We start from the raw sequence: 144,179 nt of genomic DNA on the forward strand, positions 1-144,179 counted from the left end.
GTTAACCACGACAACATCGATAAGAGAAATGAAAGATCATACACGAAGCATGAACTTATTTTGCATTAACAAAGACACTTCAGTCTTTTCATTTATCTACGAATACAATCGCTTCCTCTAAATAATTTGCTCTCTAAATCATTGAGATTTAAATATTACCGAAAGACGTATCCTATTAGGTACTGTGGAAGTATAGTACGCTTTGTTCTGCAACATACATTTCATATTATTGGCCTATATATAGCATAACAGGTCCTGTCTCATATTGCTTCATTGTTCGAAAGAGACCTTGAGCTTCAATCAATCAGTCATTACTATTCCAATAATGAAACATGAAATAAATATCGTCCTACATTATATCGTTTAGAACGTTGTATCAGTGAACGTTGTATCCAAATCTAAATATACATATTTTTTGTGCATTTCCTATTCGAGTGACAATGATATGCTGTAACAGTCCATGGTAAGGTACTCACTGTAAATACTGAAGGTATCTGCTTCAAACAATACATTGTTACAGGACAGTTATTTTAATCAGATCGTATTCAATTATCTACTATTAGAGTTGGGATTTCTTTAAATACATACCTTTTCTTTTATAATATAGAAAGGGCATTTAGAAAATATTCAAATGTTGCCTCCAGATGAAAATGAAGATATTTTCTAGCACATGCTGGGAGTGTGTCCCGTTATTTCTATAGTCTGTTCCTAGTACTTTTTCTTGTTTTCATTAATAAGTAAAAATATATTGACTCAAATAATAAATTGTATTTCATTTACGATACTTATTTTCTGTTATGCTAGGTGTAAAACACAACAGTAGAAAAAAAAAAGAATCTTATGCAGAGTATTGTTGCTTTTTATTTCAAATATCTTGCCTTTGAATTGTTAAGTTTCATCTAGTTATCTTCTGGTAGCATTTCTAAATTTGTAGCTTCCCAATTTCATTTTAAACACTTTTATTGTACTTCATTTGTTTTTCATTTAAAAAAGCAATCAACGATATTATCCAATTTACAGTTGACTCTTGAAACTCATCGGGCCTTAACTAGGGATGGGCAAAACAGGTTTTAATAAAAACCGAAAACCTATTTCTACAAAATCCGAAACCCGAAAAACCGACATTTCGGTTTTCTCCAAAACCGGTTCAGGTTTTCACCGAAACCGGTTTCGGTTTTCTCCAAAACCGGTTCGGTTTTTCACCGAAACCGATTTCGGTTTTCCCCAAAACCAGTTCGGTTTTCACCGAAACTGGTTTCGGTGAAAACGTTTCGAAAACACAAAACTATTTCTGTGAAAATGGATTCGGTTTGCGAGAACAACGAAACACCATTCTGATCAGAAATAGAACAAATTTTGGAAAACAAATCGGAATCGGTTTTGAAGAAAACCGAAACCGGATCAGGTGAAAAACCGAAAAACCAGTTTTTGTGCCCACCACTAGTCTTAACGGCAACTGAGATGTTGATAGAACTTTAGGAGCTTAGAATACATTTGAAATGAAATGGCTTTGGGTCCTGTATTAGTGGCCACCAAATTTGAGGTTGAACTTGTTGATAAGATATTGTATATGATCATCTATCCACATTACTAATTAGATCTTGACCAAACATGACATGGGGGTAGTTCTTGCTGGGTTCTTGACTTGTCGAAATATTACGGCATACAGGCAGTTGGGTCTCAAGTTATCGGTTATCAAATTGGTTTTGAACTTAGTGGAATGAAAAAATTTCAGTAAATAACAATCGATAAAATGCATTGGACCTTGATTACACTTGACATTATGGTATACAATGGCGATGGTGCTAGTTTAAGGCGTTTAAATACATATATTCTTATATTGTGGTTATAGAGAGCTACAATAAAATTCTGAGAGCTTTCACACTGCTCCTCATATTAAAATATGTACTTCTAAACAGGGGTGGACTGGCTATCTAAAAAGGGCGCGGTCATATACTCTGGGAGGGCGCCGTCCATCTGAGTCTTTCTCTTGTATGGAATACCCCCTCCTAATAAAAGAAACTGAGGGGGCTTCCCCCGGAAAATTAGTACACAAAATACAACAAAAGATTACCTAGCTATTGCAGTTAATCACGATAGAATTATACAAATTCAATATTTTCATAAACAAACAAAGAGACTTTGAGTACTAAATACGAGGCGTGTTTTTTAAGTAAGGTCCGTTTTGTTGTAAACACTAGTAGTTCGCGCGCATACCGCAACTAGCGTGTGGGTCGTGTACCGGCATGCCTCGGGAACAAATGTGCTCAGTTTCAACTCTGTAGCTGACCTGTACGGTTGCGTTCTGTGCTTTCACAATGTTTAAGACTATCAAATCGACCGCCGCGTGTGAGGTTCGCTCAGTGATACGGTTTTTGTCAGCAAGTAACCTGTCTGCTGCAGAAATTCATCGACAGATTTGCGAAGTGTACGGTGATACTGTTATGAGTGCAAGCACAGTGCGTAAGTGGGTACGAGAATTCAAAAATGGCCGTGACAACGTCCATGATGAGGACCGCTCCGTTCGCTCTTCTTCGATTACAGACGATTTGGTGGCTTCAGTTGAAGCGAGGGTTCATGAGAACAGGCGCTGTACAATAACAGGTCTCTCAAACGAATTTCCTGACGTGTCGAGATCAGTGCTTTACAAAATTGTTTCTGAACACCTAAAGTTTAGGAAACTGTGCTCCCGTTGGGTCCCGAAACTCCTAAAGAGGACCACAAAAACCAAAGATTTGAGTGTGCCATGAAGTTCTTGACTCGTTATCACGAAGAAGGTGACAGCTTCTTCAGTCAGATCGTAACTGGAGACGAAACATGGGTTTCGCATATCACGCCCGAATCGAAGCAACAGAGCATGGAATGGAGACACACACACTCGCCTGTAAAGGTGAAGGCCAAACAGACTCTGTCCCAGCGCAAAATCATGGCGTCGGTGTTTTGGGATAGGCATGGTGTTTTGTTGGTCGACTTCATGCAACGAGGAACCACTATCAATGCAGAAGCATACTGCCAAACCCTGTGAAAGCTACGCAGAGCGATTCAAAACAAACGACGCGGCATGCTGACAAAGGGCATTGTTCTTCTCCATGAAAATGAAAGACCTCACACTGCAGGTCAGACCCGCGATTTGTTGGACAGTTTTGGCTAGGAAGTTTTAAACCACCCACCCTACAGTCCTGATCTTGCGCCGAGCGATTACCATCTGTTCCTCCACCTCAAACAACATCTCAGTGGCAACCGTTACAATGATGACGACGATGTGAAAACGGCAGTGAACTCTTGGTTATCGGAGCAGGCGGCAAGTTTTTATGAAGAGGGTATTTTGAAATTGGTTGAGAGGTATGATAATTGTTTGAACAAACATGGCAACTATGTCGAAAAATAGAGTAAAGTATGTACTTTCTGAAAATACATTTACTTTTTTGAAATAACCATTCGTTGTGTACTTATGTTCAAACGCCTCGTATATTAGGCCTATATAAATCTGCACACTTTAACTGAGACTACAAAAATCACACCAGTTGTTTAAATTCTTCGGCTACATTTGTTAACAGCCTAATTATAACTGAATATTTGAGTTAAGTTTGGGGCTTATGCTATTTTTCATACTTCTGTTCTTTTAAAGCTATGTTCATCATAACATTAACTAATTTTTTCATCTATTTTTAAAACCGTTAATAAAAAGTATATATGAAACATTTACTACAAATTAACAAAAGTAAATTGAGAATTATATACCTACCTAGCGAAAAAAGAAATTCAAAAACAAAACTGGAAAATGAAAGTAAAGTCACAGCGTTTTTGCTTGAAGGAGCCTTCGCATCTCCTAGCTTTTTTCACACATTTTGTCAATAATAAGATTGTTGTCTATTTTGGTCAGAATGTCTCTTTCTGAGTTCATCAAGAACAATGATTCCAGATGTTCATCTGTGAGTCTTGAACGGAGTCTTGTTTTTATGTAACGCCACTAGCATCTCTAACGGCGGGAGTGGAAGGGAGAGACATATAAAATGATACAAAATGACCGAGATTAAAGTGAAATCAATGTATTTCGAAATCGCTGAGATCATTAATGGTACCACCAAAGCCTAAAACAGAAAGGGCAAGGCCGTAGGCCGAGTAGAGACGGGATCTGGGGTGGGAGGGTTGGTATATAAAAATCACCCAAAATGACCGATATTAGAGTCAAATCTAGAAATTTCAGGGTCCCTAAGATCATTATAATGACATTCCCAAAACCAAAAACAGAAAGAGCGAGGCCGCAGGCCAAGCAAATACTGGGATTTGGGGCGGAGCGTGGGGTTGGTAAGGGTGATATGTAAAAATCGTCCAAAATGACTAATATTAGAGTCAAATCTTTATATTTAGGGGTAAATCTAATGCCATTAATAGCATTCCCACGCCGAAAACAGAAAGAGCGAGGCCACAGGCTGAGCAAATACCGGAGTCTGGGATGGAGCCCTAGCTGGCCAAAAAATAATTATGTACCTTTGTTTTTTTTTTTAAAAAAAAAACAATTGTGTTCAGAGAGGAAACTGTGCGCCTTCTCGAGGCTAAGACGGGTCTTAGCCCCTTCCGAGGAGGGCGCAAAGGCACTGATGTGAGGAGGGCGCAGCGGCCATCGGGCCGGTACTTGATTATGGCCAGTCCACCCCTGCTTCTAAACAGAAATGTGATAGGAGTACTAGATGACATTGAATATTAAATTAAATTAAATTAGGATTGTGTCATCGGAGAATTAAATTTTTATCTAAACTTGTGCAATGTATACAGATAAATAGTTTTCATTTTCGCTCGATTCCCTGTGGGAGATAATTGCACTAGAACGATTTTATTTTAAACTCTATGTCTGGCAGCTTACAAAGAACGTAAAGAGAAATGAACCAGTAAATGGTTAATTCATTTTTTTGAACTAGAAGACGCACCTAAATTTTAAAAAATACTGTATATTTTTCCAGTTTTTCGCAGAATTTACGGTCTGCATATTCTGGACTGTGGTTTTGGATTTGTGGTGGCGGGACGGGACGGACCAGTGTTAGCAAGCTTGTGAATCTCCGAAACTCGTGTTTCTCACATTGGTACACTGCTGCTGCCAGTTGAATCCAATGTTGCCAGATAGAAATAGGTTTCCCGCGGCATTGGACACTTTTACGTTAATTTCCAGTATAAGACACACCTGAGTTTTGTAGGCAATTTTTGAAAGAAAAAATGTACGTCTTATACTTGGTTAAATACGATAAACATCTTTGAATCTTGAAAATGAAGTGAAATGTCCTTTTTTTAGTTTATTGTCCTATCTATATATTTGATTTAGGGTAAGAAAGTCGATGATTAAAGCATATAAATGATGGTAGATGAATTGGTGAAGTCATAATTTAGGATGAAAGGGAGTAACCTGGGAAAACCGACGAACACGGTGTTGTCCATCAGAAACTTACTTTGGTCCTGATCGAACCAGGGACCCCACGTACCAGGGACAAGCGTTTTACCACTGAGACGTTGTACCTACACTTTAAATTCTGAAGACAATTTAACATCTTCAACAAAAGCTAATTCATTAACATTTTAAACAAAATAAAAGAAAAAAAAAGAAGCAATGTCACCTACACATAGGTGGAAAAGTTTGTTTTGTATTACGTGACAGTATCTCAATTATAAGCGAAAGTTACATTTTGAGAATTGAAGACTATAAAATTAAGTAAAGTTGATCTATTTATTGATTTTAATGAGAGCTTTCTTCATAAATTCCAAGTATCGCATACAATGGTATAAAATCCTTATCTGGGAGAAGGTATGTTCAGTGAAACGCCTCTGCACTACAAATTCATATCTTGTATTGCAAAAATGTCCATTAGATTTATCACATTAATAATAATTCAACAATTTAAAAAATAATAAAATGTTTAGCACTCTCACAATATTATTATTATTATTATTATTATTATTATTATTATTATTATTATTATTATTATTATTATTATTATTTAAAAATTTCTAATGGACCATTTCTTGATTTAGAATAAAATATGCATCTCAAACATAGAAATCTACATTATTTATAGGGAATAACATCATTTGTTTTCTAATGAGTGCTAAACATAGATCATTAGAACTAAAACTGCTATTATTAATAGATCGTAAGAATATATATATATATATATATATATATATATATATATATATATATATATATATATATATATATATATATATATATATATATTCAGTAAACAGGCACAAATTTTTTGTTAAAACGAAAGTAAATTTAAACCAAATGGACGATATACAATGATTAATAAGGGAAATAACTCACCTTTCTATATACTGCGTCTTTCAAAACAAACACCGACTTCGTTTGGAAAATGATTGCTGACACCAAAATAAGATAAAAAGTGTAGACCTGGTTTCATAAATGCTTTCTTTCAGAGTTATAGGCTGCCAAAACACGAACAAATGAACTTTAAAGATCCATAGCTCCAAAACTATGGGACTTATCGTACTTGCGTCAACACTTTACTTAGGTACTAATATGTGCTCTATCCAAAAATCCATGTTTCAGTATCCTGCGGTACTCATGAAGCTACTTTGATAAAGTGAGTTTGGCTATGAGCATATAAATTGAAAAGTTCACCAACTACCTCTTTAAAAATTCTTGACGAAATACCTGTGGATTCTGAAATTTAGATATTTGGATAAGCCATACTAGTTCCTAACTGAAGTCTTGAACCGACGACAATAGGCCCCATAGTTTTGGAGTATGGAACTTTAAAGTTCATTTTTTCATGTTTTTGGCAGTCTCTAACTCAGAAACGAAACATTTGAGCACCCAGATGGGTCTATACTCTTTGTCTTTTCTTGGTGTCAGAAATCACCTCAAAAACGTTGACGATGTTGTTTTGAAACACTCTGTATATTGTTCTGTATCTTGCAAAACGTCGTATCTTAAGAAAAGGTGATTTTAGTTGTCACTGCTAGCTTATTTGGCACTACTTATTTCGTTACCAGACTGTCGATTGAATGTTGAAAATATTTTCGTCGTTCACAAACTTTACTGCAGAATTACCAACATTTAATCTTTCTCTCGACCACGTCTTTCACATTACTCTGTGTTGTGTGCTTATCTCCATTGACACGCAAAACATTATTAAGAACCTGCCTTACTAAAAATAACGCAAAATTTACAATTTTTCTTTTGCTTATTTTTCATAAATGAAAGGAGACAATAAAATGCAACTTACTACAATCACAGAGAATGTTGTACTTACAACATAAAATATGAACCTGAAGAATTTTCATTGTTGCCATCCACAGAAATTACAGTGTTCCCAGAATAACAATTTCCCTAAAATCTAAATCAAGGCAGCGACTAGAGGAACGAACTCAACTGCATTTGATTACCTATCGCGTTGTTTTGGTTTCCTGTGAACTACTTTTTAAATAATAGTTGTATTTAGTTTGTAATAAACAAAATAGTATTAACATACAGTCGTAAAACTAAACAATAATGCTATTTGAACAGTAGTTCATAGCAAACCAAAACAACATAATACTAATCAAGTGCAGTTAAGATCGTTCCTCTAGTCGCTGCTTTAACTTAGATTTTAGGGAAATTGATATTCTGGCAACACTGTAATTTCTATGGATGGCAACACTGAAAATTCTTCAGGTTCATATTTTCTGTTGTAGAAGAACATTATTTTTACTATTAATAATTTCTTTGTTACTGGGTTCTCTTAATGGTATGCTTTCACTTGCTTTCTTGTTTTGCAGTGAAACCATGAGTTACGGACCTTCCTTGTTCGAAGAATTCGGGTTACTTAGAATATTTTAAACACTTTTTTCCTTTGCTTTCGCACAATATTTCGGAATACGAAAGCATATATGCCTTGACCTATTTATCCAAGGAGTGCCTTTTTTATGTTCATCGTAAACATTATCCCATGTTTATTTTCATTTAGCTTATTCTCCTACCTTGTAACCCTTATGTTTGATTTACTTTTTAAGAACTTTTCAATGTATTGCTTCTATCGACTATCAACATTATAATGACAAGAACAAATAGCCTCGCCCCTGAAGTCCCCATTATTTTTATCATTGAATTAATAAAGTGATTTATAGATCGAAAAATGTTGTCACAATAGTTATAGTGTTAGTATACAGGGTTTCCCAAAAGTAGGTAACCCTGTATTGATTAAGTATGACAATACAGTAAGATAATTACATTATTTGCTTCGCTCCATTCCGAGTTTCACGTATAAGTAAAAATAAATTTAAAAAAATAATAAACTAGCCAAAGTTAAACTTGTATGGATAAGTAAATTATGTAAAATGCCATATGTCGATCAGTACGAGACTGGATACCTACTTTTGGGCCACCCTGTATTATTGAGACTCCTCTTTGCATACTTCCCAACTTCACGTGTGTTTTGCTTATTAACAAGAACATCCATCTTAGTTTTTAGAGAAAGAGGCTTCGTGTTTTTCTTCTGTTTCAAATTTTATTATTTTAGTTTACTAAATGATAAAAAGTAACAAGCTTTCTGAATGCCTAAGAATACAAAGAAACATGCCAGGGACTGCTGGTCTCACTGGTGACTTTTTCGTTAAATTCTCAGTAATAAATCAATTAATAGAAATGTGTGGGCTCAACAACGTGCTCAATAATATAACCTTGTATCGTAGAAATCCTTCGATCTCTGCTGGGTTCATGTCTATGGTTCTACCTCACTAATATATGGCAGCAAAATCTAGAAACAAAAAGAAAATAAACCAATAAAGTTAATATTTTACTATTTCCTGGTGAATGGAACTTTAGAATCTCGATATCCTGACATTCTGTACAACTCGATGATTAATGCATTTCTTTAATTTCTAAATGATTTCCTCAAACAGAACATTACATTTGAAATATGATGGTTTTCTATTCATAGTTAGACCGTTCATTGATAACATTGCATACAATGTGCAAGCCGTGTAGGTATACTTTAATTATGCACTATTGTAAATATGTTTCATATACATTGCGAATGCTTGTCCTCCTGTTTTGCATTTCCGCTTAGATATGTTTGTTGCGGTTCCCACGTTTTCATTTTTATTGTGTGTGTCCCTTTTAATTTTTGACAAAAATTATTAGAATTATGTAACGAATATTGCAAACGGTTTTGTACTTTCATGGAAATTGCAAACCTATCCCATTTAAGTCTTAGTAACAAAGTGTCTGGAAGAAGTCATGTAGACTCTACCAATCACTCATTTCTGTTGTTCCTAGTCATTAACGAGCTTGTCTGAATAGGTGTGAACTATTGTACGTTAAACTTTCAGTACGTTCTAAGTATAGTTTCTGAGGTTGCATCTAGGCTTGCAAGTGTTAGGTTAAACTATATCATCTGTATGGGTGAACATGTTGAACGAGAGAAGAGATAACAATTATCTAGAAAAATATAAAGAGTTTGGAGCAGTGACTTACATAGAATTTCATCAACGGAAGTTCAAACACTCAATTACATATATTTCAGGACACGAGTGTTGTTTATATATAAACAGTATGTTAATATAGTACAAGTTAATTGTCCATGTTATCTTCCTCAAGGAAGTTTAAAATCCTGAAACTTATAGTATGTGCGACAGTGGTTGTCAATAGTTCACTACTTACCTCGTAAAACTCGCCATTATTGGTTAACTCATCCTCCTTAGATAATATTAGGTTCAATTTCCGTTGTTCCTTATCATTATTTTTTTTAAGATTGAGGGGCCGAGGTGGCTCAGTGGTACTGTTCAACATCTGGTGCATGGGGTTCTTGGTTCGATCCCAGCTGGTGTCAAATGAGTTTTGTGGTGAACAAACACCATGTTTGTGGAATTTCTCGGGGCTCTTCCTTTTCCTCTCAATTTCTTCATTCCACCATTTCATTCACTTATCATTACCGTCTCCTTTAGTCTAGTCGGCAAAACCGTTGGACTTAAAATTTAAAGATTTCATTTCATTTTTGTTTAATAAGACTTAAAGACAAGAGCCTGTTTACAAAAATAAGAGTAAAATTTCAAAGCTATGTAACGGCTACAGATTTTTAATTTGAAAGGGTTTAACTTCGACTCTCCTTTATCTTATAATGTCCATGAAACATTTTTATTATAAGCTAAAATTTCATAAGATTTTTCAAAGGATCCAGAGATTTTGGAAACCAATCAAAGCATGACCTATCCCAAATTTCCTGATAAATCCTGTGATATATTATTTTTCAAAGATAAGTTTTGGAAAAGTTATGTGGTAAGTACGATTTCGGAGCGTGAACACTCTCACATACTTCTATGTATGTGAGTAAACATTAAAGTTATATTTGTCATTCCTCATTTTATCAAGGTTAAGACGCTGAAATAATTTGAAAGAACACCAACAACATTTCATCAGCGAAAAATAGAGTTATAAATATGTTCCTTTACAGGACAAACAGCTCAGGAGCTGAGCCAGAAGTTCAAACCTCCTTCGCTCCGCTCTTAATTAACCTATATAGATATTTTACATTCTATCTCTTTAGAAACGATGGAACGTTCCAACCGTGTCAATGTCAGCCACGCCGGAGGTCCAGCAGTGGAAGGGTACGGAGAAAAGTTGGATGTTTTAGTTCAATCTTCCTCTCAGTATTTGGGGGACGGAAACTTCCCCCAAAGGAGCAACAAGCAAAGCAATTCCTATCAATAAAGACAAATGAATATATTTACTAATGATACCCTGTGCATGGCCGTAAATTTCTCATACATTTCTAAAAACAAAAAATCTCATTTTTTACAATCAACTCTTCTGCTTATATATATATATTTACGGAGGCACAAACGTTAGCTTGTTAGAATCTGTGTTGAATAACCTCTGCAGCGAAGGATACGTCATATCCCTGTGGCAATTAAAACAGGAATTAGAGCTGATCTACGATTTTCTTGAAATTCCTATCCGTCCTTTAAAGAATATTTTTATCTCCCAAAAGAAGATCTGTTACATGAGTTAATATAAGATGAAAATAAGTCATGGCGTCACTTAATTAAAAGAAAATATGACTTTTTCTTTTAAATATCTGAATGAGATGTTGTTCTTATCACTAGTAGTGCGAAATATTGTCAATGAAGTATTATCAATGAAGATATAAATGAAAAGAAAAATTAAACAAAACTTATCAACATGTGTTATGTGTACCTTGATCCTTCATTTCCCGTTTTTTACTCTAGATTTGCGGAGATGATAAGAGGAACTTTGTGACGTAATAATTTATTCTTTGGAAATCGCGAAAAATGATTTGAATCGGGGATATCTAATCGATCGTAAACGATAAATCATTGTGCATCTATATATACTCGAAGATTGGAAGCAGTTAAACTATTCATTAGCAGGAGAGGTGTAATTAACAGTTTTAGTCAGCATGAAGAACAATATATTTGTATTTATATTTATTGTAACCACAGTGACTGCCGATGTTACTAAAAGTTTACTTGATGGGACTAAAAGGGAAAATCAAAAACTAATCAGGGACGAAACATGGACAGATTATTTGAATGTAAGAGAAATGAGTCAGTTCATGCAGGAATTGCAAAGCAACATTCCTCTCCAAATATCTCAATTGGCTCTACCGGTGAAAGCCATAGATGAAACTTGCCAGAAGCACAGCCAACTAGTTTTAAGTTCAATATTCAGTGAGTTGTGGGCTCAAAGAAGTAAGTATTCTTTTAAAATGTGTCATAAAATTTTTATTATGGTTTTACATTAATGTTAAAGGAACTGTCATGAGGTTATTACTAAGTATTTGTCGTATTCTATAGTTTCATGTGCATATTAGCTCATTGAATGCAAAGTAGATTTGCCTAGATAACTATTCTAAGCCATTGTTTTGTTGCCACGACTTGGACTCAATCTGAATTTATCTACATACATTTATTATTGACCACTTTCTATCGTTATTCTTCCTAAGGAACGTGCTCCCTGCTTCAGGTAATAGGAAATCGTACAGACTTCAAGAAGATTTTGTAGGTTTTTGTAGACTATCACTTTCTTTCAGAAGAATGCTATTTTTTCTGCGTCTGAATAAAACTTTTTCGATGTAGATGATTTGCTACTACTCAATACTCCAGACATGTTCGTTGAAATGACTAGCGACAGAAAATGGTTAAAAAAAATATGTAGACGAATTAGGGTTGACTTACTGCAAAGAAAGCAACGGCCAAGAATAGTTGTTCAATGAGATCTACACTGTGTCCAATGTCACAATATGTATTTGTGAACTGACATTTTCCTTGTTTCCTTATTATTTATATCATTTTAGGGAGGTTTCAATCATGTGTAATGCTTCACCTTTAAGTAACTAGAAATGTGATAGAAAATTACCTAATCATAATGGAAACAAAACTAATCTAACACAATTCAAATTCATTATAGAACAACAAAAGATCATAATATTTCACCGAATTAATGAACACAAAAAGTAATATGATATTTAGAAAACGTTCCAAAATGGATAGAAAGTATTTTGATTCATCAAATTGACACAGTTACAAAAGTAACATTTATCTTAAATTAATCTGCTACTAAGCTGATTTTTTAAAATGGCTCACACAAATGTTTACCATGTGAGTTTTTGGCTCATATGACAATTACTATTGAATTAATGTATAGTAGGTTATAGAGCCTGGAGAAAATGAAAATTCTGAAATTCGGAACCACATAAACTTTCGAAACCATATGCATAAAATTTTCGGGAAAATACACACTAGCATCATAAATTTCCGAATTCCTTAAGAAAAGACAATGTATGCAGGTTGATTTAAATTTCGACCTAGTCAAACTATTTGCAAACATTACGATTTTTGTGTGTGTGGGATGTGTTTTTGTAAATAATGTTTTCTGTATTGCTACAAAGGCATACAGTGCATGTTATGATATATTTTCTTATGTTCAATCTTGTATGCATATGCTAGTGTATTTCATTTGCAACTTCCAATGTAATGTTCATTTTTTTATTATTAATATTGTACAACTAGCACATGCAATGGAATCTATCTTCTTTTAATAAATATTTATAATAACTTTTTATATATTTCCTCAGTGTTGGATTCGTCTTCGAAACTAAATCCTGGACTTCTGGATATGAATTATATATCCCTTGGGAGTTATGATGAATGTGTGAATGTAGAAGCCTTAGATAACGAAACCCATTTCACGATGTTCAAAGGTCAACATTGCATGGTATCCATTTCATTGAACTGGGGGGAAATATTTCAGAATTATAGTGATCCCAGGTTTCTAGGCATTAACCTTAGTGCTGCAAGAAAGATGCACTTACCAGAAATACTACAAAAGGTAAGTATTTTATCTTTCAAAAATATATTCGAAACTTCTTAATAATCATTATTTGGATAAAAATGTTAACCAAACCAGGTGTATAAGACAAATTGTACAGATGTTAATAATCTCTCATATAGGTGGAATGCAAAAAGAACGAAATGGTGCAGAGTAAGTGGAGAAATGTCAATATTGCTGCACTGAGACAGTACATAATGTGTGATAAGTCTACAAGGATACAAGTCGAGATGTGCCAAGTCTTATGGAGGGAAAGTGAATAAGTTTTGGGAACAGTACATTATAATACTCTCCTGAGTATGCTGTAATACTTACAGCATAGTTAAACATTGGAACTAACACGAATTTGCTGTTGAATACTACGCTGTAGATATCAACGTGATGCAGCATGATCGACCCGAATGGGTATCATGAAGCAAACAGTATCCGAAGTGGGCCACACTGATGCTGACACCAGCGTTGTTGCGCGGAGTTAAATATTGATGGAGTCAAAATAATTCATTCATACAATCAAATCCGATATGGACAATTGAATCCGTACATTCCAACGAAGCATCCATCACACACTTCACGGAATTCTACTCCTGAGTGTAATATAAAAGGCGAATGATCATAAAACTGAAACCAAAATGGAAAACCAAATGCCAAAATTTGCATGCGCTTGTCATTCAATGGAAAACCTAATGCCAAAATTTGTATGAGCTACACCTGTGTATTCACCGTAGACTAGGCGTGCATATTTATATCTAACCGATTTAGTCGGGTAAAAATAAGTCAAAGTTTGACCGAACCGCAAACAAATTGCAATAAAAAGTCTGATGATTTTTTTCTTATTGAAAAGTGTGATAAAAACGATGGAATAAAGTTTACCAATGCTACTGTTGCCGTAATGCCGCCATATTGAAAAATGACCGCCATAGAGGAATTTAGCAGTTTTGTGAAAGGTTGTGCATTTTCTTAGCAACACATGACCAGTGAAGGTATTTTCTTCATAGCTGTTAAGGTAGTCAAATTGTATGTACTATATATAATTTATACAATTGCAACCAATTGTAAGCTAACTGAGATCTATGTAGGGTAATGATAGGCCGGAAAACACACCATTACAATATTGGTTACATATCAATAAGCTTCAATTGTACGTTTTGTTCTAATTTGCTATGAGAGATTGAATCCGAACTCTCATTCATATGAGGTAGCGTTTGTCCACCTTTCACATATTTACTAATCCCACTATCACCTCCTGACTCAAAATCGGTTTGAGTAAATTGTGACTTCGCCTCGGGTTTTGAACCCCATACCTTTCCGGAACGAGTAAGGTGCAAGTCCTTATCTTCTTCAGATTCTGACATTATGAATTATTACAAATATTTGTTGGCAAAACAAATAAATGAAGTTTGTAAAACCTTAACAGAATATAACTGTCCTATTTTTTGTTTTTGTTTTTTTTTTTATTAAATAATAGCACGTACCTGTATTCTTAAGTTCAAGGCTATATACCAGCAATCTATCCCTGTTGTTTATAATCCAATTGATAACACGAAAGACAGACAGGTTTCTTTCACTATCAAGCAAATACAAGTAATAGCAAAGACTAAATGCCCCCGAGCTACTTCGATTAAAGGCCAGAAACAAAAAAACATACGAGAGTGAGTTGACGTAATCTATTATATGTAACCATTTCCTCTCTCCACCCCCACAACCCACAGTAGTAGGGGTCCCGTTATATCGAGCCGAGTCAGCAAAAATTTTCTCGATTCTGATTGGCTGAGAGAGGTCACGTGACGTTAAGCCCCGCCCACGCGGGAAATTCAAATTTTCAGGTCACGTGGTATGACGTCATGAGTCACCCTGTGGGGAAATCCCTCATTCTCTTTTATGACCGGGATTTTTGAAATTTGTTCCCTTTTACGGGTAAGATGTGTGATTCTGATTGGTTGACAGCTGTCACGTGATTTTAGACCCTGCGATATTTGAAATTCGTTCCCTTTTACGGGTAAGATGAATCCTGTACCTTGAATTTGATTGGTTGATAGCGGTCACATGATCTTAGACCCTGGGTTTTGAAATTTGGGTATCCTCTTTGATGAGTACTTTGGTACTACGATACATGATCTTAGACCCGCTACACGCTGAACAGGTCACATGGTATGACGTCATGTTTTACCCTTGCGGGGAAATCCATTACTAATTCGTTTCCTTTTACGGGTAAGGTGAGTGCTTTGGTACCACGATGATAGAGATCACGTAATTTTAGGTCCTAGGATTTTTGAAATTAGGGTGTCCTTTCTGATGTATACTTTGGTATCTCGATTCTGATTTTTTGATAGAGGTCACGTGATCTTAAGCCCTGGGATTTTTAAAATTCGTTCCCTTTTTTTTACGAGTAAGATGAGTGTTTTGGTACCTCGATGCTGATTGGCCGACAGAGGTCACATGATCTTAGACCCGCCACACACCCCATGAGTGAAATATAGAGCGATATGTCGGTGATCCTGGATTTTAGAATTTTGTTCCCTTTTATGGTTATCCTTAAAGTTCCCATGGAGGGCTCAACCTCCTCCTTAAATAACCCTTTTTTTTTGGTATCATGATATTGTACTGAAGTTTACATTAAATATTATCGTTCTCTCTTTGACAGATAAGATGATTACCAGCTTTTTTTACCTTGATGGAGATCCTGTCCTTGAATTAGTTGCCTATGTCTCTGGAAGTAACAATGGTGAAAGAGAGGTGTTGCTTGTAGATTTCTTATAACACATTGTTGTGAGTTTAAGCGATTTATTGCTCAGTAAGCGCTTCATTAATGGAAACAGCGTTGCCAGATTTTTTCTTACCGAAACTGCTCCGATTCTTTTGAAACGGTTCCGCAGAGTACAAGAAATTTTAAACTAAAAAATTTTTCGAACTAAAAAAAAATTTTGTAACTAAAAAATTTTCAAACAAAAAATTTTCGAACTAAAAAATTTTGAAACAAAAAAGTTTCAAACAAAAAATTTTCGAACCCAAAAAAAAATTTCGAATTAAAAAAATTTTGAAACAAAAAAGTTTCAAACAAAAAATTTTCGAACCCAAAAAAAAATTTCGAACTAAAAAAATTGAAACAAAATTTTGTCGAACTAAAACATTTTTAAAAACAAAAGTTTCGAACTAAAGATGTAAATCACATCTAAAAATTTTCAAATCAAACTTTTTATCGAACTAAACTTTTAAAATTTTCGAACTAGAAATTTAAACCAAGTTTAAGAAAAAATCCTAAGAAATGTTTCTCCAGGAATCGAACTCAGGTCTTTCAAACCAAAGATGTGTATGCTAACCGCTTAAATGAATTCGGTTTTAATCGATCTTGGTGGGTTTCGAACCATGGTCCTTGAAAAGGATACACATATACTTTAAGAAAATAAATCTGACAGTGTAACACTTCTCAAATCAAACTTTTTTTTATCGAACTAAACTTTTAAAATTTTCGAACTAGAAATTGAAACCAAGTTTTAGAAAAATCCTAAGAAATGTTTCTCCAGGAATCGAACTCAGGTCTTTCAAACCAAAGATGTGAATCCTAACCGCTTAGCTATGAATGAATTCGGATTTAATCGTGCTTGGTGGGTTTCGAACCATGGTTCTTGAAAAGGATACACATACACTTTAAGAAAATAAATATGACAGTGTAACGTGGATTAAAATAAAATGCTGATAGACTTCTTTGTGTGACGACATAGAAGTACATATGATTGAAAAAATGCAAACGTCAGCGGATCGCATTACTTTAGTTTTACTACGAACGTGTCAGCATGATTCATGCAAAAAAAAGCAAACATTGACATTCTCGTATGGAATATGAGGAAAATGAAATGTCGTCACAGTTACGACAAGTAGTGACATGATCCTGACAGAAAGCATTTTGGGATCAGAACTGTGATACTAGATGTTGTAACTATTGAGAAACTTGAATGACGTCACGATCGATTGTTACACATCGTTTTGGTTCGTGATTCATGACGAAAAGCAGCGAGCGTTTTGATTGGTTCGTTGTGATGTCATTTTATAAATTTCCTCGTTTCTGATTGGCTGACGGTGACGTCGTTTTCACAGCGACCTAAATAAAAATCTAAATTTCATTTTTCAAATCCTACATCGCTCTCAACTATCGTGTGAAGAAGATCTGTTCTTGAAAAGTGTCTTCATTTAAGAAGCTTTACTACACCGACTTTTTGTTCATTGAATTTGAGGTAAGTTCAGTGAGTCACCCAAGATTCCAAAATCATTTTTATTTTATATTTGTGGGCGGATCACGAATACACTGTTTTACTTTTAGTACGAAATATTTAGACTATGAAGAAATTAGTGGAATGGGAAAGTGGAAGTACGAATCAGGAACCCCCACACATTAAAACTAAGCACGATAAATGATATGGTTTAGCGTCCCTTCAGCGAGCACCCGTCGGGAATTGAACCATGGCCAGAAAAATGTGTGCGCTTAGTTTTGAAAAGAATGCATTACAAAATTTCAGAAACTATGTCTGAGAATAATATGGTTCGATTCCCTTTAAAAGCATTAGCGGCCCCTTCAGCTTAACGTGATATTCGAGCAACCGCCCGGGATTGAACATGGGCCAGAGGCGTGTACGTCAACCATTTAGCTTAGTTTTGAAAAGAATGTATGATAACGCATGAGAATATTAAATTTCAGAAAAGACTTGACAGCGATCCGATGTGGGAAAGCAAACCCACCGAGGCTTGAACCAGGACCTTCCACGTCCGAACCATGTACGCTAACCGCTTAGTCACAATAATAATAATAATAAAAAATACGCTATACAGATTTTGTTTCGACAATTACGTATGTGTATCGTTAATGTTCGATGAGTCTCTTCAACTTGCAAACGCATCATTTAAAGGTCGTTGTGAGTGGGAAAAAAAATGCTTACGCGTGCTTTATCACATCTCAGTACTGTTGAAACATTCATTCATGCATTCTTTTTATCACTATAGAATGGTAGGTCAGTTACATGCTGATGTAATGGTTTCGAGTTTGACAACAATAAAACACTCATTTCAGTAACATAATTATTTAAAAAAACTTTGATTTCTAGTACACGTGCTTTCATAATGAGATTCTGAACGTCACCGCCAGGGAATCAAACTCAGGACCTTTACATGAATTGCTTAGTTAAGAATTTATCATGAATGTTATGATTTCCCGGGCTAAGCGGTTAGCATACGTACCTTTGGCGTGGGAGACCCGGGTTCGATTCCCGGCGGGAGCTCATGTGGTTCGGATTCCACGTTAATCAGTAGGTCCACGTCTCATATAGCCTCGCTGCTGAAAGGGACGCTAAACTAAAAATCAAAAAATCAACTCAAATTCACGCTGCTCAATTCCTTTTTTCCCATTACATATTTGTTTTTACCGTACCTGTTTGTTTGTTTTCATTTTTTAATCATGGTCCAATCGGGTTTTACTGTTCGCAATGAAATCACTCGTCAGTATAGACGATTTATGTACGTTTATGTATTATGAGGTGTGCACGTCAACCATTTAGCTTAGTTTTGAAAAGAATGTATGATAACGCGTGAGAATATTAAATTACAGAATAGGCTTGACATGCCCCGACGTGGAAAGCAAACCCACCGAGGCTTGAACCAGGGACTTCCACGTCCGAACCATGTACGCTAACCGCTTAGTCACAATAATAATAATAAAAAAAAATACACTATACAGATTTTGTTTCGACAATTACGTATGTGTTACGCTAATGCTTGATGAATCTCTTCAACTTGCAAACGCATCATTTAAAGGTCGTTGTGAGTAGAAAAAATGCTTACGCGTACTTTGTCACATCTCAGCACTGATGAAACATTCATTCATTTCATGCATTCTTTTTATCACTATAGAATGATAGGTCAGTTACATGCTGATGTAATGCTCTCGAGTTTGACAGCAATAAAACACTCATTTCAGTAACATAATTATTTTTTAAAAAAACTTTGATTTCTAGTACATGTGCTTTCATAATGAGATTCTGAACGTCACCGACAGGGAATCAAACTCAGGACCTTTACATGAATTGCTTAGTTAAGAATTTATCATGAATGTTATCAGGTGATTAAGATTTTTCTTTCTTCTTTTCTTTTGTAGTAAATTCACGCTGCTCAATTCCTTTTTTTCCCACATTACATATTTGTTTTACCGTAATTGTACCTGTTTGTTTGTTTTCTCCTTTTATTAACCATGGCCGAATCGGGTTTTACTGTTCGCAATGAAATCACGCGTCATTATAGACGATTTAACATTGAGGGCAGAATGCTCGAAATTCAATTCAACGCACCGCCCGTAGGAACCGATATCATACAGTATGTACATAATAGTTTCCAAGCAATGCTAGACCATTTGTTAGCCAATGTCGACGATGAGGCGATGGTTGGTTTATCGGTAATATCACCACGGAATACGAATAAACCGTTTTGGGTGAGTTTTCGCCAAGCACGAAACTTGACACTGGAAACGATGTGGGCCTCGTTCGAAAGAGTGTTACAAAGTAACAATGCATTTCTCCTGCACGAACCATTCACGGTTCATTTTCATCGTGTGGATATTCCACGTGGCTACGGATAAGGAGATCGTTTAGCACAAGGAATACTTCAAAATGAAGAATTGTTACGTTGCAAGCGAGGGATTGTACGTGTAAAAAATCAAGATTCAAGGTGCCTGGCGTACGCCCTTGTTATTGCTATTGGCCTGAAAAAATACAAGAATGTAGATGTGAAACGACATAAGCAGTATCAAGATCAATCAAAATGTGTTGTGGACGATGAAGTGAATGCGTTATGTTCAAATGCAGGAGTCACTTTGGATCATGGTGCCAGTGTAAATGAAATTCGACAATTCCAGGCATACCTCAAAGAATATAAAATTACAGTGTATACTAGTTTCACAGGCCGTGACATCATGTACGAGGGACCGAACGACGAAAATCGCACTCCCATAAATTTAATTTGTTTGGCTGGCCATTTTGACATCATCCAATCTTTAACTGCTTGTTTTGCAACCAAGTTCTACTGTGAAGCGTGCCATAAAAAATACAGTGAGCGTAACAGACATGTGAAAAATTGTCCTGTAACATGCTCCAAATGTCTACAGAGACCTCTATGCGACAAGAATCAAACGCTGATATTATGCAACGACTGCAATCGTCAATTTTATGGCGAACAATGTTTTAACAATCATCGTAATATTGTATATCATCGTGGGGAACCTATATGCAAAATGGTGCAGCAATGTACTAGATGTTACAGAGTATATTCTTTTGTACGAAGTGGACAACGACTTCATGATTGCAATGAGATCTTTTGCAATGTTTGTAAGAAGATTGTTCCAGGATCCCATCAATGTTTTATGCTTCCTGATCGACAATGCTTGAAACCTGGTGTTCCTTCACTCATGCACGCAAAGAAAGCCTTGTTGATATTCTATGATATAGAATCTATGCAGGACACGAATATTGGCGATAATACGTATGTACACATTCCAAATTTATTGGTTGCAGAACAAGTATGTTATGCATGTGTTGAAAACAATAATATCCAGCAGTCTTGCAGTACGTGTGGTCAGCGCCAGCATATTTTCCAAGGAGAGGATCCAGTTTATGATTTTCTCCAGTACTTGCGGGAACGGCGTCCCAATATAAATAGGATTTTCTGTGTCGCGCACAACGCTAAGGGATACGATGGACATTTTATCCTAAAGACCATGGTAGAACAATGCCAATGGAGACCTGACGTCATATTAAATGGAACCAAGATACTGAGTTTAACCTTGAATAATCTGACGTTCATTGACTCGTTGAACTTCTTGCCTATGGCATTAAGTAAATTGTCAAAAGCGTTCAATTTACCCGCAACCAAAGGCTACTTCCCGCATTTCTTCAACACCAAGGAGAATCAATCGTATATTGGACCACTTCCAGAAACGAAGTATTATGGTGCAGATGAAATGGCCGTCGAAGACAGAAACAAGTTCATGCAGTGGTACAACGATCATCGTAATGACACGTTTGATTTTCAGAAAGAAATTCTCAAGTATTGTATTCAAGATGTCAATGTACTGCGACAAGCATGCGTTTCGTTTATGACGTCATTTGAAACAGAAACCAAAGTGAATCCCTTCTTGGAGACGATCACGATTGCCAGTGCTTCCAATCTAGTATTTCGCTGGAATTTCCTTAAACCCAACACCATAGGAATTCTACCGGCACATGGCTATCGATGGAGAAGTACCCAATCGATCGCTGCAATGCAATGGCTGGCCTACATTGAAAAAACCGAAGAAAAACAAATCTTACATGCGGCCCGACAAAAAGAAGTGTTTATTGCGGGATTCCATGTTGATGGTTACTACCAAGATCCTGAGACGTTAGAGGAGCACGTCTACGAGCATGCCGGCTGCTTTTACCACGGGTGTAAAGTATGTTTTACTACAGGCCGTAATCAGCCCATCTACAGCAATCCAGAAGACACCATGGAATTCCGTTATGAACGAACACAACGCAAAAATGCAAGACTGCGTGAATTGGGGTATATTGTACATGAAATGTGGGAGTGCGAATTTAATCAGTTCTTAAAACAAAATCCTGCAATGGCGACGTATCTGAAGAATCACCCGTACATGAACCGCAGACCATTAAATCCAAGAGATAGCTTTTTTGGAGGAAGGACCAATTGCGTGAAATTGTACCACCAAGTCGACGAAAAAGCGGGGGAAGTAATAAAATATTACGATATTGTCTCGCTTTATCCTTATGTAAATAAGTGTGGTAAATACCCTGTAGGCCATCCACGAATTTATCTACAGGGTGATGAAAATATACCACCAATAAATAAAGTCAATGGTCTAATCAAAATGACGATATTACCAAGTCGCCATCTTTATCATGGTCTCCTGCCTTACCGATGTAACAAGAAACTACTCTTTCCACTGTGTGCTGCGTGTGCCGAAGAAATGAACCCAGACCCTACAGCAACGTGTACGCACAACGACCAGGAGCGATGCCTCACTGGAACATGGGTATCATATGAAATCCAGAAAGCAGTAGAATTAGGATATCAACCAGTGGAAATTTTTGAAATTTGGGATTATGACATTGAACAATATGATCCCATCACGAAAACAGGTGGCTTGTTCACGGAATATATCAATACGTTTTTAAAATCAAAAATGGAAGCGTCTGGCTGGCCCAGTTCCTGTGTGACCGAAGAAGACAAATCAAAATTCATACAAACCGTCCTGGAGCGTGAAGGTATTGCATTGGATCCGTCCAAAATTGAAAATAATCCTACACGAAGAAGTTTATCTAAGCTTTGTCTTAATGCTCTTTGGGGAAAACTTTCGCAAAGATCAAACTTTAGCCAGACCACAATTATTGATCGGCCGGAAGAATTTTATGAAAAACTCACTTCCCCCGACATTAAACTCCATCAAATTGTACCCATCAATGATACGATGTTGTATGCGTTCTGGGAGTACAATGAACATGTGCCTGTTCAAAACCGAAACACCAATGTCGTGTTAGGTGCATTTACAACATGTCAGGCACGTCTGGAACTGTACAAGTACCTGGAAATGTTGCAGGAACGTGTTTTATATTTCGACACGGATTCTGTGATATTTACGGAGAAGCCCGGGGAGCCAACCATTGAACCTTCAACGTACTTGGGATGCTTATCGGACGAGATGGAGTCTTACGGACCACGAGCATACATCAAGACATTTGTCAGTGGAGGACCAAAAAATTACAGCCTAGAAATATACAATCCGGATACCAACGTCACCAGTTACATATGCAAAATTAGAGGATTTACATTAAATTACAATGCAGGACAACAATTAAATTTCAACACGCTAAAAGAAATGATTACAAATCAATGCCGTGGACAAGTCACCATCACTATCCCCCATAAGATATGCAGGAACAAAGACCATACCATCGTCACACGCAAAGAAGAAAAAATGTACAGTATCCAGTACACAAAACGTCGATTTAAAGAATTCAATTCTTATGATACGGTTCCGTACGGGTACGTTAAAAAACAGAAGATGGAACTGGAAAAAGAAGATGAAGAAGAAAAAACTGTAAATACCCAATAAGGCCGCCATTTCTTTTCCTTTTCCTTTTCTTCTTTCCCTTCCTTAACCACAAAGCAGCAACACCAAGAAGAAAATGAAGTACCCACAAGAGTTCATAAACCATCAACACAACCATCAGTGGAAGAAAATGCAGTCATCTCGTACCGAAGGAGGAACCTTGACCATAAAGGAGCAACACCAAGAAAAATGCAGTACCCAGAAGAGTTCATAAACATCCATCAGTGGATGAAATGTACCCGAGGAGGAAGATGAGCCTAAACAGATCCATCATTTACGAGTAAGTTTTATTTCTCTCTTATCAATATTGACTCATTTTTATTGTTTCAGAAAAAAAAGAAATTCTTAAATTAATCCATCGTTTCTTCTTTTTCTTTCCAGGATACGGCTACAAGATTCGAAGATGATGACGCGTCCAATATATTCATTAACTAGATCCTGTATTTATTATGTTAATAAACATGTATAGGAAGACCACATACCTTTCGTTAAATACAACAAGTTGAAAAAAAAATATGTTTTATTATTTCTTGAAACCCTGAACACTTGTTTTCAAATAAATGGTAATCTTGAAAATTTAAGGTGGAAAATATATCCAAGATTTGGTTTACATGATTTTGTTCGAAAAAATAATTAAAGAATTTTTAGTGTCCAAAATTTGATTTTTTAATTTAGTTCGAAAAATTTTTAATTTGAAAATTTTCAAATGTGGTTTACATCTTTAGTTCGAAACTTGTTTTTAAAATTGGTTCGAATTTTTTTTAAAATTTTTAGTTCGAAAAATTTTGATTTTAAAATTTAGTTCGAAAGTTTTCAGTTTAAAATATTTTTCGAAAAATTTTTAATTTTTTTAGTTCGAATTTTTTTTTGGGTTCGAAAATTTTTTGTTTGAAACTTTTTTGTTTCAAAATTTTTTAGTTCGAAAATTTTTTTTGGGTTCGAAAATTTTTTGTTTGAAAATTTTTGTTTAAAATTTTTTATTTCGAAAAATTTTTAGTTTAAAATTTCTTGCACTCTGCGGAATCGTTTCGAAAAGAATCGGAGCAGTTTAGGTAGAAAAAAAATCTGGCAACACTGTTTCCATTAATGAAGCGCTTACTGAGCGTTTAAAAAATCGCTTAAACTCACAACAATGTGTTATAAGAAATCTACAAGCGACACCCCTCTTTCACCATTGTTACTTCCAGAGACATAGGCAACTAATTCAAGGACAGGATCTCCATCAAGGTAAAAAAGCTGGTAATCATCTTATCTGTCAAAGAGAGAACGATAATATTTAATGTAAACTTCAGTACAATATCATGATACCAAAAAAAAAGGGTTATTTAAGGAGGAGGTTGAGCCCTCCATGGGAACTTTAAGGATAACCATAAAAGGGAACAAAATTCTAAAATCCAGGATCACCGACATATCGCTCTATATTTCACTCATGGGGTGTGTGGCGGGTCTAAGATCATGTGACCTCTGTCGGCCAATCAGCATCGAGGTACCAAAACACTCATCTTACTCGTAAAAAAAAGGGAACGAATTTTAAAAATCCCAGGGCTTAAGATCACGTGACCTCTATCAACCAATCAGAATCGAGATACCAAAGTATACATCAGAAAGGACACCCTAATTTCAAAAATCCTAGGACCTAAAATTACGTGATCTCTATCATCGTGGTACCAAAGCACTCATCTTACCCGTAAAAGGAAACGAATTAGTAATGGATTTCCCCGCAAGGGTAAAACATGACGTCATACCATGTGACCTGTTCAGCGTGTAGCGGGTCTAAGATCATGTATCGTAGTACCAAAGTACTCATCAAAGAGGATACCCAAATTTCAAAACCCAGGGTCTAAGATCATGTGACCGCTATCAACCAATCAAATTCAAGGTACAGGATTCATCTTACCCGTAAAAGGGAACGAATTTCAAATATCGCAGGGTCTAAAATCACGTGACAGCTGTCAACCAATCAGAATCACACATCTTACCCGTAAAAGGGAACAAATTTCAAAAATCCCGGTCATAAAAGAGAATGAGGGATTTCCCCACAGGGTGACTCATGACGTCATACCACGTGACCTGAAAATTTGAATTTCCCGCGTGGGCGGGGCTTAACGTCACGTGACCTCTCTCAGCCAATCAGAATCGAGAAAATTTTTGCTGACTCGGCTCGATATAACGGGACCCCTACTACTACTCCCACCCAAGACAAAATTGAATAAATCCAAACATGTATTGGAAAGCAGGCTGTAAGGCCAGAGAGACAAAACAGCCACACATCTGGATGAGTTATTTAACTTCCCGAGAATCTAATTTAGTTTCTGGCCAAAATACATACATGAATTTTATATACTATAGAGGTTATACTTCTGATTTTTAGAAATATTAAAAAAGTCAAAAATTAATAATTGTACATATAATCTTTAATTATCAAAAATATTCAACAAGAAACTAAACGCAATTTAATTTTGTCAACTCTAAGTTGTGGATATGTAATATTTTTAGTTTTGTTCAAAATTACCTTAACCACGAGGACACAATAGTCCTCCTTCTTTTTGTTACAAAAATGGCGTCAGCCAAAAGATAAAAAAAAATGACAAATAATTATAATTATTCTGTATGAAAATTGTATGAACTAATACTCGTAAGATTCACATAAATATATATATGTATATATTTTAAACTTATCTGCAATACGTATATTACTGGCAAGACTCGATTATACTGTCACAAAACTATAGATAATTGATGAGCTATAAAAAATGAAGTTAACTCACCAGGCAATTACGTCAACTGAAGCATCTGAGAATTTTTACATGGCGAGCCAACAAACTCCCAGCATGCTCCAGTTGATAACAAGTGAAAAATTAAATTCGTAAAAACGAAACTACAATGCCGTGAAGTAAAAATAATAACCAAAGCAAGGGAACATAATAATAATAATAATAATAATAATAATAATAATAATAATAATAATAATAATAATAATAATAATAATAATAATAATAATATTTTATAAATGACTAGATTCTGAATACATTACACATCTTATGAGCTAAGGTTTCTGAAATGAATTTTGTTTATTAAAATGGAAAACTATTTTTTAAATATAGTATTCAAAAATTATTTTGATAGTTTCTGAATTTGAAATTCAGCAATATTACTTAATTTTTGGTCGGTTTGGTCAGATATTTGTTGCGATTTGTTTATGGGAGTAACATGCATTTGAATATTTCGTCAAAAGTAAATTGCAGAGGTGTTTATTTCAGGTGTAAAATTGAAATTGTTTTTTGTTTACCAGTGTAATATATATTACATTCCTTTTGGATTACCTTCCAGACGTAAATGACATTTGAATCAATGACTTCTGTTCAGAATGGATATTAAAAGTTACTGGGTCGATCATGCTGCATTACGTTGATATCTATAGCGTAGTATTGAACAGCAAATTTGGGGGGGGCTCAGTGGTAGAGCGTTCCCCTCCGGTGCTTGGGGTCCCTGGTTCGATCCCGTGTGGACTTTGTGGTGGACAAACACCGTGTTCGTGGGTTTTCTCGGGGTTCTCCCGTTCCCTCCCACTTTCTTCATTCCAATATTTTCAGTCATCTCTCGTCATCACCGTCTCCTGTTTAAGCAATATTTAATTTTATGAAAACAAAACATCTGCCCAGATCGCATGAGCATTACTACTCGAATCTTCGTGGCGGAGCTCATGTGGTTCGGATTCACATTAATCAGTAGGTCCCGTTTTGTATAGTCTCGTTGCTGAAAGGGACGTTAAATTCAAAATCAACTCAACTTGAAACTTCGTTTTCAGCGTAAGAATACACACTTAGCATGCATAAAACTTGGCTACACAATAGAATATGATAAGAGCGATAATCAGAATTCACAGAGAGAACAATGAGATGAAGATACACTTTCCCAGTTACAGTATAGTTGTAAAGAAAATAATAGTACAGGATCCATAAGTAAAATATTGAAAGTAAAATTGTCTATTAATACGAATTGAACAATTTTAGTGCCTATTTCATTTCCAGAATGCAGTTTAAATAGGAAAATCATTACCACTCAGAATCATTATCACTTACTACCATATGGGAATAGTCAGAGTTAAAACAACTGTCACCATGACAATTCATGCAAACTGTAGTGCAATACAGTCCCTGATTCTTGCAACTACACTGCAGAGTTGCGCTTTGAGTAGTTGAACAGCTGCATTTAATAAGTCGAAGAAGGGAAGTAGGCGCTGGAAGTTGAGATGGTTTTACTGAAACCAGCAATTTCTATTTTATTTGCTATCTCCAGTGCAGTGAGTTTAGATTATTTCCTATCCAAGACCGGACATGATTATACACCCTTTTTACAGTGATAGGACCATGCACGATTAATTTGTGGTAAAGACTCTGGTTTCACTTTTTTTTTTTTTTTTTTTTTTTTACTTTCTGAGTGAAAATTTGAAAGCGAACATCATTCAAAATGTCTTCTTTTCTTTTCCATGTATCATGGCTATTGCTATCTCACTAGCTGTGATTACTTCTTCTTCTGAACTAGTAGATTTCAAAAATACAGAAACAAATTTCCTGAAATATTCATATTTTACCAATGTAATCACTTCATCTTTACCAACTGAAATCAGCCATGGAGTTGTGTCACAGCCAAACAGTGATTGGGCAAACGATATGTTTGTTACAATGTTTTTATCCAATTGTTCTCTAATGCATTTTACGTCGTAGACAAAAGTTTCAATTGAGTTCCTCTTAGAATCTAAAAACATAAAAACTTTGTATGGTATGTTCACAGCATAATGAATAAGCAGAACAACAAATCAGTAGCATCACCAATTACAACTGTAGTCATTATTTCTGCTGAAGCATTTTTTTTTTTTCAATTTTCGCATCAGCATCACCCTGTGCTTGAACGCTATCGCACCCGATACACCTTAGTCTTTCTGCAAGGTACTGAAGAAAATTTTTGATTATTCTAAATATTAGGAAGGAACGCATTTTTTAACCGCAACGTTTGTTTCTGGTGAGAATGCTGCAGGAGGTTCAACTACAGCTCTTAGTCGACGTTGATGTGTTTGAGACTTCAGTTCCTTTTTTGTTCAGTTCCTCACGATTATAGCCATCAAAAACAACAATTTGTATTCTTGTATTTCTTCCCAATATAACTACTAATCATATTGCTGAAAAATGTCTCTCGTGTCCAGGGAATGCCATGTAACAGTGAACCACCATCAAGAACGTAATACACTTTGTCATCAGGAAGGGATTCACAATGTGAATATTTCCGTAAAAGATGCGCCAGTTGTGATTTGGGTGTTTCACGTATAAGGCCTTCCTTGTCAAAAACTTATGCTGAAAAAGTGCACAATTTATATGTGATTGGTTCATCCAAGTCGAAATAGTTAGACTGCGCATACAGTAACAGGCGTTGAAACGAAAGTTGTTGGTCAATATAAACAACATCATCTCTTTCATGTAGAGCACGCTTTACATTAATGGTACAAACCTCCTTAGGTTTCTTAAATGTAAATGCAGAAACTGTCAGACCCTTCATCTCATTCAAAATAATATTTCCTGTCTCTTTTCCTTGTTCAGAATTAACACAACTCTCCGCAGACACACCACGAAAAATATTTCTCAAATGCTTTTCTTTGTCAAATACATTCTCAAAGGAGACAAAAAATGCACTACTTTCTGGACATCTGCTACATCCTTCTCTTGCTTGTTTGCATCTTCTATCACATGCAACTCACTGATATTATGATTCGTGTTTGTGATCTCTTTCATAGAGTTATACATTTGAGCGAAGAAAGGGCTTGACAAAACCCACAGAGCTCTCTGTTGTACTATCATACCTCGTCCATGAGTCAAGCCTCCTCGTCCCTTCATACTTTTCATCAGCACCTGCTCAGTTACTAAGTCAGTTGACAGTCCATCCCAGAACATTATACCCTTCGGATAACATGATACTCTTCACAGAACTTTCTGTACAGATCAGGAGATGAATATTCTAACTCCAGCATATTCTGTAGATACAATCTACAACTTGTAGTGTATGCTGTATATCCACTTGCTGCTAAGAATGGAAATATGTTCTTTGCAACTGATAAATGCATTAACCCGTTCCCAGTATGTTCAGCCTATATTAATTTTCGAACATAGTCTACCATTTTCATATACTGTATCCATAATGATTTTGCCCTGTATTCTTTTAAAAGTGAAAAAATGAAACATTCTCTTTTAAGTTTTCCACTACCTTTGTTGCATTTAAAAGCTCCTTTAATTCTAACATATCTGAAAGTACCGATTTTTCAACAGTGACAGTTCGATCATTTTCATAGTCAATGGCTTCTCTGAAAAGTATTGTGAACAAAGATTGGAATATTATAAGATATCACTTATTATCCTTGCCACTGCTTTTCCAGAAAGTATATGCTTCACAACATTGCTGTCACAGAGAAGTTCTAAAATCTCTTTAAGTCTAGACCCTGCTATTATATAACCGATGGATCCCAGGAAGCTCATCAACAGGTGAAGTCCACCCAGACGTATAACCATTTTCTTCAATGGATTGTCTTCCTTTTCATTAGTTATAATCCTATGTGCTTTATGGAAGAGGTACTTATCAAATGACAGTATTGGAATGACATTATTCTTTCGGGTGTAATCATGCACGAACCGAAGGTAGAGTATATGCAAGACTCATTTGATGAGTGGAAGTCTATCACAAAAAAGAAAGTTACAGATGACTTCCCAAGATGATCTCCTTTTAAAAGGACATTCCAATAATATGTATCTATATCTGGGCAATGATCTTTAAAATTCTGAAATACTACCTTTCTTACCAAAAAAAAGTACACAATCTACTTCCTCTGGATAGGATCCATCAGGAATGAAATAAAATTACCTTACATATCTCTCTAAGAATGATTTTCCAATGGATAGTGCGTTATCTGCCAATCATCAGAAGTTGTATTTGTCAACTAGAGCATGGCTAGTGATAGAATGCAGTTCGTCATCAACTAGTGAACACTTCAAAGGCATATTGAAGCTTATTAGGCTTTGTAATATCCATTATGTAATGTCCATGGAACATGATAAGAAAATAGTAGAGTTTCTTAAATATCTGCATTTTCAATGAAAGAAAAATTCGTCTAAAAGAATAAAATGAAATCTTTCGTTTAGTGTTTAATGGTTATTAAGACAGGATATTAATGAAAGTATGTTGGTAAGTTTATTCAATAAGTCACTGAAAAAGTATCTGCAGTACCTTAAAGCATACATAGCAGGATAGGTAACTTATAGTTAGAACTACAGCACTTAGAGAGCCGCATTTATAAATCGCATGACCTAAATAAAGACAAAAGAGATGGTAAACGCAGATCAATGTTGAACGTTTTGAGAAATAAAGTAAAACATGTATTAAATGCAAACTCTGTGCGCCTCACGGAGTGAGGTACTAACGTTTTGTACACCATCAATTAAATATTGATAAGAACTGTTTACGCTGACACCAAGTCTAGAAGGTTCAATTGAATAGTGTTGCCATCAACAGAAAAGAAGAGTTGAGTTTGGAAAAGGTACAATAACTCAGAAAATTGCACTAATACACTATCGAACCCTTAGAGTACCAAGACTAAAATGTTACGTAAAGTACTAAGCCTGGGTCACTTTGAAACAGGTGTGTTTATTGTTAAAAAATTAAGTTTGACTCAGGAAGTTAAAATTTCCATAAGGGCAATGTACCTGATCGTTCCATATTTTACAGTAAATTTTATACGCTGTATACACTGTCAGTGGCGGCTCGTGACACTTTCAAACAATACCTTTCAAATAATACAATACAATTAAAATTTTACAAGTAATCTTCTTTTGTAGTATGATGTGTTCAGATTTTGAGCTTACGGAATCACAGGCTGTAGGAAGATTAAACCGTGCTCATCTACATTTATTTCAGGAAGTAATTTCGTTACAAAATTCATTGTTGTGTACTACCTTATCCGCCTCGTAAACAATTGTTGAGAGAATTAGACAAATACTAACATACGTATGTTTCCTTAAACAAGAATAATCTACTAGAAGTCACGACTAGTCGGAGAAGAAAATGACATTCGTTTGACTTTTTGTTATATGTATAGCTTACAAACAAACAAAAAATCAAGGGCCCAATAATGTTTCATAAGGTTTAATAGCAGGTCAAAATTGTGAAAATTTTTATAATTTTCAACCGGATCAGATGAATTTTGCTTAACCTGTGTTAATGTCTGGACGTTACAATATGCAAGCATTTACGGAAAATTAAAATACTTTTCTCTTTTTAGGTCTAACCTTCATATTCGAATTAGTTCTAGTTTTTCATAGTTTATTCATTCCAACAAAACCTTTCTATTCCGTTTCAGGGTGGATTAGCAAGCTTCAACCAAGAAATTCTGGCTGTGGCTTTCCTTGGTTTGCAGATGTCTTTCTGTATTCCATCAACATGTTCACCTAATGATCTTGACCAACAGCTGAACTCTGTTCTTCAGCAAAACAAGCTTCCGTTCAGTGTAACAATTAGAGGGTGTAGCAGCAATGAATCGAAAACTTTTGAACCTAAGGATTGGGGAATGCTGTAAGTTCTTTATATATATATATATATATATATATATATATATATATATATATATATATATATATATATATATATATATATATATATATATATATATATTATTGGTATTTACCTTTTAAAGCTTAATATAATAGAATATAGTATTATAGTAAACTAATATGAAGTGCAATATATTGTGATCAGATTTAAAGTCACATCTGCTTTACTAAAGATGATACGTATTATTATTATTATTATTCAAGATTTCCAACTACTCAGCCTTTATTAATTTTACTATATTTCAAGAATATCGAAGAATTTCTACTAAATGTTGATGGAATATTTTTTATGATTGGTTACAGAAGGGGTTTTCTCATTCCTTTATTCCTGCTTGTTTCAACTAACAGCAGTAGGGTTAGCAGATAAAGACTCATTGAGCATTTACACTATTTATTTACTCAAAATCGAATATTCCTTGTAAACTCTATTGTATAGAATGCCTGTTGGGTTTGACTTGAATATTTCCAATATTTCAAGTGTCCTGTTAGAAATAGATGTCCTGTATACCCCGCGAAATAGAAACAAAATGTCGTGAGTGCCGCAAACGACTGTATATTGTGATATTTTGTAACCTTAAAATGGGCAGTTTTTAAGATTCTCATTAAAAATGCACAGAAATTAGTGGGGTAAATGTCAAAAATGAAGAAAGAAAGAAAAAAAGAAGCAGAAAGTAAAATGTTACCTGAAATTTATAGCTCCCAGAATGCTCACCTCTTTCGGTGTTGTTCTCTACTCATCCCTGATAGAACTCTATCCTCATCTAGTTCACTGAATTTCGTATATACTTAGATTTTTTATTAAACTCGTATTACATTTGGTAAAAAGATTAGGAGATTATAAAAACAACACGATATGACAAGTAAATCCAGGTCAAAAAAGGCAACAGCTGAACTCTGTTCGTAAAAATAAGTAGAGCTCACCCAAACAGAAAAGAGTGTCTATGAAATACCTTTTTGACGTCATCTCCAAATCCAGGATGGAGTTATGCTAATATAATTAACATGAGCAGGTCTTAAAATAAATATTTTTTTTCTTTAAATATCTTCACTATTACATAATAATTTCTAGTGTCGATAGAAATTTCAGTAAATAATCAATATATTAAGTATTTCAAGTACCATTGGACGACCTGTTTTGGAACATATCTTCTATGCCATGGCAGGGGGAAGGATATTAAATATACAAATTTACTTCTTTGTTTTCTATTAATTTTAAAGTCAAGTAGAGGAGAAGTTTGCTAAACCTAGGATAAATATGCAATAATATATTAAACTCCAGTATACTTTTTGTATCCTATCTTCAAACAGAATAAATCCACTCTTGTAGTCTTCATTGGTTTTAAACAAACGCATTGGACATTTACTAAGATTTCTCAAAGGAGATATGCCCAATATTATGGACAAATTAAATTCTTTGAATATTGGGAATTTAAACACCCCTTCGTTCTTGATAGATCTAATCAAAAGTAGGATGACTGGCAAACATTAAAGGAAATACACATACATTGAACAGAAATACTAGTAAATTTGTTCCAAGTTGTTTACAAAAATTATTTTACAATATATTATCGCCAACTTTCATAGAATTTATCCCGTTTCACCCGTTTACACTTCACGAATTCAATCATAGCCTGTAAGTATAATAAGTTACCGTAAAGAAAACACTACATTTTATCAAATTTGAATACGTTTTGGATAATTTCTATTTTTTAAAAAAAATATGTGTATAGTAGAAAAATAAGAAGATAAATTCATTTTTCTAGATTTTATTATTTTATCCTTGAAAAAGCACAAAATGGACATTATGTTCATTTTGGAAGGACGAATGAAGTAACACAGCATATCAGATGTTCTCTCAGTAGAAGTTTCGTAAATATCAAGTGCTAAACTTCTAGATATAGGAACGAAACAAATAATATATGTAACTGAATATCAACCTATACTTATTTCCAGATCAGTTTTGATTGTTTTCGGAGCATTATTGATCATCAGCACTTTGTATGATTTGTGGATATCATTTGTTCATGGGACTAAATCTAAAGGTACGTTAATGAAGAAAATATTTTATTACAGAAATAGTTGACTTCTTGATATAGACTATATTAATTTTGAAAATTCCGTAACAAGCATAAAGTTCCTATTTATTTTAGAATATATATATTAGAACATTATTTTTTAAAATTATTTCTTCTAAACATTTTTGATTCCATATTTATCAAATACCTTCATCTAATAAGTTATTTTTACATTATTTCCTGAATACATGCTTATTCTGCATATATTCACAATAGTCAACTTATGATTTGATACATTAAAAATGTATAAGATCATAATATATAATAATGCAGTAGGTTTTCTTATATATTCAGATATTTTGTTGAATAATGCTAGTAATAGAAATGTTTTTGATTCAATGGAAAATAACATGGATTCATTATATCATTGTGTTTGTTTCAGGGAGAAAACAGAACCTTCTGTGTGCTTTCTCTATTTATTCCAATGGAAAGAGGCTTCTTTCTACTTCGTCTTCAGGCGACACAATGGGTTGTATCCATGGAATTAGATTTTTGAGTATGGCATGGGTGGTATTAGGACATAAAATCATGACAATGGTTTCTCTTCCTTTGCTCAATTCTTCCCAAATGCTCGAGGTTAGTTTATCTCATGTAAATGCATTGAAGCTTTACATATACAAAGCTAATTATTACTTATGATATAATTGTTATTTAGTTTTATCTTATTATTACTATTTAATTGTTTGCAATTGAAAATTATAGAATGGTTCATGTGAATGGGAATATTAGTTTTCAATAATTACTATAAGTATATATGTTGCTTACAAGTATATATTGTGCGTTCGTCAACGTTAGAAAGCGTGTGTCATTGTTAGGCCGTTATACCTTTCTACATATACGAGGTGTATCAAAACAACACCGACAACGTTTGGGAGGTGATCTTCACTCCAAGATAAGACAAAAAAATATAGACCATCCTGGGTGCACAAATTTTTCCTTTCGAATTACAAGCTGCCGAAAAGTAAAAAATAAAATTTACAAGTCCGTAACTCAAAAACTATGGAATCTACTAGTCGGATCAAGATTTCACTTAGGAACTAGTTTGTGTCCAATCCAACTATACAAGTTTCATGATCCTGCGGTACTTCCACAAGAATTTTTATGGAGGAAATTTGGCTATGGCATATAATTTGAAGTACTCACCAACTACCTCTATAAAAATTCATGCGGAAGTACTGCATATTTGGATAGGGAACCTACAACTTCCAGAGTAAAATCTTGACCCTCAACGGTAGATCTCATAGACTTGGTGCTACGGACTGTTATAAACTTTAACACAAGCTCAAGCTCTTGAAAGTAGATTGCACTTTAACATAAAATATAATCATTGAAGTTGATAGTTTCAACGATTTTACTACCGGTTATATATATATATATATATATATATATATATATATATATATATATATATATATATATATATATAACGTTGTTATATATATATTAGACAATACATCTCATTGAACTAGACGAACTGATACATCGGAGTGTAAAACCATATATGTAGTTTGTTTATTTTATGTAAATGGAGAAAATTTAATTTCTTCGTTAACTTCTAAATCCATGCTGTACAAGTAGGACCCCTTTTATTGAAGGTCGACTGAAAGCAGGGAATTCGTGCTATTCCTCAATTCAAAATATACTGCCAGCCTGAATTCTACCAAAGAGCTCGAAACTTAAAACATATAAAACGATAACAATATTTGTTATGCTATATGACTGCAAAATATGTTGGCTTACTGTCAGGAAAAAAAAAAAGCAGACTGAAAGTATTTGACAATAAAATTCTGAGGCGAATATTCAGATCTAACAGGGACTGGAATGGGGAGTGGTGAAAATTTCATAATGAAGAACTGCTTACAGTAATTTATATCGTTTACCTGACATCTTTAGGGTAACCAAATCTAGAAGTCTCAGGTTGGTAAGTCATGTAACCAAATGAAAGGAAAGGTAGGAGCGTTTTCAAAAGTTTTACGGAAAACTTAATCGGAAAATGACTATTAGTAAGTCCTAGACGCAAATGGAAGAGCAATGCTAAAATGGATCTCGTAGAACTAAAATTATAAAGTAGAAGTAGGATCCAGTTAGTTAAGGGAAGAAGTAATCAGAGATTTTTCTGAATAGGAGAATGAAATTCTGGGTTCCATAGGCTATAGTGTTGGTTTTGTTTAGTTTTAATGAGAAATTAAAAAAAACGAAGTCCTGTAGTGTTGAAAAGCAAATGATTCCTTGCCAGAAGTAATTGATAGCACTACCTCAAATTATGAAACTTAACCAATTAATACGTATTTGTGAATGAGTCTGGCACTTTTATTACCAAATTTCTTCTCACTATGGTTATTTCACAGCTCAAACAAAAAATATTCATGATATTATGTAATTCGCGTTCTTAATAGATGTCCTTTAGATCTTTACCATGATAACAGAACCAAAACTACAGCAGGCATTTATAAAATGCTCCTTACTCTCTTACATCTTTCATCTGTTTAGTGCCTTATGGCTTTCATGGTATTGTATCTCCTCTTTTCAGATTCGCAAAGAGTGGCAAAAAATGGCACTTCTCAATGCCTTAGTATCTGTAGACACCTTCTTTGTTTTAAGTGGAATCTTACTCGTCTACGTCTTCTTGAAGGAAATTGAGAAAACTAAGAGATTTAACGTATTGGACGTATTGGCGTTTTATGCTTACAGATATTTAAGGTACGTATAAATTAGTAAGCTTAATTTTGAATGTGCTTATTCGCTGCTTAACCCAATCACAAAGAAGAATACAGACACAACTAGATTACAATAAACTATAGACAGAGAAAGAAGCATTCTGTTTCTCACATTCTGAAAATAGGACGTACTCTCAAACTACTGAGATTCAAAATTAAAATCAAAAGTAGAACATTTATAACTTCCGTTAATAAATTTACAAGCACTTCAGGTTTTAATGGCATCTCAATAGTACATATGGAACATACTCTTGTGATGTTGAGTACATGAATGTTTCTTCTATAGCCATCTATCTTCCTTGCCTACACTCTGTTTCTGTATCTACCTATCTATTTGTCTTTATGTCTAAAAATGTTAGATTTTCATCACTTCCTGTTTAAATAGTGTTAAAAGTACAAACATACCTTTTTGTTTAGTACTACAAACATCACTTAGTATTACTATGGTACTCACCCCATATAAGAGGAGTCCCTTGTTCGATCATAGTTTGTCATGGACAACACAGTGTACGTAGAATTTCTGGAGTTCTTCGGCTTCCTCCCTCATACTCATTTACTACACTCGTAAACTATGGTTCTTCTCGGTCTTTGACAGGCCTTTTATGATCACACACATGCATCTCAACTTCCATAGCGTCCAAGATATACACTTTGAGAATGATGCCCAATGGAACAAAAATAATAAAGTTTTTAAGCAGCATGATGGGATACCTGCAATAAATTCAGGAATATATCTCTATGTACTTCGGTGAATCTCTTCTTGAAAAGAAGGTTGCTCTGACTTTAGAAACGAATGTCTTCCCTCAGAGTAATGGTTATGAAGGGATGTAATACAATATCAATAATTTCATCATTCATCTCCAGTTAGTCGTATGGTATTTGTCATTGATATTAGATTATTGAATGTCTACGAATAACGAAAAATGTGCAGAAAGTTATGCAAAAAGAAAGACAATAATTGTAACATTGTTTTGTGTTTAATTAAGAAGAATGTCTACCAAATTTTATGAATTCTAAATTTACCGTTTTCGAATTGAAAAAATTTTCACAATCGTTCACTTTCATTAATGTTGGTCTCCTTTAGTCTAAAGGACATAAACATATGACCTTAAATTAAAGCTGTATTATCTTTAGCAATAGGACCATCGGAGATAGAACAACTGATTATTTCAGTTGATCGTTACTTGAGTTAATTGTTCCTTATTCATTGCAGATTAACTCCTGCTCTAGCCATTGTCGTTGGTCTCAATGCAACTCTCTTCTATTTCGTTGGAGATGGGCCTCTCTGGGAAAATGTTAATGGACACGTAAGACGCGACTGTGCCAAAAGCTGGTGGAAAACTTTAATTTATGTTAATAATTACAAATACGTCCAAACATATTCAGGGGCTGAGGTGAGTCTTTGAAGTTCTCATCAACATTTTAAAATGATTTTATCTTTTTCAAAAACTACGATTTTTTTCCTTCTGTGTGTATTTTCAATTTTATAATAGTGGGTTTTATCTTTCTTTGATTATCACATTTATTTAATATTTTCTGAGTTACCTTATCGTTTAATTATATTGTCAATTTTCGAAATTTGTGCCGTTAGTTTAAGTTCTACTGTCTTGATTTGTGCTATGTTTTGCAAGCTACTATCTATTTTGTTTACAATATTACACTAATAATATCACATATGTAATAAACGTACTACAGAAATAAGGTATCTTTTACATCTTCTGTAGTTCAATTACTTAATTTGTGTTATATGTCTTTTCATTGTATTTACGAGAGGAGGCAAAAGGTTCTTACTTCGTACCCTTACCGTGATATAGAAGGAAGTTAATAATTTACAACTTAATTAATGAATTCGTTCATTTCTGCACATTCATTACGTATTGACTTACATTTCTCACATAGATAAATATGTCTCTTAATGCCAACTGCAAAAAATGGGCGAATAGCCACATCGACGTACAACATAAAGACTTTCTGCTCCTCAGTGCGTCACTGTGTTGTCCGTCAGCAGCAACACGTATTTCTAAAGCTAATTTCGTCTGTTTTCTTTGATAGCGTTATGTTCCTGAAATATGTTTATGCCATTGTAACTCCTTTTTGTAATTGGTGAGTAGGGTTGCACATTTACAATTCAAAAAAAAAAAAAAAGTACAACATATTCTCGTTTCATGATTGCTGCACTTAGCATTTCGGAGATAGAATCAGAGATATATTTCGTTCATTTATTTAGATTCAAAACAGAATAGATACATCCAGTATTCATCTATACCCACAACTCTACACAAAAAATCTTTACCTTGTGGTATAGGCCCAAAGTACTTTATGCACATTGCACACGTTGCTGTTCTCTTAAAGAGTTCAAAAGTCGGGGAACCCATCTTCCTACCTCTTTGTCCATATGAAAATGCCATGTAATATGGTACGAACTGACCTCAAACTAATTTTCTCTTCCCTAGCTAAACAATAAATAGTAACACGTCTGTTTTCAAGCACTAGCTTGCCATTTCATTTCACCATGCTTGGGTCTACTATACCCGTTTAGTAACAATTTTTCTTGGGCCGACCTGCAGTCTTGTGCAATCACATGTTAATTATTTCTTCCAGTGTGTAATTTTATCATAAAATGTGCTATACTCACCATACACAGCTACCATGTCTTCATAGTAGTTTCTAAAGATTTTTGTTGAAAATTAAGGAACCTAATTGCAGCTCGATGTTCCATTATGCAGTACTTGAAGCTGTCTCCTAGTTTTTGACTCTAGAATCAATTCAAGACGATATAAACGGCTCAAACTAACACACATATTAGTGAGTTGCGAACCTATCATTCTTCTTATGTATACATTACTACCTTAACCCCTTTAACAGAGTAAGAACGTTCTGTCCTCTTTTCATAGGTACTGACTGTATGTTTTACCGTTTGTTATTCCATTCAGATACACAATTTATATTATATCTCATATTATTATATCTCCATAATGATTATCTGTTAGCAATAATACAAGTTAACGAAGTTATTAATGGAGAAAAGATTTAACTAACTTTAGATACGTTTACATTAATTTTCGCTTATGTCCATTTTCAGTGTGTTGGCCAGGCTTGGTATTTGCAAGCAGATATGCAATTATTCTGGTTGTCTCCTGTTTTCTTGTATCCTCTGTGGAAATGGCCTGTTGTTGGTATAGTGATTCTCGTCATCCTAACAATTGTAACGATTGTTATTCCATTTTGGTTAACAATGGTTCATCATTTACCATGGACGATGGTTATTACGTAAGTATATTTTTCCATGATTAGATAACAGAATTTTTCTATGTAAAGTATGTTTCCATTCTTAACACCTTTAAAATTTACTAAAGGGATTCAAATTTGAAAGATATGATAAAATAAACTTAATTTATATAAATAATTAAGATCTTTCTGACCAAAGTGTGTATTTCTTTATACAATTAATTCATAACAGTTTCAATAACGTATCGTTATCTTTATCAGATGTAAATTGGCATGTATATTTTCATATTAATGTAGGTAACATTAACGTCTGATGAAGAAAACGGTACGTTATTGAAACTCTCAGGACTTATTTTAATAAAGAAGTATATACTCTGGTCAGAAAAATATAAATGATTTAAGTAAAAAATTCAGAATCAAGATGGATTGAGTTAATTTGTGTATATTTGCTAAAAGATTAATTTACAATAATATTCTCTGCATTTAAATTTCAATGCTAGAGAAAGTTAAAATAATATATTAATATTTTCTAATGTAGATTTTCCATCGAGTAATATACATATATGTACCATAAAAGCATTCTATTAACTTCCATCCTTACCTTCCCTTACTGACAAATCCCTCTACCGTTATTATTATTATTATTATTATTATTATTATTATTACAAGTTGTGTGTGTGTCACCTTAAGGGAAGAAAATAAAAATAATAGCTAGACCGGCCAGTTCACAATTCTTTTTCTTACGTATGCAATCATAAATATATAAATATGAAAGAAAACGTAGTCCGTTGCCATAGAAACCGCCGTTTCCAGGGCAACAGATCCTGTCACGGTTAGCCAATATTGAAAGAAAACGAAAACGAAGAAAAAAATAATAATAACGTGCAATGTACTGGAGAGAAGTCGCTAAAATTAATTCTCTTTAACGAGGACGATTACGAAACATCACCTACTGATTGAAATCCGGATTATTTTCCAATAAAGTAAATTCCAATAAACTTTCTTGTTATTGTTGATTATTCCATATCGGACTCCCGAAGAAAACTCATCGAAACAACTTATTGACCGTGCAAATAGCGACTACTCTGTCATGACTCCGTTTTCTTTCATTCAGAAATAGGAAAGAAAGAGAAGAAAGTAGAAGGGTAAAAGAAGGAGGTAGGAAAAGAAGAAAGAAAAGAAATAGGGTATTTTAATGAGAAAAAGATTACTGGATAATTCCGGAAATATAGTAAGAAGTCGAGAAAGTCCTCGAAAGATAAATCATTCTAAATGTTATTAACGACTAATCAATTTTGGAATACTTCGGAAGAGACACATGTTCCCTCATACCACCCAGGCCTAGCTCCAGGCACCACGATCATGGGGTTGCCCAGACCTAGACCTGGGAATGAGAAAAGTGAAATTTAATTCTTTGTACTGTTACTCTAACCGATGATTGATAACCATCCAGCGTCTGAACTCTGTTCTCTAGGATCGACCACACATATGAATTAGCCAAGAAAAAAAAATCAAACTTATCAACTCAATATAAATTTATGTATCGTATCAATAGGAGTCTCAACTTCCTGGAAGAAAGATGTCGTATTTAGGCTCATCCTGCTATTTTTGTTTCACTCCTAGAGCCGATTCAAACCATTAGTAGCGGTCCTTCATGACCTAGGTTATTTACCTTAACACATATATTAAAACACGACACATATATTATAGATGTTAATACAACAAATGATATCACTAAAATTACTTATATTAAATCTATCATGCATTCACACGCTCACTCACTCAGGACAGTGTACATATGCTTAAAGGAAACCAATTAACTACAAAGATACAAATAATTTATTACATCCATAGTGAAAAGAAAAGACAAACAAATAATTATGAAGAAAATATTAATAGCACAAGTTATTGGTTATATATTAATAGAGTACATAGTGTTATATTTTAGTAATTTTTTATATGTCCAATCATCTTGACAAATAGAAAGAGAAAAAAATTATTTACATGTATCATATCTTAGGCATGCTAAAACAAATTATGATTTGCGACATACGCAAAAAGACACTTATTTCACTTGAAAAAAAAATGACAAAAAGGAAAGAAAAGAAAAAAAAAGAACTTTTTGGTGTATCAGAACTTATATGAGTCTCTACCTCACATTGAGGAATAAAATCTTAATAATTTTGAGCGTTCAAATCACAAATCATGCACTACTCGTAGCGTCCAAAACATTTCACTCCATTTAAATTAGTTTGTATATATATATATATTTATATATATATATATATATATCTATTGGTTTACAAAAACCATTCATCGACTATATTTAGTTTGCAACTCCCAGCAGTTTATATCTGCACTCGCACACTGCGATGTTTATACCCATCTGGGGATTTCGAAAAAAAAATCACTTTCGGCAGAGGATGTTTCTCCTCTTAGACGGTCCATTTCCAAACTTATTAATTGAATAGTTTTAAGTTATTTATGCAACGCTGGGACACGTTATGAGGCCTTTCCTTAGGATCACTTTCGTATATATTTGTATATGATTCGGATTTTAAAAAACGATCTCCCGCAGGTGTACGGAGTATGAAGGTTTAAATTGAGGATAAAAAAAAACTGGTCAAGTCACAGGATACATATGCAGGTGAGAAGGATTCAAGGTACACTTTCCACGATGGTTTTAGGTTGGTAGTTCGGGGATAATATTCGTTATGATGATGTGGGTTACGTTTAGACCTGCCGTTACTTTCCAATACATACCATTACATAATTACATAAGGTATCATTTACATTTATTCAACAGAAAAGGAAAATTACTTAAGTGCACGGCGGTATTCTTAACAAAATCTACATTCTTACATTCGTCGGAGAACTTACTGGTAAACTATAGCAACCAACACACGTTTAGGGGGACAGACACGAGCGCTCTTACATATATTCATAATACATTTAATATCATACTTTTACTTTAAAATCATATTCACATACTAATTACATATACATTTCGACGTATTCATTTCTTTCTCTCTATATATATATTTATTATAAATGCGCACACATTTAAATTAATCACCCCAATAATAAAATTTTTACAAGGTTGCAAACATTGTCCCAAAACAAATGACTTCCGACATTACATATGAAAAAAGAAAATTGATTTTTACTTGATACCGCGCATCTATAAATTTTTCACTCTTATATAATCAATTCGTGTTTAAATCATGAAGGAAAAAAAAACTTTGGAAGGCAGGCACGTAACACAGAGCATTTCTAAAGATATAACTAGATAACCTAAAATACAATTTCTGGGCCCAGACCAACTACAAGATAAACGAAAACCAAAACAGAAAGGAAAGTGACCAATGGATAAAAAAAAACTTAAAAGGGACGACGGTGAAAGAACGTAATTTAAGTGTCGTCAACTACGAAGTCTTCGTTCATTTCGGCGATAGGTCAAAATGTGATGGAGGACCCAATCACTATCTACTTTATCCATGAATCGTGTCTTGCAACGTCTCAGCTGGTAATTTCAGATCAGAGTTGTACGTTAAATTAATCGTAAGCGACAAGTTCAAAATCGGGGGGGGGGGGGGGGGGAAGGTTGAAAAATTTAAAAATATATATAAATCTCGAAGTAAGAAGGAAGAAAGAGACAAGAGAGAGAAAGCGGCGCCAACGAAAGGAGGAAGATTAAAGTACTACTCACTACACAGAAGAGTGATCGAATTTAAATATATAACAACTCATAGCCAAAATATTCACATATGCCGAAAAAGGGTGGTTTACTTAATTACGTAAACTAGGAGGGAGTCCCTGCTGCCAAGGATGCAAGTTCTGTGTCCATCAGATCCCAATCCCACAAGAATTTGCTTGTAAGATTGAAATCCGATCCCCGTATCCGGCCCAGACCAGCAGGATAAAAGGAGAGGGGGAAGGGACCGGGTAACTGAGTCCCAGTTTTGAAATCTCTAAGTAAGAAAAAAAAAACATTCGACCCCTCAGAAGAACTAAGGAGGTTCTAGGACAGTAATGAAACTAGAGTAATAGCTAAGATATCCCTAATTAGTGATTTGCCAAAAATAAAAAAAAATTAAATAAACTGAATTTCGGATCGGTGATTTCAATTACCAAAACTCACCGATAGCTACCCTACGCAGACACGCCACAGTCTGGGATGTCGTTAATTTCCCTCGTCTAATTAAACTAAGAAAAGAAATGAAAATACTTAAAGGGACTAGGGGTCGACATCCGGGTACGCGATAATAAATTTCAATAATTAATTGTTTTGATTCTGTAACCCTGTCAGAGCTGTCGCCTCCATGAACATTGTAAGCTAGCCCGAGTAGGTAACGTGAAGGGAAAAAAAAATCTCACGGAGCAGGATATTCTATTTTAAAACTGACCAGAAAATATAATTCACTACAGCCCTGATGTATAACTACTACTGTCTTTTCACAATTTATTATTCAATATGTCTAGTCAGCGATTGTATGATGCTACCCCTTCTATCAGATGGTATTACTATGGTTGATTATTATTATAACACATAAAACTACAAAATATTACCATAGTCCGACTATATATCGGCCTCCGGTCCGCGTGATATTATGGTGCAGGGGTCAGAACCTGAGATGTTTGTAGCTACACGTATCTATTCAATATATATATATCAACACACGGCGACGTATTCACTGGGCTACTATATATTTAACTATATGGGTGTCCTATATTCTATATTCATTTACTACAATATTCATATACTTTATATTCATATTCACATTAATATTCATATGCCACGACGCTATATTCTACAAACACCCTGTTTCCTCTATCTACGCCCAGCCTATTTACACATTTCATCATAACACTTTAAAATCTATAATCACTACAAACATTTCCCATTCCGATCACCGCACGACAACCTCACTCGAACTCAAGACTCTTTCACACACACACAATACTATGTAATACCTGGTAGCTTTATTAAGAACGAAAAAAAATCCTACGTATATTCACTGAAAATAGAATTATCTGCGATAATGTTTAATGTTTATAAAATTCTGCAGCAACAATGAACTTCTGCAGCCACGAAGAAAGAAATGAACATTTAATATAATTTCAAAGCGAAGAACTAGCATCATATCGCCCGACTTCTGTTAAAAAATTACGTATTGTTTATTTACTTAAATATCTCGATTTCTAGACTATGCAGAATGTTGAAACTTTCAGAATATATTAATTTTGGGTCACTTGACCTAACTGTACATTCATATGGGCTGTGAATTATACCTTCTAGGTTTTATTTCGGAAAGAAAGGTCAATTTCATGAAAACTAAATCACTAAGTACCTCGACAGAAGAATGGCGGTTAGTACTGACTTTCGACACTAGAGGCTAGCGATGATATAATCAACCCTTGAACAACTGAATGTGACCTTGTACACGGAATTATTATACTATATTAAGTTCACTATTAAATATTGTGTATGAGTTCACTTAATGACGGAATAATAAAGAATTTATCGCATAGTAAATACTACACTGTCCATATTTAATTATCTCACACACTCTTTCATCACTTAACTACCACAATTACTACTACTAGATTACAAATATATACATACTACTTAAACTACAAGACACATCATGCCAATACACACCAATCATCACTATCATTAATACATGTTATACTAATGAATATACACAGAAAACATTCATATTTTACCATGTTAAATCGGCTCTATGAAAAGTAACGAAAGGAAAGAAATGAACAGGGCCAACTGGCCCTTATATTTACTAAATCACATTCTTTACTTAACCTGTTTAATCAATGCCCTGAGGGGACATATCGGAGTGTTAGCTAACAATAGGACCCCTGCCCTGAAGGGGCAGGAACCCGGAACAAACTACATGTTCAACTCATCCCGCTGGAAGCCGTACTCCCAATTTGGGAGTCAGATAAGAGCCCTTTGCTTAATTTACACGTACATGCTGATGGTTACTAACACTACAAACAGACCTAAAAATACCGCCATATATATATATATATATATATATATATAAAATCACGTACTAACTACACAGACAGATTACTGAACGGACAGGTCTGACCGAACCTACACTGATTCAGGAGGGGCAAGAGGGAAATTTAACTATTTGATTCACTGAACTGCAAACTGGGTTTGGGAAAGGAGATTAAATGCACACACTATCCTGAATTCTGTCCGTCACGAACTATATCTGCACAACATGGCGTCACCGAGTTATGCTTCCTATTTCAGCTTTTTAGTTCAGTTTTTAGTATGAGAATCTAGCAAATTTATGGCTCCTTAGCTTCCTGGATGGTCTCTATTTCATTATCAACAAGATTTACCTTGTTAATGCAGCTTTTCCAGCTAATTTTCCGACTTTCTGAGCTAGAAGATCCTAGTCCGGCTGTCTTCAGTGGACTTCTTGCAAGGAATGGAATAATTGCGCCCTAATATCATAGCGTGGGTTTATCAGCCAATCAAAACTAAGCATTTTGGCGGTGGGGCTTTGAAACGAATAAAATTTGGTAAAATCTGGATCAAACTTGATTTTAGAAGGACCTAGGTATCTAAAAGAGAGGTGAAGGGTGGTCCTGAAAATTCTGTCGAATTTTAGATTGGTTATTTGATCTGGAGAGTTCCGTCCAATAGTGGATCTATATTTTCAGATAGCACTGACACCGTAAGAATTGTAATAATCCATTTACATATCCATATACAAAACTTATAACTAATTTAAAATATAAATAAAGATATTGATTCCCAAAACTATAATCCGTAATGATTTTTTTTACAGTTTTCCATGTTAATTGAAATAGAATAACAAATAAAATTACGAATTATATGAACAGCCACAAATTTTTTGTTAAACATCAAGTACAGTCGGTGCAAAAAATTTCGGGCACCCTCCTGTTAAGAACATAATATCATTAGACTGTAATGGCATATTACAGTTCCCCGGCGTCGTTAAAAAAATTTTGTTTGAATAACAAAATTTTGTTGAATAGAGTTAACATGTATTAATACTAATAAACTAACTACTCACTCATACTCTCATACACTCAAATGAGACAGTGTAACATTCACTTTGGGTATTGAGATAGAAGTTCCCGTTTTTTGTCCTCGGTACAGTTGAAAAGCTTAAGATTCTGGAAATTGTGAGTTCCGATACTTTCACCTTTTAGATTGTGTAATACAGCGCAATTTTTCAATAATTTAACTGCTAAAAACGGGCCGGTATAGACTTTCATCCATTTTGCTGACTCATGCTTTATAAGTGAGGATAAGTTATGCAGTTTCAACATCACTAATTGCCCTTCTTGCAGATTTATAGCGTTTTACGACTGTTTAGTATGACTTTTTAATTTTACCTCTACTTCAGCGTATCGGAAACGGTTATCTACGGAATCTAACTCTTTGGGCCATGGGAACACTTTCCTATAGCTATCAACGGCAGAATAACTAAGAAAGCGTTCCGCAGGCGTACAGCCAATACTGGAACAATATGAATTGTTCAGAAGGTCCTGAATTTTAACTAAGTACTTGTGCCAAGTGGTTTGATCCTCATGACACCATAATCTAACTAAAGTATTGAGTTCTTTATGGCTACGTTCTGTAACGCCGTTAGCCTGCGGGGAATAACTGGAAGTTTTCTTATGTTTAATTTTATATTTGTTACAAAAGTCCTGCCATAACTTAAATTGGAACTGTGGTCCTTTATCCGATAAAAATTCCTGTGGGTAAGGCAATAGATGAAAGTATCGTCTCTCTAATACTGTGATTATTTCCTTAGTATGAGCCTTTTTCAGTGGAAGGAAAGTAACGAAACGAGAATAAATATCTGTTAGAGATAAAATATAATAATATCCCTGACTAGGTGGCAATTTTCCAATAAGGTCCACCCCCAGAGTCTCATGGGGTACGGTCGCTTGGATATGATATTCCTGCTTAGCTATAGCACGGTTTGTAAACTTTGTTTCGGCACATTCTATGCAATTTCGTATAAAGTTTTTAATCGTGGTTTTTTGATTTTTCCAATAAAATATAGCTCGACAAAAACGATAACACTTCTGAACTCCAAAGTGACCGGTAGAATGGACAACACTGATAATTTGGGGTATACAACTCTGCGGTATCACTAAGAGCCATTTCTGAATACGCAAAGGTTTGATATAAATTAACCCACAGTACATTGTTACTCTGTCCAGATTACGGTTGTTTTCATATTGCTTTAACAGGTTCTTACATAATTCATCTGTTATTTGATTTTCTCGAATAAAGTCTAGATTAATATCAGCATCCTGCGTTTTGGTTAAAAAATGAACATAATGTGTTTCGGGCTCAAGCAATACCTCAGGTGGGTATCTGCTAATTGTGTCGGCTACAAAATTTTCTCTGCCTGGACAGTGTTGAAAAATTAAATCAAATTTCTGCAGTTTCAATAGAATGCGGGTGGTTCGTGGCTCAAGGTTCTTTTGGGTGAATGCATGTGTGACTGCCGCGTTATCTGTATGGACATAAGTAGTACGACCCATGATATACTGCTCAAAATGTTCACAGAGGAACAGGACTGACAGGAGTTCCAGCTGAGATATTGAAAGAGACAATTCATAGGGTTTCACCCGTCGACTGGCATATCCAATGACGTTAGGATTATCTTTATCTGAAGGATATTGTGCAAGTAGGCCAGCCAAATTTTCCATGCAGGCATCACTATGGATGTGAAAAGGCAAGGAGAAATCTGGTTGACTTAATGCAGGTGGATTACTAAGAAGAGTTCTCAGTTTATTGAAAGTTTCCAAGGCTTCGTTATTCAGTACGAATTTCTGATCCTTTTTCAGGAGTTGATACAGATTAGCAGTGAGGCCAGAATAGTTTGGGATGAATTTTCGCCTCCATCCTATAAGCCCTAAAAACTTCTGTAGTGCTTTCTTGGATTTCGGTACTGGAAAACAACGAATTGGCTCATTGAGTGGAGGGTCAACCCTTATTGTTCTGCCACTAATTATATGTCCTAAAAATTTGATTTCCCGTGCAAAGAACTTACATTTTTTGAAATTTAATGAAAAATTTGCTTGTTTAAAGATTTCGAAAGTTCTCTCTAAATGAGCCAAATGCTCTTCTTCACTAGTTGATTTTACTAGAACATCGTCTAAGTACAAAATAACAAAAGAACGGGTTGAGTCATTAAAAAATTTTGTCATTACCGATTGAAATACAGCAGGACTACTTTTCAACCCCTGTGGCAGAACAGTAAGGCAATATTGTCTTCCCTTGTACACAAAACTGGTGCATTGGTAAGAGTCTGGGTGTAAACTGATCCCATAATACGCACTTGACGCGTCAAACGACGAAAACCACATTGCCTGCGAAACACGGTGTAGTAACTCATTGATAGGTTCTACCTGCACCTGTGGAGATATAATTTTTGAGTTGGTAGCCCTCAGATCTAAAACTGGACGTACACCGCCAGAGGCCTTCCGGACGACATGAATAGGATTTCGATATGGAGACATTTGCTCTATTGCTATCCCCAGCCGTAACCATTTATTCAACTCTGCTTCAAACTCAGGTTGTATAGCCTGGGGAACGGAATAACATGGTCCAACAACTGGTTCTTCATCCTTCAACTGTATTTTATAGGGAGGCGCGTTAACGCGGCGTGGGTACTCAGAGAAAAGAGAACGGTACTTTATTAATAATTTCCGAAGACCTGATTTAATCGGTGATGGTAAGTCATCCCGAGTGGCAATATATGAATCAATCTCTTGTTCCGAGACATTGCATTCGGTGCCCAGGAGTGGATCCAGCTGATCTCCCCTGTTAACCCCTCCCTTGTGGAGAGGTGTCACTGCACAGGCAGCTTGACAATTTAAACTGGGGTCAAGCATGGGTCGATCCACCACCGGCCATCCTGATTCACCGATTGCAATCTCTTCTACTGGTAATTTCACTAGCATTATGTTCGGTCGATCCGTAGGAACGATGACAGTGTTTCCTAAACTATCTTTCATTCTAATCTCTTTCTTTTCCCGGTCAATGATACAATGGAATTTGTCCAGAAACGGACATCCCAGTATTAGGTCCGTTCGCAAATATTTTATGACGAAGATGGCTATTTCGAATATATGATTTTGTATGTTTAGGTTAAAATTTTGAACGCCCTGAACCGAAAAACTTTCTTTTCCAGCGAAAGCGCCAAGTGTAAGGCCCGTGTATGGTCTCAATTTAGCGGATGGAAACCGTTGCTTTAATTTTTTCCACACCTCCCAGTCCATTAGGCAGAGCTCTGAGCCACTATCTATTGTAGCGACAAGTTCAACGCCGCCGATACTTCCTCGTAGGCTGGGAGAGGTAGAAAAATAGCGTTCTTCATTTGAAGCAAAGGGTTCCTCATCTATAACAAATTTTATAACAAATTGTAACGAGTCCCGAAATGATAAATTTTGTGTCCACAAATTAGATTTACATTCGTTGTCAGTCTGATTTTTCAAAATAATGGGGTGTATTTTCCCGCAACTATCCTCCCCCATTTCACCAGGTAGTTGCGGAATTAGTTTGTTGATTTGACAGCGGTCTCGCGACTATCAATCTCTCGAGTGGCTAGAATTCCATTTCCGCCATTAGTTGGTATTTGCGAAGGGGCAGAATTCTGAGATCTACCTGCACAGTTATTGTTAACATTGCCGTTTTGACCAGTACCGTTTTCTCTTCTCCGGTACGCCCCGTTAAAGTTCCTCCTATTATCGTCCCTATTCGGGTTCGATTCCCCCATTGTGCGGTCATAGGGGCGATAACCCCGGCGATTGTTAAACATCGGTCGGTTACGGAACAGACGTCGACCATTGTATTGATTGCTTTCTGAGCCACTCCCACTCGGATAGCGAGATCCAGCTTGGGTGTAACTCAGAAAGTCCGTTTGGCAACTAGCCGTTGCCTTGCTTTTCACGGGTTTCACAACTTTTGCTTGTCGGGCGAAATACCTCTTCGGTGGGCCTCCAGTTTCTTTCCCACACAGGGCAGCTAGGCGTGACGTAACTTCTCGCACCGTTTGGCACAAGTGAGAAGCAATAGCCCGCGGCTCATCTGGTGGAAGAGCGTTCACTATGATGTCTACTAGTTCGGCTTGCGATGGATTTTCTGCGATCTGGTAGTACAGTTCGATGATCTTCCAAGCATAGTCCAAAAGGGACCCATACTTGGCTCGATCATATCTTAAAGATTGGAGGTTGCGTTTCTGAAGCCTCTCTATATGTTCGTTGCAGTATTCTTCCTTAAAAAGGATCAGAAAATCATCAAACGTACGAATTCTATATTTAATAGAAGCAAACCACGCGCCTGATGCTGCAATTAAAAGTTTTTCAACTATTTGTAAACGTTCTCTATCGGTCAGCCGATACATTTCTAAACACTGCTGCAATCTACGCAGAAAAACACGAGGCTGTCCATTGGTAATATTCCCGTCAAAAGTGGGAAAACGTTCGATGTCCCTCAGCGAAACCTTGGAACCCATACTAACATAAGCAGGGGAATAGTTACTGGGAATTAACATATTATCCTGCACAATCGGAGTTGTCACCGGATTTACCACCGACGACGTCATAGCGGTGTTATAATTACCCATGTAAGTGAAAGGGATTCTGTTGGTCGTATTGAATATGTTGGGCTCCATCCCCGGACCAATCGCACCCGTGAACAACGACTCAGAATGGTACCCATCTCCTCTTCCCGGCAACACGCTATGTGATTGTATACCTCCATGTAAGGAGGGAGCACTCACGCTAGTGACCGTAGTCGTCACAACACTCGACTGATTCGGCACACTATTGGAATTGAACCACGACTTTAGTTCTGACCGATGCATGGGGTAGTGCGTCGCAATATCCCGTGCATCAACTGACCTTAAATTTTCTTTTCCTGCGCTACAGGTAGTTGTTATAGCAGGTAATATTTCTGAGGAATCGCTACCGGGGAAAGGATAGGTTACCTCTGATTTTTCGCGACTAGGTTTCGTTATTTCTTTTTGAATATTTACTATTTCGTTCTGAATTTTCGAAATTTTTTGGTCAGTTACTTCCCGTTTGGTTTCCAATGATAAGTCTGACAAGGTTGACTTTAAACTATCAATTTCGGCCTGCTGTGTTTCTAATTTATTGTTGATTTTATGCAATTTGGTATCCATTTGTTCAATTTCAGAATTTACATGATCTAATTTACCCTCAGTCTCCTGTTTAAGTTGCTTTACAGATTGCTGAGCCTCGCATCTGACCGAGTCAATTTCATTAGACATTTGCTCTCTCAATGTAGTTATTGAGGAAGCAAAGTCCGAACATATGTTGTCGATTTTCTGGGTTAGTACCTCAAATCGAGATTCGGTTTCTCGTTTCGAGGTATCAAATTTTTCATTTATTTCACGTCTCATCTCTCGGCTATTCTCATTCATTTCATACCTCATCTGTTGATTATCCCGATCTATTTTCTGTAGCATCTGTTGTAATGAAAGGATGAGAGCGTCATTATTAGATGACACAGTCTTCCTTTGCTTTTCTTTGGGTTTATCACCAATTGGATTCCCATCTTTTTCATCATCATCGAGGTCAGATATCTCCACTGGAGATATTTGGCCTCGGTTCTTCGGGGTACTATACCCTCGCTCACCGCCCGAATCGGGATGTTCATTTTCTTTCTCAGAGGATAAACTCATGGGTTCACGCGACTGGTGGAGCTTCCCCTCACATTCTTTACAGTATTTAACTATCTCACCAGCCCGGACTTTTTCTGCATTTTCAGCAGTATCCTCTAAATTGGTACAACTGAAATGAATCCATTTCAGCCCACACTCGTGACACCTCACTAGCCTACGAGAGACGCGAGCTCTTTTCTCACTACTTTCTAAAGTACATTGTGTACATGAGACTTCCGCGTTCTCGTGTGATACTACTTCCCTATTGGTTGCCATAGTTTCCATACAAAAAGACACAATATAAACACATGCAATTATATACTTATAGACTAACAAGATATATTATTCAGGCACTGTTCATAAATTAAAGGACTCCTATCTAATTCCCTCCTTGGGTCAACTTCCAGCATTTTCAAATTTTAGAAGTCACTTTAGCAAATTCCTTCATTTCCCCCTTTCTACAGAGAGAGACAAAGATAGCAGAACAGCCAATGACTATAATTATTTAATCTCACTGTAACTTTTTAATTATGCACCTTTTGTGGCCAAGTCAATATGTGCTCGATCCTAAACAGTATTTAATAAATAATTTCAGATCCGTTACCAGGGAAAACAATTGTTTCCATGGTAACTGTCCGATGTCAACGGTCGCCAAATTTTGAAAGAAAACGTAGTCCGTTGCCATAGAAACCGCCGTTTCCAGGGCAACAGATCCTGTCACGGTTAGCCAATATTGAAAGAAAACGAAAACGAAGAAAAAAATAATAATAACGTGCAATGAGAAGTCGCTAAAATTAATTCTCTTTAACGAGGACGATTACGAAACATCACCTACTGATTGAAATCCGGATTATTTTCCAATAAAGTAAATTCCAATAAACTTTCTTGTTATTGTTGATTATTCCATATCGGACTCCCGAAGAAAACTCATCGAAACAACTTATTGACCGTGCAAATAGCGACTACTCTGTCATGACTCCGTTTTCTTTCATTCAGAAATAGGAAAGAAAGAGAAGAAAGTAGAAGGGTAAAAGAAGGAGGTAGGAAAAGAAGAAAGAAAAGAAATAGGGTATTTTAATGAGAAACAGATTACTGGATAATTCCGGAAATATAGTAAGAAGTCGAGAAAGTCCTCGAAAGATAAATCATTCTAAATGTTATTAACGACTAATCAATTTTGGAATACTTCGGAATAGACACATGTTCCCTCATACCACCCAGACCTAGCTCCAGGCACCACGATCATGGGGTTGCCCAGACCTAGACCTGGGAATGAGAAAAGTGAAATTTAATTCTTTGTACTGTTACTCTAACCGATGATTGATAACTATCCAGCGTCTGAACTCTGTTCTCTAGGATCGACCACACATATGAATTAGCCAAGAAAAAAAAATCAAACTTATCAACTCAATATAAATTTATGTATCGTATCAATAGGAGTCTCAACTTCCTGGAAGAAAGATGTCGTATTTAGGCTCATCCTGCTATTTTTGTTTCACTCCTAGAGCCGATTCAAACCATTAGTAGCGGTCCTTCATGACCTAGGTTATTTACCTTAACACATATATTAAAACACGACACATATATTATAGATGTTAATACAACAAATGATACCACTAAAATTACTTATATTAAATCTATCATGCATTCACACGCTCACTCACTCAGGACAGTGTAAATATGGTTAAAGGAAACCAACTAACTACAAAGATACAAATAATTTATTACATCCATAGTGAAAAGAAAAGACAAACAAATAATTATGAAGAAAATATTAAAAGCACAAGTTATTGGTTATATATTAATAGAGTACATAGTGTTATATTTTAGTAATTTTTATATGTCCAATCATCTTGACAAATAGAAAGAGAAAAAAATTATTTACATGTATCATATCTTAGGCATGCTAAAACAAATTATGATTTGCGACATACGCAAAAAGACACTTATTTCACTTGAAAAAAAAATTGACAAAAAGGAAAGAAAAGAAAAAAAAGAACTTTTTGGTGTATCAGAACTTATATGAGTCTCTACCTCACACTGAGGAATAAAATCTTAATTTTGAGCGTTCAAATCACAAATCATGCACTACTCGTAGCGTCCAAAACATTTCACTCCATTTAAATTAGTTTGTGTATATATATATATATATCTATATATATATATATCTATATATATATATATATCTATTGGTTTACAAAAACCATTCATCGACTATATTTAGTTTGCAACTCCCAGCAGTTTATATCTGCACTCGCACACTGCGATGTTTATACCCATCTGGGGATTTCGAAAAAAAATCACTTTCGGCAGAGGATGTTTCTCCTCTTAGACGGTCCATTTCCAAACTTATTAATTGAATAGTTTTAAGTTATTTATGCAACGCTGGGACACGTTATGAGGCCTTTCCTTAGGATCACTTTCGTATATATTTGTATATGATTCGGATTTTAAAAAACGATCTCCCGCAGGTGTACGGAGTATGAAGGTTTAAATTGAGGATAAAAAAAAACTGGTCAAGTCACAGGATACATATGCAGGTGAGAAGGATTCAAGGTACACTTTCCACGATGGTTTTAGGTTGGTAGTTCGGGGATAATATTCGTTATGATGATGTGGGTTACGTTTAGACCTGCCTTTACTTTCCAATACATGCCATTACATAATTACATAAGGTATCATTTACATTTATTCAACAGAAAAGGAAAATTACTTAAGTGCACGGCGGTATTCTTAACAAAATCTACATTCTTACATTCGTCGGAGAACTTACTGGTAAACTATAGCAACCAACACACGTTTAGGGGGACAGACACGAGCGCTCTTACATATATTCATAATACATTTAATATCATACTTTTACTTTAAAATCATATTCACATACTAATTACATATACATTTCGACGTATTCATTTCTTTCTCTCTATATATATATTTATTATAAATGCGCACACATTTAAATTAATCACCCCAATAATAAAATTTTTACAAGGTTGCAAACATTGTCCCAAAACAAATGACTTCCGACATTACATATGAAAAAATAAAATTGATTTTTACTTGATACCGCGCATCTATAAATTTTTCACTCTTATATAATCAATTCGTGTTTAAATCATGAAGGAAAAAAAACTTTGGAAGGCAGGCACGTAACACAGAGCATTTCTAAAGATATAACTAGATAACCTAAAATACAATTTCTGGGCCCAGACCAACTACAAGATAAACGAAAACCAAAACAGAAAGGAAAGTGACCAATGGATAAAAAAAAAACTTAAAAGGGACGACGGTGAAAGAACGTAATTTAAGTGTCGTCAACTACGAAGTCTTCGTTTATTTCGGCGATAGGTCAAAATGTGATGGAGGACCCAATCACTATCTACTTTATCCATGAATCGTGTCTTGCAACGTCTCAGCTGGTAATTTCAGATCAGAGTTGTACGTTAAATAAATCGTAAGCGACAAGTTCAAAATCGGGGGGGGGGGGGAAGGTTGAAAAATTTAAAAAAATATAGATCTCGAAGTAAGAAGGAAGAAAGAGACAAGAGAGAGAAAGCGGCGCCAACGAAAGGAGGAAGATTAAAGTACTACTCACTACACAGAAGAGTGATCGAATTTAAATATATAACAACTCATAGCCAAAATATTCACATATGCCGAAAAAGGGTGGTTTACTTAATTACGTAAACTAGGAGGGAGTCCCTGCTGCCAAGGATGCAAGTTCTGTGTCCATCAGATCCCAATCCCACAAGAATTTGCTTGTAAGATTGAAATCCGATCCCCGTATCCGGCCCAGACCAGCAGGATAAAAGGAGAGGGGGAAGGGACCGGGTAACTGAGTCCCCAGTTTTGAAATCTCTAAGTAAGAAAAAAAACATTCGACCCCTCAGAAGAACTAAGGAGGTTCTAGAACAGTAATGAAACTAGAGTAATAGCTAAGATATCCCTAATTAGTGATTTGCCAAAAATAAAAAAAAATTTAAATAAACTGAATTTCGGATCGGTGATTTCAATTACCAAAACTCACCGATAGCTACCCTACGCAGACACGCCACAGTCTGGGATGTCGTTAATTTCCCTCGTCTAATTAAACTAAGAAAAGAAATGAAAATACTTAAAGGGACTAGGGGTCGACATCCGGGTACGCGATAATAAATTTCAATAATTAATTGTTTTGATTCTGTAACCCTGTCAGAGCTGTCGCCTCCACGAACATTGTAAGCTAGCCCGAGTAGGTAACGTGAAGGGAAAAAAAATCTCACGGAGCAGGATATTCTATTTTAAAACTGACCAGAAAATATAATTCACTACAGCCCTGATGTATAACTACTACTGTCTTTTCACAATTTATTATTCAATATGTCTAGTCAGCGATTGTATGATGCTACCCCTTCTATCAGATGGTATTACTATGGTTGATTATTATTATAACACATAAAACTACAAAATATTACCATAGTCCGACTATATATCGGCCTCCGGTCCGCGTGATATTATGGTGCAGGGGTCAGAACCTGAGATGTTTGTAGCTACACGTATCTATTCAATATATATATATCAACACACGGCGACGTATTCACTGGGCTACTATATATTTAACTATATGGGTGTCCTATATTCTATATTCATTTACTACAATATTCATATACTTTATATTCATATTCACATTAATATTCATATGCCACGACGCTATATTCTACAAACACCCTGTTTCCTCTATCTACGCCCAGCCTATTTACACATTTCATCATAACACTTTAAAATCTATAATCACTACAAACATTTCCCATTCCGATCACCGCACGACAACCTCACTCGAACTCAAGACTCTTTCACACACACACAATACTATGTAATACCTGGTAGCTTTATTAAGAACGAAAAAAAATCCTACGTATATTCACTGAAAATAGAATTATCTGCGATAATGTTTAATGTTTATAAAATTCTGCAGCAACAATGAACTTCTGCAGCCACGAAGAAAGAAATGAACATTTAATATAATTTCAAAGCGAAGAACTAGCATCATATCGCCCGACTTCTGTTAAAAAATTACGTATTGTTTATTTACTTAAATATCTCGATTTCTAGACTATGCAGAATGTTGAAACTTTCAGAATATATTAATTTTGGGTCACTTGACCTAACTGTACATTCATATGGGCTGTGAATTATACCTTCTAGGTTTTATTTCGGAAAGAAAGGTCAATTTCATGAAAACTAAATCACTAAGTACCTCGACAGAAGAATGGCGGTTAGTACTGACTTTCGACACTAGAGGCTAGCGATGATATAATCAACCCTTGAACAACTGAATGTGACCTTGTACACGGAATTATTATACTATATTAAGTTCACTATTAAATATTGTGTATGAGTTCACTTAATGGCGGAATAATAAAGAATTTATCGCATAGTAAATACTACACTGTCCATATTTAATTATCTCACACACTCTTTCATCACTTAACTACCACAATTACTACTACTAGATTACAAATATACACATACTACTTAAAGTACAAGACACATCATGCCAATACACACCAATCATCACTATCATTAATACATGTTATACTAATGAATATACACAGAAAACATTCATATTTTACCATGTTAAATCGGCTCTATGAAAAGTAACGAAAGGAAAGAAATGAACAGGGCCAACTAGCCCTTATATCTACTAAATCACATTCTTTACTTAACCTGTTTAATCAATGCCCTGAGGGGACATATCGGAGTGTTAGCTAACAATAGGACCCCTGCCCTGAATGGGCAGGAACCCGGAACAAACTACATGTTCAACTCATCCCGCTGGAAGCCGTACTCCCAATTTGGGAGTCAGATAAGAGCCCTTTGCTTAATTTACACGTACATGCTGATGGTTACTAACACTACAAACAGACCTAAAAATACCGCCATATATATATATATATATATATATATATATATATATATATATATATATATATATATATATATATATATATAAAATCACGTACTAACTACACAGACAGATTACTGAACGGACAGGTCTGACCGAACCTACACTGATTCAGGAGGGGCAAGAGGGAAATTTAACTATTTGATTCACTGAACTGCAAACTGGGTTTGGGAAAGGAGATTAAATGCACACACTATCCTGAATTCTGTCCGTCACGAACTATATCTGCACAACATGGCGTCACCGAGTTATGCTTCCTATTTCAGCTTTTTAGTTCAGTTTTTAGTATGAGAATCTAGCAAATTTATGGCTCCTTAGCTTCCTGGATGGTCTCTATTTCATTATCAACAAGATTTACCTTGTTAATGCAGCTTTTCCAGCTACTTTTCCGACTTTCTGAGCTAGAAGATTCTAGTCCGGCTGTCTTCAGTGGACTTCTTGCAAGGAATGGAATAATTGCGCCCTAATATCATAGCGTGGGTTTATCAGCCAATCAAAACTAAGCATTTTGGCGGTGGGGCTTTGAAACGAATAAAATTTGGTAAAATCTGGATCAAACTAGATTTTAGAAGGACCTAGGTATCTAAAAGAGAGGTGAACTGTGGTCCTGAAAATTCTGTCGAATTTTAGATTGGTTATTTGATCTGGAGAGTTCCGTCCAATAGTGGATCTATATTTTCAGATAGCACTGACACCGTAAGAATTGTAATAATCCATTTACATATCCATATACAAAACTTATAACTAATTTAAAATATAAATAAAGATATTGATTCCCAAAACTATAATCCGTAATGATTTTTTTTTACAGTTTTCCATGTTAATTGAAATAGAATAACAAATAAAATTACGAATTATATGAACAGCCAGAAATTTTTTGTTAAACATCAAGTACAGTCGGTGCAAAAAATTTCGGGCACCCTCCTGTTAAGAACATAATATCATTAGACTGTAATGGCATATTACAAATAATAACAATATAAGAGCTGTCAAATATAATGAAGAACGACATATATATATATATATATATATATATATTAGAACCACATAAATTAATTTTTTTCGATAGCTCTTGGGGGCATAATGACAAGTAATACAGTGCTCACCTCTACTGGGTAGGATCCCTGGCTTGATCCCAGCTCACGCTAAGTACAAACTTTGTGTTCATGTGTTTTCTTGTGGCTTTTCCCTTTCCACCCGCTTTCTTCATTACACATTACATTCGTTGTCATCACCATCCTTTCCCTTTGCCTCAACGGACAGTCGTGGTACGTCAAAGTAAATAATAATAATAATAATAATAATAATAATAATAATAATAATAATAATAATAATAATAATAATAATAATAATAATAATAATAATAATAGTCGATAATTATGCATCAAAATTCACTTTCAAGCTTTGCTACATTGTTGAGTACGGCATTATCAGTGGATTAATTAGTGTACAATCTTTGCGCAATTGTAGAGTTAAACAAAACACAAAGCTTTTGAATTAATCATGTTTATGTGACTTCTTCTCAACACACACAGACAAAAATACAAATATGTGACAAAAGTAATAACTAAGAACTATATTAAATCCATTATTTGGTCAAAAGCAAGTAAACCAGCTATGTGTTCCATTCTGATAGTTCTCTGAGGGCTAGTTGTTGGTCTTGGCCAGTTATAATGTCGAACTTGAATGCGCTTAGATGTTTATTATTAAGATAATTTCATTAATAAATGTAAATAATGCTGTAATTACCTGAATAAAATACACAGATATTTATTCTATGTCAAGCACAACATATTTTAGTAACTAAGCAACACTAACACAGTATAAAATCTATACACAGTTATTACCGTGCACACACACACACACACACACACACACATATATATATATATATATATATATATATATATATATATATATATATATATATATATATACTGTATATATGGGATATGTGAATCTATAAATCTTATTCAACTGAACAAATAACATACTTGACGGAAACGTTTCGTGTGATTTTTTGTGAGAGAGGGAGACTCAATATAATGGATTTTTATAGCATTTGAAAGTCCATATCAATTATTGACACTTTTTATTCAGCTGAACAGACTGACTGCTTATTCAGGTACACTATGTGCAATAATATATGTACACTATGGAAAATATAGATAGAATATTGTATCTATATTTGTCTGACAATGACTTCTAACACATACCAAGGGCACACATTCCACTCTTAATAATTAGAAATAAAAATACCGTGAATATATAGACATAAAAGTAACCAAATAGGAAGTAAAAATATGACAGAGTAAATCATACGTATACACAATGAATGTTGGCCTTGCTTAGTAAGTACTGTAACCAGTGGCGTATTTAGGGGGGTGGCTTCCGGGCTTAAGCCCCCCCGAAATCTTACTTAGTATAGTAAAGTAAATGAAATATCTTGCAGAATTTTCACATTTCCAGGCAAAGCCACCCCCGAAAGTTAGCAAAGATCCTCCCGAAACAAAATCGTAAATACGCCACTGACTGTAACTATATACTTAATTTTTCATTTTACCACAGTGACTTCGTTCATATAATGGATTACATGTCATATGTCTATGTGCCAGCATTCTCAAGAGGAGCTCCATATTTCGCAGGCGCTGTCTTAGGCTATATACTCTACAAGACGAGAAATGACAAAATTAAAATTCCAAAGGTACGTACAAAATAATATATCAATATAAATAAACTCATATTGGTATTATAACCCTTCAGCAAATTAGAAATTGGTTTATAAGTACGCAGTCTTTCATAAAAAAGAATGTGATATTTAAGATAGCCTAATATAGCAGCTTCAAACACAAGTTCCATGAAAACAAGGATAAATATTTAACTATTTTTTGAAGCACGTCGTGTGTTTTTATTTAGGCATAGGTATAATCTTCATTGTTTTCGGTATCAACTGCAATGGTGATTCATAAGTCATGTAATATTCTGGTATACAACATATATTTATTTATTATGCTACAATCAAAGCGGGTTTACATTCAAAATATAGATCCGTATGTTAGACTATCTGTAGTCACCTTTTTGCCAGTAACTCGATTCCATGTCTTATTAGACGCAAAGAAATCAGTCACTGTTGTTTCCGCCTGATGTTGGTTGGTCAATCATCATGATTTCAAGAAGTGGGCCATGAGGCGAAACGGTAAGTAACCTGAAGGACAAAGGCCAGGAGTTCATGTCGAGTATGGCATTGGTTGTACCATCAAATTCCTGAATTCTTTGTAGTTTTCCGAAAGGATTATGTATATCTTTTGACGACCGATTATGGAAGTTAGCTCTTGCTCAACAACTGATAAAAGCATTCTGATTTCGGGAAAGCGACTAATTTCGTCCGGTATAACAATCCTATTAAAGAAAACACATCACATGGATTTTGCAGCAGTTGTCGACACTGATCAACTTTTCTCTGCACCCGAGCTGGGATCGATTTATGGGTACAATGCTGCAGCTCTTGATAGCTTTCCGAGTTCGTGGCTCTGAGATATGAAGAGTTGATTTGACTCATATGCTGATGGATGAGTGTTGCTGAATGGTGTGTCGTACAACCTCAGAATCTGTTGTCTTAAAGTGGCCTTTAGTTGGATGATCTTCGACATTTTGATAATCTCATGTAATTTCTGGAACTAACCTGTTGCTTTACTCTGGTTCTCTGCACATTTCCCAGTTGCAAGAGAAATGTTTTGAGTTGCTGTCGCAGCGTCATACCATAATATTAACTCATTCAATGACAGCTCACGAATCAGACTTGTTGAGCTTTCATCGTCACTGCTAACAGTAGCTGACTGAAGTTACAGACGGAATGGTCGCGACCGTGTTAAATAGTCCACCTACTACATTGACCTCTTGGACGAGTTTGATCTTGTGATACGGTTGATCACAGTGTATATACACATCTTCAATTTGGGTTGTGAATACATTATAAGATTTAAGATTTGTCCTTGTATTATAACGGATAAATTCGCCTTTTAACTTAAAAAAATACATTATTCTCATAATAACTTTCCAAAAATCTTTAAGATTTTCATGGAACACGTTCATTTCTTTCATGATTATTAGATGGGGTGGAAGTTATTGTTTTCTTAATTTGATTTATTTGCTTATAACTGTAGAATGTCCCTAGTACAGCCTTTTCATTTTGTATAATGAACGCTATATGACGTACTCAAAGCAGAAGGGAATTAAACTTATTTTGGTCTTTGTGACATATTCTATTATTAACATTTCTATTTGAAGCTACTTTTACAGCTTAGAAGATTTATGTACAAATAGTATAAATACCTCTGGTAATAAACATGTTAACGTTTCCATGCACTTAAGAGAACCTTACAAACATTATGTGTCCTTTCCCTACAATTTTAGTAAATCGACTTGATTCCTTTGTGCTCTGACTTTTGTAAGTGCAGACAGATGTGTTATAACACATATTATGTGAAACAGTTAACGTTTTAAGTTTGGACAACATGTATCAACTTCTAGAGTCGTATATAACATAATCATTTATATTTCTTAACTTTTTTTCAGGTTTTCATCTGTCTTGGATGGTTAATGTCAACGGCCATTTGTCTAACAGTTTTGTACAGTCTTATCATTGTATACAACACAGACACTTTTGGCTATGATCGACCAGTTCTGGAAGCAGCGTTCTATTCGAGTTTACATAGATTTGCCTGGGGTGTTGGAATCTGTTGGATTATTTTTGCCTGTGTCAAAGGATATGGAGGTAAATACACTGTCGGCGACTTTTAGGTTATTACAAACAATATAGTTCGGTTGTGACTTAACCAGTCAAGAATTGATATCTTGAAAATCTTATTGGAATAGAAATGTTGGAAAGAGTGCCTTTTTTGTAAAGGAACAAAACAAATAACCATAAATCACCATGAGGGTCTATTTTGGGATTGTAGTCTATAAGAGGTGCTTTAAAATGCACACTCGTATTTGTGAATTGTTCCAAAAGCAAGATCATCTGTATATGGACATACATTGGTCATGAATATGAAACATATTAAACTGTAATATTAATCTATTCTCGTCTGCGGCACGTAAGCTTCCAGAAAATCAACAGTATAAAGTATCTACCTTGGCGTGGCCCCTAAAACCGTATTACCTGGATAATCGTGGAGACCAGTAAATTTTGTTGTATATCATTTTGTTATATAATTATTTTTTAAAAGTGATTTTGCCTTTACCACCCACTCTTCCTCCCTTATCGCTGAATGTATAATTTTCCTTCCCTCTTTTGTGAAGTAAAATTTCTTGCCTCATTTCATAAAATTATAGTATTTATGTTAAAGGACGGATAATTAATAATATCTGTTAAAGGATGGAGATATATCTGCCAAAGATAACTGGAACAATATCAGCTTATTACTTACATTTTCAGCCTCTATATTTAATACTCAGATTCCGTGCAACACATGTTATACGTAGTCTTATGGAAGACAGAAAAGTCAAAGAATATATAAAGATTTACCAAAATAGTTTTACAGTTGTTCGTGTAGAAACAAGATCTGTCGCTATTACGATAAATTTATTCTACTAAGTGAGAGCAGTGTAAGAACGGGAGAATGATCTTACATAAAATGTAGCATCTTACTTCTCCGAACATTTGAACATACTGTAGTAACAGTTTTCTTTCCTACAATCAATTTTTCATGATGTGATTACTGTATGGAGAATAATACCAACCAGAACTTCCCTTGGGAAACAGCTTTTTTTTTTTAGATTTAAATAATCATACTAATTGTTATCGACGTACCGGTCATTAATACAAATAAATGGTATTATGATAAATAAATGAGAAATAGAAGCTTAGATCTCGTATTTTGTAAACTAAACTGTGCAAACTTACTTTTGCTTCATTCTTTGCTTTTGTTTATTATAATCCTGCCTTAAATTGATAAAAAAATAATAATGCTCTAAGTTTATATGTTATTGCTTCTCTTTCGTTCTTAGGTCCTGTGAATGCTATTCTTTCGTGGAAGGCTTTCCAACCCCTTAGTCGTCTTACGTACTGCGCTTACCTTACACATTTCTATATTCTGAATTACTATGCAGGAACTACCAGAACGTCCCATTATTACTCTGATCCTAGAATGGTACGTTTTCAGGCATCATACTTAAATTGAGTTTCTTTAATATTTTTAATCTAATAACACTAAGTAATAATTTAGCTTAGCCATTGATCTTATAGTTTATTCATTTCTGTGCTTTTGAAAAGTAATCCTATTTTTAAGTTTTGTAACGACCTGATTGAATAAGAAGCAAATGTTATGTGTACATAATATGAAGGAGTTTTTATATGGAGTGATAGTTTCTCAATTAATATTGTAACCGGAAGTTGTAGTAGTTATATCTCTTCCGGTTTTAGTAAAGTTAAAGATATAGATTGCAAAGCATTGTATAGGTCATCTAGTCTAGGAGGCTCAGGTGGGCAGGTCATATAGCCAGAATGTGAGGAAGTAGGAACACTTTTAATGATTTAACTGGAAAACCAATAGGAAAGCGACCAATAGGAAGACCTAGGCGCAGATTAAGGTGGATCTCGCAGAGATAGAAATATAAAGTGGAAACTAGATACAACTGGCTAAGGTCATAAATCAATTTAAAGCTTTTGTGAACTTGACATTGAATCTTCGGGTTCTATAGGTCATACAGTTAGTTAGTTATATCCTTAGAACTCTCAATAGACTGCCGGAGACCATTTGTCATTCTCTGTTACTGGCTTCGCTCTCTAGTGATCAATGTTGAAATCGAGAACGGTTTATTTCTACCTCTTCTGTTCTGACTATAATCTCAATCAGAGAACTCGAATCCTTACGTTTGACCCTCCACATCCTCTGCAAAATTTATGGTAATTCAGTAAATGTCAGGATTTTTGCCTAACAGAGAGACGGATATAAGGGCAAATATATAAAGAACTTTTCGTAAACCAAATTCTTAGAATCATTGGAACTTCTCGATAAACATTGTAGTGCTATTAATACATTCACTAGTCTTAGAAAGGAAGTTTTATGCCTTTAACCTGATAACTGGAAATTATATTACTATAATAGCAGATGGATTCTATCTTCAGCTTAATGTACAACGCATGACTTTTCTAAATTTACTTGGTATGTTACTCTGAGAAAGTATTTACTACTTTTAAGGTAACTCAACACTTCTAAAATATAATACCCCCTTATCACGAACAAAATATGGTCTTCAATGAAAGGTGTGCTTCAAGAGGCAAGCAATTGTATTTCGTTATATTTCTGAACTCCTCTTTGTTTATCAATTTCAATTTTAGTATTGCCAATAACATAATTTTTTACTGAAGTTTAACAACTAGTCTAATAAAAGATTACAAATAAATCATTAATTCAATAAAGTAGTAACTTCTGCTTTACAAATGATCATTACTTTCAAACAAGTAATACGTTTTACGTTCTTTATACCTGGTATATATTTTTTTGATCCTTAGCATTGCAATTGTCCGTAAATACTTAAATTATACCTTCTTATAACTTTATTTTGAACTCTCAAAAATTTAATGTCCCATTTTTGGTCAATCATAGCCTTTATTCTGAGCACACTGGATTTGTATTGTATCAAAATGTCACTTCTATCAACTGACAAAAAAAATAATACTTTACTTCATTTATTCAAATGTTTACAAACTTTGAACAGTTTTATCTTGTTTTACCTGAAAAGAGAAGTCAATAATAATAATAATAATAATAATAATATAATAATAATAATAATAATAATAATAATAATAATAATAATAATAATAATAATAATAATAATAATAATAATAATAATAATATCTGAACATCTCCAACAAGAAGCTATTCCAACAACAGCGCACAATTCATGGACAAATTAACAGGGAACAAAGCAAACAATCGTTTTCATACGTACAATAATCCATAGATTGTTAAAATTTCCAGCTTATGAAGAAAGAATAATGCACATAATACAGTACATATAAAGGCAAAATGAATCAATCGTACAAGTGCTTGTATAAGATTTTAAAATACAATTAAATGTTACCTGAAAATTTAAACGGTAGTTAGAAGGTCTCATTAAATTAAAATATGTCGTACATATTAGCAATTTGAAATAGTAAGAGAGAATAACTCAGCGTGTGTCAGATATACTATATAACAGCATACCCTCAGTATACATATTGCACCTGTTTTGAAATTTGCATCTATGTTATTTATATATATAAAAGAGAACGTACAAAATTTTGTCCGCTCATCACGCTAATACGGCTGAACCAATTTCTTTCATTTTTGGGGGGTTATTAGGATTTGGACCCTAGATGGTTTTTATCATATCACTTTAATTTTTAATTACCAGTGTCTTGAGATAATTGACCATTCAAGTGTCCATAACGTACAAATCCTTTGTTATTAGTTCATCATAGGTAAAAATAAACGTATTTATATGCAACCCGCATGACCGTGTCACTCGGCGGGTTAACATAAATGACAGGCGATATACAGCGGAAAATAGCTTGAATCTTCTGTTTAAAATTTTTTAATTGATTTGCTTATTTTTACAGACACTTTTACAATATGCCAGCACCGGGATGACCGCAGCGAAGCGGGGCGGGTTAAGATAAATGACAGGCGATATAATGTTAAGATTTACTGCAATCTTCTATGGTTTTTATCATATCACTTGAAAGCGAAAAGGTAAAAATTATCTAAGTAACAAAGTTTATTGCGTTCCGGGGTGACCGCAGCGAAGCGGGGTGAACGCTGCTAGTACACTATAAGTAGAATAGTTGTATCGATTTTCATGTACTCGATGCATCACAAAATTGCTAATTATAATTTTATTCAATATTTTGTGTTGTATGCAATGTTTTAGTTCGCTATAAGCTATTTTTAGCACTAAGGTTTTCCAATAAAAGAATTTAAGACAATAGTATTAAAATTGTTCTTAATATTTTAATACAGGTTGAATCATATCTTGGAGACTTGGTTCTAGTTTTGATGTTGTCTGCAATATTCTCTTTGGCTTTCGAATCTCCAATCCTTATTCTCGAGAAGGAATTATTCCGGAAAGGTAATTACACATAGTTATTAATATAACGTCTAATGTCTCCAGCAGTTCATATTTAATACAGATAGAGAAGTATCTAGGAGACTTGGTTCTAGTGTTGATGTTGTCTGCAATATTCTTTTTGGCCTTCGAATCTCCAATATTTATCTTTGAGAAAGTTATTATTCCGGGAAAGTAATTACACATATTTATTAATCTAAAACTTAATGTTTCTAGTTCTCTGTATTTAATGCTGACAAAACTTGACCTAATTTAGTCGGCCTTGTATAATTTTAGTAGTTCTTAATTAGAGAATAACGATAGTAGACATGATGAAATCAGGAGAGGGATCAAGTACGGACTTCTGGGGGTTGTGACACTGCTAATTAGAGCTACTTTTAAGAGTTCCAAACTCTGGGATGGGTTTTATTTATATATAAAATAAGAAAGTTTTCTGTTTTGGGAGGAGGTGATCGCCCCAATCGCCCCCACGTGATCGGCCCCTTGATAACATACTAATTCATGTGCCCCGAAATAATAAAATCCTTATTACTGAGCGGTACAGTAGAGATTTAGGAACATACATCTATAATGATAGTTACCATGATGTGGTGTGCCATAGAAAATTCTCGCTATCGAAGGAGTCAAGTACAATTTTGATCAATGGCTGAATTTCTCTACAAGTGAGTGTCTAAATTACTGCATCACTCAGTCGATAATCGTAAATATCCCTGTCCTTAAATTCTGGGAAAAACATGAACAGAAAATTATATATTTCTGAATGGGGGAAAAGATTCACAAACTCGAAAAACTAAACTCTACTTGGATTCAGATAATCTTAAAGAATAAGGAATTTTTATTTGCGCTACCTACAAAAAATCATAGAAAATATTTTGCCAATGATAGAGAAAGAACAGATGACATAATATTAGGTATGGCGATAATAGAATTCTACTCATACCGCTTTTGGTTTGAAGAAAGCATTAAATGAGAAGACGAATCCTATTCTTATAATTGCAAATCAATGTTAAAGACAAAATCTCTACCGATTTTGCTCTGATATGTTCAGACAAAAACATGGACATAATTTGTTAAGTCATTATTCGAACCGGCTAGTGTAGTTTGAAAGCGTAACAATGAAAACATAAAAGTATTCACTTATAATTAATTACATATATATGTATATGATATATTTATATCTTTTGGTCCGTGAATCCAACAGACCTAATACTGAAAAAAATTTGTAATTGTTTGGATTATGACAAATAACTTGTAGCAAATTTGGTTTTAGTTCACTCAGACTTCTATTGTAAGTCAGTTCTTATAAAGTAAATATTCCAAACTACATAGGTGTTCGAAATATCAAACCAACATCCCCCTTGTAATAGAACGCAAGTGGGTTATTTGATTCATGCACTGAGAAGTATCATTGAAGAGCGCATATATAATGAATTGTATAAAATCCTTGATACATTTTTTCTTTCCGCAGGAGGTTACAAACCAAAACCCTCAAAGGGATATTCAATTGAGGATTTAGAGAAAAAATCTCGGCTACCCGCCAATGAGATAGTTGAACGTGAAGAGGAAAAAGAAGTTTCTCCACATAAGATTGAAGTTGTAACAAGTCGCTTTTGAATTTAACAAAACAATAACTAAAATTATATTTAATACCAACTTGTGAACATTAAGAGCCTTACGAATGAAGTCAACAAACACCAAGTATCGAAGGTGGTATAATGGTAGACAGGCAGGTGTGATTTCCAAACACATATTCATTCTTGAGATACACACGTGTGACTTGCGAACACATATTCATTCTTGAGATAGGCTCATGCGACTTCCGAACGCATATTCACTCTTAAGATACACAATGTGTGTGTGTTCGGACACATTAACTCTTGAGATAGGTACGTGTCTTGAGATAGGTTACGTTTTTATTGTGAATTTATACTTTATTTCGTCTATGCTTTAGCTGTTTCTCTTGTAATCATATGTGCGTACCTTTCTGGTCTAGCGGAGCGGGTACGGTAATGAAACGGTCTTGAGTGTTAGGCTGCCGATCTTGAGGCTAATCTCATTGAATCTTCGAGTCCCTCTAAACAGCGTGGTCATTTTTAACTATGCTCCAAACCTTTGTGTTCATATCCGTGTAGCAGTGGATGAGGTTGGATATTCAATAAGATGAACTAGAAGACCATGGAGGCAAGTATCCCCGTTGCAGCGATTTGTTGGAAGATAATAATAATAATAACAAAAATGGCTACCGAGTTTGTCTGTGGTACCCAAGGTTCCGCGTCCTACTTCTAGGAGAGACCTTCAAGTGCACTACAGATACTCGAATAGAAAGATAACTCTGTAATCATAATGCTACTCAGCAGTATTAGTGATGATGTCATGTCTTTCAAGTACAGTATTATATGAATAATTTCTTGCTGTTTGTAGTTTGTAAGTTTGTGAATTGAAACTAGTGATCATGTAAAATGTAGCATTGAATTCTTAAGAGAAACGTAATAATTTTATGTTATATATATATATATATATATATTACTGCATCTATGTATATGTTACATTATTGTCAATACTGTTTAACGTAAGTTTTTTATATGCATATTTATGTAATTGTTTTATGTGTGTTTTATATTACATACAATTTACACTTGGTTAATACCACCAAATTTCTAAATAAAAGAAATAAATATAGAAACCAAAGTTCCTCATTCCTCTTTTCATAACAAATCCTTTGAAAACTATATTATTTACAAATATAACTGATAGGTCATTACAAGGACCCAACATAAAACAGAAATAGGTTGCTATTGATCCTGTTTGCCAAATGAGATGTGCGCATTACCAGTTTTATTTAGTTCCAAATATTCGTCTTAGGATCTTGTTCTGAAGCACGTTCAGCCTGCGTTCTTCCCTCAGAGGAAACGACCAAGGTTCTCAACCATTCTGCACAACAGGCATCATTATCGTTTTAGATACTTTAAGCTTGAAATTTCTTAACAGAATTCGCCACGACAAAAGATTTTGAACTGAACAATGGCATGAATTTCCTGCTTTCAGTTCACGATTAATCTCTTCGTGGATATGGTTTTGTCTGTAAATATTCATCCTTGTTATTTGAAAGTATCTACTTTGTTGAAGCTTTTGTTTGATACTTTCACGTATCTATAATATGCAGTATTATGATCAGTGCAAACTTCCGTGTACTTAGTTTTCTTTGCATTTACTTCCAAACCTATGTGCCTGCAACACTGTAAGTACATCGAAAAATCGAGTTGAGTTGAGTTGATTTTGAATTTAACGTGCCTTTATCGAGGCTATATGAAACGGGACCTACTGATTAATGTGAAATCCGAGCCACATAATCTCCAGCTGGGAAACAAACCAGGGTTTCCAAAGGCGCGTATTGTAACCGCTTAGCAACAAAGGAGCTCATCGGGAAATTGATTTTCTTTAACAACTCCCGTTTTATTTTTCTATGGCTTTCAGTGTTGATACTGGAAATTACTTTGTAGTGTTAGTATTCTAAATTAGTATGCTTATTATAAATTTTATTCATTTTTTCCTGAAAAATTAAGTACTTTATTTTGATCAAGGACACAGACAACCTCTGAATCATTTGTACTTATTCGACCTGCAGTTCCGATTAAGGGCTGCTTAGGGAGAGCTGTATACCCGAACCTCCAGGTGAGAGGGGACCTCCACTCTGGTCAAAAACTGTCTAAAAGCAATAATACAAGATAAAGCCATCATCATAAAATAAAATAAAATAAGTATGAAGCAAATTTCCCCGTTTGTTACATCAACATTTAACGCTCCACTAGCAAGGAAGGATTTTCAAGTGTCAAACTCCGATTTGCTTGAAACTCCTGGAGTGATAAGGGAATCAAATATAGGATATAAGTGTTTTATTTATGTCGAACAACGTGGGGGATGAAGGGGTAAACACCCCCTTAAAGTGCGAACACCGGGCAATATGACACATTTTAGCAAGGCTACAACTAGCAACGCACAATGAGAATTTGTTTGAAACTCATGGAGTGAATGAAGGAATTGAAAGAAGGACAAACCTGCTTTTTTTATACCGACCAACGTGGGGCCTGAAGGGCTTAAAAACTTTGATTTGGATGAAGATGTCATGGAACTAAATGATGTCACCGATTCCAGGGAAGTGGATGAAACTTACAAAGGAGAGCATCGGAGACCTGCTGTATTACGAGTTGTGAGTCTGTGGACTAAGAATACAAGTGGAACGCAGTTGAATTATGGAAGAGTGAAAAACAAAAGAGATTGTCCTAACGTCCGTTATGGGACACTACAAGAAAGAAACGTCCCGAAAACAGTAGTTCCGTTGGAAAAAGCAAGTCTCTTCTGGTTTAACACGAAATGACAATTGTGTGAGGTGTCGGTTTGCTGTGCTTTTGAATTTTTAAACCACAGTCTGTGCACATTTACCACGGCAGGCTCTCTAGGCAGGTCAGGGGTATAATCTCACTTTATTTACGGCCACAAAAACACGGTTGAGAGCACTTAAGAAGGCGCTCAATATTGCCTCACGTAAAGTGACCAAACGTATAGCTATTTTCCAACATTAGCCAATGTGTATCTCAAACGGCTTAACTTGTTGTGGTCTTCTTAAGAGGTGTAATGCTGTGTATTTTCGCAGTTTAGGGGAGTGCCTATCCCCTTCATCCACCACGTTGACCGAGAAATAAAAAGAAAACAGGTATATCCCATTTTTCATTCCTTTATTCACTCCCAAAGTTTCATCCAAATCCACATTGGGCGTTGCTACTTATAGCGTTGCTAAAATGTGTCATATATGTTCGCACTTTATGTCTCTGTTGACCCCTTTCATTCCCCACGTTAGCCAATAAATATGACTAACTATATATATGACTATCTATCTATCTATCTATCTATCTATCTATCTATCTATCTATCTATCTATCTATCTATCTATCTATAGATAGATAGATAGATAGATAGATAGATAGATAGATAGATAGATAGATAGATAGATAGATAGATAGATAGATAGATAGATAGATAGATAGATAGATAGATATACAGGGTGGTAGCAAACTCCACCGACAAAATTCGGGAGGTGATCCTTGACACCGAAACAAGAATAAAGGTAGGTTTGCACTTTTCTCTAGAACACATAGTTTCGGAGCTACATGATGCCGAAAACGGGGCAAAATTCACTTTAGAGCATTATATCTTCTCTATTTCGAATGATGGAGGCAAGGCGGCATGGCCACCTCAAAGGAACGGAACCTGCTCTATTCAAAGTTGGGTATGTCGCAATCATGAAATCATTGCACAAGGCATTCCCCAAAGGAGCGTAGAGACTCCCGGATAAACTGTCAGGTACGTCAAAATAGGCGTGAATGAATAGGTTTCCCACCTGGTAACAATTATTAGTTGCCACCACGTCGAGATCTCAAACAGATTGCTGTTTGATGGTGACAAACAATGAAGTTGTGGATATGAAGTGATGGTGACTCCACAACTGGAAACAAGGAAACAAGTCATGAACAGAAGTCGAAAGAGGCGGCGTGTTCCGGCAGGAACCGAGCAAGAGATCGCCCACACCGTGAGTAAAGTAGAATATCTCCCGAACAAATTGAGATAGTGACGTCGGTTCACAAAATGAGAAAGAAAATCATACTCAAGGGAACTGATGGTGCAAACTGAATGAAGAAGATGGAACTTCGCAATGGGAGTCCATACAGGAAGAAGTGGATTCCGCAAAGCAGACATGGTAGGGGCAATGAAATGTGAAACAGACGCATGTACTATGATGTGTTACGTATGCCTTACGTACGAACTGGGGGATGAGAGCTGGAAAAGTGGGAATTCCCCATTGCATCGTCGGGGACCAATTCAAGGGAACACCGCCGGACTGGGTGTTGGTGCAGTGGTTCCGCAACAAGCAGAGTACGCAGACATTGCAGGGCCGAGAACCGCTGTAGGCCTTACCGAGTAGGCAACTGAGGCATGGAAGACATGGATAGAAATAAGCATCCGTACAGGCAAACATGTACTGTATTTCAAGGATGATACATACAGTTCGTACTAGTGTCCGTGATGAATAAGTGTCACAAAGAATGACACAAAATGTGGTTTCAGAAGCCTTATAACAGTCTTACCTGTGTCAACGATGTCCACCACCCTGAACACAGGCATTTAGACGTCGCACAGCCTGGCGCACACGCCGAAACGTGTCTGGTTACTCCCGCACAGCGTCACAAGCGACTCGGACACGTTGTTCCAACGTTTGGATATCAGGTACCGGAGTAGCATAAACAACAGTTTTGAGATGCCCCCATAAATAGAAATCCAGAGGATTTTAATCCGGCGACCGCTCAGGCCATGACATAGGACCGCCAAGGCCGATCCACTTGTCCGGGAAAACAGTGTTTAAAAAATCACGCACGGGGAGACAGAAATGCGCCGGGGAACCATCTTGCATATACCACATACGTTGTCGTAAGACCAACGGCACATCCTATAGAAGTGTAGGAAGAACTTCGTGCAAGAGGTTCGAATAGATAGGCCCAGTGAGTCGTTGTGGAAGAACAATTAGTCCAATGAGATGGTCACCCAGAATCCCTGCCCAAACGTTGATACGAAACTGGTGCTGATAGCGAGCCTGTACCAATCCATGTGGATTATCCACAGACCATAGATGACTATTATGAACATTCTGGATACCATTCCTTCCAAATTGTGCTTTATCTGTGAACAAAATGGAGGAGAGAAAACCGACAGTTGTTGCCACCAAATGGAGAACATGATTATAAAATCCAGCCTGAGAGGAAAATCCCCTGGCGATAGACCCTGTACCCGTTGCAAACGATAGCGGTAAAAATTGTTGGCATGAAGGATAGACAACACACTATCATGACTGACATTATGCTAACGGGCAAGCTCCCTGGAACTTACACTCGGGTCATCGAGCACATATCGTAAAATCCGTTCTTCGGCATGCACAGTGCGTTCCTCACGTGGTCTTCCCGTATCATACGTGGCAGGGTAAAACGTTCAGGTCTCACACAAACGCCGAAACAATGTTGCAAATGTTGTATGATGCGGTTGGCGTCTATTGGGATATCGATCGTTGTATAATGGTGGGCTGCCTGCCTACCATTTCCATGTGCTTCTCCTCACACAAAAATCATCTCGGCCTGTTCCTGATTGGTGTAATGGGCCATTTTCACAACACACTACACTATGAATGTGATTCACAACACTCAACGTAGTAGTTGCCTATTTCAACTTCACAGATGACTTTGACAGACAAGGTAGATCTGCTCAATGGTGAGGTATTGTTTGTTAGGTTGTGCACTCAGTGTTTCTTCAGTGCTAACTCCTTGTGCATCGGAATGATCTGGACTGGTAACTTGGGATCCTCTCGACGCAAATCAACGAAGTACGTATGTAGCGTGGTTTAGCCGTATGGTAGCTGTGGCTTTCTATTTGTGACCGTGCAATGTTCCCGAAAATAGTCAATGTTTTGCTGTCAGCAATGTTGAAACAAACGAGGAGGTGCAGAAGAAATCACCCTAACGTAAAAACTTATCCCCGGCTTATATCATGAAAATAATATAGTATCCCTAGCAGGAATAATTAATACCACTGCATTGTTGGTTACCATCAATACCTGGTGGTTATGGATCTTCATCACAGCGAAATGAAACTACCGCTAATTTTAAAGTTTTTTTATATGTTGAAAACAAATAACATTATAGGAAAAACAAAAACAGTGCAGTAGGTAATATTCCGCATGTGATACCGTTATCACAACTCACCTATCTTGTTTGAGTATGCCACTATTTACACAACCCGCAAAAAATGCTAAAACTTTCGGCAGTTTGGCAATACCTGGTGGTTATGGATCTTCATCACAGCGAAATGAAACTACCGCTAATTTTAAAGTTTTTTTTATATCTTGAAAACAAATAACATTATAGGAAAAACATAAACATAGTGCACTAGACAATATTCCGCATGTGATACCGTTATCACAACTCACCTATCTTCTTTGAGTGTGCCGCTATTTACACAACCCATGAAAAATGCTAAAACTTTTGGCAGTTGCAAATGGAAAGCAGATAAGTGTGTTGTGATGACGGTAACAAATGCTGAATCATAATATCTAGCGCACTATGTTTTTGCTTTAACATTATTTGTATTTATTTTTAACATATTACAGAAAAAACTATAAAATTAGCGGTAGTTTAATTTTCGCTGTGGTGAAGAACCTTATGCAAACACAAATAGCGAACATGACGTGTCCATTATTTCGTCTCTGTTTGAGATCTCGGCACGGTACAACTAATTACGGTTACCAGGTGGGAAACCTATTCATTCACGCCTATTTTGACGTATCTTTACCTGACAGTTTATCCGGGAGTCCCTACGCTCCTTTGAGGAATCTCTTGTTCACTGATTTCACGATTGCGACATACCCATCTTTGAATAGAGTAGGTTTCGTTCATTTGATATGGCCATGCCGCCTTGCATCTATCTTTCGAAATAGAGGAGATATAGCACTCTAAAGTGTATTTTGCCTCGTTTTCGGCATCATGTAGCTACGAAACTATGTCCTAGAGAAAAGTGCAAAAAGACTATTTTTCTTGTTTCAGTGTCGGGAATCACCTCACGAATTTTGTCGGTGGAGTTTCCTACCACCCTCTATATATATATATATAAACACGTATTCCCTACTTTTGTTTCCTTTATTCATTGCAGCAGTTTCAAGCTAATTCCTATTGTGCATTGCTAGTAACGGCCTTGCTAAAATGTGTCATATTTGTGTATGTTGGCACTTAAGGAGGTGTTTACCTCACTTAGTCCTCACGCTGGCGATATAAAAATCACGCATACCCTACTTTTGATTCATTTATTCAGTGCAGAAGTTTCAGGCAAAATCTCGTTGTGCGTTGCTAGTTGTGGCCTTGCTAACATGTGTCATACGCTCGCACTTTAGGTGGGTGTTTACCCCTTCACCCCCACATTGACCGATATAAAAAACACATTGGTTTTAATATATTATCAACACATATAATCAATAATCATACTCCTTTATTCAGTCCAGGAGTTTCAAGGAAATCAGAGCGTGACAGTTGAAAACCCTTGCTTGTAGGTGTAATAAGATCTAATGCGTATCGTGGTTGATGTTGTTTTTCCTTGTATTCACTTAACTTCCCTACTGTACTTTCACAGAAATGTATTAGGTGAAGTCAGCAAGGGATATATATTTATTCACGCCCCGGTCATCCGGAGGGGCTCACTCTGTTGTGCCTATCTGAATGAAGATTGGCATGGAGGTAGATCTCGACTTGCTATAAACGAGCGTGAGATATTCTGTTGGCTAGGCCAGATCCCGAGTTATGGACGGTCCACTGTTAAGTCATATTTAAAAAAAATGAAATAAGAATACACCGAACTCATCCAACCATGATCAGACTTCGCACAGAAGGAGTGAAAGAGCAATGAAAAGAAAATCTTTCAGTTTTACGTCCCACGATTCTGCCAGTTAGGCTAAAGGAGACGGTGATGATGAAAAATGAATACAATGATGGAATGAATAAAGTTGGAGGAGACTGGAGAACCCCGAGAAAATCAACGAACACGGTGTTTGTTCACCAGGAAGTCCACTTGAGGCTAGCTGAGATCGAACCAGGGACCGCACACACCAGAGGTAAACGCTCTACCATTGAGCTACCGCTGCCTCCACAGTAGGAGAATTTGAGCTTCTATATGCTCGTGTGAAATATCAGGTTGAAGAGAATATTGACCACTAGTGATGAGTAGTCAAATTTTGATTCACGCATATATTCAGGATGTTTTAAAACAACACTGACAACGTTTGGGAGGAGATTCCTGACACCAAGATAAAACAAAAAATGTGGACCAACCTGGGGGCAGAAATCCGTCATTTCAGAGTAATAAGTTCCCAAAAACATATTAACAAAATGAATTTCAAACGTACCTAACTCCGATATTATGGGACGTACCGTATTCGGGTCAGGACCTTACTTAGGAACTAATACGTGCGCTATCCAAAAATACTTGTTTCAGAATCCTGCGGTACTTAGGAAACACTCCTAGCGGCATATAATTGAAAGTATTCACCAAATACATCTATAACAATTATTTTGGAAGTACCGCAGGAGTTGGAACATGAATATTTGAAGAGGGTACTATATTGTGGCATATATATATATATATATATATATATATATATATATATATATATATATATATATATATATATATATATATATTAGAAAATAAAAGCTCATTCATCAAACTCATATTAATGAAATCAACCTCTATATGATGGTAGAAAATCACCTACTGTAAACGCGTGTGAAACATTATATTGCGCAGACACAGTTACTGGGTTTCCGGCAGTCAAATGTTTTTGTGCTTTTCTTCGAAAACAAAGTTTACACACCGAGCTTATTCAGTTGGTATCATACTTGGCAGGGTGACAGACCTTTATCTGTTTATTAGTGTGTGAAATATTTCGTTGTGTTAGTATCAGATTTCGGACTTATTTACAATGGAATTTATAAATCATTGGACATAACAGAAATATAATAAATACCGTTTTAAGTAGTAATCAGATGTCAGCCTTCGACAACACATAATGCAAATAGAATGAAAAACGATCATTTACGACTACGTGTATTACACTGTTTTCGTTTTTTGTTTTGTTTTGTTTTTATATATATATATATATATATATTAGTAAACTTCCAAACTTCTAAACGTCTGTTCTGAATAACTGAATAGAAGTGGAGATAAACAGGTTCTTGGATTTCTTGATCCGAATGATTGACCGGTTTTTCACTACAAAATCCTAACTTATCTGTTTTAGTCTATAAAGATCAAACATCACTTCCAGTTTCAATAGATCAGTACACTCCAACTTATTTACGAGACCCTGGTGGAGCGTGAAGAGCGAACAAGAGGAGGCCATCAGCTACTGATATGTATGGAGTCACTGATTCATAAGACACATGAAGGACGCAAGATACGAATGTGGCTACACTCGTAATTAGAAGTATTACAAATGTTTAAACAAGAAGGTTTTAAGTTAAATATTGTGCAAACTTTAAATAACCTTTGAATAAGAACTGTGGTTCCATTCAGGACAGAGCTGGTAAAAAAAATAGCATATAAATATTTTCCAGAAAAGAATTATAAATTTGTGAAAATATACAGTATTTTAGTATTATTATTATCTTTATTCGTACTACTGCTTTTATTACTAATAGTAATATCAGTAGTAGTAGTAGTGAAGACTTGAGAATGCAATGCTGCATGTGAAATCGCAAATGACATATTTATAGAACTTCCGATCTGATTACACAATTAAAAAAAAAAGAGGAAGAAACATGATCTGCCCTATGCTATTTGCTTCCAGGCCCCTTTCGCCAGAAAGAACAAATCTTAAAAGGCATGATTTATGTATGCTATCCCATCATGAACAACGGAGGCAAAGGTCACTCGCACTCATTAAGGGCCAAACACTATAAATACAATCTCTTTGTGTCTGTCTTTTTTAAAAATAATAGTCTACTATGTTAGTGAAAGTAAACAAACACACCTGCAGAGGTAAAAGTTCATTCTTTTTATAGAATTCGATATCGAGCTTCAATCTCAACATAATCTCAATGAGTTTCCAATTCGAGTGCAACTTGCTCTTTTATCTTTATTTCTTGATTGTCCTTCTACATCTGTCAAGAATTAAAAACAATCTTGTTTCCTTCTTCAATGATATCGAACTTCTTTGTGACAAAGGCAAGACTAGTTTTTGTAGCGAAACTGCGATCTAAATGGAACAGGTGTTCGATATTGTTCGAAAATTGAGTTCTTGTATTTGACAATAATCAAACAATTCATTGACTGTTTGTTTTAGAAATGTCCATGTGACCTAAACATGGTTTATAAATGTAGTCTTCAAATAGGTTAGCTTAGTAAATTTAACGGCCATCGTCATGAATCTGTTCCGAACAAGAGATATTTATTTTAAAATATTATAGTTATGACAGATTTTGCGGACCCTCGAAACTTGCTGCTCCGTGCAAATGCTGAGTCTGTCCCTGAGTATAAACATTTTTCTCTTGCCCTTACTGTTTATGCATAAGGAAAAGCAAAGACAGCAACCAGCGTCCACAGCTGAATGGCGCTCACCAGGTTATCACATATGCTAATGATTTAAATATAACAGAAGATGATAGGAGAACAGTAGACAAACGTGGAAAGGTCGTATGAAACGCTTACAGGGACATGGTTTTGGAAGTAAATGCAGAGAAAAATAAGTACATGGAAGTTGGCCAGGATCGCAATACTGCAAATTATGAACGCGTCAACATCACAAATAATACTTTCGAAAAAGTGGATACTTTTAAATATTTAGGGTCAATGTCAAAAGAGCAAAACCATATCCGCGAATAAATTAAATGTCGACTGAAAGCAGTACACTCGCGTTATTATTGAGCTCAAAATCATTTGTCATCGCGAATTCCCTCGAGGAATTTGAAGCGCAAATATATAAAACAATAATCATGCCTAATGTGCTGAATGGTTGTGAATCAAGGTTCCCTACTTTGAGGATAAAACGCAGACTGTAACTACTTAAGAAAAATGGTGAGACGAATATTCGGACTAAAGAGAAACTAAAATGGAGAATGGCTGAAACTTCCTAACGAGGAGCTGGATAATTTGTAAAGCTATCTAAACACTGTTAGGGTAATCAAGTTTGGGAGGCTGAGGTATGCAGGTCATATAGCCACAATGGAAGAAAGTAGGAACATTTTATAAGTTTTAACTGGAAATATAGTCGGAGAACGACCATTAGGATGACTTAAGCTCACAAGGGAACCTTCCGAAAATGATAGTTGCAGTGAAAGATATGACCTATGCCAATTGAAAGAGCTGTAACAGAGATGAGCATTCTCAAAAAATTAGATGCCCATAGCAATAGGCTCAATAAATATAAGGGGTGGAAGTTCGGGAAACAGCAAGGTTGGACAAGGGGGGAAAAAGTGCAAATTCCGCAAAAAAAGGAGGCACGGTAAAATACAATGCTGACAAGCGATGTATAGAAAGAGGCTTGCCACAATAGGGAACAAATGAAAGCCACCAGTGGAGTTAATAGTGTTGCCAACTGCAATGAAAAGTACATGTTTTGCAAAGAGCGCTATATGAAGTGAGTGCAATATTCAGTGTCAACCTGTCATGTAGAACATAAGATATGACGTGTATAATCAGTGGTACAATCTAACAAAAGAAAATAGAAAAAACATAAGTACGAAAAATACGGAAAAGACAGAGTTGACCATAATGCACCACATTTGATCCCGAGCTGTGCATATTAGAATGAACAAAACAAGAAAGCACCAACTATGCAGGAAACCGACGTACCTATATTCGAAAAGAAAAACGAGTTCCAAAGTTGGCAACACTGGCCATGAAAATCCAGACAAGTCTAATATAGTTAGGCCACTCGCTTCACAAAAAGAAAATTCCGATAACAGGCATTAGCCCTCGCATCATTTGTGCATGCTCGTCAACATTGCACGTGTAATTGTTCGATGAGACAATGGTCCAAACAGAAGATACATTTGCAGTGAGCACAGCGGAATACTGCCAATCCGTCACACATGGCACAATGATCACCTATGAATGTCTCGAAACAGTACTGTAGAGGTGTCGGAACCTTTGGTGGTCTTTCTATCACATATCCACACCTGTAGAAACCAAACATAATCAAAGGCTTGAATAAACATGCCGTAAACTGGTAATGGGTTAAGGTGAAGTTTCAGAAAATTCTCGCTGGACCAATGGTAAAGTATATGATAACACAAGCTCTGTAACGTAGCGCACAAACTTCTTGTATGGTCTAAAAAAATAGACATCAAGTGGTTGTATCAGACCCGTACAACCAGGAGAGATCAACTCAACTTTGAAATTCACTCCGGATGGTACATGCTCGTAGAGCAAGTTGATGTCTTTGTTCGCTGTCCAAGAGTCAACAAGTACCACAACATCAGTTAGGTTTCTTTCTGCCAAACTTGGCCAAAACACACTTAAATCACTCTTCCGCATGTTTGCGGTTGTATTTGGGAAGGCCCTAATATTCGGAAGAGTTGACAAAAAGTCTTTGGTCTTCTGGGGAAATGTTCCTTTGCCTTCTGCCACTTGCACATACATCTATACGCTTTTATTCTTCAAAGTTGAGTTTTCTGCACTTTTCCTCACCCATAACTTGGAAAGAACTCCACTTTACATAATATGCATTCACCTATTTCCCCCCTTTTCTTCTTTCCTCGTTTCAACCACAAACGCTGACATTGAAATTACTGAACTCCTTGTATTGATTATGTGCATATATTACACAAAGTTCAGTTTTCTCGTATTTCATCACCACAAATGTTTTTGTTGTACTACCCTTTACTACTAATCTAGCATGATCGTTCGTACAGAGGTTAATGCTTAAATTTAGCAGCAGGTTATGAGCCATCTTGACCAGTCAATTGCAGGGAAGCAAGTGACTTACGAGTGTGTTTGCAGCGCACTCTTTTCCTTTCCTGTGGAAAGGAAACAATTGTCTGTTTTTTTCTACTTCTTCTCCCTCCCACTGATCTTATCGTTCTTACTTGTTCATCATCCTCCTTTCAACACAAGTGGAGTGACGTAGGAAGCATGTTGTGCTGCTGTTTGCGGTACTATGACCGCCTATATGATATATCAAGAGTGTCCCACCTAACTCTACGACTGAAATAGTTTCAAAGCGAAAAAAACGTGACACATCCAGTTGTGCAGGAACGTACCCATGTCAGCGGGCGACAAACTTCTGTGAGACGCAAGTGCCCCCAAGTCCCCCATCATAGGGTCCCAAGAGCCAACTTCAAAATTTCAAATGGCACCATCGGTCGAGTTATATTTCTTTCGATAAATCTTGGAATATGCAACAAGGCATATCAGAAATATTTACTATATTGGATTTCAAAATGGCCGCCAAAAATACCTGCTCGGTGACAAGAACAACGTGTATTTTTGGCGGCCATTTTGAAACCCGTGCTTCATATAGCAAATGATTCTTATAGGTGGTGTTGCATCTATCCAAAAAAAATATCATCCGCCCCGTATTCCCTGTTGCCGGAAATGTTGCGGTTGACCCCTCGAGCCTTATGATGGGGGCCCTGGAGGACTTGCTTCTTACAACGTTTTCTATGCCCTCGACATGAGTACATTCCTGTGCAATTGGATTTGCAACCTCTCTTTTCGCTTCGTAGCAATTTGAGATCACAATGTTCGAATGTCCACAAGATATATGTTAAGACACAAGATATATTTGTGGCGGCCATTTTGAAAACCATGCTTCATATAGCAAATGTTTCTTATAGGTATTGTTGCACATTCCATGATCTATCGAAAGAGGTACCACTCGGTCTCTGTTGCCATTTGAAAGTTTGAAGTTGGCTCCTGGGGCCCTATGATGGGGATCCTGGGGGCACTTGCTTCTCACAGACTTTTATCACCCCCCGACATTGACACATTCTTGCACAACTAGATCCGTCACATTTTTGTTCGTTTCGCAAATCTTTCAGGTCACAAAGTTTGGTGGGACACCCTGTATATTCCCACATACGACCCAACCATGGCATAATGTTCACTACTTCTATTATCGAGTAGGAGAGACTGAACAATTCTACGACAAAGGACTTGCCGCCGCTGTGTATATTTGGATGTTACTAGTTGTACCGTTATGTTTTATATTTAATATAGAAAGTCATGTCCTTTTACGGGCTGTGTTGGCAGCCGGTAGTGTTAGGTCATTAGGGTTTGATGACATGTATTGGAAAGTTGTTATATTTTTGTTTTTAGTTGTGATGACATGGAAAAGGTCATGTGGTCTTCTTTGAGTGTGTATACGTGTTTCTCTATACTGGGTATTTTTAATAATAATGGAAATCTGTTGATACGTCATTCTGTATTACGTACTTTCGTAGTAGTGATTAAATTAATATTTGAGTTCCACCTGTTAGGCTAAAGGAGATGGTGATTATTTTATTTGTTAAAAATAAGAAGCTCAGAACACTTATAATGTGTGATACGCACTGGGATGGAACCCGGGACCCTTAGCATCAGAGATGAATGCTGCATTGTACGGGGATTGGATATGGAACTTTTAGCAACAGAGATGAATGTTGTATTTTATGGGAATTGAATATGGTATCCTTAGCATCAGAGATGAATGCTGCATTGTACGGGAATTGAATATGGAACTTTTAGCAACAGAGATGAATGTTGCATTGTACGGGGAATGAATATGGGACCCTTAGCAATAGTGGTGAATGCTGTATTTTATGGGAATTGAATATGGGACCCTTAACACAAGAAATGAATGATGCATTGTACGGGAATTGAATATGGGACCCTTAACACAAGAGATGAATGATGCATTGTACGGGGATTGGATATGGAACTTTTAGTAATAGTGGTGAATGCTGTATTGTACTGAAAATGAGCCTGGTACCCTTAACACCAGAAATGAACGTTGCATTGTACGGGGAATGAATATGGGACCCTTAGCACCAGAGATGAATGCTGTATTGTACTGAAAATGAGGCTGGTACCCTTAGCACAAGAGATGAACGTTGCATTGTACGGAGATTGAACCCGGGACTCCCCCAAACACCAATGGTGAACGCTGTATTGTACTGAGAATTATTGCAATTCTCACATGTAAATTGGCGAGAAAAAAAAAACATATGGGAAAATACGAAATGTGTGTATGATTGAATGCTTTATTTATTTTGTTAATATTCATTATTTTTATTCCTTATAGTTAACTCCGTGTTTACAGCCAAGTTTGAAATACGGAGCGAGTGAATTGTTGTTCCGTCTCTGAGAGAAGACTGTTTTAGAATGAATAGAGGTTTATTTTTGTAAAATGCCATTATTTCCGGGTTGTTGCTTTACACGCGTTTCCCCCTTGCTTCCGTTAGAACATTGAGTGGTGACATAGATATAGAATGTCAATGTACTTTTTACTTTTATTTCCGCTTGTACTGGAATAACCGTAGACACTTTCTTCCTTGTTTGTTGGAACTTTGACCGATGACATACTGAAATATTTTTCCATTAACGATGTTTGTTACTGCGATACTTATTTGCAGTGATGAAGAAGACAGATAGAAATTTTATGTTTCTTCCCCCTTTAGAAGATGTATTTTTGTGGCAATATCTGATTTTTGGCAGAATATCTAATATCTGATGAACATGTAAGCATTTTCCTTAATTAGATGAAAACCGTACATAGCCTGTCCTGAATGTTAATCGATCGATACCCTGTTTGAATGAGATTTCTCCAGCGGTTGACGAACTTGAAAATAAGAAATTTTAGATGTCTTACCGTAACACTGAATAAACGATGTTAGCGGACCTTATTTATTTATTTATAATTAATGAAATCGGATTGAAAACCCGCTGAAAACATAATGCTTGGGGGAGGGACATAATGAAATCCTTATATATATATATATAGTATTGAAATAAAGTTTGTTATTATTGTTTTTACACCGTTTCATAGTGTGTGTGTATTGATCTTTTGTGTGTTGAACTTTTTTGTGACTGATTTAACAGAACGAACTCTGATTTTTAAGGTGAGAACTTTTTAATACCATGTATTATTCACTTAATTATAATAATGAGTTTTTGAATAATTATTGAAAAACTACACGATTTGCTTCTGAGAAACATTATCCGGGAAATAAACCTACGACCATTTTTTGTAATCATGACGAGAGGATAAGCTTTGCGATATACTGAAAACGCTTGAAATGTAATTGCGATTTTCGATTACTAAAGTTATTATTATTATTATTATTATTATTATTATTATTATTATTATTATTATTATTATTATTATTATTATTATTATTATTATTATTTACGGATCGTATCGTTTTTCATTATTTCGCTTCTTTTTTTATTGGTTCGTGTTATTTTATTTTATTGGTTCATTTGCTTTTTTTTTGTTCAATCACTTCATTAGAAGTTCCGTGTTAATTTATTTTATTGGTTCGATTTCTATGAAAGCTCGGAACATATTAAAAAATGTGAACCTACAAATAAAAGACGGACCATTTACTTGTAGAGTTTTATTTGCTTAATTATAGGATGCTTAATTACAATATGTTTGATTCATTTGTTACGATTTTTTTTAAACTGTTATACCGAGCACTTTAAATCACTTATACCTAATATATATATATATATATATATATATATATATATATATATATATGTACGTTGTACAGATGGGACTTGAACTGTTTAAGTAAGCTCATTTGCCAATAGATGGCATAAAAGTACGCTTTGGTAACACATCTGATAATCTTTTTAGGAACGCAAATGTTTGAACTAAGACTAGTATTTGCAGAAAGAAATGTTTTAGTCTTGGGGGAGCGCTTTTCCCCCAACATTATCGTGTTTTAATAGTAAATATTACTGAATGTTAGTTATTTTGCCTGGGTGGTAGCAGCATAGCGCAAACAATAGTTTTAATCTCAAGAAAGAAAATTTTACGGAAACACCTAAATACATTGGTTATTGAACACTGTCTTTTGACTTGAAAACCTGTTGTATATCCGCAAAGCAAAAGGAAAATTACGTGGCTATAACTGACGGGTCCCATTAGTTATAGGCGATCCTAGATTTTAGCAGTATTATCTTATAGCAAAAAAGAGAATTATGTACGTCTATTTGTAGTATATTTTTACAAGTAACGGGGGCCCTTCCTCCAGATTTTAGCAGTATTGTATTACATTGAAGCGAATTGAAATGATGTCCCTCCAACTAAGTGGGTTTTACCTCCCAGATAGAGCCCATGTCCCTCAACGAGGGGCTTTTGCCTTTCAGATAGCCCAACATAGATTTAAACAGTATTATAGCAAAAAATGAAATTATGTAGTCCTATTTGTACTATATCCCTTCAACTAAGTGGTTTTTGCCTGTCAGATAGATTGCCTAAATTTACCAGTATTATAGCAAAAGAGAATTACGTACGACTATTTGTAGTATATTTTACAAGTAACGGGGGGCCCTTCCCCCCATTAGTTATGGGTTCCTCCAGATTTAAACAGTATTGTATTACAAGGAAATTATGTAGTCCTATTTGTAGTATAACTGACGGCTCCCAGTTACAGGATTACTTAGAAAATTTTGAGTTTTACGTCCCACGGTTATACCTGCTAGGCTAAAGGAGACGGTGATTATTTTATTTGTCGAGCAATATGTGAGAGAATAAAAGATATTCTCCTAATAAATTGTTTTTTTTATATTGCTTCGCTTTACAAAGAAAGCTCTTAAAAGTATATAGAAAGTGGTAGGAAAGCATTTTATTAGAAGCTCAGAACACTTACAGTGTGAACTTGCAAAATAAATCGTTTGCTGTGCAAACTCGTTGTTAAAAATAAGGTGTTTGAACTAAATATGGGAGCTAAAATAAGCTTTTAAAAGTATATAGGAAGTGGGAGGAAACGGGAGAACCCCCGAGAAATTTTCATATGTACGATGTTTGTCCACCACAATTTATAAAAAAATAAATCCAAACAATGTTTGTCATGAAAATGTTGAAATATTTGGTGTGAACCCGGGACCCCAAACACCAGGGGGTGAACGCTCTACCACCGAGCTACCGCGGCCCCCAGGTTTACTTAGATTTTAACAGTATTATATTATAGCAAAAGGAAAATCACGTACGACTATTGTAGTATATTTCTACAAGTAACGGGAGCCCTTACCCTTCTTAGTTACAGGTGACCTGAGATTTTAGCAGTATTATATTATAGCAAAAAGAGAATTATGTGTTTTACCATATACATTGACATGTGTTAAAGTTCCCCATTAGTTAATTCCTACAATTGCGGGTTTTTTTTCTGAATAGGTAATAACATAATGATGATAATTATGTTCAACTGAAGGGTCCCCCTTAGGGATTTGTAATATAATGAACGTTTGGTGGTTTACTGATAGAAGAAGAAGAATCAACTATGCCCTCACAAATTATGTTTTATTAACAGAACACAACTGCGAGAAGGGTACTTATTTAATGCTATCAGTAGTATTTATTGGCTGAAAAGAAATATATATATCATACTGTACCTTTTAAAATATAAATATATATTCAGGACTAATAACAAATACGTCAACACGGCACACGGCTTAAACTAAACTAAAGTTAATTTAAAATATCTCCGACAGATGGCATAGAACCACAATTTTCTATTATACTTGATTTTGTATTAAAGTAATGAAAACAAATGATTGAAGAGAATTATATAATAATTAGTACGGGGTTATTCGATGAAAGAAAGAAAGAAAAAAAAATAAGTATAGAAGAAGAAATGTAATTTTACTGTTTTAATATGGTTATTGAAAACACATACACAATCTTATTTTTGTTTCTTGTTGAAAGAATATTTATAAGTTTAAAATTGATATAGAGATGCATAAGAAAACTGATATACATTTCGTTTGTTCATTTATGACCGATTGAAGGTTTGAACTAGAGACAATGCTTATATGAAGCGAACGTATTTTATTTTTAATAATCACTTTGTTTGAGTTTGTCTGGGTGGAAATTTGATTTATATACAGTGAAAAAATAACTTAATTTGTTTAGTCCGTCAAATTTTGAGGGAAATGGCGTGAAAGATATATATTTAAATATCGCAGAATACATTTGAATGTGGGAGAATATTTTATAGCTAACTGGATTGGAGTAACATTGAATAAAACCCGAGATTAAATATAAACCTTTGCAGTGTTGTTGTTGTAGGGCATTTAAGGCTAATTGCTTATACGCGTAAGCGCACCTGGGATTTGAACCCGAACACCGCTGTTAAGGTGCCTTTGCTTATACGCGTAAGTTCGCTCGGAATTTGAACCCACGCACCATTGTTAGGTTTACGCGGAAATTAAATTCGCATTTTAATGTTAAGCGCGTAGGCTTGCCCGGGATTTAAACTCGTACCTCAGTGTTAGGTTTACGCGCGAATTAAATCCGCACGCCGTTGTTAAGGTGACTTTGTTTATGCGAATAGGCTTGCCCGGAAATTAAAATTGTACGTCTTAGCACGAAAGGCAATAACATTAAAAAATTATGACATGTGAAATTTGTACTTGAGAACGGAAATATGTTTGCAGTAAAGATGATAACTTTAGTGAATACGGTAACATGGTTTTGTTTGCACCAAAAGGCAAAAGCATTAAGGGGTTAGAACATGTTGAACCATTACAAATTAAATTGTGATTCATTTTAACAAAATGCACCATCCTTAACGTGCAACTTTTAGGATACAACCGGAAATTGAATGCGTGTTTGTTAGCAGCGTTTATTAAAATATAAGAACATACTGTAAGATTTAATAATAGTGGCTTAATTTCAGTTAATCAAGGCGTTCAGCAGCATTGACATATGAAACATGAACCTATTAACTAACTAATAATTATTGGAAAATAAACTTGAAAACTTCGAGACGGATGCTATTGCCTAAGTTGATTTGATTTTAAGTTGCTATCCCGTTTAGTAGCATGACTATATGAGACGTGTACCTACATAAAGTGAATTGATTTTAAGTTTACTGTTTTGTTCAGTATTATGGCTATATGAAACTAGTATTTTACCACCACCGGAAATTAAATCCGGAACAGTTTGTACCAATAGCATGATTATTAGCATTAATCACTATGTTAGGCTACACAGGAACACTAGACTTGATTTAAGAGTGATATTTTTCTTATAGGTTTTTTCAGAACAAAAAAAAACTGAAAATTAAATATATATCTCACACAGATTTAAAATTTTGACCCAAAAAAAAAAAAAAAAACTTCACACCGGAAATCAGATATAACTTCTTACATGTCGGTCAAATCTTTGTGAAGTTAACCCCTTTAAAATTATATATAAGTTGTCCAAGTTAAACAATGTAATTGAGTTTGTGATTAGAATAATAGAATTTTATTAGTGTTGATTATAATTGATTTCATTTTTGGTGAAAATAAGTTGTACTAATAATACTTTTCTTTATTTTGCAGAAGAAAAATGGAGTCTCTACAGAAAATGGAATTATCTGTGGGAAGTAGTGAAAAGAGTGCATCCCAACCACATTTATCATCTTGTGTAGGGAGGAAGAAAAACAAATCGAAAACATATAAATTAAGTAAAAAAGACATTGAAAATATATTTACTATATTTGATAAATATTGCGATAAAGAAAACCGCAAAATTCAATTTGGCGCTGTTTTAAAATATATAGCGCTTGAAGAGCGCATGAAAAATATTGAAAAATAGTTGTAAATACTTGTAAATATAATGTAAATAAATCATGTTTTTGGGTGAATGGGTAAATTTTGAGTTTCCTTTCCTTTGAATTTTTAAAACCTACCTAACAAAGGTCGTAAAAATGTCTAACTTTTTTTTTTTTCCGTGTCATATTGAACTTATAGATACCTTTTATTAACAGTAACGTTTCGAAGCATAGAAAAGATATTTTCAGAATAAGAATTGTTGTTAGAATTTTAAAAAAAAAACCAGGAAAAAAAATCTTTATGCTTTTCAGTACGTTGCACTATTCAGTTAACAGTTACCATTGAAGAGTTTTTAAAAGCAGGAAAAAATCTTTATGGTTTTCAGTACGCGGCATTATTTAGTTAACAGTTTCAATTGAAAAGATTTCAATTATAACTAATTTGATTTCCTTCAATATCAAATTACACTTGAGTTTTCCTTTTATTTTTAACCAATATACATAGTTGTAGGGTGAAACATGCTTAATGAGATATTTGCTGGTGTCCATAAATAAGAATTAAATCGACAACAACATTTTCGTTTACTAATTAGATGTTGCTATTAAATGATAGTATACTGAAAGAAAAGTCTGAATTTTTACTTTTTTGATTAAATCCGTTTAAGATGAGTGAATGAATTTATTTTATTCACTCACATGTATAAGATGTTCGAAGAATATGTAAGAGAATAAAAGATATTCTCCTAATAAATTACTCAGAGCAACTTATTTTATGAAGACAAGATAGAGAATTTGAATACATTTTCTTTCTGTGAACACTAAAAATGTAGTTGGTGTCAGGGAACAAATAATAAAATCAGTTTTTCATTCCTTGAATAATTAACTAGGTATTTCTTTTGGGTTTGAAGCTGTGGATTTGCGAGCCACGGTATTGTATATAAAATTTGTGCAAAAACATAATAATATCCAACTATTTAAGGTAAATATAGATAAAGGGTTTCAGTGTATAATGACATATATGTTAATTGGCATACCATTATCTATTGGATGAAATGGAGTCCACTACACTTAGGTCATGAAGATTTGTTGTCTCTTAGACACTTTATAAAAAAAGCGGCCTTGAGAAACACAAATACTTGTCATAAAATGTTCAAATAATTGGAGTATCCTAGGATTGACCCCAAGCACTAAAGGTGACCACTAACCCATCGCAATCCCCAAAGACAAAAGAACTTTAGTTCAGTTCAGTTTAGATACTTTGTGCAGCATGGAATCGAACTCTGAATAAATGTAAAGATTAAATAGCAAATTGTTTCTTAGAAATAAAAATTACTTACTTACTTACTATGGTATCTGTGTACGTTTAATTATGAAATTATTTTGAATAATAAATGAAATCTGTAAGTCCCACGATTATGTCGGATCACTTTAGAAAAGGTTATGAAATTGGTGGAATGAAGAAAAAGAAGTGGGAGAACATGTTGTTTGTTCAGCACAATTTATAAGAAATAAATCCAAACTTAATGTTGAAATAGTTGATGCAAGCGGTAATCGAACCAAAAACCCTAAACAGTGGAAATGAATGCTTTACCACTGAGCCCTTATGACTCCGCTATGACAAATGAAATAATTGATGCAAACGGTAATCGAACCAGAAACCCTAAACAGTGGAAATGAATGCTTTACCACTGAGCCCTTATGGCTCCACTATGAGAAATGAAATAATTGATGTAAACGGTAACCGAACCAGAAATCCTAAGCAGTGGAAATGAACCCTTTACCATTGAGCCATTATGATCCTATATTGATAAATGAATACCTAATGAAGAAAAGTCTAACTGTAGAAACCAACTAGCACTGAAAAACTAAACATTGAAACTTTGTCAGCATAGTAATTCTTCTAATTTTATTTTATTTTATTTTATTGGATGCTCAAGGAAATTGTATTTTCAAAAGTGTTAAAATTAAATGTGAATCATGGGACGGACCTGTTATGAAAGAATAAAAGTTTGGTCTCGATAAGAAAACAATAGTGAACTATGGCTAACGTACTTATAGATTTATTATCAAATCTTTGAACAAATCTTTTCTGTTTTGAACAGTACATAAGTAAAATTAATGAACAACTGTGTGTCAAATAAGTAAGATTAATATATACTAAAAGATGGTTGTTTTCAAGAACTTGAACTGAAAATTGCTTCTACCGGCCTTCTTTTTTAAAAAACAAGTGGTTAAATGAAATGATAGGAAAAAAGGTGGTAGTTTAGTTGACCTCCCCTTTGAACAGCAATGGGTATTTTAAATAATCTTACAAAGTTATTGTTCGTGAAAAAAAAAAAGTGTAAATAAAATAATGATTTCCTACATGACTATGGTTTGTTACCACCGATAACATGGACGCTATCCGTTTAGCAAAGAGGAGGAGGGTCATGTTGGGAGATTGAATCTAATTCGATACAATAGAGATATATAACCTAACGCATTGACATAAAAACCTGTTTAAATAAGTAAATGATCTTTAAATATATGTCATATAGACATGAAAAAAAGAATACAGACAAACAGGGAATAAATCAGTGATTACTTGTACAAATAAATTTTAGTTTCATGAAACAGTTTATTCTCCTTTGCCATTGCAAAAGTTGGTGTTAGTTTTTTTTTTTTTTCTTTTCTAAGCTTTTAACATATAGCATACCTAATGAAAATTCACAGGAATTTTTAGCACTGTTCAAATACATAATGTAGGCTTCAGTTTTAACATATATTCACAACTTACTACATGGAATGTCTACAAGAATCCTTAACATTTGCCGAATTTTCGATAGTATTTTGTTTCTCCCTATTGTACGCAATACTTTATTTGTAAACATATTTAGCGAAAGTTCAATAATTATTGTCTTATGATAACAACAGTAATAAATTTTTTCAAGTGTTGAGTATTCTGTAGATAAGATAGCACCAGTCGTTGCTAAAAGTTGTCACAAAAGGAAGTAATCCATCCATCATGTCTTAAATGTAAAATAACCAAAAGTATATTTTTAAAAATGGATTTAAAAAGCATTATTATTTATCGATACGTTGGAATCCAACAGGCTAATTAAAAGACAAGTAAATACAAAGGAGCTATTGGGGTTTCAGGTATCGTGATTTCTAATTATTGCTTTCAATGTGAATATATAGAAATTCAAGCACACGCAGTAAACGGTCTGGGTGACTTTGTCGCTTGTAAAACTGATGCAAAGATGAAATATTCAAGTTAATTTGGATAAAAGAATAGTATCTAAAACTAATAGGGGGTGGAAACTATGAGTTTGAGGTCTACCTTAAACTTGTTCAAACCTGTTTTCATTGCAGCAATGAAAACAGGTTTGAACAAGTTTAAGGTAGACCTCAAACTCATAGTTTCCACCCCCTATTAGTTTTAGATACTATTCTTTTATCCAAATTAACTTGAATATTTCATCTTTGCATCAGTTTTACAAGCGACAAAGTCACCCAGACCGTTTACTGCGTGTGCTTGAATTTCTATATATTCACATTGAAAGCAATAATTAGAAATCACGATACCTGAAACCCCAATAGCTCCTTTGTATTTACTTGTCTTTTAATTAGCCTGTTGGATTCCAACGTATCGATAAATAATAATGCTTTTTAAATCCATTTTTAAAAATATACTTTTGGTTATTTTACATTTAAGACATGATGGATGGATTACTTCCTTTTGTGACAACTTTTAGCAACGACTGGTGCTATCTTATCTACAGAATACTCAACACTTGAAAAAATTTATTACTGTTGTTATCATAAGACAATAATTATTGAACTTTCGCTAAATATGTTTACAAATAAAGTATTGCGTACAATAGGGAGAAACAAAATACTATCGAAAATTCGGCAAATGTTAAGGATTCTTGTAGACATTCCATGTAGTAAGTTGTGAATATATGTTAAAACTGAAGCCTACATTATGTATTTGAACAGTGCTAAAAATTCCTGTGAATTTTCATTAGGTATGCTATATGTTAAAAGCTTAGAAAAGAAAAAAAAAAAACTAACACCAACTTTTGCAATGGCAAAGGAGAATAAACTGTTTCATGAAACTAAAATTTATTTGTACAAGTAATCACTGATTTATTCCCTGTTTGTCTGTATTCTTTTTTTCATGTCTATATGACATATATTTAAAGATCATTTACTTATTTAAACAGGTTTTTATGTCAATGCGTTAGGTTATATATCTCTATTGTATCGAATTAGATTCAATCTCCCAACATGACCCTCCTCCTCTTTGCTAAACGGATAGCGTCCATGTTATCGGTGGTAACAAACCATAGTCATGTAGGAAATCATTATTTTATTTACACTTTTTTTTTCACGAACAATAACTTTGTAAGATTATTTAAAATACCCATTACTGTTCAAAGGGGAGGTCAACTAAACTACCACCTTTTTTCCTATCATTTCATTTAACCACTTGTTTTTTAAAAAAGAAGGCCGGTAGAAGCAATTTTCAGTTCAAGTTCTTGAAAACAACCATCTTTTAGTATATATTAATCTTACTTATTTGACACACAGTTGTTCATTAATTTTACTTATGTACTGTTCAAAACAGAAAAGATTTGTTCAAAGATTTGATAATAAATCTATAAGTACGTTAGCCATAGTTCACTATTGTTTTCTTATCGAGACCAAACTTTTATTCTTTCATAACAGGTCCGTCCCATGATTCACATTTAATTTTAACACTTTTGAAAATACAATTTCCTTGAGCATCCAATAAAATAAAATAAAATAAAATTAGAAGAATTACTATGCTGACAAAGTTTCAATGTTTAGTTTTTCAGTGCTAGTTGGTTTCTACAGTTAGACTTTTCTTCATTAGGTATTCATTTATCAATATAGGATCATAATGGCTCAATGGTAAAGGGTTCATTTCCACTGCTTAGGATTTCTGGTTCGGTTACCGTTTACATCAATTATTTCATTTCTCATAGTGGAGCCATAAGGGCTCAGTGGTAAAGCATTCATTTCCACTGTTTAGGGTTTCTGGTTCGATTACCGTTTGCATCAATTATTTCATTTGTCATAGCGGAGTCATAAGGGCTCAGTGGTAAAGCATTCATTTCCACTGTTTAGGGTTTTTGGTTCGATTACCGCTTGCATCAACTATTTCAACATTAAGTTTGGATTTATTTCTTATAAATTGTGCTGAACAAACAACATGTTCTCCCACTTCTTTTTCTTCATTCCACCAATTTCATAACCTTTTCTAAAGTGATCCGACATAATCGTGGGACTTACAGATTTCATTTATTATTCAAAATAATTTCATAATTAAACGTACACAGATACCATAGTAAGTAAGTAAGTAATTTTTATTTCTAAGAAACAATTTGCTATTTAATCTTTACATTTATTCAGAGTTCGATTCCATGCTGCACAAAGTATCTAAACTGAACTGAACTAAAGTTCTTTTGTCTTTGGGGATTGCGATGGGTTAGTGGTCACCTTTAGTGCTTGGGGTCAATCCTAGGATACTCCAATTATTTGAACATTTTATGACAAGTATTTGTGTTTCTCAAGGCCGCTTTTTTTATAAAGTGTCTAAGAGACAACAAATCTTCATGACCTAAGTGTAGTGGACTCCATTTCATCCAATAGATAATGGTATGCCAATTAACATATATGTCATTATACACTGAAACCCTTTATCTATATTTACCTTAAATAGTTGGATATTATTATGTTTTTGCACAAATTTTATATACAATACCGTGGCTCGCAAATCCACAGCTTCAAACCCAAAAGAAATACCTAGTTAATTATTCAAGGAATGAAAAACTGATTTTATTATTTGTTCCCTGACACCAACTACATTTTTAGTGTTCACAGAAAGAAAATGTATTCAAATTCTCTATCTTGTCTTCATAAAATAAGTTGCTCTGAGTAATTTATTAGGAGAATATCTTTTATTCTCTTACATATTCTTCGAACATCTTATACATGTGAGTGAATAAAATAAATTCATTCACTCATCTTAAACGGATTTAATCAAAAAAGTAAAAATTCAGACTTTTCTTTCAGTATACTATCATTTAATAGCAACATCTAATTAGTAAACGAAAATGTTGTTGTCGATTTAATTCTTATTTATGGACACCAGCAAATATCTCATTAAGCATGTTTCACCCTACAACTATGTATATTGGTTAAAAATAAAAGGAAAACTCAAGTGTAATTTGATATTGAAGGAAATCAAATTAGTTATAATTGAAATCTTTTCAATTGAAACTGTTAACTAAATAATGCCGCGTACTGAAAACCATAAAGATTTTTTCCTGCTTTTAAAAACTCTTCAATGGTAACTGTTAACTGAATAGTGCAACGTACTGAAAAGCATAAAGATTTTTTTTCCTGGTTTTTTTTTTAAATTCTAACAACAATTCTTATTCTGAAAATATCTTTTCTATGCTTCGAAACGTTACTGTTAATAAAAGGTATCTATAAGTTCAATATGACACGGAAAAAAAAAAGTTAGACATTTTTACGACCTTTGTTAGGTAGGTTTTAAAAATTCAAAGGAAAGGAAACTCAAAATTTACCCATTCACCCAAAAACATGATTTATTTACATTATATTTACAAGTATTTACAACTATTTTTCAATATTTTTCATGCGCTCTTCAAGCGCTATATATTTTAAAACAGCGCCAAATTGAATTTTGCGGTTTTCTTTATCGCAATATTTATCAAATATAGTAAATATATTTTCAATGTCTTTTTTACTTAATTTATATGTTTTCGATTTGTTTTTCTTCCTCCCTACACAAGATGATAAATGTGGTTGGGATGCACTCTTTTCACTACTTCCCACAGATAATTCCATTTTCTGTAGAGACTCCATTTTTCTTCTGCAAAATAAAGAAAAGTATTATTAGTACAACTTATTTTCACCAAAAATGAAATCAATTATAATCAACACTAATAAAATTCTATTATTCTAATCACAAACTCAATTACATTGTTTAACTTGGACAACTTATATATAATTTTAAAGGGGTTAACTTCACAAAGATTTGACCGACATGTAAGAAGTTATATCTGATTTCCGGTGTGAAGTTTTTTTTTTTTTTTTGGGTCAAAATTTTAAATCTGTGTGAGATATATATTTAATTTTCAGTTTTTTTTTGTTCTGAAAAAACCTATAAGAAAAATATCACTCTTAAATCAAGTCTAGTGTTCCTGTGTAGCCTAACATAGTGATTAATGCTAATAATCATGCTATTGGTACAAACTGTTCCGGATTTAATTTCCGGTGGTGGTAAAATACTAGTTTCATATAGCCATAATACTGAACAAAACAGTAAACTTAAAATCAATTCACTTTATGTAGGTACACGTCTCATATAGTCATGCTACTAAACGGGATAGCAACTTAAAATCAAATCAACTTAGGCAATAGCATCCGTCTCGAAGTTTTCAAGTTTATTTTCCAATAATTATTAGTTAGTTAATAGGTTCATGTTTCATATGTCAATGCTGCTGAACGCCTTGATTAACTGAAATTAAGCCACTATTATTAAATCTTACAGTATGTTCTTATATTTTAATAAACGCTGCTAACAAACACGCATTCAATTTCCGGTTGTATCCTAAAAGTTGCACGTTAAGGATGGTGCATTTTGTTAAAATGAATCACAATTTAATTTGTAATGGTTCAACATGTTCTAACCCCTTAATGCTTTTGCCTTTTGGTGCAAACAAAACCATGTTACCGTATTCACTAAAGTTATCATCTTTACTGCAAACATATTTCCGTTCTCAAGTACAAATTTCACATGTCATAATTTTTTAATGTTATTGCCTTTCGTGCTAAGACGTACAATTTTAATTTCCGGGCAAGCCTATTCGCATAAACAAAGTCACCTTAACAACGGCGTGCGGATTTAATTCGCGCGTAAACCTAACACTGAGGTACGAGTTTAAATCCCGGGCAAGCCTACGCGCTTAACATTAAAATGCGAATTTAATTTCCGCGTAAACCTAACAATGGTGCGTGGGTTCAAATTCCGAGCGAACTTACGCGTATAAGCAAAGGCACCTTAACAGCGGTGTTCAGGTTCAAATCCCAGGTGCGCTTACGCGTATAAGCAATTAGCCTTAAATGCCCTACAACAACAACACTGCAAAGGTTTATATTTAATCTCGGGTTTTATTCAATGTTACTCCAATCCAGTTAGCTATAAAATATTCTCCCACATTCAAATGTATTCTGCGATATTTAAATATATATCTTTCACGCCATTTCCCTCAAAATTTGACGGACTAAACAAATTAAGTTATTTTTTCACTGTATATAAATCAAATTTCCACCCAGACAAACTCAAACAAAGTGATTATTAAAAATAAAATACGTTCGCTTCATATAAGCATTGTCTCTAGTTCAAACCTTCAATCGGTCATAAATGAACAAACGAAATGTATATCAGTTTTCTTATGCATCGCTATATCAATTTTAAACTTATAAATATTCTTTCAACAAGAAACAAAAATAAGATTGTGTATGTGTTTTCAATAACCATATTAAAACAGTAAAATTACATTTCTTCTTCTATACTTATTTTTTTTCTTTCTTTCTTTCATCGAATAACCCCGTACTAATTATTATATAATTCTCTTCAATCATTTGTTTTCATTACTTTAATACAAAATCAAGTATAATAGAAAATTGTGGTTCTATGCCATCTGTCGGAGATATTTTAAATTAACTTTAGTTTAGTTTAAGCCGTGTGCCGTGTTGACGTATTTGTTATTAGTCCTGAATATATATTTATATTTTAAAAGGTACAGTATGATATATATATTTCTTTTCAGCCAATAAATACTACTGATAGCATTAAATAAGTACCCTTCTCGCAGTTGTGTTCTGTTAATAAAACATAATTTGTGAGGGCATAGTTGATTCTTCTTCTTCTATCAGTAAACCACCAAACGTTCATTATATTACAAATCCCTAAGGGGGACCCTTCAGTTGAACATAATTATCATCATTATGTTATTACCTATTCAGAAAAAAAACCCGCAATTGTAGGAATTAACTAATGGGGAACTTTAACACATGTCAATGTATATGGTAAAACACATAATTCTCTTTTTGCTATAATATAATACTGCTAAAATCTCAGGTCACCTGTAACTAAGAAGGGTAAGGGCTCCCGTTACTTGTAGAAATATACTACAATAGTCGTACGTGATTTTCCTTTTGCTATAATATAATACTGTTAAAATCTAAGTAAACCTGGGGGCCGCGGTAGCTCGGTGGTAGAGCGTTCACCCCCTGGTGTTTGGGGTCCCGGGTTCACACCAAATATTTCAACATTTTCATGACAAACATTGTTTGGATTTATTTTTTTATAAATTGTGGTGGACAAACATCGTACATATGAAAATTTCTCGGGGGTTCTCCCGTTTCCTCCCACTTCCTATATACTTTTAAAAGCTTATTTTAGCTCCCATATTTAGTTCAAACACCTTATTTTTAACAACGAGTTTGCACAGCAAACGATTTATTTTGCAAGTTCACACTGTAAGTGTTCTGAGCTTCTAATAAAATGCTTTCCTACCACTTTCTATATACTTTTAAGAGCTTTCTTTGTAAAGCGAAGCAATATAAAAAAAACAATTTATTAGGAGAATATCTTTTATTCTCTCACATATTGCTCGACAAATAAAATAATCACCGTCTCCTTTAGCCTAGCAGGTATAACCGTGGGACGTAAAACTCAAAATTTTCTAAGTAATCCTGTAACTGGGAGCCGTCAGTTATACTACAAATAGGACTACATAATTTCCTTGTAATACAATACTGTTTAAATCTGGAGGAACCCATAACTAATGGGGGGAAGGGCCCCCCGTTACTTGTAAAATATACTACAAATAGTCGTACGTAATTCTCTTTTGCTATAATACTGGTAAATTTAGGCAATCTATCTGACAGGCAAAAACCACTTAGTTGAAGGGATATAGTACAAATAGGACTACATAATTTCATTTTTTGCTATAATACTGTTTAAATCTATGTTGGGCTATCTGAAAGGCAAAAGCCCCTCGTTGAGGGACATGGGCTCTATCTGGGAGGTAAAACCCACTTAGTTGGAGGGACATCATTTCAATTCGCTTCAATGTAATACAATACTGCTAAAATCTGGAGGAAGGGCCCCCGTTACTTGTAAAAATATACTACAAATAGACGTACATAATTCTCTTTTTTGCTATAAGATAATACTGCTAAAATCTAGGATCGCCTATAACTAATGGGACCCGTCAGTTATAGCCACGTAATTTTCCTTTTGCTTTGCGGATATACAACAGGTTTTCAAGTCAAAAGACAGTGTTCAATAACCAATGTATTTAGGTGTTTCCGTAAAATTTTCTTTCTTGAGATTAAAACTATTGTTTGCGCTATGCTGCTACCACCCAGGCAAAATAACTAACATTCAGTAATATTTACTATTAAAACACGATAATGTTGGGGGAAAAGCGCTCCCCCAAGACTAAAACATTTCTTTCTGCAAATACTAGTCTTAGTTCAAACATTTGCGTTCCTAAAAAGATTATCAGATGTGTTACCAAAGCGTACTTTTATGCCATCTATTGGCAAATGAGCTTACTTAAACAGTTCAAGTCCCATCTGTACAACGTACATATATATATATATATATATATATATATATATATATATATATATATATATATATATATATATTAGGTATAAGTGATTTAAAGTGCTCGGTATAACAGTTTAAAAAAAATCGTAACAAATGAATCAAACATATTGTAATTAAGCATCCTATAATTAAGCAAATAAAACTCTACAAGTAAATGGTCCGTCTTTTATTTGTAGGTTCACATTTTTTAATATGTTCCGAGCTTTCATAGAAATCGAACCAATAAAATAAATTAACACGGAACTTCTAATGAAGTGATTGAACAAAAAAAAAGCAAATGAACCAATAAAATAAAATAACACGAACCAATAAAAAAAGAAGCGAAATAATGAAAAAAGATACGATCCGTAAATAATAATAATAATAATAATAATAATAATAATAATAATAATAATAATAATAATAATAACTTTAGTAATCGAAAATCGCAATTACATTTCAAGCGTTTTCAGTATATCGCAAAGCTTATTCTCTCGTCATGATTACAAAAAATGGTCGTAGGTTTATTTCCCGGATAATGTTTCTCAGAAGCAAATCGTGTAGTTTTTCAATAATTATTCAAAAACTCATTATTATAATTAAGTGAATAATACATGGTATTAAAAAGTTCTCACCTTAAAAATCAGAGTTCGTTCTGTTAAATCAGTCACAAAAAAGTTCAACACACAAAAGATCAATACACACACACTATGAAACGGTGTAAAAACAATAATAACAAACTTTATTTCAATACTATATATATATATATAAGGATTTCATTATGTCCCTCCCCCAAGCATTATGTTTTCAGCGGGTTTTCAATCCGATTTCATTAATTATAAATAAATAAATAAGGTCCGCTAACATCGTTTATTCAGTGTTACGGTAAGACATCTAAAATTTCTTATTTTCAAGTTCGTCAACCGCTGGAGAAATCTCATTCAAACAGGGTATCGATCGATTAACATTCAGGACAGGCTATGTACGGTTTTCATCTAATTAAGGAAAATGCTTACATGTTCATCAGATATTAGATATTCTGCCAAAAATCAGATATTGCCACAAAAATACATCTTCTAAAGGGGGAAGAAACATAAAATTTCTATCTGTCTTCTTCATCACTGCAAATAAGTATCGCAGTAACAAACATCGTTAATGGAAAAATATTTCAGTATGTCATCGGTCAAAGTTCCAACAAACAAGGAAGAAAGTGTCTACGGTTATTCCAGTACAAGCGGAAATAAAAGTAAAAAGTACATTGACATTCTATATCTATGTCACCACTCAATGTTCTAACGGAAGCAAGGGGGAAACGCGTGTAAAGCAACAACCCGGAAATAATGGCATTTTACAAAAATAAACCTCTATTCATTCTAAAACAGTCTTCTCTCAGAGACGGAACAACAATTCACTCGCTCCGTATTTCAAACTTGGCTGTAAACACGGAGTTAACTATAAGGAATAAAAATAATGAATATTAACAAAATAAATAAAGCATTCAATCATACACACATTTCGTATTTTCCCATATGTTTTTTTTTTTCCTCGCCAATTTACATGTGAGAATTGCAATAATTCTCAGTACAATACAGCGTTCACCATTGGTGTTTGGGGGAGTCCCGGGTTCAATCTCCGTACAATGCAACGTTCATCTCTTGTGCTAAGGGTACCAGCCTCATTTTCAGTACAATACAGCATTCATCTCTGGTGCTAAGGGTCCCATATTCATTCCCCGTACAATGCAACGTTCATTTCTGGTGTTAAGGGTACCAGGCTCATTTTCAGTACAATACAGCATTCACCACTATTACTAAAAGTTCCATATCCAATCCCCGTACAATGCATCATTCATCTCTTGTGTTAAGGGTCCCATATTCAATTCCCGTACAATGCATCATTCATTTCTTGTGTTAAGGGTCCCATATTCAATTCCCATAAAATACAGCATTCACCACTATTGCTAAGGGTCCCATATTCATTCCCCGTACAATGCAACATTCATCTCTGTTGCTAAAAGTTCCATATTCAATTCCCGTACAATGCAGCATTCATCTCTGATGCTAAGGATACCATATTCAATTCCCATAAAATACAACATTCATCTCTGTTGCTAAAAGTTCCATATCCAATTCCCGTACAATGCAGCATTCATCTCTGATGCTAAGGATACCATATTCAATTCCCATAAAATACAACATTCATCTCTGTTGCTAAAAGTTCCATATCCAATCCCCGTACAATGCAGCATTCATCTCTGATGCTAAGGGTCCCGGGTTCCATCCCAGTGCGTATCACACATTATAAGTGTTCTGAGCTTCTTATTTTTAACAAATAAAATAATCACCGTCTCCTTTAGCCTAGCAGGTATAACCGTGGGACGTAAAACTCAAAATTTTCTAAGTAATCCTGTAACTGGGAGCCGTCAGTTATACTACAAATGGGACTACATAATTTCCTTGTAATACAATACTGTTTAAATCTGGAGGAACCCATAACTAATGGGGGGAAGGGCCCCCCGTTACTTGTAAAATATACTACAAATAGTCGTACGTAATTCTCTTTTGCTATAATACTGGTAAATTTAGGCAATCTATCTGACAGGCAAAAACCACTTAGTTGAAGGGATATAGTACAAATAGGACTACATAATTTCATTTTTTGCTATAATACTGTTTAAATCTATGTTGGGCTATCTGAAAGGCAAAAGCCCCTCGTTGAGGGACATGGGCTCTATCTGGGAGGTAAAACCCACTTAGTTGGAGGGACATCATTTCAATTCGCTTCAATGTAATACAATACTGCTAAAATCTGGAGGAAGGGCCCCCGTTACTTGTAAAAATATACTACAAATAGACGTACATAATTCTCTTTTTTGCTATAAGATAATACTGCTAAAATCTAGGATCGCCTATAACTAATGGGACCCGTCAGTTATAGCCACGTAATTTTCCTTTTGCTTTGCGGATATACAACAGGTTTTCAAGTCAAAAGACAGTGTTCAATAACCAATGTATTTAGGTGTTTCCGTAAAATTTTCTTTCTTGAGATTAAAACTATTGTTTGCGCTATGCTGCTACCACCCAGGCAAAATAACTAACATTCAGTAATATTTACTATTAAAACACGATAATGTTGGGGGAAAAGCGCTCCCCCAAGACTAAAACATTTCTTTCTGCAAATACTAGTCTTAGTTCAAACATTTGCGTTCCTAAAAAGATTATCAGATGTGTTACCAAAGCGTACTTTTATGCCATCTATTGGCAAATGAGCTTACTTAAACAGTTCAAGTCCCATCTGTACAACGTACATATATATATATATATATATATATATATATATATATATATATATATATATATATATATATATATTAGGTATAAGTGATTTAAAGTGCTCGGTATAACAGTTTAAAAAAAAATCGTAACAAATGAATCAAACATATTGTAATTAAGCATCCTATAATTAAGCAAATAAAACTCTACAAGTAAATGGTCCGTCTTTTATTTGTAGGTTCACATTTTTTAATATGTTCCGAGCTTTCATAGAAATCGAACCAATAAAATAAATTAACACGGAACTTCTAATGAAGTGATTGAACAAAAAAAAAAGCAAATGAACCAATAAAATAAAATAACACGAACCAATAAAAAAAGAAGCGAAATAATGAAAAAAGATACGATCCGTAAATAATAATAATAATAATAATAATAATAATAATAATAATAATAATAATAATAATAATAATAACTTTAGTAATCGAAAATCGCAATTACATTTCAAGCGTTTTCAGTATATCGCAAAGCTTATTCTCTCGTCATGATTACAAAAAATGGTCGTAGGTTTATTTCCCGGATAATGTTTCTCAGAAGCAAATCGTGTAGTTTTTCAATAATTATTCAAAAACTCATTATTATAATTAAGTGAATAATACATGGTATTAAAAAGTTCTCACCTTAAAAATCAGAGTTCGTTCTGTTAAATCAGTCACAAAAAAGTTCAACACACAAAAGATCAATACACACACACTATGAAACGGTGTAAAAACAATAATAACAAACTTTATTTCAATACTATATATATATATATAAGGATTTCATTATGTCCCTCCCCCAAGCATTATGTTTTCAGCGGGTTTTCAATCCGATTTCATTAATTATAAATAAATAAATAAGGTCCGCTAACATCGTTTATTCAGTGTTACGGTAAGACATCTAAAATTTCTTATTTTCAAGTTCGTCAACCGCTGGAGAAATCTCATTCAAACAGGGTATCGATCGATTAACATTCAGGACAGGCTATGTACGGTTTTCATCTAATTAAGGAAAATGCTTACATGTTCATCAGATATTAGATATTCTGCCAAAAATCAGATATTGCCACAAAAATACATCTTCTAAAGGGGGAAGAAACATAAAATTTCTATCTGTCTTCTTCATCACTGCAAATAAGTATCGCAGTAACAAACATCGTTAATGGAAAAATATTTCAGTATGTCATCGGTCAAAGTTCCAACAAACAAGGAAGAAAGTGTCTACGGTTATTCCAGTACAAGCGGAAATAAAAGTAAAAAGTACATTGACATTCTATATCTATGTCACCACTCAATGTTCTAACGGAAGCAAGGGGGAAACGCGTGTAAAGCAACAACCCGGAAATAATGGCATTTTACAAAAATAAACCTCTATTCATTCTAAAACAGTCTTCTCTCAGAGACGGAACAACAATTCACTCGCTCCGTATTTCAAACTTGGCTGTAAACACGGAGTTAACTATAAGGAATAAAAATAATGAATATTAACAAAATAAATAAAGCATTCAATCATACACACATTTCGTATTTTCCCATATGTTTTTTTTTTCCTCGCCAATTTACATGTGAGAATTGCAATAATTCTCAGTACAATACAGCGTTCACCATTGGTGTTTGGGGGAGTCCCGGGTTCAATCTCCGTACAATGCAACGTTCATCTCTTGTGCTAAGGGTACCAGCCTCATTTTCAGTACAATACAGCATTCATCTCTGGTGCTAAGGGTCCCATATTCATTCCCCGTACAATGCAACGTTCATTTCTGGTGTTAAGGGTACCAGGCTCATTTTCAGTACAATACAGCATTCACCACTATTACTAAAAGTTCCATATCCAATCCCCGTACAATGCATCATTCATCTCTTGTGTTAAGGGTCCCATATTCAATTCCCGTACAATGCATCATTCATTTCTTGTGTTAAGGGTCCCATATTCAATTCCCATAAAATACAGCATTCACCACTATTGCTAAGGGTCCCATATTCATTCCCCGTACAATGCAACATTCATCTCTGTTGCTAAAAGTTCCATATTCAATTCCCGTACAATGCAGCATTCATCTCTGATGCTAAGGATACCATATTCAATTCCCATAAAATAGAACATTCATCTCTGTTGCTAAAAGTTCCATATCCAATCCCCGTACAATGCAGCATTCATCTCTGATGCTAAGGGTCCCGGGTTCCATCCCAGTGCGTATCACACATTATAAGTGTTCTGAGCTTCTTATTTTTAACAAATAAAATAATCACCATCTCCTTTAGCCTAACAGGTGGAACTCAAATATTAATTTAATCACTACTACGAAAGTACGTAATACAGAATGACGTATCAACAGATTTCCATTATTATTAAAAATACCCAGTATAGAGAAACACGTATACACACTCAAAAAAGACCACATGACCTTTTCCATGTCATCACAACTAAAAACAAAAATATAACAACTTTCCAATACATGTCATCAAACCCTAATGACCTAACACTACCGGCTGCCAACACAGCCCGTAAAAGGACATGACTTTCTATATTAAATATAAAACATAACGGTACAACTAGTAACATCCAAATATACACAGCGGCGGCAAGTCCTTTGTCGTAGAATTGTTCAGTCTCTCCTACTTTATCGGTTGTTGACTTAACCCAACCATTTCATGTTCCCCGACTTGACATTGCCTCAATCACTCCAGCATTGATGCATTCCGAGTGATGCCTGTTGCCGGAATTTTCTTTTTGTGAAGCGAGTGGCCTAATTATATTAGACTTGTCTGGATTTTCATGGCCAGTGTTGCCAATTTTGGAACTCGTTTTTCTTTTCGACTCTAGGTATGTCGGTTTCCTGCATAGTTGGTGCTTTCTTGTTTTGTTCATTCTAATATGCACAGCTCGTGGTCAAATGTGGTGCATTGTGGCCAACTCCGTCTTTTCCGTATTTTTCGTACTTATGTTTTTTTCCTATTTTCTTTTGTTAGATTGTACCACTGATTATACACGTCATATCTTATGTTCTACATGACAGGTTGACACTGAATATTGCACTCATTTCATATAGCGCTCTTTGCAAAACATGTACTTTTCATTGCAGTTGGCAACACTGTTAACCCCACTGGTGGCTTTCATTTGTTCCCTATTGTGGCAAGCCTCTTTCTTTGCATCACTTGTCAGCATTGTATTTTACCGTGCCTCCTTTTTTGCGGAATTTGCATTCCCCCCCTTGTCCAACCTTGCTGTTTCCCGAACTTCCACCCCTTATATTTCTTGAGCCTATTGCTATGGACATCTAATTTTTTGGGAATGCTCACCTCTGTTACAGCTGTTTCAATTGGCATAGGTCACATCTTTCAGTGCAACTATCATTTTCGGAAGGTTCCCTTGTCAGATGGGAAGGCAATATTAGGATAAATATCATAGAAATAAAAATACAAAGTAGAAACTGTATTCAACTGGTTAAGGACATAATTGAGATCTTTTGTGAGCCTGCTATTGAATCTCCGCGTTCCGTAGCCCATAAAGTTAGTTATTTAGTTAACTACATTAATTTCGAACCAATAAGTATAAATGTTAATAGCTGGACATTTGTTAAAATATAATAGTGTTACGTAATTTCATAGTGTTAGAACGCTACTTGCTTTGCGAGAATGTTGTACGTATTTCAATTATCCAATCAATTCAGACTTTTAAGATATTAAGTGGTGCTGGTTAGGACTAAGAATAGAAACTGAATATGATGATAGGTTGGCACATAGGTTGATAGAGTGTAGAGAAAATATTCAGATTATTGATAGTTGTATAAGATTAAGTTTATTAGCGGTGACAATAGGAAGGTAATACAATAGGTGAGGATAATCTTGATGTTATGATTAGCAAATAGCATTTACTACGTATATTACCTACATAAAGTGATTATAATGTTTCATGACATTTCTTTTCATTATCAACTTTATTTTCTGTACACTTATCAATTCATTATCATATTTGTATTGAAATTCCTTATGCAACTCTTCTTAAAGTCAGTAATCCACAGTCAAATCATCCTATTGCCAGTCCTAACAGACCAAACATTGCACAACAATCAGTAATATCTCCCCTCCTTTTCAATCTATCAATCTCTGTGTTATAAAATATTCAGTGAATGTTCCTTAATCATAAGTAGTATTGTTTATTGTCCACGTAGATATTAGCTAAATACAGGGTTTTCATAAAGTCTGGACGGATTTAATTTGCTTATAATTTTCATAAAAAGTCTCATAATGAAATCAAATAAAGTGCAAACGGTAGCGGAAGGATTAAATTTTTAGTTAGCAACACTGTTAGATAAGCGGCAACTCTGAACACGTTGAGAGAAGGAGAGGGAAGGCAAGTGTCAGTTTCTTACCAAATTCCATCCATTGTTGTTTTTATTGTTGTTTCAATGTTGACTGTTAAAAGTAAGTTGTAAGCTGTATTGGTGTCTGTGTCTTTTAAAGAAATAAATAAATGAAAAACTCCTCTGAGAAGACTATTTTTTTTACCGTATCAAAGATGGCGTCAGTGAAAGAGAAAGCGCAATGTGTTCTGTGGTACGCAGAGCTAAAATCACCAATTCTGGTGTGTCGAAAGTTCACCAAAGAGTTCAAAAAGCCGGCACCGACTGAGAGTGCAATCCGAAAGTGGCATGCTAAGTTCTTGGAGACAGGAAGCGTCCTGGACCGTCCTCGAAGTGGGAGGCCGCCAATATCGCCTGCAACAGTGAGCAGGGTAAGGGAAAGCATCATCAACAGCCCACAGAAGTCGATTCCTAGACGATCCATAGAACTCGGAATTCCACAGACAACCGTGTTTAAGATAGCCAAGAAGACGATCAAGGCCAAAGGTTACAAAATCAAGATAGTCCAGGATCTGCATGATAAAGATTTGGACATCCGGTTCAACTTCTGTGACGCCATGCTCAAGTAATTGGAACATGGAGACGTTCTCCCTTCAGCCATCATGTTCTCAGATGAGGCAACCTTCCATGTCTCCGGGAAGGTGTGACGGTGAATGAACTGAGCTGGTGCAGATTACAGGTAAACATTTAATCCTTCCTCTACCGTTTGCACTTTATTTGATTTCAATATGAGCATTTTTATGTAAATTATAAGCGAATTAAATCCGTCCATACTTTATGAAAACCCTGTATAATATCTACGGTTTTATAAGTGTTCTATATGATGGGATTTAGTTACCTACAACAGTTACATTACTGATTTTTTGATATAAACATATTACTTTAACAAAGTACACAATTTCTTGTACACTAAAATATTAGTTTTATATGACAGAAAAATATAAATCGGCACCTACCTTTCAATCAAAGATTCTGTACCATCTCCGCTTAATTTCCTTGTATTATCGACCACCACGTGTGGGACTACTTCCAACGAAACAATTTCTTGACGCATCTTTTGAGTTATTAATGTATCTAAATCTGATATAGAACATGAGGATGGAATACAGAACGACCAAAATACAGGGTAGTCATGAAAGAGGTGTGTACTGGTATTGGTATCCGATTTCTGGAACAAACACAAATATATAGTTTTATCAATTTAGAACGATCTCATTTACTTCTAAGGTAAATTCTTGTTAAAATCTTTCGCTAATGTTTCACTCTCCAAACCCTAAATTTTGTGCCTCATAACATGAAATCTAAAAGTATACACGCTTACAATTTCAGGACTTTACACCAGGTAAAGATAATGCCAAGCGTGGTCAAGATTGGATGACCTCAGCTCAATTCGTAAGTTATATATATCCCTAAGTTTTTAGAACAATAAATAGATAAGGATCAACAATCGAAAATACTAATTCAGGCGTACTATTTCATTGTTACTGGTTGATAGTTCGAATTTGATTTCAGCTTATGTATAAGTGATACTTTTCGTGTTTCTAGCTGAGATTGTACATATAAAATTAAAGAATTAAACAGTTAAAATTAGATTTTCTAAATCTATCCGAAAATATTCTTTCTTCTGTATTAAATACCAAACCAACACAAAATTAAAAGTTAACATCCAGCTTCAACAAGCAATATGACACAATCGGATACTGTCCTTATTCACTGACTTATGCTGGGAATAAAAGATGTAACGGATATTCACGAGCAAAGTTATTAAAAGTACAAGGAGCTGCCTCGTTATTATGTGGTTAACGTACTATTTAGGAGGTTCGAGCAGGATTGCCGCTGGTGGCTCATGTATTAAAGATCACACGTTAAGCTATAGGTCCAAGTCTCATGTAGACTTAGAATTTAAAGGGGCGAAAAACTTAAATGTAACTTAATAAAAGTGGAAGTGACCTAGATTTGAATCGAAATAAGCATTGTGTCCGAGAACTTCCACAAGCTTGAATCTACATGGAGGCGAAAGTTTCACAGACGGTGGGCAACGATATAATGGAATACATTAGTAGAGTAAAGAATTTCATTTCATATTATCCATAACCTATATTTTCTCAAGATTTATTTCTTTACATTGGAAATGCTTATCTGAATGAAATAGTCTATTTAAAAATGAAAGTCAGCGCACTCGAACTTAGACAGACGTGGAAATTACACCGTAATTTTATAAGCACTGTTTTTAAATTATCAATTTATATTCATTGACATTTGACCTTTCAATCACAGACAGAGTGGAATAACTAATGTGAAAACCTATCGATAATTAGACACATTTGAGAACTGTGAAAAGAATAATATAGGAGATACCTTACAATCTTGAAATATGTCCTGATGAAACATACACTGAAAATAAAAATTAAGTTAATAGCTGATGAATTCTTTGTTTAAAATTTAGTACAACACACAAGAAATAGAAGTGAAATAAGTTATCTCTAGACAGTTCGTTGATTGTACGGTCACAGGGTAGTAGGATTTAATAGTAATAGGAGACACAAAAATTCGAAGAGAAACCAAGAGTACAAACTAAAAACTCTGAGAAGTTTGCATGGTAAAAAGTAGGCCATATACATAAATATTTACTCATAAAACTACGAGTACCTAATGGCTAAAGTAATTATGATCAAAATAAACACTTCCACAAAAGGCAAATGACAATTTTAACAGTAGCATTTCATAATTGTATTTGGTACTAAAAGATGGCCTCCTATTAGATGGATATTGCTATATTTATCATAATAATAATAATAACAATAATAATAATAATAATAATAATAATAATAATAATAATAATAATAATAATAATAATAATAATAATAATAATAAGAAGAAGAAGAAGAAGAAGAAGAAGAAGTCATGAGGATCAATGCCTCTTTGTCCCCAACTATGGAACAACTTTTTCTCATATGAGAATACAAAAGAGTTAAGAAAAATAACAAAATGGTATTTTGTGTAGCCAACATACGCAGATAAATTTAGCATTATAAAGTAAACGTTGCTTCATTGATGTCAACTCCCAAGATAGACAGGTGGTCAATTTAAAGAGTACTAAGTAACGTCTGCCTTATGGCAATATACAGGTTCCATATGGAAGATGAACCAATCCAAGTTGAGCTGGTCGCCAACTTAGAGAGATGGCAAAGTTGACAGGTTTTATTGTATTTGTGAACTATACATTCTGACATATGTGATGCATGCCATAAAACATGCATATAAATTTGGTAATTTATGGAGCATCTGTAGTTCTTAACCAACTTCAAAATAGGAGGAGGTGTTTGAAAACTCGCGTACAAACTATACACCACCATATAGGGGACATCCAGACAATAAAAAAAGTCCTTTGCAACATTTGTCAGATTCCAATAGTTTCAGAGATATTAAATGTCGAAACGGTGGGAAAATGAACTTGAGAGCTCTATATCGCCACAACACTGAATGATAGAGCGAGTGCGGCATGATCACGTCAAAAACTTCAAACCTACTCTATTCAGAAATGTGTATGTCGCAATTCTGAAATGTGTGCACAAGGGATTCCTTAAAGGACGTGAGGATTCCCCAGAAATTATCTTAGGAAAACTGGGTCGAAATTAGCATGTACAAAAAGGCATGTTGATAGGAAACTAGTATTCGGTTGCTGAACAGCGATATGTCAAAAAGCTGCATGAAAATTTAAATGCGTATAATGTTATGAGTGGTGCCATAACGAGCAGTAACTGACAGACCATAAACAGTTTAACGTCCCGTTCAGCAGCGAGGCTATATGAGGCGCGGACCTACTGATAACGTGGAATCCGAACCAGATGAGCTCCGCCAGGAATCGAACGCAGGTCTCCCGTGGCGGGAGACGCTTATGCTAACCGCGTAGCCACGGAAGAGCTCCAGAGCATAAAGAGAAATAAAGTCCATCTCAGTGGTGCTCAATTTTGAAGGCGCAATGGTTCCCTCATGCGGTGATGAATTGTATGTAAATTGGAACAATTACAAGAAGAAAAACACATATGAGAAGTTTAATGGAAATAGAGCCCGAGTTTCATGAGAACTCCATTGAACTCAAGCCCTTTTTCCATCCTAATCCTAAGGTATTGATGGGGAAAAAATAGAAGTAGCCCCATGAAAAGCTCATAGTAACGAGGCGGTCTAATGTGATTGAGGATGACGTGTGGATGTATGCTCTGTAGGTATTTACAATTCGTTCGTGCGAGCATAAGAATGAAGATATTATCTAGCGCGTTACTTTATTGATAGAGCGTTTGCTTCGCATTTGGGAGATTGTGGGGTCGATTCTTACTGCTGACCATTCTGCCTATAGTGTTTACAGGGTTTCCCTCAGACGCAATTGTAAATACTGGAATTGTAGCAATCTAAACATGCCCGAGGCAATAGTTTCCCAAATCTCCTTTGGTGTTATTGTTGGTATAATATATGTAATATAAAATGGCGTGTATGTGTGGGTTAATAAGTAAACAATCATCGCCGCACAGTTTCGGCATGGACTGATGCCCGGACAGTACATTGTGCGAGCAGAATTTAAATTTCCAATGCTGATTACCGACTGTTTGCACAATAATTGTTGGTAGCGAGCTGCCACTCTGTATAGAATGATGGCAGTTGTGTGGAAGGTTTCGTTATACAAAGTTGTAGGGATACTATACAACACGGATACAAGACAATCATTGAATTACCATACGTAAATTTCCGTTTGAAGTATTATTGTCGTACACGTTCATTTTTGTTCCCTTTGTGTGCAAGAGCAAAGAAGTAAAGAGTTTATAGCCAGTAATGTTGCCACGAGACGAGACGAGGCAAAAAATTTAGGCTGTGTCGTTTCATCTCGTGCAAGCGCTGTCTCATCCCATGTTTCGTCTCGTAAATAAAATATCGTCTCCTACTTCGTCTCTTGTCTCTAAAACGAGGTACGGCACGAGACACCAAAATGTCTCTTTTAAAAGTGAAATGTGTGTCTTGTTTTGAAATGTCGTCTTGTTTTCGAGAAAGATCTGAATTATGTCTCGTCTCGTGGCAACACTTAGGGCAAGGGGATATTTGAATGTATTATAGTTTGTGATGCCTCAACTAGATTGTAGCACAGTCTCAAACTTTGTAGATATTTTACACAGGGCATAAAAACCCAAAAGGTTCGGGAACCTAAACGGTTCTCCATACTCTTCGATATCATTAACTAATTCTTCTTTATTTCTGCAGGTTTTCTCTCCAAGTATTATTTTACATCTCGTTGAAATTTCGTTGTGATTAAACTGATCAATCACGTGACCATCGTGAATGTTTCATGACGTGTACCCTTCCTTGCTGCTCTCATCCTTAACTTGCCAACCCTTGGTGCCACTCTAGTATGCGCCATGACCGTGTTTGTTCCACTCTGTGAGTTATGCTTGCTGTGTGGTGAAATCTATGAATCTGGAGTAAAATGCGGGTGGTGTTTTCATTAGTGAAGTCAATACTACTGTCAGTGAAACTGAATATTGTAAAGTAATACCGTCAGCCTGAGGCATACTTCAACATCGCTACATAGCGATTGAACAAACATAAATAAAGCATATGTGTCGAGTTTGTACGTGAAAGTGTTGTAAATAGTGTCAAATGGCGTACCATGTCCATGAATATTCTGATATATACATGATTTTTTGAAAATATCACGGAAATGCTACTTTTCATATTCCACTGTTTCGTCGCAAAGTATGTGGTTCCAACACGATGGCGCGCCTGTCCATTCCACTGCTGCCGTTCAAGCAGGGTTGAATGGTGAATTCCTTGATAGGTGGATTGGTCGCGGTGGTCCCGTGGCATGGCCACCACGGTCCAATCATTTGACCCCTTAGATTTTTTCTGTGGCCTGATATTAAATCTGTATTATATCGTGACCAACCACATATTGCAGAAGACCTAGTTGCCAGATTGCATGATACTGTTACAACAATTGATAATCACATGTTATCTAATACACAAAATAGCATTCTTTGGCGTGCACCGTCGTGTATAAGGATGGAGGATGGACATTTTGAAGATTGGCGCTAGTTTAACATCAGATGATTCACTTTGACCTTTTCTTCCCAGACATAAAACTGTCTGTAACCGTCATAGGGATTATGTACGTATCATGCAATTATCTTTAAATTTTGTTTGACAATATCAGCTATTTCGTATCCTGATTGTCACGTGTGCTGAACACATTGATTATATTGTATAATGACTACGGATTTGTGTACATGCAGTATTGTACGTATACATTCTATAAATACAGCGTGTATAAGCCGCACTTCCGCCAATAGCAAACACATGGCTTTGCATTTCCATAGCATAGAAAACGGACGAGATGTTTCACACTTTCAATCATATTATTAAGTACAATAACCATTTTCTATTTTGTAACATCTACATTCTGTCGTCACATATACGGACCGTCATACATCGGACGGTGTATAGAACAGACACATTCACTCTCGGAATTGAATCACTCATTGCATAAGGTGCGTAAGTCCATTATCATTAAGGCGGATTACAGTTCGACAAATTCAACAATTCCTATATTTAAACCCCTCAAACAGACATCGCAAATCTGTGATTACAGCTTTTAAGGCTGTAATGCTGAAATCACAATTATGGGATGTCTGTTCAATGGATTTGAATAAAGAAATTGTTGAATTTGTGAAACTCCAATCCTCCTTAATAATTCTGGATTTAAGCCCTTTCTGCAATAACCGATTCAATTGAATGGCTCCATCGAAGAACGTTGCAAAGGACAATTTCTTTCAGATTAAGATTTGAACAGAATAACGTAGCAAATAACATAACCCACCGCGTGGATCAGTTCGTTGTTCATAGTCTTGAGTTTGGTATCCCTGAAGAGTTAGTGGCATGAGCTTGAAAGCGTAAACCTATACGGCATCACCATATAGTTTATTGGTTCACTTTCTGCAAACTTGATGTGTTTTTACTTCAACGTTGTCCGGCGGAGCCATTAAATTGTGATAAGTTTTCTCCGGTTTATGACATAAATTTTTGGTTCATACTATGCAAGGACATGGGTTCGAGTCCGGACGTTAAATACCCCACTCTAGAGGAAAGTCCTCAATGCAGGTTGTACACAGCAATTTAACTTTTCCTTCGTTCTGGACAAGTGTTTCACGGAGTTGTTCAGCGATCATTATTTGTTTCATTTAACAAACAGCACATACAGCTAATAGGTAATTGTACATTATACGCATAACAACTATCACTGTTGTGATCAAAAAAAGTAATTGTCAATACATATAGTTTATCCTACATCCATACGTGCATCTTCAATCACATTAGTCCGCCTCGTTACTATCAAACCTTCATGGAGCTTTTCTTGTTCATTTCGAAAAGTGTAGTGTTTTCTCTTCTTGTAATTGTTCCGATTTACGTACAATTCATCACCGTATGAGAGAACCATTACGCCTTTACAATTGAGAGCCACTAAGATAGAATTTATTTCTCTTTATGCTCTGTCAGTAACTTCTCGTTATGCAAAACAGCATAACCTTATGCGCGTTTAAATTTTCGTGCAGCATTCTGACATATCGTTGTTCAGCAACCGAATATTTGTTTCCTATTATTATTTCTTTTTATACATGAGCTCCTTCGTGGCTAAGCAGTTAGCGTGCGCGCCTTTGGCGTGGGAGACCCGGGTTCGATTCCCGGCGGAAGCTCATGTGGTTCGGATTCCACGTTAATCAGTAGGTCCACGTCTCATATAGCCTCGCTGCTGAACGGGACGCTAAACTAAAATCACATCACATCTTTTTATACATGTTAATTTCAACCCAGTTTTCCTCAGATAATTTCCGGGGAATCCCCACTTCCTTTAGGGAATCCCTTGCGCACACATTTCAGAATTGCGACATACACGTTTCTGAATAGAGTAGGTTTGAAGTCTTTGACCTGACCATGCTGCATTCGCTCTATCATTCAGTGTTGTGGCGATATAGAGCTCTCAAGTTTATTTTCCTACGATTTCGACACTTAATATCTCCGAAACTAGTCTAATCTGATCAAAGTTGCAGAGGACTTTTCTTCTTGTCTTGATGTCCCCTAAATGGTGGTATATAGTTTGTGCGCGAGTTTTCGAACACCCGGTATATATATCAAATAATAATAATAATAATAATAATAATAATAATAATAATAATAATAATAATAATAATAATAATAATAATAATAATAATAATAATAATAATAATGCCCTACCAGAAATATTTACAACACCCTTTAAGACATTCGGAATTTGATTTGCTTCAACTATTGTGTTCTAAGGTGGTAGTGAAGTAGATGATTAACCTGAACTGTTTCGGCCAACAGATGGTAGCACCTCAGAATGGCATTTGCCCTACCTGTGTCGATTCTGTGTTGTGAATGAACAGAGACAGAAGGTCAGTGGGTGAGTTGATATGACTCAAACAGTAAAGACAAGCAATACAATATGCCACGACGAGACAATCGTGCTTCATTCAGTCAAATGATCGATTCGAACGAGGTCATTTTCTGCGACACCGAGAGGCAGGTTGCTCCTTTCATCGAATCGCTCACTATGTGGCTGTGATATCTGTTGAACAGTAGTATTGGCAGCGGTGGATATCAACCTACTCCCTTACTCACACAGAAGGTTCTCAACCTCACTGTAGCACGGATGTGTGCGAAAATCGACACATTGTGAGGACGGAATTGGCAGACCGCACAGCAACCACTTTCAACATCCGAACAAATGTGGTCACTGGAGTGTCCTCACTCACTATTGAGAACTGATTACTGGTGCAGGACTTCGGACATACGCATTAATTTTTCCGTCTTCCACTGATGCCACATTATCACCCTACAGTGCTGGTCTGCTGCCAGCAAAGGAGCATGATGAAGGGAAAAATAGTGGTTTGTTGTGTTCAGCCGTTGTGTAAAAACCGTTTCTATCTGTATGCAAGTGATGGTACACTGCGAACGCAACGTCCACAGGGAGAGTGTCAGCTCTCACAGTTAGGGATGCGCACGAGACGAGTCGAGACAGAATTTTTCTGACAAAATTCGAGTTGAGACATAGCTCTTCCAATAGAGAAGAATACATTTTTCGAGTCGACACATCACTTTTACAGCACATTTTCTAGACGAGACAGCCTCAAATTTGTCTCGTGCGCATCCCTACCCACAGTTTGTTCTTGAAAGCCAGTGTACCCACCCAGCTGTTATGGTATGGGTTCCAATCAGCCACAACTCCCGTTCGGCTTTAGTATTTGCACATAAAACATTGACAAGCGTCTCTTATGTGCAACAGGTCTTGGAATCGCTTCTACTGTCCTTCTTGAGACAGATGGATCGTGTACTATTGCAGCAAGATAATGTCCGGCTACATAATGCACGTGTAACAGAACGTGCGCAGCAAGGTGTGTCACGACATTCCTGGCCGGCAAGCTCCCCAGACATGTATCCTATTAAACATACATGGAGTATCGTGGTTTGATAACTGACAACCACTTCACTTCTCCTACCACTGTTGCTGATTTGCGACTAGGTCGAGCAAGCATCGAAGAATGTACTGCAAGACTATATCTGTCATATTTTTGATCGAATGCATACAAGAATCCATGCCTACAACGCTGTCCAGTCCATGGAAGTACACGCAGTACTAATGTGAGGGGGGAGGGGGCAGTGTAACGGTAGACGTCTAGTAAAATTAAACATGACATCTAGCAGAATATTCACGCATTTAGCAAGTTGCAGTAACATTTTTTCCTATTCAATTTTATCAAGTGCACGTAACGTCCGCTGTGAACTGCTCTGCCACTTGGTGTTCTCATCTATCTTGTATGTGCTAAGATATAAGAACAATAGATGGCAGCATAGCTACTCGTGTAACTGTTGTCAGACAATTCATGGCCTTACAAAACTATTTTGGTGTCTGATTACAGCGGATGTTACGTTATTCCTTAGTTGGCAAAAATGTCAACTATACTTCGTAAAGCTTTGCTCATTGCTAACTATCAAATCCAATTAAAATTCTCACTCACAGTTACTAGTTACTTCTGATGTGCTCGGATGTCGATGCCTTTGATGTTACTTCCCGTATCACGATCATTGTCTTTCTTAACATCAATATTCCGCACAGATGGATAATTAGGTGATGTTATGATTTGATGTTCCCTTTAGCAGTGAGGATATATGAGACAGGGCCTACTGATTAACGTGGTATCCGAACGACATGAGCTCCCGCTGGAAATGGAACCCGGATCTTCCACGCCGAAAGTAGTATGCTAACCGCTTAGCTACTCTGGAACGATACAGAGAAGATTAGCATGGTCTCTGCGCAAGGATGACAAACAAAATCGTGAAACGTTCCACATCGTGATGTTAAATTTAAAGACAAATAACACGCTAAATTGGTTGGTAGTCATTTTGTGTTTAAAACATGTTTTGGTATAGTACTTCTCAGATTATAAATGTGAATGGAATGTCGTTAGCAAAATTGTAATCAGATGACATATGGCGACGGGTTTATGACGGTACTGGTGGTTTCAAGCCAGCAATGGCGGTTACACACACAGTACATGCACAAATAAGAGCTGCACTAGCGGTTCAGACGAGGGTAAACGGTAGATACCTCCATATTACCGACATGGCGACAAAATTGCAGCATTCGTGTAATTTCGTAACGGTCCCGCCGTGTTATCTGCGATCAGCGTTACAAATTTTCGACGGCAGGCCGCCGAGGGTCGCGCTCGGTCCGACTAGGTCTTGCGCATGAGATTCTTGAAATTTCGTTGACTCATTAGAAATTGTACAAAATATTTTAAAATTTCTAATATTTAAATAAAGTTTCAAACGAGAGTTAATTTTATGTAGACTATATTTTTAAATAACTACCCAACGAACTCTGTGGCCTATAGAACCCGAAGTTTCAATCCCTCGTTCAAAAATGCCCCCCGTTGACTTCTGTCCTTCGCCAACTGAATCCAGTTTCTATGTTTTGTTCCTATTTATGTATACCTTTAATAATAACAAAGTAATATGTGTGAGTATGTGTGTGTGTTTACAGACAGTTTATTGCATGCAAATGAGTCACCAACCGCCAACAAAATTTTAGGATCTAATCCTGTACGAACACTTTATTCGATATTTTGCTAGGGTGGGAGCGATTTTTTTAAAAAATATGTAAGCTTTTCATGGTTTCTAAGATGTTACATACAAGCAACCTGCATTACTTCAGAGTCTTGAAGGTTTACATGTCACTATAGGATAAACATCAAGAAATGAAATAAGAACACTATTTTCATCTCTTTTAACCTTTGTTCTGAATTAAATGTCCGTAACAACCAGTGCTTGCACTTTGTATCCAGGTTCCGAATTAGGATTCGGCAATGAAGAGTCCTTACAACTAGTAAGTTATATATCTATTGAAGAATCAACTAACTTTGAAGTGAAAGAAATGTCTTTGTGTTAGCTTCTCCGCACGTCTAATATATAAAACTGAAAGTTATTATGTTTCTGATTTCATATCTCTTGAACCAACCGATCGATCTCAATCAAATTTCCAATATAAATGTGTTTCAGGCCTGAGATGAACTTTGTTATTTAAGTTTGATGGTGTAACTTAGGAAACGTAGGAAAGTGGGAGGGGTGATATTTGAATATGATCGAAAATTACCTAATATGTTAGTGTCGAATCTATAGTTTTCGGAATCACTGAAATGAACAGCATCACTTCCGATCCCGTTTAAATCCACATTCAGGCTCGTTGTCCTTTATTTCCAAGATGATTTGTATCGTGCGAAGAACGGATGATATGTTACGAATTCTTAATATATTTTCATCGTGAATATTTTTTTTTTCTATTACAGGGAGTTGACTACATCACATATGACCGTTTTCCACTGGAGCTTATGCGAGTATTAGTTTGCTATTCTGAATAAGTTATACATTCAGTTATGCCAATGAAACTCATGCTAGCTTATGTTTTCACTAGATCGAGCTATGTCTGATATCTTCAGTGAGACTATTACCAGTTCAATGTCTCGCTCTTTATGATATGGCTAACACTTACGAAGGGTGAGGGTTTAATATTGTCATTGCCAATCGCACATTGGCTTGTGTTTGCGGTAACAAATCTCTCTGCGGGCTCGCGTTCTCTTGGAATCAGACGTTCTTTCGCTACTCACTTGCAAGATGTCTGCTTACACAAGCTCGTCCTCACTTATTTAGCTAGATGCCAATTTTAGTCGAGAGCCGTGTTCAGCAATTTGAATATTTCTGTTCTGAACACGAGACCACAACACCCCCTGGTGTCCCTGGTTCAATTTCAGACCTGCGAGTTTGTATTAGACAATGTTGTGTTCGTTGGCTTTCTCAAATTTCTCTCGATTTCCCCCACATTACGAAACACTATTTATTAATTAGGTTTCCACACTGGTCTAATGGTTAGTGCGTTCGCCTATCCTGTGCGTGGTTTCGGGTTCGATTCTTAGAGGAATAATATTTGAATACTTTAAATTATTTTAAATTTCACCATAAACACCTCATATAGAACCGCTGTACTAAACGGGAATGTTTAATTCTAGCTAATTAGCAAATCTTTATTAGTAGTCCATCAACTTTATTGTGAAAATCGTAGCACTGAGCGGATAAACTAGAAGTTTTAATTAGTTTTATTTCTAATCTACCTTGAGAATTTATTCTTAGAAAAGAGGCCGCGGTGGCTTAGTGGTAAAGCGCACATCTCTTTTGCATGAGTTCCTTGGTTGGATCCTAGCTAGCATCAAGTCAACTTTGTGGTGGACAAAGTCCATGTACGTGAATTTTCTCGGGGTTCTACCACTCTTTCTCACTTTCTTCATTCCACCATTTCATTCATTTCTCATCATTACAGTCTCCTTTAGCCTATCCGGCATAATAGTGGGACGTAAAACTTAAAATTTGCATTTCATTTCTTTTATTTTTGATATATAATAATCCATTATAATCTACCATAACATCGTACAGACTAGAGTACTAAACTTCATAAGAGCAAGAAGACAAAATTAATGCTTTAAATCTCTTTTGGGAAGGAGAGGACATTGATAAAATCGAGATCTTTGCTGTTGATGTTTTCCGGTATGGACTGTAGTTCAATACATCATACAAGCGATATTCTCAAAATATTTTCATTTTTCTTATCCTTCTGTTCCCATCATGTTTATTTATTCTTGCTAACATTCTCTTTATCTCCTCCCTCATCTATTCATTAATTTACTTTAACCTTACCATGCGTAATAATTAAGTAAAGTGAATTAATGAACAATTGAGAGAACATTATGCTATGGCTGTGAAGAATATGGGATGAAAATAAATGTGAAAAATAAGTAAAGCCATGGTGATTGGAACGAAGCGGTCGGTGTCGGTTATAGGTATGAGGAGAGAAAATCGAACAGATAAGTAATTTTCGATACCTGGATAGTATTATTAGTAATGATGTGAAGTGTGAACGTGAATCAAGGGCAAGAATAGGAATGGCGAAAGAAAACTTTTTAGGACTTTGAATAAAGAGCTAAGAAAAAGATTTACAAAATGCTTCGTATGGAGTATTGTGCAGTATGAGTCAGAAACATTTGCACTACGCGAAAATGATGAAAAACAACTGGAAGCTATCGAAATGTGGGTGTGGAGAAAACTTAAAAGAATTGGCTGGTTCGAGCAGGAAACGAGTGAGAGGGTGTTAGAAATTGTGTTTGAGATTAGAAACAAAATTTAATTATAGATATTATTAAGAAGAGGAAGAGAAGCTGGTTGAGACGTTGGTTAAGAACGAACTGTATCACGAGAGACGTGCTACAGGGTATGGTGGTAGGAGAGAGAGGGAGCGGGCGAAGGAGACTACAATTAATGGACGATATTAAAACAGAGAAATCGTCCATGAAGACGAAGAGGTTAGAGGAAGACCGTTGAGAATGGAAACTTCTGAGTTGCAGCAAGTGATCTGCAAATAATGGGAGAGTATCTATGAAGATGATTATCGTGTTGTGTGTTTAAGCCAGAAAGACAAATTAATTAATAAGATTTTGCTAATTATCTAATTATTGTAAGAACGTAGTTTATTAACTCCTAATCATAGAAAAGAATAGTACAACTATAATTCGGAAATTATAGGATTCTTAATTAAATGAGTGTAAAGATATAATAAAGTTTTGTACATTATTATAAATAAAATTCCCTTCTTTTAAAAAATTGAATTGCAAAATTTTAAAGAAAACAATCAATTATACAAGCCCAATGATTGTGGAATAATTTTAGTATTTAACCTTGAAAACAATACAACGTACTTACTTTTCAATGCCCATTCGTTCTCATCCGATATATTTTCAGAACAGCCCGTCTAGTTTCCGTGAATTTCACAAGTTTGGTTTGAATGTGATATCAATATCAAATGAATTAATATAGACGATAGAACATCATCCACTGGATCTGACGAGTTGAGCAAAGTTATTTTAGACTGTTCAATCAAATTGCCTCGGGCAATACATTCTCCTAACAAAATTAAGGAGAGGGAGAGTGGTGTGTAAAGCTACTATCATTGTTAATTGCTACGAAGTTGGACTATGCCTGTAAGTGAGATTATTATACCTTAGAAATAATTCAAAAGTGTGTTAATATATATATATATATATATATATATATATATATATATATATATATATATATATATATATATATATATATGTTCTCACCGGATAATATCCATGCACACCTTCACGGAAGAGAAGAATAGAAAAATAATAATGTAAGAAAAAAGTTTTAATTATAATAATTATGAAAATTCTTTTTTAAAAAAATCAGACACACGCAGACACCTATGTGCTGTGAAATATGAAAAATAAACTAAAGTAGTACCAGTAATAAAGCTCAATTAATGCATGAGGTTGCAAACAACAAGAAATGTTAATAATAACCACAATCGTAGCATGTTTACCATTTTAAGCAAGGTCATAATATGAAATCACGCAACGCTTTACGAAAAGACAAAAGGCGGATAGTAACTAATAATGACATCTATATATATAAAAGAGAACGTACAATCCTTTGTCCGCTCATCACGCTAATACGGCTGAACCAATTTCTTTCATTTTTGGGGGTTATTAGGATTTGGACCCTAGATGGTTTTTATCATATCACTTTAATTTTTAATTACCAGTGTCTTGAGATAATTGACCATTCAAGTGTCCATAACGTACAAATCCTTTGTTATTAGTTCATCATAGGTAAAAATAAACGTATTTATATGCAACCCGCATGACCGTGTCACTCGGCGGGTTAACATAAATGACAGGCGATATACAGCGGAAAATAGCTTGAATCTTCTGTTTAAAATTTTTTAATTGATTTGCTTATTTTTACAGACACTTTTACAATATGCCAGCACCGGGATGACCGCAGCGAAGCGGGGCGGGTTAACATAAATGACAGGCGATATAATGTTAAGATTTACTGCAATCTTCTATGGTTTTTATCATATCACTTGAAAGCGAAAAAGTAAAAATTATCTAAGTAACAAAGTTTATTGCGTTCCGGGGTGACCGCAGCGAAGCGGGGTGAACGCTGCTAGTATCACATAATGCACGTTTAGTCTAGTATAATCATAACAGTCTTTATTTTTACAGTACTTCATATCGTTTTACATACATAAAGTTGTCCTGTCGATATACATTCCATGGGACAATTGTAAGTTGAGGAGCCAAAGACGGGGGGAGAATTTTGCATTCGAACTATAATCTGTTCCACGCAACCTGATAAGGGAAAGAAGAAGATTTCCCCCCACCACGCTCTAGTACAGGTAAATGTTGCTGTTCCGTCTTCCACCATTAGCCCCCGCGCACGGAAGTATAGAGTGTACCTAAATATATCTAAATAATAAATTACAACTTTCGTAATAATACTACGTATTTTAAAAAATTACATTTGCTGCATTATAATGAGATAAGATATAAGTGTTATTATAATGGAAACTTTATTGAACAGTTGTATTGTTTACTTTCCTTCCTTTCCGGGCATAATGTTGGAATGACAACGAATGGCAGGGTTGGTAATTAAATGGGTATTTATTTATTGATACAATAATTTCATAATAATATAAAATTGAAAACCAGGTACAATATGTATGGGTAAATTATCAGAGCGTTAAGATGATAACAATAGAACCTGAAATGCTTAAAAAAAATTCTCTCTTATTAACAGATGTTCTTACATTAAAAAGAACTATATATATATATATATATATATATATATATATATATATATATATATATATATTGATAATACTGCTCCAATAATAATTTTGCTTGCTGAGCCCTTCTTGCAGAAGACGGGAAATAAACTTTTTATTGTCATAGAAATATTATCTATCTCCATTAACCCTTTTAAATTATGATGGCACAACACCTGTGCCATGGCGTGGACCTTCGGAGTTTGCTTTATAAGTCTCTAGTAAAGCTTTTAAGACCGTTTTTTTTTTGCGTTCATTCAAATATGGAAGCATCATAGAACATATTTTATGGGCATTTTGCAGCCTCGCCTTCTCTGTCTGGGTGTTATGACATCAGAAACATGGACGATGGGTTTAAAAAAAAGGGGTATATTTGAGAAGTCTTTTCACAAAATCCCTGACACATTACTATTTATCCTACAATCAAGGTTTGTACCTCGTTGGTTTTGTTATGAGACAGGCTTGTGAAATGTACTACTCAAATTTCCCTATCGTATACCAGAAGCAGAAAAAAACTCGTCCAAAATGGAAAAAAATTGAATTTTTTAAAGAAAAAATTCCCCTTTCCCCATTTTTCTCTTCACAGGTACACGATAGCTAAATTTGAATGGTAAAATTTGAAAGGCTGCCTCATGCTGAAGAAAATGAGATATGACTCATGTTGCTAGAGTCAACAGACGTGTGTAAAAAAATCTCGATTTCTTTCTTTCTTTCTTTTTTTTTTTTTTTTTTTTTTTTTTTTTGCATTTTTTTACACATGTTTAGTCAACTACTTTAGTAAAGTATCTACAGTATTATCACTATTTATTCTAAAGTCGTGATACGTACCTCGTTTCCTTTTGCATGAACCAGTCTTTCAAACGGAACCACTCGCATGTCTCTAGCGTGTACAATAGTGGAAGGCCCCAAAATCTTAAAAAAAGGGATTTTTTGACAAAAATTCCCCTTTTTCGCGAATTTTCTCCACTATAGTACACGCTAGAGACATGCAAGTAGTATCGTTTGAAAGACTCGTTTTGGCCAAACAAAATGGTGTATCAATCATGTCTCTACGATAATTAGGGACGAGTCAGGAAATTTTTATATAAAAATGGGTTATCCATGCTCACATAGGGGAAAGCTGATACTGTTTGCACATGGGGTAATATTTTTTTCCTCTCTTATGTTTCAAGATATAACATTGAAACTTCGTATAGTTATTACATATAGTATTTCGTATGATTGAGATTTTTTAGCGCTCTGTGGGATTGATACAGGGGCCGGCCAGAGGGGCCCAAAATCGGGGGAAAAGGTATTTTTGACAAAAATTTTCATTTTTCGCAAATTTTCTCCACTATGGTACATGCTAGAGACATGGGAGTGGTACCGTTTGAAAGACTGCTTCATGGCAAAGAAAACGAGATACAATTTATGTTCCCACAACGAACAGCCTTGATGATGATGATAATGATACTATAGAAATTCACAAGAAAAGGTATTATCAAGGGAAAATATGTAAATTGGCTGTAGCATCAAAATTATTCATCCCAGGGCCACTCTTTGTATCTCATTCTCTTCACCATAAAGAAAAGTGTTTTAGTAGCATTAGCATGATCGTATCCTATACAAAAGGGGAACTATTCGCGATAAAAAAGGAATTAAAAAGAAAATCCCTTTTTTCCAATTTGAGCGGAAATTTCCAGCATTTGGTACAATTTAGGGAAATTTTACGGACGCAGTTGGGAACACTGCTTTACTAGAAACAAAACGAGGTATGAACCATGTTCCTACGATAAATAGTCTTGACGAAATAGATGATTGAGTGAAAGTCTACAAAATACCTCAAAAAAGCCATAATTTAAAAGGGTTAATAGGAATAATCATTTACAGAATCAACTTGCAAGAGAGAGACGTTTATGGCGCACAGAATATAAAATGAGTTCTACGTCCCACGCCTATTTAGGATTTAGATTTCTGGGCTTTCAACATCTATAGCCATTTAGACCGTCATGTGTGCTCCCAAATAGTAAACAACATTGATTTGAATGTGGTGAAACAAATATAGAAATTACCCCTTAAATTGGGAATTATGTAAAAGCGCGCCTCGTGATCGATTACCTTCTATGAGTGACTTATTTACAAATTTACATCGTCCTATCTTCAGAGAAGCACTGGCTGTACGGCTGTACGGCGCCTTGGCACTGAAGACCAAGGTTCGATTCCTGATGGGCGGTATGAGATTTCACTTTAAGCTATAGATCTACATCTCACATATCTACGGTATTGAACGGACATTAAGCTCCTAATCAACCAACAATTTATATAAGGAACTCTTCATAATAACTATATTTCAAAAGTTATTCGAATTGGTTGAATATTTTTTCCGCATTTATTCACAAACAGACAATGGAAATTTCATGGTGGAGCAAAATAAAGTCCGATTAATGCGGAAATATGGAGTCGCATCTCGGTTGTCAGGTCAATTTGTGATAACAAGAACAAACATTTTCGGAAGTTTGGAGTGACAAGAGCATTTCCTTTTGAATCCCAAAAATGAAATGAAAATGAATTGAAATCTTTGAGTTTTACGTCGCACGGTTATGCCAGCTAGACTAAAGGAGACGGTGATTATGAGAAATGAATGAAATGGTGGAATGAAGAAAGTGGGAGGAAACGGGAGAACCCCAAGGAAAGCCAAGCACACGGAGTTCTTTGAATCCCAAGATTTAGTATATTAAGTTAGCTGTGTTCAATCGGACTATAATGAGTAACTTCCTTATTATTATTATTATTATTATTATTATTATTATTATTATTATTATTAGTAGTAGTAGTAGTAGTAGTAGTAGTAGTAGTAGTAGTAGTAGTAGTAGTAGTAGTAGTAGTAGTAATAGTAGTAGTAGTAGTACACAATTTGACTTCTAACATAAATCCGGACTGGACTAGTCCCTAGGCCAGGTGCCTTTATTGAGGATTTTATGGATTTTCCTCATTAACACCAGGTAAATGTCGGAATGGTACCTAACATGGTCCCAGGCCGCTTCATTCCTTCTCCAATCCTTTTTCTTTTTCTCTTTCATCGCATAGTGTGCACGCCGAGGGACGTCACCCCTCATATACATGACGGGCTAAGTTTCCTTAGATGACAACAGCCCAGACATCTAATTCCTAATTCTAATGAATCGGAACTAAAAATTCATTTGATTCCACTCAACACAAAATCACGTCGATGGAAATACAGTTTTAGTAGCAGAGAAGATTATTCATCTAAATGACAGGTGATTGCAGTTCAAAGACCATCTGGACTGATTATATTGTATGAAAGAAGTGTGAGGATAATCTGAAAATGACAAAAAAAAAGTAAGTCAATTAGAAATGTAAAATTAGATGCAATAGCAAACAAGTAACAACTAGTTGACTTTATTCGCATGTTTTTATTTATTTACAGTAACACCCAATGCTCTTCAACTTCCGTGTCTTCAATTGCTGTTGGCTAGTCACCTGAGATATTCTACCAAATAACCTACCGGTAGTAGACCCAAGGCGCTGCATGTAATGAGGCCGTAATGTCCATCACGCAAACTTAATTTAATAACCAAACATTATATCTTTACATTCTTCCATGAAATACCAATAACCCACAGGGGTTTAGGGTGGGGATCAGAAGAACAATTGAGTTATACAGCCTTCGCTCCGCAACAAGCAAAAGCAACTTTATGCGTGAGACAAGAACGCCCTCTAGCTATTTCTTCATTTTGTTTTGCTTCATTTGGAGAGGAATTCCACGCAACGCACTGTCTTAAATTTCGCGTTCTTTTTTTTTTTTTTTTTTTTTTTTTCACGGTTCCAAAGTGTGACATGCATAACTACGGGAAATCTTATAGGATCCTAAGAGCGGCCGTCGACAGATATCAGACCATCCTGGTCAGGTAATACCATTATAAACCTTGGGTATGAGAGAGCGAACATCCCTTATAAAGAGTTTTACCCACCCAGTTTTACCTGAGTCCAAGCCTTTTTGAGAGGAGCAGGACTTTTTCATACTAAATGCGAACCGAAAATTATGTTTCAAAATGTAAAAGCATTAATATTTCATGACGCATAAGCATTTTAGTCAAAAATTACCATATCTATTTCTCACTTCCACTACTATATCCTAATTATATTGTTTAAAAGAGCGTTTGTGTGTGAGAACATTTTTGTAGACAACATGAAAAAACAACGTTGATGTTGCTTGTTATTACAGAGTTCCATGCTTTTATCATTTTCTCAACATTTGAAAAATTGTATGGTAGGTTTTGATACTTGACGTCTTATATATATTATACGTACTGTAACGGTCAATGTTTCGTTATTATTTGTAATTGAAACATATGTTTTGGCAGTATACACAATTAGAATCACAGGTTGTAGGAAATTTACTAATAAGCTATTCACAGCAAAGAAGACAATATTTTAAGAAGTTCATTTGTTTGATTTCGCCTTTATGTGTGTAAATAAATGGTATGGATCACCGCACTAAATTTCTCGCTCTAATTGTTAAACTAAATTGTGTTCGGCTGGCAGTTATTACCGAAACATTTCTTTATGAAATACGAAGAATATTATATTTTTTAGAAAACTTTGTTCGAAGAAACATTAGTCTCAAATTAAATTAATTTTTATGGACTTTTAAGTGACAAAAGAGTTTCATGTATTAGAGTTATTTAAGAAACATTCGTTTATCAGATGTCAACAAAACACATGAGTTGTATTTGAGTAAATAGTTAATAATAAAATTTAAAAGGTAACTATTCATCTTCTAACTAGGTATCTTTGTAAATATTTGCGTGATAAGTTATTTTTGCAAATTATTGAGTTATTAATGAAATATGTACAAAATCTTCAGTTTTTTTTTTTTTTTTTTTTTTTTTTTAGAATAACTCACCTTCAAGAATAAAGTATTTTTTATAAATTTTTGAAAAGAAATCATCATCATCAGTTATTCTGCCATTATTGGCAGGTCACTTGCTGCAACTGAGGAGCTTCCATGCACCACAGTTTTCTGTTAACCTCTTCACGTATGAATTTTCTGTTTTGATATTGTCCATTAATTGTATTCTTCTTCGCCCTTCCCTCTCTTTCCTTGCGACCACACCTCTAGAACGTCCCTCATGATACACTTCATTGTCATCCAATGTCCCCATCAGTTTATCTTCCTCTTCTTGATAGTATCTAAAATTATTTTATCTTCCGCCATTTCTATCGCCACCTCATTCGTTTTCCGCTCAACCCAGCTAATTTACTCAATTTTTCTCCACACTCACACTTCGAAAGCTTCCAGTCATATCTCATCACTTTTGCGCAATGTTCATGTTTCTGACCCAAACAGTACAATCTCCACACGAAGTATTTTATGAGTCTTTTTTCTCAACTCTTTATTCAAGGTCCCTCAAAATAGAACTCTCTTCCTCCTAAACTTTTCTTTCGCCATTCCTATCCTTGCTTTTATTTTACGTTCACATTTCATATCATTACTAATAATACCAACCAGGTATCAAAAACTAGTCAGCTGTTCTATTTTCTTCCCTCCTTCTTCTATATTTGACACTGGTCCATTCGTTCCAATCACCTTGCCTTTTGTCTTTCTAGCATTTATTTTCATCCCATATTCTTCACACCCTTTGCTCAAGTTTTCTAAGATCTTATTGATTTTCTCTTCGTATTCTGCAATAAGCACCGTATCATCTACTAACTGTATATAGCTAATTATTCTGCCTCCTACTAAAACGCTGTCAGGGGAAATAAGTTGTCATGTTGTTAGGTTATTAATAAAGCATTCGTACTAATGAAAATTTAACGTAATCACCTCAATTGTTTGAGATAGTAATGTGAGAAAATCCCATCTAAGAATAAGTAACTCCTTCCGTGTTTTTCCTAGAACCCTGACTTACATCGTATTAAGGGTTACTAGTAGAGCACTGGTTTGTGTAATATGATTGAAATCGTTCGAGCCATTTTTTTAATGAAAATATTAAATTTTAATTTTCAGTCTTCAGTAATTTACCCTTACTTTTATGGCTAAGAAGGTAATTAAAAGAACAGCGCTAGGAAATCTTGTAACACTTTAAGTTTTAAATTTTCTTTCGATACTAATGGTTTCTAGACGAGTGAACATTTTTACATCGGAACGATCATATGGAGTACAGAATTGGCTGTCGGATAAAGAACTGAAATGATTCAGTTAAAGTTCACAACGTTTAACTTTTGTGGCTTCTAGGCTAATTAAAGTAGAGAGATCATCCATGACTATATCGGTAGCGGACGTGACTTTGGCATAGGAGATCAGGCTTCGATTCCTGGCAGTTCGGATCTAACGTTAAGCCATAGCTCCACGTCTCATATAGCCTCTCTACCGAAAGAATGCTAAACTCAAATCCGATCTAATAATGGAGTGAGATAATATATGAAACAATTTTTTGCGAAAAAAAATTCGTGAAATGAGAGTGTGGGAGAAAATGGGATAATGAGACGTAAGTGTTCTATCATTAAGCCACTTTGCGCACACTTTGGAGAAAGAACTATGATTCTGACAGATGACCCGGTCTGTGATAAACCAATGTTTGTGATAAACTGTATGTGATAAACTGTTTGTGATTAACTAATGTACAAAAAGTCCAGGCTGTCGAACGTGGAACCCGTAGAATTTCCTTCGTCCAGAAACGGTAAGTAGGTTTTCTAAGTTATAATCTTAACTTATGGATCGTGTCTCTAGACTGGTTGCGGGCGACGGTGGCTCAATGATAGGATTCTTATCTCTGGTAAGTGTGGTCACTGATTCGATCCCCGGCTAAATAAACATTTGTTGGACGCCATTGTGTCTGTAGCTTTTCTCAGTATTCCCATTTCCTTCATCATTTTCATTCCACAAATTCTTTCATCATCATTCACCTGCCTTAATCATAGTATCTCTTTATCAAAAGAGCGTAATTATCGGACGTGAAACTGAAATAGTTCATTTCGTTTTCCAGGAGTTGCTGACAATTGATTGGTGGGTCGCCGTTACGGTAGATTTTAATACGTGGTATTATTGTTGCTATTATTTATAAGGAAAATGCAGTCGTATGAGTCTCGCAAAGTGAGAGTCATAGTCTTTGATAAACAGGGAACTAGTGTTTTAAGTTGATTGTAAGAAACGCTGAAGATACAAACTAAATTCGGTTTGTTAGTTTTTATTATTTTTTTTAGTATTAATAAACATATTATGGATTACAAATGGTTCACACAATTTTCTATTGATCGAGGGAGGAGGAAAATAATTCTATAATGACTAAGTAAAGAGACTCATAGCCAGATGGCAAGAACGTAGTGTGAGTATAATTAGTGAGACCATAATTATACTCCTGTTTTGACCGGGACAGTCCCGTTTTCAAAGTGTGTCCCGGCCGTCCCGTCAGTAGATGAAGAAAAGTAGTATTTGTCCCGTTTTATGCAACTGAGAGAAGTAAGTAACAAACCCAGCCAGACCTTACGGGCGTTTCGAGAGATGCGAAGTAGCTTGAGACCTGGCTGGCGAATATAGTGGTTGGGTATAGTCAGTAAAATGGAAAGAGGTGTCCGTTGTCTACAAAGTTTTTTTTTTTTTTTTTTTGTTTTGTTTGTTTTAAGGATCGTGTGCGGCCCGAGCAGTCCCTTGTGCAGTTTAAGTACGGAAGGAAACAGAAATTATGTATTTGTTTGCAGACGTGTGCATGAAGGGCAACACAGGTTATTTTAAAATTAGTGATGCTCTGCTATGGTTATTCCTACACTCTGATAAATATTTTAGGCTTAGTACACTTGTAATTAATTGGCTCATTCCACCCTCTCCCTAAATGAGCACCTAGATGAGATGGCAACATTAGACCTCACAAGTTAATAAACCTGACTTACTGAATGCAATAGGAACTTCAAGCAAGTACGATTGAGTAATTTATGTATTCAATTAATCATCCGTCTTAGGAACTCTTGTGTTCATATCTTCGTTACGCTACACAAAACTTTTAAATAACTGCGGTTTGTACGTAATATATATTTGTTCGACGCAGAAAGTAAAATTTAATTTCTGTCTTATATATATATATATATATATATATATATATATATATATATATATATATATATATATATATAAAACAGCATGCTTAAACTACTCCTCTATGCTACAAAATAGGTGACTATGTTACAATAATTTAAAATAAATTAAAACTGAAAATTCAGTATTTGTCTCATAGGTTTTGGTAGTTTATTATATAGTTTTATTCCTATGTGGAGTAACGAGTTTCGAGTTTTTATTTGCTGGAAAACTAGCATAAGAATATGATTTATTGTTTGTTTGTGTGTGTGTGTGTTCGTTTACACTCCGAGTTTGGTAAAAAAAAAGTTCGTTTGCACTAAATATGTTTGCATATATATGAATGTGTCCGTTTCCAGAATATGTATGCATAGTGTTATACTACAACTACATTTTTTAGTTGTTTCGTTTTTAAGGTTAAAATCATGGTCACCCTAAGTATAATGCATCAAAAAAATAACAGAGGTACCTTCAATTTATTTTTGATAACGTGTAGCTATTAATATGCGAGAATATTTATTGAGCACCCTTCGTATTAGGATACTTCACATTACGATTTAGAAGGCGTTCCAAGATCATTTCTATAAGATCCATGTAGTCAATAACAGTGAACTAAGTAGCATCGGTTGTTTCACTGAGTCAGTAACAATGTGTTAACTTGTAAAATATTCACTGACAAGTCTTTTAAGTTCAGAAGAAATTGATATAGAAACCCAATGAAAGACTCTTAACCAATGGAAGATTGTTGAAGGCCTCCGCGAAAAGTATTCCATGAAACTTCTACAAGGGGAACTTTATAAGAGTAAGAAGGAATAGACAATCATGTAAAGAAATGTAATAAAGAAAGTTAAAAAGTCTTATGATAGGAAGTTCAGTACCGGTAATGAATTAGTTCAGGAATGTAGACACTAAAAATATATTCTAGAGTTTCAAAAAAAAAAAAAAAAAAAAAAAGAAACAAGTGAAATTAAAGGAGTGGATTATTCGTAAACTACAAAAATTGAAAACATTCTTAATAATTACGCTTGTATAAACTGGGCTCTCCCATGTAACAAACATATTTCATAAGGAGAATGTCCATCAGAGAAACAGTTCCAACTCCGAGGGTTTATTCTGTGTTGAGATAAACTGGATCAATGAAACATTTGTATCTCTTGTTTTTATCAATTAAGCATTGGTGCATGTAGGTTTGGCTATAGTTTTTGCCTTAGCTTGCTGTCAGAAATCACCTCCGAAATATTCCCGGTTTTATTTGGAAACACACTATGTATATATATGGGGGTTGAAATATTTCTAGATATTTATATGTCTGTACGTGGAAATACAATCCCGTGGATGAGATTGCTCCAGTCCGGTGCATAGGAAAAAAATATTTAACTATTTGCTAATGCTCAGAATTCAACACTTTTAGACGTAACGAACTGCAATGTCCTTTGACAGTTTTGAGTTAAGACTATTTTAGTTGCAATTGCATTTGTATATCACTTTCAATCAGGGGCGTCATTTCAGACTTTGCTTGGGGGGGGGGCAAGAACACCATCGACATAAGACTTTCATGTTTTGTACTAGTATATTAGTATACAATTGATTAAAGTATATGTGTTTCTCAAACTCTTGGGGTGGGCAATTGCCCCCTCCTGCCCCCCCTAAATGACGCCCCTGCTTTCAATGATACGAAAAGAAAATATGAAAATTGGCTGCAGTGGCGGCTCTTAAGCGAGATCACAAGAGTAAGAAATTAAATTTTGTTGCTACACGCTAAGAAGTAAAAAGCTTTACAAAGCCTTAGAAAACTGTTTAGAGGAATTGGTGTATTAGTGGAGCTCCCTAAGCCCAGGCGCTACATTTCGTTCGAATTGAGCAGTATATGGAAACAACAAGGAATTTACGAATAAAGGCACTTAGTACATTCACAAATTGTATTACGTAATATGGTAATTAATTGTTGTGTTCATGTTTCGTGTCTTGCCATTTTTATTTCTGAATGTGTGCGTGAGGTCATATTATGGAATTGATTATAGTGAGAAACTTCTTTTTCTTTACGTCTTGTGGTTATCAGCTATTATTGCTGAGCGTTTCTTTCTGTGTTTTTGAAAGTAATATAATTGTTAGCGTGTTTATTGTTATTATCACAACTATTAGTTTCTTCTCTCATATAATCTTCTGCATGTTTTGCACCATACAGCCTACAGCTGAATTCTTTCTTAGTATTTACTTTCATGAAAGCATTAAATATAAGTAATCTCTTTCCGTCTTTTTGTTCTCGAGATGAACCGGATATTACCAGGAAAGAAAATACGTTTATATGTAATGCCACATGCGGGAAACGTTTCTGCAAGTAATAGACTTATTTTTAGATAAAGCTTAGCACCAACAAAGAAATCTCTATTAGCTGTTAACAATGATAGTTGGCCTACAGAAAATTGTAATCGTCTTAAGTTCCCTAGAAACATGTATTTGTGGAAGAGATTCAAGTGTGCAATTTGGAATAACGTCTCTCAACACATCGCAATCTCCGAACGTTATTTTATCCTCCATATTTGCACCTTTAACACCGATATCGCACTCAAACAAAACATGTAGCATTGAAGAATACAACGTTGTGTGCCCACGAGAGATAGAGCAGGATGAGTTATGGACGTCCGAAAGTAAGTAAATCTTATTGTTTTCTAGGTTAGTTTAGGTATGTGTAGTTACAATTACTGCAAAATTAAAAGCAGAGTTTCTGAGGAACAGAGTTTCTCAACCTATGGTACCGTATCACTGTTCGAAAATGAGCCATCTAGGTGGTGGATACCACTTAAGATAATACTTATAATTAATATGCCTTGGTGGTGCGCCGGTGGAAAATCGTTGACAACTCCTGGGCAAGAGCAAATTGTAATAATAATAATAATAATAATAATAATAATAATAATAATAATAATAATAATAATAATAATAATAATATTAATAATAATAATAATAATAATAATAATAAAAAGCAACAAATGTTTCAAACTTTATGTCGCGCTATTCCTTATAATAAAATAGCAGGCTTCGGTGGTTCAGTGGTAGAGTCTTTACCTCAGGTGATGGGGTCTTTTGGTTTGATCCCAGATCACGTCAAGTGAGCTTCTTAGTGGACAAACACTGTGTTCGTGGTTTTCTCCAGGGTCCTTCCGTTCCCTCCAACTTTGTGCATTTCATTCATTTCTCATCACCACAGTCTTCTTTAGTCTAGGCGGCATAACTGTGGGCCATAAAACGTCAAGATTTCATTTTTATTACAAAACCATAGTTGTGCGTCATGGCAATTCTTAGTTAACAGTCATGGTAGTAGTTGTTGCTAGTAAGCTGCCTGCCTATCTGACGCCGATAGATGTCGCTACTGTGCAGACAATTGTCAACTTTGAAACTACTGTGGCAATTTAATTAGAAGTGTAAAACTGGATTGTTAAATTTTACATGACATGTTTCAGTTTTACGTCCGACGCGTATATCGGCTAGGCTAAAGGAGACGGTGATAATGAGAAATGAATGAAATAGTGGAATGAAGAAAGCCGGATGAAACGAGAGAACCCCACCACACTTTGTTTGTCCACTACAAAATCACCTGGCACGAGATGGGATCGAACCAGGACCCCACGGGAACGCTCTACCACTAAGCCACCGCGGCCCAAGAGAAATGAATAAAATGAAGGATTGAAGAAAGTAGGAGGAAACAGAGTGGTAGAGAGTTCACCCTGGTGCATGTGATCTCTGATTCGATCCCGAGGAAACTCACGCACATGGTGTTTCTCAACCACATAGTTCGCGTGGCGCGAGATGGAATCGAATCAGAGATCACATGCACCAGGGTGAACTCTCTACCACTCAGCCACGGCGGCCCATTGTTGATTTTTTTAATTTCAAAACAGGACAAAAGCAGAAATCACAATTCACATTTCCAGCTTCTCTATTGTAATTGCACTATAAAATAATTTAGAGATATCTGATCCTTTCACTTATTCGTTGGTTGTAATTAGTTGAAGTTCGTGATTTAGTTTTGGTTTGCTACCCATGTTTTTAAAATATTGACCGCCATGTTTTCACTCCATCTGTAGGCTCAGGGAAAACTATCTGTATCGCTTATTGTAGAGTTGGTACAGAAACCAGGAGTCAACATATCGGGATTTCCCTGACTAGGGAAGGTCGCGGGGTGTTATTCTGACTTCATATGGATACTATGCACAATCGACTAGTAAAACGATGATGTATTGAAACATCGTCTTCCGCAATAGATAAGCATAGGTCCACATGGTTCGGAGTACCGCTCAGAATACTTTCGCGGCCTGCCCCTCTGGCGCTGCGCGAACTGTTTTAAACTCCAATTCCGCACATTAGACTACAAATGAATTGCCGGTGGTTTAAACTGATATTCGTGTTCACTGTCAGGGCGAGCCTGTGGTGGATAATTTATTTGACTTACCTTCATTTTAACAATAAAGTGATTTATTTTTTCCACGCACGATACTATGTTGCAGAGATGTTCACCCTCGCGAGGGTGGCCCTCTCTAGGGCATCCTCACCCTCAAGTTCCCTCGCCCACAGTGACGCGAGGGCGAGGACAAGCTTCGATGGCGAGGGTGAGGGTGTTCGAGGGCGAGGAAAAGCTTCGACGAAGAGGGTGAGGGTGCGCGAGGGCGAGGACAAGCTTCGATGGCGAGGGTGAGGGTGTTCGAGGTCGAGGAAAAGCTTCGACGAAGAGGGTGAGGATGCGCGAGGGCGAGAACAAGCTTCGATGGCGGGGGTGAGGGTGCGCGAGGGCGAGGAAAAGCGAAGGCGCAAGGGCGAAGAATTCAATAACGTACTTTTTAAATGAATTAAATGTAGACACCATAAATTGATAACACTTAGTGTAATCCACTTCATCAAAGTCAGTTATTAGTTGATCAATAATTTTAATTGATCTTAAATTAGGATTATCTTATAAATCACTACTGTTAATGGTTTAATTGAATTGTCAATTTTGTAAATAAAATCTCATTCTAAGATAATTACGTTAAGTGTAGATCGCAACTATCTAGGCCAGCCCACAAACTTTTTAAATTGAAATCCTATCCGTTTTCCAAGTACCCAGTTACAAAACTATTAAGTCAATACTGAAAACTAAAAACGAAAATATTTATTGCAATTAAACGATTAACACGTTTGGTATTATTGGACGGGAGCACGTTGGCTCAGTGCTACAACCAATCTCTGGTTTCAGGGGCCACTCGTTCGATCCCAGGCCAAGTGAGTTTGTGGAGGACGATAGCGTATAGCTCGGGATTTTCCCGTTTCCTCCCGTTTTCTCATTCCACCTGTTCTTTCATCATCGTTCACTTGCAATTCCATCAGTCTCCTTTAGTCATCGATGGCATAACGTTGGATGTTAAACTAGATTTATTTTTTTATTTTATTTTATTTATTTATTTATTTATTTATTTTTAAATTGGTATCTTTGAAAGCGTTTTTAATATAGTGTAAGAATATGCAGCGCACAGTCTTGAAAAGGGAGACTATTTTGGGCGTCCATTAGGCTTCTTTCTGTGATCTGTTACCCTTCATTATCGAAGTTTTTATTATTATTTTTTTTCGCTAAATAAGATATTAAAATAGAATGATTTGGTTCTATATCGCAAGTTTTAAAGCTCCCTGACAACTGATATTTAGTCAGCAAAGCATAGGAAAACTTAGAAATAAAGAAGCAAAACTACCTGAAGTATTCGGCTATGGTTCATCTAATCATGGGCGTCGTAACGAGGGGCTTGGGTGGTCGCGTTCCTCCCAGATTTTCGTCACACGTATGTAAGCAAACTAAGAAAATAAAAACATATATTCAGGGGTGTAGTCGAGAGAATACGAAGGTGTATTTCTCAATCTTAGTCATTTGCGCATATTTTCTGCTTCAAGGCGTGTAGTACTATATTCAAAACTAACATATATAACCTGTGAAATTTTTAAGACTAGCGTATACTCTGTGAAAATTTTAAGACTATGGTGTACGCCGTGTGAAATTTTAGGACTTGAGCAGGAAGTTTATGATAGTCTATTATTGCAACACAGCCCCTGCCCGCTGCAGCTCCTAATTATTCGCCTCTACTTTCTAAACATTTTCTATATATTTTACATCCCTGGAGTTGGTGGCCCCGCATCGTGGAGGTTGTGGGGACATTATCTAAGCCTTTGGTCAAGTGACCTTACATTTGGACCTGTCAAGTGACCTTACATTTACATAGATTACTATTGAGATAAGTGGGTAAAACTGCATTCAGGTTTACACCTATAATTTCGTGATTCTTAGTGTTCATCCTCCCGAAGGGGAACTTTCTAACTATAGAGAAATGTTCTCGCACAACAGAATAAACATAATTTCAAACCGTTCATGATCTATATTTGAAAAAAAAAAAAAAATAGCACTCTACTAACGTAATTTGATGTTTTGGAAAATATAAGTTTTACTTATGAATATCTGGGAATCAGTCGATCTGTCTGTATGCTGACATATTAGAGTTAATGTCCCTTTATAATTCATCACCGATGCCGATGCTAAATGGTACGTGAATCTATAGTTTATGGTAGGATCCGAACCACCATAATGCGTTCAAACTTCACTCAAGGGAATCGAAGAGACTTGCTGCAAAGCAGACATGCTTGCTAGACACTATACTAACTTCCTTTGTATATTTCAATATCATTAACTTTCAGTAATCACCGCTAATCGACCTATAACCAGAGTCGAAGTCTAAGAGGGAGTTATTGAAAATGTTTAATTATCCTAATTTTTATGTAAATATTTCACTTTAGAATATTAGCGTTTAAATACTCCTCTCCCCCATACAACCATTACACACGCTAATACTATGTAACAAGCAGTAACGACATATAACAATCAACATATAACATTTAAAGCTTATAAAATTTTAATTAGCTGGATTACATCTTATGAAAAAAAGTTGAATAATTTCCACCTTACATGTTAGTTGTTTGACGTAACGTAAGCATGAAGGTAAGCTTAGATCTTTGTTCGAAATTCACATTGAAATGATATTCGCAAAGAATCTTCAGTGGGCTGAATCTCTTTCGTTCCAGGTTGGCTACAAGACTGCGATAATCGTAGGACGTAAAAATGAAGATTTTATTCCCCAGTCAGAATTTTTAAACTATCTTATCTCTTCAAGTCAATAATTGTCTGTTTTGCATTATTACTTTTCAACCACAGAGCAAAATAATTCAGTCACTCTACTCCTGTTTTAATGATGTATGGCTGCGTGTAACAAATTGTTGCGAGGTCCTGGGCAAGAAAAGTTTGTGATTGCCCTTTCAGTTTTTAATTCCTAATTATAATAAAATTTCTGGAAATCAATTAATCTACACATTTAATTATTTGTGCTAAAGAAAATAAAGGTTTGTTCTCTTACTTTCCCGTTCCACCATTTCTTTCATCATCATTCACTTGCAATTTCATCCATCTCCTTTAGCAGTTACATAACTCTGGGGCGCTAAACTAAAGATTTCATCTTTCTTTCATTACTACAATCTTAAAGTTTGCACGTATTAAAGTTTGCACAACATTATTAATTGTTGAATTGGTGGATTTATAAAAGTCAGTGCTAAATCATTTTAGGCTCGATAATATTTCCAAGGCCGCTGGAGGCGCTAAGCTCTGAGCGTGCCATTTAGGGAGGAACGGTGGCTCAGAGATAGAGAAATTACCTTTGTTCGAAGGGTCGCATGTTCGATTCCCGTCCAAGTAAGTTCGTGGTGGAGGACATCGTGTTCGTGGGTTTTCTGGGGATTCTCCAGTTTCCTACCACATTCTCATTCAACTATTTCTTTCATCATTCACTTCTGTCTCCTTTAGCATTTAGCTTGCATAATCGTGGGATCTTAAACTAAAGATTTCATTTTTTCGTTTGCCTTTACGTATTTGTAGTGTAAGGAATCCTTGAGACAACGTTTGAAAGATATCATTTCATAATTGTGGGAATTACTGAAAATAAACTTTCCAACAATGATAGCTGCCAAAAATGAACCAAGACCAAAGTGATAAAGAGCACAAATTGGCCCCTAGGGTAGTTTCTTAAGACAAAGTTTCATATTTGTGGCAATTATTGAAAAAATTAAAAATTTTAACATTGTTAAGGTAGGACAAATGTATCTCTATTAGTGGTGAATGTTAACAATATTTGAGCATCGAAATTAACCTTACAAGCACATTGACACATTTCAGTTTATATTTTAAAATACCAATTAACTTAGATTCACATTCAAATCAAAGAAGTCATTCATGTTATAGGTTAGAGTGGGTATATATTTCCGAGTGATAATTCAACAATAGTGTTCTGAAGTATTTTATTTGTTTGCTGACGGAGTTTCAAAATTAAGCTCTTTAGATCTTTCCCTTTAAATATGTTCAAATTCCTCAGTTACGCTACATACTTAAGGGATGGCCAATGTGTTGACTGTCAAATTCTGACAGATAGTCCGGGGCAGTCACTCTACCGCCACTCATCAAACCTTGATTTCACCCTCACCCTCATGAGAGCCGCCCTTGTGTGGCTGAATACTTATGCTTCCATCGTAGTTCAAGGATTCTGAAGTAAAGGCATTGGATACTGTTGATAAATGATGTAAACGTCACTATCGACCGAGATCTCCATTGTAACAGTTGTTCCATTTTAGGTGTTCCACAGTAAGTTATACGATGATATGTTTAGTTTCCTTTCTTTAGGACGTATGTTAAGCAAGGGCGGATCCAGGACGAACTTCTGGTAGGAGTGGTGGGCTGTAATACTGCTACTTAGAGCTACTTTTAAGAGCTCCAAACTCTGGGATGCGTTTTGTTTGTATATATAAAATAAAGAAGTTTCCTCTTCTGGGGGGGGGGAGCGATCGCCCCGATCGCCCCCCCTGGATCCGCCACTGACGATAAGGAAATAATTCAACAAATATGTTGAATAATTGATGCTCTGATCCTCACGAACGAGGCCCTCTCGAGGCCTCCTCACCCTCAATTACCCTCGCCCTCAATGATATGAGGGCGAGGGTGCGCGAGGGTGAGGAAAAGTTTGAGCACGAAGGCGAGGGCGAGCGAGGACGAGGACAAGCTTCCATGGCGAGGGTGAGGGTGCGCGAGGGCGAGGACAAGCTTCGATGGCGAGGGTGAGGGTGCGCGAGGGCGAGGACAAGTTTTGGCCGCGAGGACGAGGGCGCGAGGGCGAGGACAAACTTCGATGGCGAGGGTGAGGGTGCGCGAGGGCGAAGACAAGTTTTGGCCGCGAGGGCGAGGACAAGTTTCGACAGCGAGGGTGAGGGCGCGCGAGGGCGATGGACAATTCCATTCGCGAGGGCGAGGGTGAACGAGGGCGAGGGCCAACTGCTACTGCGAGGGCTAGGGTGAGTGAGGTCGAAGTAAAATGAACATCTATGCTATGTTGTAGTGTGCAAAATGAAAATTTTTGTTGGACAGCTGATCTGGGCAAAACAACACATTGGTGACAGAGACTTTTGAGGACAAGAACATCACAATATAAATTATCATAAGGTTAAATATGAATAATTAACCTTTGCACGCCTGGCAAAGCGTTTCGGAGACAAACGTCATTGTGCAATTTGAAAATGGTGTTAATTTTCTCGGGGTCCTTCCGTTTCCTCCCACTGTCTTGATTCCATCATTTCATTCATTTCTCATTATCACCCTCTCCTTTATCCTAACAAGCATATCTGTGGGATGTAAAATTTAAATATTTCATTTTATTTATTGTGGCCACACAGGAAAGGGATCAATACAGTCGAATAGGAGTAGTAAATACATTTTATTAGCTTATCGAAACTGTGTGTCAAACAGGAGGCAATTTGCAAAGTAGTAAGAGTCTATCTCAAGAAATTGTTACTTCAAATTTTCTGGAACACCTGTTTAATTTTGAATTTGTAACGTTCGTATTTCAAACCCGCTTGCGAATGAGGATTTCTCCGTTTGCGTAATTCACATGTAGAAATGAGTCGATTGAGCATAGTATCGATATGAAGTCAGAGTAACACCTTGCAACAAGCGCAAGATCAAGACAGATAGTTCTGAATTGAGACAAGTCCGAGACGAGACCAAGCCCAGTATCGACAGCCTTGGTCTCGTCTCGAATATTGACAATAAAAATTACTGAGATTTCCTCTACTTAGATTCATTGCGCTCTAAATTATATGTAAGATGGAATAATTGTTCTTGGATGGCCACAATCATAGGCGTACACAAGGAAAAGGGAAGTGTAGCAAGTGAGCAAGTGTGAGGAAATGTCACCTGATATGCTTCAAGTGTTAAGGAACAAAAAAAATGAGTTGAAAGTTAATATATTTTATTATTTTTCAGTTATATTACATATATGTAGTCAAAGAGCATGTTTGCCACATATTACAAATAATAATTTTGTCAAGGAAATATATAAGATTTCAATTCTGAACACGATGTTTCTCCACACTGTTCAGGAGGCCTTTAGTGAAAACATATTAAAATGAACGTCCATCTCTCACTGCAACTGTTCATACAATCAAAGACGTTGATTTTCGTGTGAAACTGGGGTAAAAGAGCAGGTATTCCGGAAGAAGTTATTCCAAGATAATGGAAAAAGGAAGAGCTTTGGATTAAACCAGAGAATCCGTCAGAATACTTTATATTAGAAACATACAACAAACTTTGTGCTAATACTTGCGTCAATTACGCAAGTATTACGCTTTTCTGGGTTAAAATAACTATAATTAGTAGTATGTTCTGTTAATGAGTCACTTTTTACTAGTACTGAAGTGCTCTCTGATATCAGCCACTTTCAATCATTTTGGCAGTCATTTTTGATCAGTTTTGTGTATTTTCCTTTACCCCTCTCCCAAGAAACGGACTGAACTTCGATGTAAACGGGATCGGAAGTGACACTGTTCACCTCAATGACTCCGAAAATCAAATCATGGATTCGACACTAATATTGCTCATCTCCGTTATGCCCTCACTAAGTGCCTTCAAGAAATCACTGTTTATAATTGTAACTATTTTTTATTTTGATTCCATGGATGAGAGGTAAATGTTTATTGTGGGACTTCACATGCGCTGATACATACGCTCATTCAAGTCTCCCTCTGTCAGTAATGAACGCTGGAGCTGTTGCTAATCGCAGAGAAGCTTCCAGACAAC

At 35.3% G+C, this 144,179-nt stretch overlaps 1 protein-coding gene and 1 non-coding gene across 2 annotated transcripts; both read left to right on the forward strand.

Moving 5' to 3' along the window:
* Positions 1-11,411: 11,411 nt before the first annotated feature.
* On the forward strand, positions 11,412-69,638 carry LOC145670118 (nose resistant to fluoxetine protein 6-like). Its single transcript, XM_081738487.1, has 13 exons — positions 11,412-11,703; positions 13,089-13,342; positions 31,882-32,093; positions 34,085-34,173; positions 34,589-34,782; positions 36,737-36,906; positions 38,137-38,317; positions 40,006-40,193; positions 61,377-61,512; positions 63,384-63,582; positions 64,818-64,960; positions 67,814-67,922; positions 69,388-69,638. Exons 1-13 carry the CDS (start codon positions 11,412-11,414, stop codon positions 69,531-69,533), a joined length of 2,313 nt encoding a protein of 770 aa, XP_081594613.1. The 3' UTR covers positions 69,534-69,638.
* A 49,304-nt stretch (positions 69,639-118,942) lies between these two features.
* LOC145670770 (U6 spliceosomal RNA) lies at positions 118,943-119,045 on the forward strand. The gene has a single exon (XR_014128418.1). It is a non-coding gene; the product is annotated as a U6 spliceosomal RNA (small nuclear RNA).
* Positions 119,046-144,179: the final 25,134 nt, after the last annotated feature.

The sequence above is a fragment of the Thermobia domestica genome, chromosome 14 (genome assembly GCF_964235325.1).
Source record: "Thermobia domestica chromosome 14, izTheDome1.hap1.1, whole genome shotgun sequence".
Classification (NCBI taxonomy): Eukaryota; Metazoa; Arthropoda; class Insecta; order Zygentoma; family Lepismatidae; genus Thermobia; species Thermobia domestica.

What these genes read in the sequence shown, in the direction of transcription:
- LOC145670118 (XM_081738487.1), top strand. Translation starts at nt 11,412, where the DNA reads ATGAAGAACAATATATTTGTATTTATATTTATTGTAACCACAGTGACT. An exon ending in AAACATATTCAGGGGCTGAG is followed by an intron (nt 38,318 to 40,005) that starts GTGAGTCTTTGA and finishes GTCCATTTTCAG; the next exon opens with TGTGTTGGCCAGGCTTGGTA. An exon ending in ATTACTCTGATCCTAGAATG is followed by an intron (nt 64,961 to 67,813) that starts GTACGTTTTCAG and finishes ATTTTAATACAG; the next exon opens with GTTGAATCATATCTTGGAGA.